The 144,179-nt window shown below is 43.3% G+C and overlaps 2 protein-coding genes across 12 annotated transcripts; one reads left to right on the forward strand and one right to left on the reverse strand.

Moving 5' to 3' along the window:
- The first annotated feature begins 25,253 nt into the window (after nt 1-25,253).
- On the forward strand, nt 25,254-89,800 carry LOC106582660 (mitogen-activated protein kinase kinase kinase 12). Of its 2 annotated transcripts, none has more exons than XM_014165922.3 (16): nt 25,254-25,740; nt 31,817-32,405; nt 40,895-41,078; nt 41,597-41,788; nt 42,083-42,241; nt 60,515-60,673; nt 62,885-62,993; nt 76,442-76,551; nt 78,987-79,103; nt 79,304-79,441; nt 79,730-79,981; nt 80,572-80,759; nt 81,103-81,377; nt 81,569-81,636; nt 81,791-82,085; nt 87,243-89,800. In XM_014165922.3, exons 2-16 carry the CDS (start codon nt 31,895-31,897, stop codon nt 87,336-87,338), a joined length of 2,853 nt encoding a protein of 950 aa, XP_014021397.1. In that variant the 5' UTR covers nt 25,254-25,740; nt 31,817-31,894; the 3' UTR covers nt 87,339-89,800. The 2 variants fall into 2 exon arrangements, with proteins under 2 accessions (XP_014021397.1, XP_014021394.1); XM_014165919.3 differs by having other exon boundaries at nt 25,255-25,740; nt 80,569-80,759.
- Nucleotides 89,801-89,980: 180 nt separating this feature from the next.
- On the reverse strand, nt 89,981-107,479 carry LOC106582661 (poly(rC)-binding protein 2). 10 transcript variants are annotated; one of them, XM_014165930.3, is made up of 12 exons: nt 107,295-107,479; nt 102,027-102,165; nt 101,812-101,868; nt 101,584-101,700; nt 101,115-101,246; nt 98,231-98,359; nt 97,920-97,994; nt 96,050-96,091; nt 94,983-95,055; nt 94,541-94,596; nt 94,198-94,367; nt 89,981-91,036 (listed from the first exon to the last, which is right to left on the reverse strand). In XM_014165930.3, exons 1-12 carry the CDS (start codon nt 107,462-107,464, stop codon nt 91,000-91,002), a joined length of 1,197 nt encoding a protein of 398 aa, XP_014021405.1. In that variant the 5' UTR covers nt 107,465-107,479; the 3' UTR covers nt 89,981-90,999. The 10 variants fall into 10 exon arrangements, with proteins under 10 accessions (XP_014021405.1, XP_014021404.1, XP_045561088.1 ...); XM_014165929.3 differs by having other exon boundaries at nt 94,541-94,602; XM_045705132.2 differs by having other exon boundaries at nt 94,983-95,076.
- Between the last annotated feature and the right edge of the window lie 36,700 nt (nt 107,480-144,179).

Below are 144,179 nucleotides of genomic sequence, written 5' to 3' on the forward strand. Positions count from 1 at the left end.
CAGTGTTCCATGTCTATGTACATAGGGCAGCAGCCACTAAAGTGCATTGTAGAGTAACTGCGTGGTAGTTAGCTGGTGACGAAGTTCAGGGCAGGGTACTGGGTGGAGGCCGGCTAGTGATAGCTATTTAACAGTCTGATGGCCTTGAGATACAAGCTGTTTTTTCAGTCTCTCGGTCCCAGCTTTGATGCACCTGTAGTGACCTCGCCTTCTGGATGACACTGAATGCATTATTAACTTCTATGGGCTACGTGGGACACTAGTGTGTGAAATATCACTGGCGGGACACAGCCAGTGAAATATCAGGGAGGAATATTCAAAACAACAAAATCTCATAATTCTAATTTCTCTATTTTACGCCATTTTAAAGATACACTTGTCCTTAATGTAACCACATTGTCCAATTTCAAAAAGGCTTTACAGCGAAAGCAAAACATTAGATTATGTTAGGAGAGTACATAGACAAAAATAACAACACAGCCATTTTCCAAGCAAGGATATATGTCACAAAAACCCAAAACATAGCTAAATGAAGCACTAACCTTTAACGATCTTCATCAGATGACACTCCTAGGACATCATGTTACACAATACATGTTCTGTTCGATAAAGTTCATATTTATATCCAAAAACAGCATTTTACATTGGCGCGTGATGTTCAGAAAATGTATTCCCACCAAAACGTCCGGTGAATGTGCACATCAATTTACAAAAATACTCATCATAAACGTTGACAAAATATATAACAATTATTTAAAGAATTATAGATAGATTACTCCTGGATGCAACCGCTGTGTCAGATTTTAAAATAGCTTTACGGAGAAAGCACCTTTTTCAATATTCTGAGTACATAGCTCGCCATCACAGCAAGCTATACAGACACCCGCCAAGTTCGGGGTCACCTAAACTCAGAATTAGTATTAGAAATAGTCTCTTACCTTTGCTGATCTTCGTCAGAATGCACTCCCAGGACTGCTACTTCCACAAGAAATGTTGTTTTTGTTCGAAATAATCCATATTTATGTCCAAATACCTCCGTTTTGTTCGTGCGTACAGCGCACTATCCAAAGGCATAACACGCGAGCGCGGTACAAGAGACGAAGTCAAAATGTTCCATTACCGTTCTTATAGGCAAGTCAAACATTGATTTTAATCAATCTTTATGGTATTTTTAACGTAAAATTGTGATAATATTCCAACCGGACAATAGCGTATTCATTCAAGGAGAAAAAGAAGGAACAGCGCGCTCGCGGGACTGTGCATATCCAATCCCTTTGTCCCCAGGCAGTCCACTCAGTGACTGAGCTCCTATTATCTGCCCAGTAACAGGAGACAGATAAAAACAACTTTCTAAAGGCTTTTGACAGCCAATGGAAGCCTTAGGAAGTGTAACGTGACCCCACAGACACTGTAGTTTCGATAGAGATTCAAAAGAAGAACTACAATTCTCAGACTTTCCACTTCCTGCTTGGATTTTTCTCAGGTTTTTGCCTGCCATATGAGTTCTGTTATACTCACAGACACCATTCAAACAGTTTTAGAAACTTCAGAGTGTTTTCTATCCAAATATACTTATAATATGCATATTCTAGTTTCTGAGCCAGATTAGTAACCAGTTTAATTTGGGCACATTTTTCATCCGGCCGTGAAAATACTGCCCCCTATACCTTAAGAAGTTTAAGAAAAGCTATCTTACCTTTGAAGATGCTACCGTTTTTATTGAGTGTATGAACAATACACCATCACCTATTTTGCCTTCCTCTTGTGATGATTTAGTTGATAACTTTAATGGAAAATGAAGGACAAACATTGATGCCACAGGTCGAAAAAGGCTGCATCCAAATAGAGAGCCTTTTGGATGAGTGAGGAAACAAATCAATTAAAGAGAAATTGCAGAAATGCAGACCGGAAGTAGAGAAAGTCAAAGTTGCAGGTCCATTATGATATTCTGAGAGTGCAACTTGACACATATAACAAGGCAATTAGAAATGCCAGACGGTCACTAATAATCAGAATAATTTGAGAGTGCTCTTATCGGCCATTGATGGCCTGATAAATCCTACCCCCGCAAACCTGTGAACTTTCCTTCACATCTAATTGTTATGAGTTTATAGCATATTTCAGAGATAAGATACCCAGCCTAATGTTAGCTATCAGTCAAACAAGACCTGATGAGAAGTTTGATATGTGCAAACGCACTATGGAGTTATTTTCCCTGTGTCGTGTCTTTGGCTATGCCGGATTAAGTGATATGACATGCTAACTTATAAAATGATTTCTCTGTAATTAATATTACCTGATTAAGCGAATCATGTAAATGTAATTAACTAGAAAGTCGGGGCACCACGGAAGAACGTTTATAGAGCTGTTATCTTCCGAATAAACTCTTAAAATACTTAGTAATATTTTACATCGATAGCAGTCAATATTAAGCCTTATCTTATTTTCAGTCTCATAATGAAAGTTGTCAATTCTTGGCTATCTTCACGAACCCTGGCTAACAAGTTGAATCAGCAATACAAAATTGGGTTTAATTATTTATTTACTAAATACCTAACTAATCACACAGAATTACAAATACACCGAATACAAATGATGTCATACAGAAAACGTCCTGGTGGACGGAACCTGTATGAAAGCTGGTTACACAAAGGAAAGGGGGTTGGGCTTGAATGAAAGAGCGGGAAGATTTAGGAACAGAGAAACAGCAGCTAGGCTATCGTAAATACATTATCTTATGCATTCTAAATTACCGCCCATTTGGAAAAGGAAAATGCAATAAATATTTACTCTGAGCTGCGCTTCGGTAGATTGGTCGTAGATGCTGGCCGGGTTGGCCAACAGATCTTCCTGTAAACTCTTAAGAATGTCTCTGGTAGTAAATTGGATACGTGGTGGTATCTTCGTCCGTCTGTTAGACTGGATCCGTCGTCCGTCCTTTCCTAGCCCACGTCTACAGCGGCTAGGAAGTATCAGTATGTAGTGAATAAGCTCAAAGTTCATACCATTCGCCACCAAAGCTCACGCCGAGGTTGGCTTAGTTCTGTACTTGACATGTGTGTCCTTCTAACGTAGAGGCTGCAGACCTCACGTGCTGGAACAACCTGGTTATCTTTTCGTCAAAGGCTTATATAGTGGAGAGGGGGGGAAGGATGTGTTTTATCGTTTATAACCCCTCCTCTTCACAGGGGTGGGCCACTGATCAAGCAGGGCACTTTCCTTATGAAAACCCAATTCTCTCATTTGGAAACTAAAATTACATTTAATCTCCTAACAAACAATTTCAATATCAAACATTTCAATTGCATAACAATTCCATGTTACTCTGATAACTAGAAAGTGTATACTTTCTCAGGTACCGTTTATGTCATCCTGTCATCAGTCATAATGTCTCAGATGACAAGCGAACTGACATACATACTCATTACGTTCTCAAGCATATTTCCAACTGGTTTTATTACCAAAATATGGTTCCTTTTCCCCATTTGTTTGATGTTCCCAGACTCTCTATATTTAACACAGGCTATTCAAGTCCTTCAGTAGGGTCAGAGTGGGGAAGGGAGAAAGGTATTTATGGGGGGGGGGGGGGTCATAAACCTTACCCACAGGCCAACGTCATGACAGTCCCCCCACGTTGGGTTCAATCTTGCGATTAAACTGCATGTTGTAAACCAACATAAAAATGAACGTGGGTTGTCCTGGTTGTGGATCATTGTTGTGGTCCCCATCTGGCGGTCGACCCGGGTAGGGTGTCTGCAAATGAAGAAGTCCGCTCCAAGGCTGGGCAGTAGATGTCCAGTTGGTGGTTGCTATTGCAGTCCCCCCTCTGGTGGTCGACCCGGGTAGGGTCTCCGCAAATGAAGATGTCCGTTCCATGGCTCGGCAGCGGATGTCCGGATTGGGATCGCCGTTCCGGACCCGTCGTCTGGTCGTCCAGACTGGAATATCTGGGCAGTAACTTAGGCAGATGTTAACAACGCACACACACTCATGAAATATATCATTACATTTCCTCCCAAACGAGCGGCGTTGTGGCACTAACTGATGGTTGTATGGGGGAGTTGTTTATGGCTCTATCACTTTCTATGTGCCGAAGAAAATGAAACAAAATGAATGAAAGCATAAACAATACAAAATATAGTTATGCCACCTTAATCATCTAATTGGACTGTATTCTATCTACGTCCATGGTCTTGGCAAAATGACCCTATCATGGCATTGTCTAATGTCAAATCTAGGGCTTTCCTAATTTGCGGGGTGGCGCTTAGGGTACTATCCTAAGTTGACAACTATATGATAAGTCTACAGCTGTAAGGCAGTAGTTTTGGGCAGTCTACAGGGATGACCTATGGACTTCTGGTTAGAAAACTGGTGAGTGCTGTAGAGTCAAAGGCCTAGAAGTAAATGTTCAATTTTACTAAGGCTGGTATTTTGCTTGGACCCTTAAGTGATCCTAGCATAAATCGTAATTGAATGTTCCGTTGTGCATGTGCGTTTATGCTTACACAATCGCGCATGTCAAGGGAAGAAAACCAAGTATCCTGGCAGATTACAACTTGTTCAGAATGAGTCTGACGTAGTCAGGTAATTTTCAGGTGAATGCCTGGAGGTCAGTCAGAATTGGTGTCAAGGGAGTCTGTAGTAGTTTTCTACAAGTCACGGTGTCTTCCACTATTGTAGTGGCGGTAGGTATGAAGTCTATTTCATAGCTATGTTATCCACGGAGGAGCTAACCTCACGACGGAAGTACTCTAAGTATTAGACCAGTCGTACGTGGTGTGATCATGGTTCATGACTTCTAATAACTTTTCTCCTGAACGGAGGGTTCTATTTATTAGTGGCATGTGTTAACCATTGGAAGAGTGCAATGGAGATTCCCTTCCCCGTGTTGCACTCTGAGTGACTCCTATGTCGCTATTATCAATAGCAATTTAACTTGTGAGGTTACTAATCCTCTTACTGAGTGTTGCTGGACTGACTGTGGTATTGGTACTGGTATTCAAGGGGTCCAGTTGTCCTACCGATTTATTCTGAAATATTATCTACCGGAACACATGATTGGAGCATTTTACTAGTTGTATTGTAGTTGAACCTACACATGGCAAGGAATGATTATTGTTGCCATTTGTTTTGGAGGTGGACAAGTCCATTGGACTTCCTTTACGACCAGTGTGGTACACCTCAGTACTATCTTAGACGTGTTCTAAGATAATCCCCGTCTCGGGGCCGGTCTGCTCCTCACTGTTCTCATAGGGGAGTTTACAACTAGATTTGATTTATGCTCTGGCGGCCTCGTACGGTGTTGTCCGTAGTCTCGACCCCCCCACCGGCCTCGATGAGGCTCATCATGGGTCTGGGCTACTATTCCCCCCCTTTGTGTCTCGGGACCCCCCCACCAGCGGGTGGTGTTGGTGTCCGAGGCGCAAACGAAAAGGTTGGACCCTATGTACGAGTTGTAAGTGGCCGCGTTATTATGAGAATGGCTGTAACCTTTCAACCAAATCTCCTGGTGTTTGTGCTTCAACACCCTCAGTGGCTGTCGAGGTCTGTCAGTCACCACCGCGTCCGCGTGTGGCAACCTCTTCAGTACCTGCAAACTGAGACGAGGATATCGGTCAGTGATATTGCAAAGTGTTTCACCAGTGGGAGTCATCGGGTCAGTTGCTGGACTGACGCCATTAGTGTCATTGTAAGGGGTGACAGTCCCCAACAAAGCAGAAGGTGTATCATCGGAAGCAGAGTGTACTCTGCGCATCAATGTTTTTCTTGCTGAGACGGCCGCAGTGCTTGCGGCAGTGTCCGAAGGGCAAGAGAAGTTCATCTCAACTACCGTATTGCACGACTGCAAGGAGGAGGGAAGTTGCTCATTCACAGAGACAGCTGGCTCGAAATCATGAAAAGAATGGTCAATCAGATTGGCTGATGGAATGTGTCGAGATATCGTAATATCTCCTTGGATCGGATTCTGCACCAAGAGGTTTCTAAACGTCTTTTTCCCAAGGGGTGCTTTCGACAGATACCCCTCGTGAAGGACTGCGTTGCACCTAGCGTTAGGGGAAGACAGTGTGGTCAGTGGAGAAGGCACTGTGGCCTGTGACCATACCTGGTTGGTTTTCCAATCCATCAACGGGAGTAACCGATCCATCAAGTCTGCTCCAAGTAGCAGGGTTACAGTTTCGAGGCTGGTAACATACACAGGGTGAACGAGCGATACGTCCTGGAAGTGTAGTTTCAGCATGACTCTCAATGTGAGAGGCGAGGTAGTCTGAGTGACCCCTCGAAGTTTAGTGTCGCATCGTTCCACTTTTAAACAACGTTTAGTTGGCTTCAAAGCCCTTTTTAGATCAAACAATGTTTGAGAGATGAGTGATATTGTCGCACCCGAATCAATTAGCGCATGACAAGCTAAGCAGTCCTCCAGGACTGTTTCCAGGTATGGCCGTTTAGATTCGTGGTTAGTGGACATATTCCCCACAAAGTGGAGTGGTCGTTCGCAACGACGTGATGTGCCATGTCTGTTCAAGATGGAAGCAGATTGACTTTTCCGATTTTGAGTGGGCTTGGCTTTAACGAAGCGTTTGACCTTTTTCTTCGCAACTTTTGTATCAGAGTCTATAGACAGAGCCCGGGGGCTTGTTTCTTGATCAAGCGGGCCCTGGATAGGGTCTTGAATGAGAGCGGGAGAAATTTGAACTTTAACGTCCTTGCTATGGGTGTTAATTCCTGCGGACCTGGTGTCCGGTAATTCCCCGTCTAGTCCTTGTGACTTATCTTTTACCCTTTTCTCAAATTGTTCTCGCTTAAGTTCTTCCCATAGTGGGACTTCTGGAGAACATTGTTCTACGTTTTGATCGTCCTTCAACCCTTTGTTACCCTTGTGCTCTGACACTTTTTGTGGGTTGGGTGCAGGAACGTAGCGAACGGGTCGTTTGTAGCGGTAGTCATGTTGATGGCTATGTACTTTACAGTTATTTCGACCGCGGAGGTTATTGGAATCATGGTTTCGTGGTAGAAACTGTTGTTGTGCGTCATCTCGACGCTCCAATACCTGATAATGCATCCTCTAACTGGAGTGAGTGCTCCTGGTCAAACTTCAAAACCGAGTGGTCAGGGCTCTTAGAGTTGCGAGCTTTTGATGCCTCAAAAGCTGTGCTTGCAAGCTCTCTGAGTTGTAAGATAGGCAAGCCAACGTGGGCTGCAGGGCCCAAGTAGGTAATGAAGGTGGGATACATGTTCGACAGAAACATTTGTTTGAATGGTAAAAGCTCCTCCATTCCTGTTTCCGTGAGTAGGCCAAAGTAAGCTGAACGAATCCTATGATAGAAAGCTTGTGGGTGTTCGTTCCGAGCTTGTTTGACCGTGTTAGCCAGTGAGCTATCGTGTTTGCGAGTCACAGAACCACTGAATTCTAATTTCAAAGCTGTGGCAAGTTTAGCGTAGTCATTTAGCACGTGTTGCTGTTGTAGGCGAATGAACCTCGTCACGTGTCTATTCGACGTTCGCTTCAATAGGTAAACCCTGTCAGAACCCGTAGCATTCGGGTAGCCACCCAACGCGTCCTCTATGTCAGCTAGGAACGTCTCAATTTCGTTTGGCTGACCTGGAACGGGGTCAAAGGTGGAGAAATTCTTGACGAGTTTGTCAAGGTATTCCGCGCCAAGCGGGCGGAGAGGGTTGGCTTCATCCTGTGGAGAAATTGGGACCGACAGGCCAAGAGGAGAAGCCAAGCTTTGGCTTTGTTGGCCAAGAGGCTCCATATTACTCAGTGCCGAATGGCCAAGAGGAGAAGACTGAGGGACACATGATGGAGGCAATGTCTGAAACCTATCGTCTTCACTCCTTTGAGTACCGGACTCCGGTTGCTTGGATGGGTAGTCATGCTGTAGAGCGTGACCATTCTGGACTTCCTCCAGATGGTACCTAAGGGTGGTCTTCTGCTGCATTGCAGAGTCCACTTGAGCGCTTAGAGTACCAATTTTGGACACGTGAGTGTCACACCTGCTCCTTTCGGTCTCAAACTTATCTGTCATGGTTTGCAGATAGAGGTCTCGAGTACGGAGCGAGAGATTCAGTGATGAGATTTCCTTTGCTTGCTTAGAAATCAATATTTCCATCCTCATCACCTGAGTTCTCTCATCATTCATTTGGTCAGCGACTTCAATAAGTTCTGCTGATTTGTCATCCAACTTTGTCATTGTGTTCAACTGATCGTCTTTGGTCTGCAGAATTTGGAGTAGAACATTGTTACCTTGAGTAACGTTCAACAAAACTGCCTGCATGTTATCAAATTGCGCGTTCCTGTTTGTAGATAACTCGACAGATTTATCTAGTTTGGCGTGGACTACATCGCATTTAGTTTTGGCTAAATCGAGTTGTTCCTGCAGATGACAATTTTGTTGGAGAGTTTGTGCTCGTTCATCGTCATAAGTATTTGCAATTACTTTTAATTGTTCCGATTTCAAACGCAGTTCCTCGACTAGCAGAATGTTTTCATTTCCTGCTTTTGTCAATAGTTGCTCAGTTCTCTCCACCTGTGCCCTCATGTTAGCCATGTCTTGCACGTGCTTCAGCTGTGCACTGTGGTATTGGACCGATGCCAACCTTTGATGGCGATACATAAGTGCTAAAGTGGAGAGAACAGTCACAAAGCCTGTGTTTGATGGTTGATTTTGGAGAGCGTTCGCAATTTCGGCTGTTGTTTTTCTAATGGCATAATTAGGGTTGGTATCACTGCTGAGGTCAGAGATCAATCCTTTTATGGGTGGAGGTTCACTAATTAGCGGAGGAGTGGTGACCACCTCCTTTGGTAGCTTGCACATTATTAGAAAAATTTAGAGGAAAAATGTTCCTATTTTTTTTCAATGTTTGGGTTTGGAATTCATTGGAAGCTGCAAAGACAAGTTGAATCTATTCATAGATGTTGACGAACCATTAGTACTGTACCAGTAATGTGAAAGTTGGACGTGAATGAATTTGCAAAAGCAAATTGAATGAATTAATCAATGCCAATGATTAATCCTACCTGGGTAGGCTATCTGGGTATTAAACTTGAATTAACCTGAGGTTGCTTCATCCAGGTTAATATGGGAAGTTTAAAAGTGTCTCATTTGATTGCAAGAACATTAAGGTATGTTCAACAATTTAACTTATTAAATTGAATGAGATGATAATCCATACAATCTCCATTGATTGGATATCATAAGTGTAAACAGTAGATCAAATGTTGGGAACACTCCCCACTATGGTACACTTCTTCCTTGGGCCGAAGCCACATGGGATTCCCGCTGGGGCGGGACTTCTGTCAGTACTGGATTACTGAATGGGTTTTGCAAAAACCACATTTTACTGATTGATCCATTTTAATGATAAATCAAACCTGTATAGGCTATTTGGGATTTAAACTTTAATTAACCTGAGAGGTTTATTCATCTAGGTTAACCTCTTACATCTAGACGTTCCGCTAGCGGAACACCTGCTCCAATATCCAATGATAGGCGTGGCGCGAATTACAAATTCCTCAAAAATACAAAAACTTCAATTTTTCAAACATATGACTATTTCACAGCATTTTAAAGACAAGACTCTCCTTTATCTAACCACACTGTCCGATTTCAAAAAAGGCTTTACAGCGAAAGCAAAACATTAGATTATGTCAGCAGAGTACCCAGCCAGAAATAATCAGACACCCATTTTTCAAGCTAGCATATAATGTCACAAAAACCCAGAAGACAGCTAAATGCAGCACTAACCTTTGATCTTCATCAGATGACACACCTAGGACATTATGTTATACAATACATGCATGTTTTGTTCAATCAAGTTCATATTTATTTTAAAAAAACTGCTTTTTACATTAGCATGTGACGTTCAGAACTAGCATACCCCCCGCAAACTTCCGGGGAATTTACTAACAATTTACTAAATTACTCACGATAAACGTTCACAAAAAGCATAACAATTATTTTAAGAATTATAGATACAGAACTCCTCTATGCACTCGATATGTCCGATTTTAAAATAGCTTTTTGGTGAAAGCACATTTTGCAATATTCTAAGTACATAGCCCAGCCATCACGGGCTAGCTATTTAGACACCCGGCAAGTTTAGCCTTCACCAAAATCAGATTTACTATTACAAAAGTTTGATTACCTTTTGTTGTCTTCGTCAGAATGCACTCCCAGGACTGCTACTTCAATAACAAATGTTGGTTTGGTCCAAAATAATCCATCGTTATATCCGAATAGCGGCGTTTTGTTCGTGCGTTCCAGAAACTATCCAAAATGGTAAATCAGGGTCGTGCGCATGGCGCATTTCGTGACAAAAAAATTCTAAATATTCCATTACCGTACTTCGAAGCATGTCAACCGCTGTTTAAAATCAATTTTTATGCAATTTATCTCGTAAAAAAGCGATAATATTCCGACCGGGAATCTCCTTTTCGGCAAACAGAGGAAAAAACACAAAGACGGGGGCGGCCAGGGCACGCGCCTAAGCCCACAGTCCCTTGATCGGCCACTTGAGAAAGGCGATAATGTGTTTCAGCCTGGGGCTGAAATGACGACATTCAGGTTTTTCCCGGGCTCTGATAGCCTATTGGAGCCGTGGGAAGTGTCACGTTACCGCAGAGATCCTTTGTAATTGAATGAGATGTCAAAGAAAGACAATAAATGGTCAGACAGGCCACTTCCTGTAAAGGAATCTCTCAGGTTTTGACCTGCCATTTGAGTTCTGTTATACTCACAGACACCATTCAAACAGTTTTAGAAACTTTGGAGTGTTTTCTATCCAAAGCCAATAATTATATGCATATTCTAGTTACTGGGCAGGAGTAGTAACCAGATTAAATCGGGTACGTTTTTTATCCAGCCGTGAAAATACTGCCCCCTAGCCATAACAGGTTAATGTGGAAAATTTAAAAAGTGTCTCATTTGATTGCAAGAACATTAAGGTTTGTTCAACAATTTAATTTATTAAATTGAATGAGATGATAATCCATACAATCTCCATTGATTGGCTATCATAAATGTAAACAGTAGATTAAATGTTGGGAACACTCCCCACTATGGTACACTTCTTCCTTGGGCCGAAGCCACATGGGATTCCCGCTGGGGCGGGACTTCTGTCAGTACTGGATTACTGAATGGGTTTTTCAAAAACCAAATTTTACTGGTTGATCAATTTTAATGATAAATCAAACCTCTATAGGCTATTTGGGATTTAAACTTTAATTAACCTGAGAGGTTTATTCATCTAGGTTAATGTGAAAAAAAGATTACAATGTCTCATTTAGAAAACTCATCAATTTGGATGTTATTTAAAAGTTCCACTTGAGAATGTAAATCTGGCAATTTCCCTTATTAGTTCAATTGAATAAGACATCGATATCCGTCTGGATATCACGAGTAACGACTTGAGTGTCACCTGACTAATTATTATTGAAGGAAAGTACTGGTGACTCTTCAGAGGTCCCTGCTGGCACACGCTGAAATCCAACTCAAGTCGGATGAATTACAATGTGGCACAAACAAAATGGCTGTTTTCCCTTTTGTTAGCTTAGCATCTCGAGCAAGCTAATGCTACTTGATGCCTGAAAAATGCTCAACATAGGATTCCCTTGGCAAGGGAAAGGTTTTACTTATAACGTATTATGTTCAAACCCTTTTCGGCGATATTTGACGATGTTTTAACCGGAACTCGCGGCAAACAACAAAATGCACCGTGGTCTACTCGCATCGAAACGTGAGAGAGGAGGAGAGATACTTATCGCTGGTCAAGCTAATCTCTCCTAAATTTCAATCGGCTGGCTCTTTGTCCTCGCTCGAGAAATTAATAATGACCTAGCCAACACGCGTCTGAAACGCGAGAGGCAGAAATAGCCCAGCGTTTGGCCAAACGCGCTATTTCTCAGATAGCTTTATCAGCCATCATACATACATGTATAGTTTATGCTACCCACTGACTACGTCAGAGCACAACACGGAGGCGATTCTCCAGAGCACACACGCACCAATAATTCCGGTCTACAATTCCCCACAATGTAATCAGAAACTTGGTATATTATGTAATCTGCTTTTCAATTTTATATATGCTGAATCAAAATGAAAGCGTCATCCTATTTTAGATTCCTCGCACGGGGGCTCCAATATGTGATATTATCAAATTGACCCAACGTGCGTCTTAGTTTAAGAGTCCTCACAGGGGGCGCCAATATGTCGTGTCTTTGGCTATGCCGGATTAAGTGATATGACATGCTAACTTATAAAATGATTTCTCTGTAATTAATATTACCTGATTAAGCGAATCATGTAATTAACTAGAAAGTCGGGGCACCACGGAAGAACGTTTATAGAGCTGTTATCTTCCGAATAAACTCTTAAAATACTTAGTAATATTTTACATCATAGCAGTCAATATTAACCCTTATCTTATTTTCAGTCTCATAATGAAAGGTGTAAATTCTTGGCTATCTTCACGAACCCTGGCTAACAAGTTGAATCAGCAATACAAAATTGGGTTTAATTATTTATTTACTAAATACCTAACTAATCACACAGAATTACAAATACACCGAATACAAATGATGTCATACAGAAAACGTCCTGGTGGACGGAACCTGTATGAAAGCTGGTTACACAAAGGAATTGGGGTTGGGCTTGAATGAAAGAGCGGGAAGATTTAGGAACAGAGAAACAGCAGCTAGGCTATCGTAAATATATTATCTTATGCATTCTAAATTACCGCCCATTTGGAAGAGGAAAATGCAATAAATATTCACTCTGAGCTGCGCTTCGGTAGATTGGTCGTAGATACTGGCCGGGTTGGCCAACAGATCTTCCTGTCCTCGGAAGAATGTCTCTGGTGGTAAATTGGATACGTGGTGGTATCTTCGTCCGTCTGTTAGACTGGATCCGTCGTCCGTCCTTTCCTAGCCCACGTCTACAGCGGCTAGGAAGTATCACTTCTGTAGTGAATAAGCTCAAAGTTCATACCATTCGCCACCAAAGCTCACGCCGAGGTTGGCTTAGTTCTGTACTTGACATGTGTGTCCTTCGAAAGTAGAGGCTGCAGACCTCACGTGCTGGAACAACGTGGTTATCTTTTCGTCAAAGGCTTATATAGTGGAGAGGGGGGAAGGATGTGTTTCATCGTTTATAACCCCTCCTATTCACAGGGGTGGCCACTGATCAAGCAGGGCACTTTCCTTATGAAAACCCAATTCTCTCATTTGGAAACTAAAATTACATTTAATCTCCTAACAAACAATTTCAATTGCATAACAATTCCATGTTACTCTGATAACTAGAGAGTGTATACTTTCTCAGGTACCGTTTATGTCATCCTGTCATCAGTCATAATGTCTCAGATGACAAGCGAACTGACATACATACTCATTACGTTCTCAAGCATATTTCCAACTGGTTTTATTACCAAAATATGGTTCCTTTTCCCCATTTGTTTGATGTTCCCAGACTCTCTATATTTAACACAGGCTATTCAAGTCCTTCAGTAGGGTCAGAGAGGGGAAGGGAGAAAGGTATTTATGGGGGGGGGGGGGGTCATAAACCTTACCCACAGGCCAACGTCATGACACCTGGTTGACACAGACATGCTCAGGAAAGGGATATCACAACTTAAGCCTTCTACCTGCCTTCTCAATCCTATCCCCACCATCACCTTCAGTACAGCTTCAAATGGCATACTGTGGCAAATGTGAACCCTTTGGAAATACCTGGATATCTGCATAAATTGGTCATAAAATTTGATCTGATCTTCAAAACTTTTTAAGTTATGGTTATTGTTTGATATGTTATATCATGACAAACAGTATGGCTAAGGTTAACGTTAACAAGGACCCTAGGAACTGTCATGTGTCAATAAGTCAATAATGCCTTCAGGGTTAACGTCAGGGACTTCAAGTTAGTTACGTTAGACTAGCTAACGTAACATTAGCTAAGTTGGCAGACAACTTTAGGTTTGGCCAACTAACGTTACATGGACAATAAAAGTGCCCTACAGTTGTCCGGTAACACGAACAATAAAGGGAGACAGACAGTTAACATTGTCAAGTTACAAACAGTAACCAGCTAAAAGTTCAAAAATAGTCAAGATAATTGTTTAGTTAGCTAGCTATGCTGGCTAGTCAACGGTCTTTCGGGGTTGCGAGACGTTCTTCAGAACACACTAGCAAGCTGCAGGGGTCACGTGAGTGGCCGTTGGAACTGCCTTGTTGTAACGTTAGCTCGGCTAAATTGTAAAGAGCAAACTTAAATCTAGGTTACTTAAAATGATTGCTACAATTAACTTACTAGCCCTGTTCGCTCACCAAATATATCTTAATGTATCTAACTTATCTCTAAGCTAGCTGTAGCTCTCATCCAGCTGCACAGAGGTGTCCTCAACACATTAATACAAGTCTAGCATAGCTCTTCGGTGTCTTTAACTTAGAGCTGAGACACGCATATTTAAATACTGAGTAAAAGGTCATGTGGTCAACTAAAATGAGCACCAATCATAATCACCATTTCACCGGTTTACGCACCAATAGAATTAACTGTAAATATTTTTAACGCTGTTCTGCGATTCCACGAAAATCAGCTGATGCATTTTAGTTTACAATTGACAAGTTTGTACAAGAATAAAGTGAATATACTGACTAAAACAATTATGTCATTTTTTGGGGAAATACTCAATCCTCGTTTCTTCAATTATATATTTAGTTATTAATTAGAACTACATCAGTCTAGTATTGGTGCTATACGTTCAGTGAAGTATTATCTGCATGCACAGAGTAGAAATTGTCCACCATCCTTAGAGACACACACAAAGAAAGATACCATAGAGATGGGTGTAAACTACATTCATTGACATTTAATTTTCCTGTTGTTGCCCTTCTTAGATAACCAGTGACCAATCTTGCATTGTTTTGTTGATTTAAAGTAATGTTGAACATTCCAGCGTTGATTGTATCATTTGATTTTCTTTGCAGATATCCAGTCTATATAGTGAAAGTGTCCAGGTAAAATGTCCAGTTACAGGAGTGAACATAGAAAAATTCAGAGGGGAGTCAGGATCTGTTGAAAGGGAAGCCATGATTGTTATGGCATAAGCAATTTTGTGCAAGTGGCTCTTCCAATGCAGGAGTCAAATAGTAGGGTTGACACAGCTGATGTTTGCACACTAAGTGGTAGTGCGGGTGGGGTTAACGAGAGCTTCACTGAGAGCACAGAGGAGAGCATTGATGAAAGTACAGACGAGGAGGATGATATCAGAAAGCTCATTTCAGATTAGGCTCTTAGGATACAAATTCCACATTCGTCATTAGCTGAACTACTCAAGATTCTATTCACGAAAATACCCAAATGAGGTCTACCAAAAGATTTACAGACTTTGTTGAAAACAAAACCAGTGGTGGAAACTAAATAAGTCTCTGGGGGAACTTATTTCCATGCTGGCATTAAACATGGTGTGCTGTCCCACCTTACAACATCTGTTCATACAAGGTTATCCTGTTAGGGCTAGGGGGCAGTATTGACACGGCTGGATAAAAAATGTACCCGATTTAATCTGGTTACTACTCCTGCCCAGTAACTAGAATATGCATATAATTATTGGCTTTGGATAGAAAACACCCTAAAGTTTCTAAAACTGTTTGAATGGTGTCTGTGAGTATAACAGAACTCATATGGCAGGCAAAAACCTGAGAAGATTTCATGCAGGAAGTGGCCTGACTGACAAGGTGTCGTTCTTCTTGTCTCTGTTTATTGAAGAGTGAGGATCTTAGCTGTCCCGTGACACTTCCTACGGCTGCCATAGGCTCTCAGAAGGCGGCAAAATGCTGAATCGTGGCTTTGCAGGCTCTGGCTGAAACAAAGTAGCGCGTTTGGGTAGTGGCTGGTTACAGTACTGTGAGACTCAGGCTCGTGCCCGCGTCGACCGAAAGCTTTGTTTTCTTTCCTCTGTTTAGCTAAATGGACATTCCCGGTCGGAATATTATCGCTTTTTTACGAGAAAAATGGCATAAAAATTGATTTTAAACAGCGGTTGACATGCTTCGAAGTACGGTAATGGAATATTTAGATTTCTTTTGTCACGAATTGCGCCATGTGCGTGACCCTGATTTACCATTTCGGATAGTTTCTGGAACGCACGAACAAAACGCCGCTATTCGGATATAACTATGGATTATTTTGGACCAAACCAACATTTGTTATTGAAGTAGCAGTCCTGGGAGTGCATTCTGACGAAGACAACAAAAGGTAATCAAACTTTTGTAATAGTAAATCTGATATTGGTGAGTGCTAAACTTGCCGGGTGTCTAAATAGCTAGCCCGTGATGGCTGGGCTATGTACTTAGAATATTGCAAAATGTGCTTTCACCAAAAAGCTATTTTAAAATCGAACATATCGAGTGCATAGAGGAGTTCTGTATCTATAATTCTTAAAATAATTGTTATGCTTTTTGTGAACGTTTATCGTGAGTAATTTAGTAAATTGTTAGTAAATTCCCCGGAAGTTTGCGGGGGGTATGCTAGTTCTGAACGTCACATGCTAATGTAAAAAGCAGTTTTTTGAAATAAATATGAACTTGATTGAACAAAACATGCATGTATTGTATAACATAATGTCCTAGGTGTGTCATCTGATGAAGATCAAAGGTTAGTGCTGCATTTAGCTGTGGTTTGGGTTTATGTGACATTATATGCTAGCTTGAAAAATGGGTGTGTGATTATTTCTGGCTGGGTACTCTGCTGACATAATCTAATGTTTTGCTTTCGCTGTAAAGCCTTTTTGAAATCGGACAGTGTGGTTAGATTAACGAGAGTCTTGTCTTTAAATAGCTGTAAAATAGTCATATGTTTGAGAAATTGAAGTAATAGGATTTTTAAGGTATTTGAAAATCGCGCCACTGGATTACACTGGCTGTTGCGTAGGTGGGACGAATTCGTCCCGCCTAGCCCAAAGAGGTTATCTGAGTCAGTGTCCCTCCAAATCAATATTGATGGCCTTCCTCTATACAAGAGCTCAAATGCTCAATTCTGATCTATCTTAGGGCTAGTAGAAAACTACAAAAGGTGTGGTCCAGACAAACAAGTCACCATTTGTCATTGGGATGTCCTTTTTTGGAGAAGAAACCAAGCAGTCTTGATTTTTTTGCATGACTTTGTTCAGGAAATGCAGCAGCTGGAAACTGAAGGTGTTTCTTTTGGAGACAGAAATCTTAAAGTCCAAATCTCTGGCTTTATTTTTAAAACACCAGCAAGGGTCTTTGTCAGAAATGCAAAAAGTCATAATGGCTACTATGGCTGTGACAATAATAATCAGATGTTTGTGACTGACGCTGTCTGCTCTGTGGTCCTGGAGTGGGCCCATTCTTCCAGACTTGCCTGCCACCCAGGCTCCCATCGGACCCTGGCCTTAGTGCGACACTGCTTTTGGTGGCCTACGATGGTTCCGGATGTCGCCGTGTCTGTCTCCGCCTGCACGGTCTGTGCTCAGAATAAGACCCTCGGCAAGCTCCGGCTGGTCTTCAGCAACCACTGCTTGTCCTTCACCGTTCCTGGTCCCACATATCCCTGGATTTTGTCACGGATCTCCCCCCGTCTGAGGGCAACACTGCCATCCTGACTGTGGTCGACCGGTTTTCCAAGGACGCTCACTTCATTGCTCTCCCCAAACTACCCTCGGCCAAGGAGACGGCTCAGCTCATGGTGCAGCATGTCTTCCAGATCCATGGACTACTCATGGACATGGTCTCCGACCGGGGATCTCAGTTCTCGTTCCGGTTCTGCAAGGTGTTATGCACACTCATTGGGTCGTCAGCCAGCCTGTCCTCTGGGTTCCACCCCCAGTCCAACGGCCAGTCGGAGCAAGCCAACCAGGATCTTGAGACTACTCTGCGCTGCCTGGTCTCTGCCAACCCCACCTCCTGGAGCCAGCAGCTGGTGTGGGTCGAGTACGCCCGCAACACCCTTCCCTGCTCTACCCAGGCCTATCGCCGTTTGAGTGTTCCCTGGGGTATCAACCCCCACTATTCCCCGAGCAGGAGGAAGAGGGTCGGCGTACCTTCTGCCCAGATGTTTATCCGTCGCTGTCGTCGTACCTAGGGGACAGCCCGGTTGGCCCTCCTCAAGACCACCTCCAAGTATCATCTACAAGCGGATCGCCATCGGACCCCATCTCCCCGGTATTGTCTCGGGCAGAAGGTATGGCTATGCACCCAGGATCTGCCCCTCTGGGTGGAATCCCGCAAACTCTCCCCCCGGTTTATTGGCCCATTTCCCATCTCCAAGATTATTAGCCCCTCTGTTGTTCGTCTTCTGTTGCCCCGTACCCTCCATATACATCCCAGAGTCAAACCTATGTCTCACAGCCCTTTGTCTCCTGTTTCCAGGCCCACCCCTCTCCTCTGTCTCATCGACGGTCAACTAGCTTACACTATGAGGCGTCTCCTGAAGGTTCGACCTTGGGGCAGGGGGTTCCAGTACCCGGTTGACTGGGAGGGTTATGGCCTGGAGGAGAGGTGCTGGGTCCCCGCCAGGGACATCCTGGACCCAGGCTTCATCGCAGATTTTCAACACCGGCACACCGGTCAACCAGATATGCACCCAGGTAGAACACCAGGTGGCGCCCCTAGAGGGGGGGGGGGGGGGGGGGGGGGGGTACTGTCACACCCTGATCTGTTTCACCTGTTCTTGTGATTTTTCTCCACCCCCCCTCCAGGTGTCACCCATCTTCCCCATTATCCCCTGTGTATTTATGCCTGTGTTCTGTTTGTCCGTTGCCAGTTCGTCTTGTTTGTCAAGTCAACCAGCGTTTTTGTTATCAGCTCCTGCTTTTCCCAGTCTTTTTTTCCCTCCTGGTTTTGACCCTTGCCTGTCCTGACTCTGAGCCCGCCTGCCTGACCACTCAGCCTGCCCCTGACCCTGCCTGCCGAACTGTACCTTTGCCCCACCTCTGGATTGTTGACCTCTGCCTACCCTGACCCTGTCTGCCGACCTGTACCGTTGCCCCAATTCTGGTTTACTGACCCCTGCCTGCCTTGACCTGTCTATTGCCTGCCCCTGTTGGAATATTAAACCATTGTCAATTTGACGTGTCTGCATCTGGGTCTTAACTTGATTCCTGATACTGGTTTTGTTTGTGGACCACTGTAGTTGCCTGTATGGGAAGGAAAACATAACATGCATTGCCTAACCCATCTCAGTCATGAAGCACAAGCATTTGGTGTTCTTGACAATATCTCTTGCTTCCCCTTATAGAATTTTATTGGCCAGTTAAAAAGGATAAGAAAACCAAAAGCCTTTAGAGCAGGATAGATACGGAGGCTATCAGAAAGAAAGGCCATGAGAGCAACACAGTCAGATGCAGAGAAAGCAGCATGACAATAGCCCAGTCCCAAATGGTCTAACAGTGAAAGAGCAGTACAAAAAAAATGCAGTTCACTCACTTCTCCATGCAGATGTCCACTGGGAATAACTGTGTCCAGTTGAGGAACAAGGAGGTTGTCCTATTACAAAACCTGCTGATGGAGGAACATGGAAACACTGTACAAAATATTTAGGAACAAGACAGACCTTTTCACATATCCCCTGCCATCATCTCTGCTTGATATTTTCCATCTCTCTGGATTTTTTATTTTACCAGGTAAGTTGACTGAGAACACATTTACAGCAACAACCTGGGGAATAGTTTCAGGGGATGAATGAGCCAATTGTAAGCTGGGGATGATTAGGTGGCAGTAATGGTATGAGGGCCAGATTGGGAATTTAGCCAGGAGACAAGGGTTAACACCCCTACTCTTACAATAAGTGCAATGGGATCTTTAATGACCTCAGAGTCAGGACACCTATTTAACATCCCATCTGAAAGACAGCACCCTACACAGGGCAGTGTCCTGGGGCATTGGGATATTTTTTAGACCAGAGGAAAGAGTGCCTCCTACTGTCCCTTCAACACCACTTCCAGCAGCATCTGGTCTCCCATCCAGGGACTGACCAGGATCAACCCTGCTTAGCTTCAGAAGCAAGCCAGCAGTGGGATGCAGGGTGGTATGCTGCTGAATTGAAGGATGAAGTTCTTTCACTCGAGCCACAAATGTTCTACAGAAGTTTGTTCTACCCCCGTACAAAGAGGGCTTTGCTAGGATGCCGTTAGTCTGAAGGATGCAAAGCAGCAATATTTTTTTCTGTTTCCATTACAGAAAATGTAATATTTACTTGAAGGGATTTTCTTCAACTCCTACAATTAGATGTTACTATTGTGAAATGTTTGTGTAAACTAATCTAATTGAGTGCCCTTATTTGCTTTTTTGTTCATAGTACCATGTTTGTGGTTCATTTCCCAAATGAAGATGACAGTTTAGCTGTCATCTCAGAAACCTGGTGCATCAAGGACAAATGTTATTGGCCTCTATACAAGAGCCAAGAGGGGTTAAGGAAAGCAGTGATGTTGCACGAACAGCCGAACATTGACACTTGGGAGGCGTATTCAATTAAATTACTGAAGACAAAGAGTACTTTAAATGAATATAATTATACTAAATGTCTTGTTTGCAGACATTTACAGATGAACTGATAAGCTCCTGTTTCGTGATGTTTTCAGATTCATATGAGAAAGCCCATGAGTGCCTTGTTCGGGCAGAAAAAGGCTCAAGCCTGGGAACGGTGCCAGAGTCTCACCAGATTTAGTGTTTGAAATAAAATAAATCTACACTACTACTCTGAAAACGTCATGCTTGCTGTCATTCCCAGGCAAAATCCTACATTTTATCAGACCGACTCTGAGGAGTCTGATGCTGATCATAACCAGCACCCATCAGCGCCAAAGACCCCCAAAAAAGGGTTGATTCCACACAAAAAAGTATGAAAGATTTCAGTTCCTGGCAATGAATTGTTCATACAAAATATAAGTCTAATTTTCACAATCTGCATTTCATTTGCAACAGTATCTTCTAGCCCCTCTTTGTCACTCTCTGCTGGGGGTAAGTACCTCTTATGTACTGAATGTAATGAAGTATCTGTAACGGCTGTCGTTGGGTAGAGGACCAAGGTGCAGTGGGTTGCGTGCTCATCATATTAATTTATTAAATAAATGTGAACACGGGAAAAACAAACAAAAAGAACGACAGAAGACAGTTTAACAGGCGATACTTACTACAGCAGTGCTAAAGACAACTACCCACAATTAACAACCCCAAACACATACCTATATAGGACTCTCAGAGGAAAATAGAAACACCTGCCTCCAATTGAGAGTCCACACCCAAACCTAAACTAGAGAGAACGTAGAAAATACAACCTAGAACATACCCAACACCAGAACACACCCTAAACACAACCAACCACCCCGAACCAACCAAAACAAATACCCTCTGCCACGTCCTGACCAAACTACAATACATATAATACCTAAACTGGTCAGGACGTGACAGTACCCCCCCTAAAGGTGCAGACCCTGGATGCACCTCAAAATAAAAATAATAAACTCCTAACTAAAGGGAGGGAAGGGAGGGTGGCTGCCGTCACCTGTGCTACACCCCCCCCCCCCTCCCCAACCCACCTATACTGGAGGTGGCTCAGGTTCTGGCCTACTGTCCTCCAGACTGTAGGCAGGCTTTCTTGACTCTGGACCGTAGGCAGATTCACTCGGTTCCGGGCCGTAGGCAGACTCACACAGTTCAAAGTTATAGTAAACTTCATTCTGATCCGGACAGCGGGCTGGCTCACCTGCTGCCGGACACTCGGGACGAGGCACTGTTGCCGGACACTCGGGCCTGGTCTGACGGCTAGTGCGGGGAGCGGGAACAGGCTGAGTTGGACTGGGCTGACGCACAGGAAGGTGCTGGTACTGGACGTGCCAGCCTGGAGACACGCACCTCAGGGCTAATGCGAGGAGCAGGAACCGGCCGTGTTGGAGTGGGCTGACGCACAGGAAGCCTGATGCGTGGTGCTGGTACTGGATGTGCCACTCGGTTCCGGGCCGTAGGCAGACTCACACAGTTCAAAGTTATAGTAAACTTCATTCTGATCCGGACAGCGGGCTGGCTCACCTGGTGCCGGACAGCAGGCCGGCTCACCTGGTGCCGGACACTCGGGACGAGGCACTGTTGCCGGACACTCGGGCCTGGTCTGACGGCTAGTGCGGGGAGCGGGAACAGGCTGAGTTGGACTGGGCTGACGCACAGGAAGCCTGATGCGTGGTGCTGGTACTGGACGTGCCAGCCTGGAGACACGCACCTCAGGGCTAATGCGGGGAGCAGGAACCGGCCGTGTTGGAGTGGGCTGACGCACAGGAAGCCTGATGCGTGGTGCTGGTACTGGATGTGCCAGCCTGGAGACACGCACCTCAGGGCTAATGAGGGGAGCAGGAACCGGCCGTGTTGGAGTGGGCTGACGCACAGGAAGCCTGATGCGTGGTGCTGGTACTGGATGTGCCAGCCTGGAGACACGCACCTCAGGGCTAATGCGGGGAGCAGGAAACACTGGACCGTAGAGGCGCACTGGCGGTCTCGAGCGCAGGACTGGCATTACCCCTACTGGCTGGATGCCCACTTTCCCCTGGCACATGCGGGGCGCTGGTACTGCGCATACCGGCCTGGAAATACCCGGCCTCGTCACAGCACCCATCACCCCAAAGCACGGGACCTGTCCAGTCAATGGTTGTTTGGAAAAAAACAGGGATTCGGCTTGGGACTTAATCCTCGCCCAGCCAACCTACCCGTGTGCCCCCCCCAAAATAAATTATCGGGGTTGCCTCTCCGGCTTCCTCGCCAGCCGTGTTCCCCAGTAGCGAATCCGGTCCTCCCCAGACTTCCTCCATGGGCCCTCTCCGGCCAGAATCTCCTCCCAAGTCCATGACTCACGATATTCCACCTGTTGTTCCCTCCTCCTCTGCCTGGTCCGTGTTTGGTGGGTAGTTCTGTCACGACTGTCGTTGGGTAGAGAGGACCAAGGCGCAGCGGGTTGCGTGCTCATTATATTAATTTATTAAATAAATGTGAACACGGGAAAAACAATAAACAAAAAGAACGACAGAAGACAGTTTAACAGGCTATACTTACTACAGCAGTGCTAAAGACAACTACCCACAATTAACAACCCCAAACACATACCTATATATAGGACTCTCAGAGGAAAATAGAAACACCTGCCTCCAATTGAGAGTCCACACCCAAACCTAAACATAGAAAAACTAAACAGAACATAGAAAATACAACCTAGAACATACCCAACACCCAGAACTAACAAATCACACACCCTAAACACAACCAACCACCCCGAACCAACCAAAACAAATACCCTCTACCACATCCTGACCAAACTACAATACAAATAATACCTAAACTGGTCAGGACGTGACAATATCACATAACATTAAGCTTAAGAACTAATAATGTAATGTGTTTTTTGAAGGAATGCTGAAATAGTTTGGCTGTGAACTCAGATGTATAGGACAAATAACTATGCTTAACTTTGATCTGAACAGGTCCTCTTCGTAGCAGGGGCCAGCTGCTCACCAGTCTGAAGGTACCTGATATTGCCCATCATTATCTGAGGTGTAAAGGGAGAAATTATCTACAATGTTAATCTTTTAAAAAAAAAATAAACACACATCTTCTGTCAGCAAGTTACTATGGGTGTGTTCCACTATAATTATTGCTTTCATGCAACGATTATCAACACAAACCTGTAACGGTCGTCGTATGAAAGGGACCAAGGCGCAGCTGGTTGAGTGCTCATCTTAACTTTAATAGAACACGTAACAAACAAAACAAGAAAACGAATCAAACGAACAGTGTTGTAGGCTCACACACAGCAGTACAACAACAACTTTCCACAAAACACACCCCTCTATATAGGACCTTCAATCAGAGGTAACGAGGAACAGCTGCCTCTAATTGAAGGCCAAATCAATAAACTAAACATAGAACTAAAAAGACTAGAACATAGAAATATACTAACATAGAACATTGCCCAAAAAACCCCAGAACACTTAAAACAAACACCCCTCTACATAAACACGTACCCCGAACCACATAAAACAAATACCCCCCTGCCACGTCCTGACCAAACTACAATAACAAATGACCCCTTACTGGTCAGAATGTGACAAAACCATTTGGTAGATTTAATTCAAAAAATGTAAACTCAGCAAAAAAAGAAACTTCCCTTTTTCAGGACCCTGTCTTTCAAAGATAATTCGCAAAAATCAAAATAACTTCATAGATCTTCATTGTAAAGGGTTTAAACACTGTTTCCCATGATTGTTCAATGAACCATAAACAATTAATGAGCATGTCCCTGTGGAAAGATCGATAAGACATTAACAGCTTTCAGACGGTAGGCAATTAAGGTCACAGTTATGAAAACTTAGGACACTAAAGAGGCCTTTCTACTGACTCTGAAAAACACCAAAATAAAGATGCCCAGAGTGCCTGCTCATCTGCGTGAACGTGCCTTAGGCATGCTGCAAGGAGGCATGAGGACTGCAGATGTGGCCAGGGCAATACATTGCAATGTCGGTACTGTGAGATGCCTAAGACAGCGCTACAGGGAGACAGGATGGACAGCTGATCATCCTCACAGTGGCAGACCACGTGTAACAACACCTGCACAGGATCGGTACATCCGCAGGGACAGCTAGAGCTGTCCGAGTTACACCAGGAACGCACAATCCCTCCATCAGTGCTCAGACTGTCCTCAATAGGCTGAGAGAGGCTGGACTGAGGGCTTGTAGGCCTGTTGTAGGCAGGTGCTCACCAGACATCACCGGCAACAACGTCACCTATAGGCACAAACTCACCGTCGCTGGACCAAACAGGACTGGCAAAAAATGCTCTTCACTGACGAGTCGCGGTTTTGTCTCACCAAGGGTGATGGTCGGATTTGCGTTTATCATCTAAGGAATGAGGCTGCAAAAGGGTTTTCTAGTCTTTTAAAATGATACGGTGAATGCACCAATTTGTAAGTCGCTCTGGATAAGAGCGTCTGCTAAATGACTTAAATGTAAATGTAAATAAACTTTGATAGGCTAACACAACGTGCCATTGGAAAATAGGAGTGATGGTTGCTGATAATGGGCCTCTGTACGCCTATGTAGATATTCAATAAAAATATCTGGTGATTTGCATAAAGTTGGGAAATGCAGAACTTTTTCACCGCCTCCCACGCCACGTTCGCGCTGCCCAATGGTCCCCTGCCCACTCCGCTTCTCACCGCTTTCCTTCCATTGAAAATTAATGGAAAGCGGTGTTTCACCGCGCGGTGCATCCAGTAATGTACACCGGCCGCTAGAGTACACGAGCAGTGACACATGCCCGTCTCCTCTCTCTCTTTTGCAGGTGAGAGAGACACCCGCAATATAAAATCTACAGGGGCTTGAAGAGGAGGACATGCAGCTCCTCCAAACATAACATCTCTTCACCTTACAGGCGAGAAGAAAGGGACATCCTGTCTATGATCGCATCACCGGCGGGACCGGGATAGAGATTTTAGCTTTAAGTCTATATGGATCGGGTTGATCGCTTCCATCGCTCGAGAGCCCATTCTAGAATAGTCTGTGCAGTAATAGTGGATGCGAGTCGCGCGCAGTGACACTGATTATATAAACAAAACGAGGAAAGCAGAAAGATTGCACTGTTTTAGACGACTGAGGCTGAAACAAATTAAATAAAAAGCAGCCTATATGAACGATAAAATTAACAATGGAGTTTGAGACTTGAGCTTGCTGCATTTGCTAAAGGTAGGCCTTCGTTATGATAAACAAATGCATAAGATGATATTTGTAAATCTGCCAGGCTATGCTCAATTGATGTAGTGTACAGATAACAAATTACGCACTATTTAAGCACAAGAAACGGTATGTCATTTGAACCAAGTTCGTGTAAATCACATTTCCATGTAAATAAATCAGTTGTAGCCTAATTTATATAGATAGACATATAGGCTATTCAATGGTGATGCACTTAGCGCATGGGTCCCGTAGATGTGAAGTGAATTGGTGCCATATCGGAGGCTGTAGGCTATGCACCGGTGCCATTAAGGAGGTCGATACAATGCACCGCCCAGCCTTTACTGCATGGGGACTTTCTCCGCTTGTCTACTAGCAGTTGCTGTTACGGAGGGGAACAGGGTCTTTGAGAGAAAAATCAGTGGCATGAAATGATTTAGTGATTACTCTGAGATTTGACAGTTTACATACAATGGACAGGTTTCTCCCTCCAATTCAGCCAATCTGATTTGAAGCATCCAAAATGGTTAATTTGAATGTCTGGCTGAGACTGTTGTGGTGGGTCTCTTCTGTTGTGTATCTTCTGTTGTAACAGAACACATAAAAAAGGAACATGGTTAGACCTATACATAATATGCTGGACATGTTTATGCCTGAAATATTTTATTTTTGTGTTCCTGCCTCTGATCTTTTTGGTTTTGCATGCCGGGTAGAGGTCCCATGAATTATCAGTTAGTTTTACAAACATGGGATATACCAAGAGAATGGGAAGCACTGCATGTAACTTCAGTCAACTGGTAAATAATGTTTGCAACAACGTGCGCTATCATTGGTCCTGAAGTTAACTTGGACAAAAGGTGTTTCCAGTTAGGTATGACGTCTGCTTCCCTTTGAGCGCAGACGTCAATTCAACGTCTAGTTTTGACTTACATTTGGTTGAGTTGTCAACATGAATTCAACGTGAAATCAACAAAACATTTCACAATTTCACAGTTGGGTGGGGGGAAAAAATACGAAATTCCCTTATCATGATTACTTTTTAAAATCCAATCAGTTTTCCACATAATTTCATTTTTGTTGTTGAAATGACTTGGAAACAACGTTGATTCAACCAGTTTTTGCCCAGTGAGTTGTGTCCAGGTAATGGAGCGATCCAGGTCTACAGAAATGAGTGAATGAGTAGGCCTATTATTTGAGACACTGACCTTCAGATTCCAAGGCTCTCTCAGAACAGAGGGTAGGTAAAATGCCAGTGAAAAGGAGCTTCATTTACAAGATTCATCCAAATCATAGTTCTGTCCTTTAGTCATGTGATTCTCAAATCATTTTACAATTTTATTTGTTACATGCTTCGTAAACAAAAGGTGTAGACTGAGTAAAATGGGAATTTACTGGCCCTTGCCAACAATGCAGAACCCCCCCCAAAAAACAAATAATAATAAGATTTAAAAGAAAAAAAAATACACAATGAGCAATGATAGCTTGGTTATGTAATGAGTACGATGGGAGACAGAGTGCTGGTTTCAAGCTCAGGGCGCAGCCGGTGTTCATTAGTAAAGGACCATAGGAGGAGGCAGGTAGCTGGGTCCATGGGAAGGCAGAAGGTCACACACGGGTGGCTCTTGACGGCCTATGAAGTTGAGCAGGGGGCCACCCACGGGGACGTAGAGCTGGGCGGTCAGGGTGGTTACGGTGGAAAGCCAGGATCATGGCTGGGCCGAAGATGTCCTGGGACCGTTTTTCGGGTCCGTACCTCTCCCAATCCACCAGGTAGTGGATGCAACCACCCAGGCACTTGGAGTCAAGGAGGGCTGGGATGGAATAAGCGGGTGCACCGCCGATGTCAAACGGGGGGGGGGGGGGGGGGGGGGGGGGGTGCACCAAGGTGTGCAACTGGAGGATGGAGAGGGCTGTACCTCACAGGCTTGAGAAGGGACACATGGAAGGATGAGGAGATCCGGTAATGGTGGGGCAACTGGAGACGTAAGGTTACGGGATTGATGCGGTGTGTTATTTTGAAGGGACCAATGAACCAGGAACTGAACGTTTTGCAGGGGTCACGAAGCCGGATGTCCCGGGTAGAGAGCCACACACGGGACAGGAAAGAAGGGACACATGGAAGGATGAGGAGATCCGGTAATGGTGGGGCAACTGGAGACGGTAGGTGACAGGATTGATGCGGTGTGTTATTTTGAAGGGACCAATGAACCAGGGACTGAACGTTTTGCAGGGGTCACGATGCCGGATGTCTCGGGTAGAGAGCCACACATGCTGCCCAGGGTGGAAGAGTGGAGTAGGTCGGCGACGCCGGTCAGCTAACCATTTCTGGGAGAGGGAAGCTTGATGTAGGTGCCGATGTGTGATCTCCCAAACCTGCTCACTCTGTCGAAACCACTAGTCGACGGCAGGCACAGTTCCGGGCTCTGTCTCCCATGGGAACACGGGGGGTTGGTATCCCCACACTGAAAAGGAGTGAGAAATGCACGAGGTTGTTCTGTGCGTATTCGGCCCAGGCTAGATAGCAACTCCACTCGTGTGGTTGGTGAGTGCAGTGTTGGCAAAGGGACTTCCCTATTTCCTGATTCAGGCATTCCGTCTGCCCGTTGGTTTGGGATGGTATCCGGAGGATAGGCCGACCCCCAGTCGGTCGCAGAAGGCTCGCCACACCCTGGAGACGAACTGGGGTCTCCGATTAGAAACGATGTCTTCTGGGATTCCATACAGACGGAACACCTGTTGGAACATGCACTCGGCCATTTCCATGGCATTAGGTAGATGCGGAAGGGGGATGAGTCAGCACATATTGGAGAACTGGTCCACTACAACTAAAAAAGTAGTGAAGCCCGACGAGTCTGGCAGATCCGTGAGGAAATCCATGGTAATTTGGGACCATGGTCTGTGTGGTGTAGGTAAATGCTTGAGTTTACCGGTAGGTAGTTGGCCAGGGCTCTTTGCCCATGCACAGACGGGACAGGAAAGAACGTAATCTCGTAGGTCTGCTGTTAGGGATGACCACCAGAGCTTGCGTCTCAGTAGCTCTGTGGTCCGGGTTATCCCGGGATGGCCAGAACTCAGTGAGGTATGGCACCACTGCATTAGTTGGGGTCTGACGGAGGCCAGAACGTAGGTCTTGCCTGCAGGGGTGTCGGGAGGTGCTGGGTCGGAGCATAGGGCCTCTTGGATGGCTGATTGGATTTTCCACTGTATGGGTCCCATGACACAAGATGGAGGCAGGATGGGCTCAGGAGCTGGGTTAGAGGAAGGGGAGTCAAATAGACGGGATAAGGAATCAGCCTTCACATTTTTCTTGAGTCTCTTAGCACAATTACGGTGGTCAGTAAGGACCAGGAATGGGTGATGAGCTCCCTCTATCCAGTGGCGCCACTCTTCGATAGCCAGCTTAATGGCGAGGAGCTCTCGGTTCCCGACATCATAGTTCCTCTCAGAGGGTGACAGTTTCTTGGAAAAGAAGAAGGTGCACGGTTGTAATTTGCGAGGTGTCCCTACCCGCTGAGAGAGAACCGCTCCTACGCCGACCTCGGATGCATCAACCTCCAGAACAAAAGGAAGGATAGGATCTGAAGAGGCATTTCAAGGTTTCAAAAGCTGTAAGGGCGGTGTCGGTCCATTGGAGGGCACGGATTTTTTGACTGGTGAGAGCTGAGAGAACCGGTTGTGCTGGTGCAGTTTTGGATGAACCGGTGGTAGTAAACTCAGCAAAAAAGAAACATCCTCTCACTGTCAACTGACAACTATTTTCAGCAAACTTAACTTGTGTAAATATTTCTATGAACATAACAAGTTTTAACAACTGAGAAATAAACTGAACAAGTTCCACAGACATGTGACTAACAGAAATGGAATAATGTGTCCCCGAACAAAGGGGGGGGGGGGGTCAAAATCAAAAGTAACAGTCAGGTGTGGCCACCAGCTGCATTAAGTAGTGCAGTGCATCTCCTCCTCGTGGACTGCACCAGATTTGTCAGTTCTTGCTGTGAGATGTTACCCCACTCTTCCACCAAGGCACTTGCAAGTTTCTCCCATTCTTCTCTGCAGATCCTCTCAAGATCTGTCAGGTTGGATGGGGAGCATCGCTGCACAGCTATTTTCAGGTCTCTCCAGAGATGTTCGATCGGTTCAAGTCCAGGCTCTGGCTGGGCCACTCAAGGACATTAAGAGACTTGTCCCGTAGCCACTCCTGCGTTGTCTTGGCTGTGTGCTTAGAGTTGTTATACTGTTGTAAGGTGAACCTTCGCCCCAGAGGTCCTGGGCGCTCTGGAGAAGGTTTTCATCAAGGATCTCTCTGTACTTTGCTCTGTTCATCTTTCCCTTGATCCTGACTAGTCTCCCAGTCCCTGCCACTGAAAAACATCCCTACAGCATGATGCTGCCACCACCATGCTTCACCATAGGGATGGTGCCAGGTTTCCTCCAGACGTGGCTCTTGGCATTCAGGCCAAAGAGTACAATCTTGGTTTCATTAGACCAGAGAATCTTGTTTCTCATGGTCTGGGAGTCTTTATGTGCTTTTTTGGCAAACTTCAAGCGGGCTGTCATGTACCTTTTACTGAGGAGTGTCTTCCGGCTGGCCACTCTACCATTAAGTCCTGATTGGTGGAGTGCTGGAGGGATGGTTGTCCTTCTGGAGGGTTCTCCCATCTCCAGAGAGGAACTCTGGAGCTCTGTCAGAGTGACCATCGGGTTCTTGGTGAGCTCTCTGACTAAGGCCCTTCTCCCTTGATTGCTCAGTTTGGCCAGGCGGCCAGCTCTAGGAAGAGTGTTAGTATTCCAAACTTCTTCCATTTAAGAATGATGGAGACCAGTGTGTTCCTGGGGACCTTCAATGCTGTTTTCACTTAGTCATTATGTGGTATTGTGTGTAGAGCAATGAGGAAAATGTTTTATTGAATACATTTTAGAACAAGGCTGTTACATAACAAAATGTGGAAAAAGTCAAGGGGTCTGAATACTTTCCGAAAGCACTATGTATATCTTTTTAAAATATATTTTCCTCTTGCCCTACCACCCCTCCCCTAATTCGAGTAAACTAATGGACAACACTTAAGCATTTCCTTGTTTGCTTAAGACTCTATATAGCTCGTTGAGTGTGGTCTTAGTGCCAGCATAGGTTTGTGGTGGTAAATAGACAGCTACGAATTTATTTAAGGAAAACTCTTGGTAAATAGTATGGTCTACAGCTTAGCGTGAGGTATTCTAACTCAGGTGAACAGAACCTCGAGACTTCCTTAATATTAATATCCTCCTGGAATTATCTGTGCAAATCATTTTGTGATGAGAGGTGTGTTGTATTTCTAGGCCTAGTTATCATAACATTGCCTTGATATCCAGATTGGCTATCATTATTTTGTTGAACAGCTAATTTACCAAGGGAATGTTGTTATACGAATATGTCATTGCAGTATTGTCCTTATACTCTATCATCATTAGTAATAAAAATAGCCTAGAAGTCAGAGAGGAAAATCTATTCATATTCTCCGGGATCTGTTGTGGGGGATGTCTGTCCTTGGGGACCTGACAAGCTTTGTAGAGCAGCCACTCACTTTTTTCTGTCATTACTAACAGCATCACAAGAACTGCTATCATATTAAGATAGCACTGATCTATTAACAACAGTTGCACTGATCTCCCAGAGATGGAGTAGGAGGATATGAGAGAAAACAGAAGGACTGTGCACAACTCTAAGACAAGGGAAATTCCCTCCAATTTGATTTGCAGTATGCCAGCCTACACACTCTAACTGTTTGTATTTAAACAATGACTGAATACTCTTCTAAGAATATAAAATATGAAAAGACAGGCGTCATGTTTATTCTTTGGTTAGTGGTGACTAGCCCGTATATGACTAGCCTCTGTTATTATTATCATCATAGGGTCTACTCCTCATTGGAGGCTAGTCATATCAGGATAAAAGGTTGACATGGTAACCTCAAAATCCTGATACAGATTCTGACTTCAGTGTCCCCATTACAAGTATACAGTGTAATACATATGTCGTTCCAAGGTTGCTATTGATAGAAGGCAAAACTGTAGTTATCTATAATGATGACTATCCTTTCTCCTCCTACAGGCCAACCTTTCTCTCTGGCCCTGACCACCAGTTAGCCAGACACAAGGGTTCTTAAAGTTCCCATGACCACAGCTCCCCATGGCCTGTATCACCGAGACCCACGCCCCGTCCCCCTCCCTCTCAGAGTTCAACACCCCCCTCTCAGAACACACCCCTCCCTTCCGGAACCGGCTGGATGAGTCCCCCGCCTGCACTCCTGAGATGGATCTGACCCCCACCCAGTGTGTCCTGCGGAACGTACTATCCATCGATACCGGGGGTGCTCCGGAGCCTGAGGGCGGGGGAGGTGGAGGAGGCGGCCATAATGAAGAACACACCTGCGGGGGACACAGCCCCACGCCGAGCGAAGAACAGCAGGAGCACTTTGCCAACAGCGTGCTGAAGCTCCACGAGAATGGGGAAGGAGGGGGGAGGGGGGAGGGAGAGGGCCAGGACGCGGAGGAAGGTGCGATCCGGAGCAAGGCTGATGATGTGAGGCTGCTGTCGGGAGGAAGTGGAGGGTTTCTGGAGGGACTGTTTGGGTGTCTGAAGCCAGTCTGGACCATGATCGGCAAGGCCTACTCCACCGAACACAAACACAACCTGGAAGGTAAGAAGAGAGATAGGGATTGTGTTTAGAGTCAGGAGCTTCTCCTGACAACATGACCTGACCAGGAAACAATGCAAATATTGACCCTTCCTGCACACTATTGTGTGTGATCACAATTTGGACAGATTTAATGATAGCTTTTTGGTATGCCTTTACAGAAAAATAAATATATTTAAGTATGGATGAAAGCGTTGATACACAACATAACCAAAAGTATGTGGACACCTGCTCGTCAAACATCTCATTCCAAAATCATGGGCATTAATATGGAGTTGGTCCCCCCATTGCTGCTATAACAGCCTCCACTCTTCTGGAAAGGCTTTCCACTAGATGTTGGAACATTGCTGCAGGGACTTGCTTCCATTCAGCCACAAGAGCATTAGTGAGGTCGGGCACCGATTTTGGACGATTAAGCCTGGCTCGCAGTCGGCGTTCCAATTCATCCCAAAGGTTTTCGATAGGGTTGAGGTCAGGGCTTTGTGCAGGGCAGTCAAGTTCTTCCACAACGATCTCGACAAACCATTTCTTTATGGACCTCGCTTTGTGCACAGGGGCATTGTCATGCTGATGTAGGAAAGGGCCTTCCCCAAACTGTTGCCACAAAGTTAGAAGCACAGAATCATCTAGAATGTCATTGTATGCTGTAGCTTTAAGATTTCCCTTCAATTGAGCTAAGGGGCCTAGCCCGAACAATGAAAAACATCCCCAGACCATTATTCCTACTCCACCAAACTTTACAGTTGGCACTTTGCATTGGGGAAGGTAGCATTCTCCTGGCATCCGCCAAACCCAGATTTGTCCGTCAGACTGCCAGATGGTAAAGCATGATTCATCACTCCAGAGAACACATTTCCACTGCTCCAGAGTCCAATGGCGGTGAGCTTTACACCACTCCTGGCGAAGCTTGGCATTGCGCATGGTGATCTTAGGCTTGTGTACAGCTCCTCGGCCATGGAAACCCATTTCATGAAGCTCCCAATGAACAGTTCTTGTGCTGGCGTTGCTTCAAGAGGCAGTAAGTGTTGTAGTAAGTGCTGCAACCAAGGACAGGAAATGTTTAGACGGTACCGTTCTGTGAGCTTGTGTGGTGTACCACTTCGCGGCTAAGCCATTGTTGCTCATAGACGCTTCCACTTCACAATAACAGCACTAACATATGACCGGGGCAGCTCTAGCAGGGCAGAAATTTGACTAACTGACTTGTTGGAAAGGAGGCATCCCATGACGGTGCCACGTTGAAAGTCCCTGAGCTCTTCAGTAAGGCCATTCTACTGTCAATGTTTGTCTATGGAGATTGCATGGTGGTATGCTGGATTTAATACACCTGTCAACAACTGGTGTGGCTGAAATAGCCGAATCCACTAATTTGAAGGGGTGTCCACATACTTTTGTAAATACAGTTGAAGTCGGAAGTTTACATACACTTAGGTTGGAGTCATTAAAACTCATTTTTCAATCACTCCACAAATTGATGAATGTACTTTGGTGCAAAAAGTGCAAATCAATCCCAGAACAGCAGCAAAGGACCTTGTGAAGATGCTGGAGAAAACAGGTACAAAAGTATCTATATCCACAGTAAAACGAGAACACCATCCCACCCGTGAAGCATGGGGGTGGCAGCATCATGTTGTGGAGGTGCTGGCATCATGAGGATGGAAAATTATGTGAATATGTTGAAGCAACATCTCAAGACATCAGTCAGGAAGTTAAAGCTTGGTTGCAAATGGGTCTTCTAAATAGACAATGACCCCAAGCATTCTTCGAAAGTTGTGGCAAAATGGCTTAAGGACAACAAAGTCAAGGTATTGGAGTGGCCATCAAAAAGCCCTGACCTCAATCCCATAGAAAATTTGTGGGCAGAACTGAAAAAGTGTGTGCGAGCAAGGAGGCCTACAAACCTGACTCAGTTGCACCAGCTCTGTCAGGAGGAATGGCCCAAAATTCTCCCATCTTATTGTGGGAAGCTTGTGGAAGGCTACCTGAAACGTTTGACCCAAGTTAAACAATTTAAAGGCAATGCTACCAAATACTAATTGAGTGTATGTAAACTTCTGACCCACTGGGAATGTGATGAAAGAAATAAAAGCTGAAATAAATAATTCTCTCTATTGTTCTGACATTTCACATTCTTAAAATAAGTAGTGATCCTAACTGACCTAAGGAATTTTTACTAGGATTAAATGTCAGGAATTCTGAAAAACTGAGTTTAAATGTATTTGGCTAAGGTGTACGTAAACTTCCGACTTCAACTATATAGTGTATGTTAATGGGATGATTAGGCCTACATGTGATTATGTATAATTATATCAACCAGTTGATGGTTAAATTACTCAAAAATTAAAACACACCAGCATATTGTAAGCAAACCCACTCTGACTGGAGAAAGAAGAAGAAAGAGAAAGAAAGAGAAAGAGAAAGAGAGAGAGAGGAGAGAGATGGAATAAAACATATGTGCACCTCTTTGCCAGATAGTGTGTGTGTGTGTGTGTGTGTGTGTGTGTGTGTGTGTGTGTGTGTGTGTGTGTGTGTGTGTGTGTGTGTGTGTGTGTGTGTGTGTGTGTGTGTACGCCTGTGTCTATGTAAGTGTGTTTGTGTGTGCGCATGCCTGTGTGTGTGAGAGATAGTGTTTGCTGCGGCTGTGTGTGTTAATAGAGATGAGAGGTGCAGGGTCAGTGTGTGGTGTTGAATAATGTATGAGTTAGATTTGGTGGAGGGGTCCCAGGGGAAAGGAGGGCTATTGTAGCAGCCAGGCTGCAGACATAAACAGGCCTGCCTCCCTGCCTGCGTCTCTCACACACACACCACCGGTGCAGGCATGCACACATGCGCACACACACACATACACACATGTATACATACACACACAGTCACTGCTAGGCAGATAGATAAAGCTCGGTGGGGGAGGAACAGCCAGGTAGAGCAGAGGGATGGGGAAATTAAAAGGAAAAATGTCCTCTGAAGCTTTTATGGAGTAGTCCTATGCTCTCTCAATCCCTCTCTCTCTTTTTCTCTCTCCCCCTCTCTCTCCCTTTCTGTCTCTCTCCTTCTACATATCTCTCTCTCCCTCAAATCAAATCAAATCAAATGTATTTATATAGCCCTTCTTACATAAGCGGATATCTCAAAGTGCTGTACAGAAACCCAGCCTAAAACCCAAAATAGCAAGCAATGCAGGTGTAGAAGCACGGTGGCTAGGAAAAACTCCCTAGAAAGGCCAAAACATAGGAAGAAACCTAGAGAGGAACCAGGCTATGTGGGGTGGCCAGTCCTCTTCTGGCTGTGCCAGGTGGAGATTATAACAGAACATGGCCAAGATGTTCAAATGTTCATAAATGACCAGCATGGTCAAATAATAATAATCATAGTAGTTGTCGAGGGTGCAACAAGTTGAGTCCCCCACTCTTTCTCTCTCTCCCCATCTCTTGCACTCATTTAATTCATTCTTATTATTCTCTAAACATCTTGAGCTTCCACCTCTCTGTACCTTGCCTGTACACTACATAATGTTCCCCTTTTGAATCCATAAAATAACAGGAAAGGAAAAGCAGATTGAACCATCATAAAGACCCTTTGTGGCAAGGCAGCTCAGGCAGGCCTGTTTTGATAAGATGGAACATTGTAGCGTTACCTACAGACTGTAGTAGTAATATTGGACTGCTTCCATTGGCTATCAATTCCAAAGAACTGTTAATGATCTGCAATAACAACACGAGGCTGTAGTCTAAATTGTTCCGTTTATCTAGTTCAAAGAAGACCGACGAGGGGTATTCTAACATAGCCTAATCTCCTTTATCTCAGTTTTTTCAATCAGTAGCACACATGGATTTTACTGGTTTCAGATTCAAGATTCAAATAACATACCACACACCCCCAGTTCACCCCTAGCTAGCTTTACACCTGGAGTGTGTGAATACACTTGAACCTCACCTCACCTCACCCCAACACACACACACACACACACACACACACACACACACACACACACACACACACACACACACACACACACACACACACACACACACACACACACACACACACACACACACACACACACACACACACACACACACACACACACACACACACACACACAGGGGAAGAGGAGAGGAGGGTAGGGCTTTGGGAAGCTGTTGTGGAAGGGTAGCAGAGGAGGGGGGAGAGCGAGGGAACATGAGGGGAGTGTTGAGAGGAGGGGAAGAGGGGGATTTGAGAGGCTAATATGGAAGGATAGCAGAGGAGGGGTGGGGGGGATTCCTCAGGGATGGGGGTGATGGGGGCTGGGGAAGGGGAGTGTGCCTGGTAAGGAGAGACAGACAGACGGTTAACACAGGATGCAGAATTTACTGCCGTTCTGCTGTTTCCTTCCATCACAGGGAGAATTTTCTGATCCATTTATAAAATTAGCCAGGATGCTACGAATGATTAATGATGTACCTTGGTGGATTCGTTTTTCAGAAGTCTATCAATTATTGCCATGAAGTATGATTGTTATATTCTGTTGTTGTTGTAGTAGTCTTTCGTTCACGCATGGTTTGCACTGCAACTCTATTATTTGTTTGTTTGGATCCCCATTAGCTTTTGCAGAAGCAGCAGTTACTCATCCTGGTGTCCACAAGAAACACAAAACATAACAAGCAACAAAACACTGATACACTGATAGACAAGGACAGTCACCAAAATGTTAAATACAATGATATAAAAACAATACAGCAAGAAAAATTATGTTTGCGCGTGTTTGTGTGTGTCCCTCACAGTCCCCACCGTTCCATGAGATGTTGTTTAATCAAGTTTTAAAGGCGATTTTGTTGTTTGCTTGAGTAATTGGATATGGAAGGGAGTTCCATGCGATCATGGCTCTGTATAATACTCTGTGTTGCCGTGAATTCGTTTTGGACTTGGGGACTGTGACGGCCCCTAGTGGCATGTCTTGTGGGGTATGTATGGGTGTCTGAGCTGAATGTTATTTGATATTCCAGAAAACCTGGAATTTTTAATCACAGTAATATTTCTCATAAAAATTAGATGAGAATCAAATCAAATGTTATTAGTCACATGCTTACTTACAAGCCCCTAACCAACAAAGCAGTTTAAAAAATATACGGATAAGAATAAGAAATAAAAGTAACAAGTAATTAAAGAGCAGCAGTAAAATAACAATAGCGAGACTATATATAAGGAGGTACTGGTACAGAGTCAATGTGCGGGGGCACCGGTTAGTTGAGGTAATAAGTACATGTAGGTAGTTATTAAAGTTTCTATGCATAGATGATAACAACAGAGAGTAGCAGCGGTGTAGGGTGGGGGGGCAATGCAAATAGTCTGGGTAGCCATTTGATTAGGTGTTCAGGAGTCTTATAGCTTGGGGGTAGAAGCTGTTTAGAAGCCTCTTGGACTTAGACTTAGCGCTACCACTTGCCGTGCGGTAGCAGAGAGAACAATCTATGGCTAGGGTGGCTGGAGTCTTTGACAATTTTTAGGGCCTTCTTCTGACACCGCCTGGTATATAGGTCCTGGATGGCAGGAAGCTTGGCCCCAGTTATGTACTGGGCCGTTCGCACTACCCTCTGTAGTGCCTTGCGGTCGGAGGCCGAGCAGTTGCCATACCAGACAGTGATGCAACCAGTCAGGATGCTCTCGATGGTGCAGCTGTAGAACCTTTTGAGGATCTGAGGACCCATGCTAAATCTTTTCAGTCTCCTGAGGGGGAATATTTTTTGTCGTGCCCTCTTCACGACTGTCTTGGTGTGCTTGGACCATGTTAGTTTGTTGGTGATGTGGACACCAAGGAACTTGAAGCTCTCAACCTGCTCCACTGCAGCCCCTTCGATGAGAATGGGGGCGTGCTCGGTCCTCCTTTTCCTCTTTTTCCTGTAGTCCACAATCATCTCCTTTGTCTTGATCACGTTGAGGGAGAGGTTGTTGTCCTGGCACCACACGGCCAGGTCTCTGACCTCCTCCCTATAGGCTGAATCGTTGTTGTCGGTGATCAAGCCTACCACCTTCGTGTCATCGGCATACTTAATGATGGTGTTGGAGTCGTGCCTGGCCATGCAGTCATGAGTGAACAGGGAGTACAGGAGTGTACTACTGCGCATGCTCGCAGTACACGTCCTTGTAATCTGTCTGGCCCTGCGGCCTTGTGAATGTTGACCTGTTTAAAGGTCTTACCCACATCGGCTGCGGAGAGCGCTATCACACAGTCTTCCAAAACAGCTGGTGCTCTCATGCATGTTTCAGAGTTACTTTCCTCGAAGCGAGCATAGAAGTAGTTTAGCTCATCTGGTAGGCTCATGTCACTAGGCAGCTCTCGGCTGTGCTTCCCTTTGTAGTCTGTAATGGTTTGCAAGCCCTGCCACATCCGACGAGTGTCAGAGCCGGTGTAGCCCGATTCGATCTTAGTCCTGTATTGACGCTTTGCCTGTTTGATGGTTCGTCGGAGGGCATAGCGGGATTTCTTATAAGCTTCTGGAAAGCGGCAGCTCTAGCCTTTAGCTCAGTGCGGATGTTGCCTGTAATCTATGGCTTCTGGTTGGGGTATGTACGTACGGTCACTGTGGGGACGACGTCATCGATGCACTTATTGATGAAGCCAATGGCTGATATGGTGTACCATTGGCTCTCCCTCGCCCTCCATTTGGCAAATCTGACTATAATTAATTACATGCAAAAATTAAAGCAGGAAGCACCTGTGACTAGATCAATAAAAAAATGGTCAGATGAAGCAGATGCTAACCTACAGGACTGTTTTGCTAGCACAGACTGGAATATGTTCCGGGATTCAGTGCCATTGGAGGAATCCCGGAACATATTCCAGTCTGTGCTAGCAAAACAGACCTGTAGGTTAGCATCTGCTTCATCTGACCATTTTTTTATTGATGTAGTCACTGGTGCTTCCTGCTTAAATTTTTTGCTTGTAAGCAGGAATCAGGGGGATAGAATTATAGTCAGATTTGCCAAATGGAGGGCGAGGGAGAGCTTTGTATGCGTCTCTGTGTATGGAGTAAAGGTGGTCCAGAGTTTTTTTTCTCTCCTCTAGTTGCACATTTAACATGCTGATGCAAATTTGGTGAAATGGATTTAAGTTCCCCTGCATTAAAGTCCCCGGCTACTAGGAGCGCCGCCTCTGGGTGAGCGTTTTCTTGTTTGCTTATGGCAGAATACAGCTCATTCAATGCTGTCTTAGTGCCAGCCTCTGACTGTGGTGTTATGTAAATTGCTACGAAAAATACAGATGAAAACTCTTTAAGTAGGTATTGTGGTCTACAGTTTATCATGAGATACTCTACCTCAGGTGAGCAATAGCTCGAGACTTCCTTAGATATCGTGCACCAGCTGTTATTTACAAAATTCCAGTCTGCCGCCCCTTGTCTTACCAGACGCTGCTGTTCTATCCTGCCGCTGCAGTGTATAACCAGCCAGCTGTTTGTTGATAGTGTCGTCGTTCAGCCACGTCTCCGTGAAGCATAAGATATTACAGTTTTGAATGTCCCGTTTAATCTTCCACGTAGGTCATCTATTTTATTGTCCAAAGATTGCACATTTGCTAGCAGAATGGAAGGATGTGGGGGTTTATTCGATTGCCGAAGAATTCTCAGAAGGTAGCCTGCCCTCTGGCCCCTTTTTCTCCACCTCCTCTTCACGCAAATTCCAGGGATCTGGGCCTGTTCCCGAGAAAGCAGTATATCGTTTGCATCGGCCTTTTCAGACTCGTTAAAGGAAAAAAAGGAAGCAGTTAATCTCTCGTCAACCCTCAACCAGGAAAGACTGGCATGCATGTTGATGATGTTAGTTCTGTAAGTGCAGTTAAGGGAAAGGTGTTCTGCTCTGTTTTGAGCCAGCTGCAGCTTTCCTAGGTCTTTCTTTGCTGCACTTGACCATATTAGCGGACAGTGTCAAAAATGCAGAAGATATTTATTATAACAAACATAGCCCTCCCCATGTTAACAACAATTTTATCAATATGACTTGACCATGATAATTGACCATCCAATGTTATAACTAGGAGTTTAGCTTCCTCAGCTTGCTCAATGGTCACACCCTTTATGGACAACTCCAGTTGAGGTTTAGGTCTTAGAGAATGTTTTGAACCAAATACAATGCTTTTTGTTTTAGATGTATTTAAGACCAGTTTATTATTAATCACCCATTCTGATACTGACCTTAACTCCTTATTTAGAATTTCAGTGAGCTCACTGGCTTTGGGTGCTGACATTTACTGTGGATCATATTGATAATTTTAAGGTACCGTATGTACATGTACATAGTATATCAAAGAATGGTGTCCATCCTAGATGCAGTAATATTGGAAATATTGGTTTTCAGTTACCGTCATTCTCAAAGCAGTGACTCACTCACTCATAAACAGGATGTGTCTCACCCCGACCCCTTTTTTCTGCCGATACTGTATCACTGACCTCTCTCTTTTCTCTCCGTCTCTCCGTGTTTTATCCCCCTCCCTCCTATCCCCTCTCCTCTCCCCCCTCCAGAGTTGTGGGAGGTACCGTTTGAGGACATCTCAGAGCTGCAGTGGGTGGGCAGCGGGGCCCAGGGGGCTGTCTTCCTGGGGAAACTCCACGGACAGGAAGTAGCTGTGAAGAAGGTTCGAGACATCAAGGAGACAGACATCAGACACCTGAGGAAGCTCAAACACCCCAACATCATCACCTTCAAGTGAGAATACTCGTCGAAATATCAGGGGTTTTCTTGTTCATCTGCTCATGTCGTCCCCAGTTTCCTTTTTTTACTCGCCATTAGTCCTCAGATATTTGTGTTCTGATCATGTATGCCTCTGTCTGGGTTGTCCATGTTTTTGTCTTATACTGGTGACAAACCAAATTTCACCTTAGAGAATCAATACGTTTTATTAATTAATTCCTTCCGGTAGGTACAGTAGGTTGTAAATAGTGATTATATGTTCAGGGTCTTTCTGGCTCATTTCCTCAAGCCTTCTATAATCCCACTGTTCCCTCTCTTCCCTACAAAGACATATATAAGTTATAAAAATAGATTATATGTTGAGTCATGTCTTTACTCACCCTCTCCCCTCTGTTTCTTCCCTCCTCTCCTCCCTCCAGGGGTATCTGCACCCAGGCTCTGTGCTGCTGCATCATCATGGAGTACTGTGTCATGTCTTTACTCACCCCCTCTTCTCTTCTTCTCCTTCCTATCCTCCCTCTCTTCCTCTCTAGGGGTATCTGCACCCAGGCTCCGTGCTACTGTATCCTAATGGAGTACTGTGCACAGGGCCAGCTGTATGAGGTGCTAAGGGCGGGCAGGAAAATCACCCCCTCCCTACTCATCGACTGGGCCATGGGCATCGCTGGGGGCATGAACTACCTTCACCTCCACAAGATCATCCACAGGGACCTCAAGTCACCCAAGTAAGTTCTACCTACATTGGTAACTATACTTTAGCTTCATTGCAGTCCTGTTTGTGCTTGAGCCAACACCTCTGTTGTGTTCATTGTCATGCAAACATATGGTCATACACAAAGTAAATATCAATTTATACGACTTACTTCCATTGAGGGTGTTTTAGTGTTAGTGTATCACGGTACCAGACCTCAAAACCATATTCTCGTTAAGGTAATTTGAATAGTTCTAGGCCAGGGAAACCTAGAATGGCTGTAGCTGTGGCTACTGTACACTTTCCTGACTGTGCTTGTTCCCTCCAGCATGTTGATTACGTACGACGACGCAGTGAAGATCTCAGACTTTGGCACATCTAAGGAGATGAGTGATAAGAGCACCAAGATGTCGTTCGCCGGTACGGTGGCCTGGATGGCCCCGGAGGTCATCAGGAACGAACCCGTCTCAGAGAAGGTCGACATCTGGTAAGAGTAATCTCTGTCTCTCTGTGTGTCTCTGTGTGTCTCTCTCTCCCAAGGCACCAGGCACACTGGGCACACACTGGTTTAATCAATGTTGTTTTCACGTAATTTCAATGAAATGACGTTAAACCAACATTGGAATAGACGTTGAATTGACATCTGTGCCCAGTGGGGTGTATCTTGTCCTAACACAAAGTGAAGAAGATGGTTCTGGAGGCAAAGAAAAGTATAAAGCCACAGTTGGAAAATTAGAGAGCTCACAGAGTCTCTTAATTTACAATTAGATGCCACCCCCATGCCAATAGGCTCTTTGGAAGCGTTGCTAGAAAAAGCCTTTATTGAGAGTAACCAAGAAATGTAAATGCCTGGAGCTTGTTATAAGGCATTGGCACTTGGATTGGAACCAGATGCTATGGTCTTTGGCCACGCACACCAGCGGTGGGTTTGTCGTCAAAAGCAAGATGCATATGCAGAAAATAACCTCATACTTAGTGTAAAATATGGTGGATGTTTTATGTTATGGGCTGTTTTGCTTCCACTGGTCCTGGAGTCAACATCATCATGAGCTCTACCAAGTACCAGGACATTTTTGCCAGGATTGTTGTCCTGTTGAAAGGTGAACCTTCACCCCAGGCTGAGATCCCGAGTGCTCTGGAGCAGGTTTTCATCAAGGATCTCTCTGTAATTTGCTCAGTTCATCTTTCCCTCGAGCCTGACTAGTCTCCCAGTCCCTGCCGCTGAAAAAACTCCCCACAGCATGATGCTGCCACCAACATGCTTCACCGTAGGGATGTTGCCAGGTTTCCTCCAGATGGGACACTTGGCATTCAGGCCAAAGAGTTCAATCTTGGTTTCATCAGACCAGAGAATCTTGTTTCTCATGGTCTGAGAGTCTTTAGGTGCCTTTTGGCAAACTCCAAGCGGGCTGTCATGTGCCTTTTACTGAGGAGTGTCTTCCATCTGGCCACGCTACCATAAAGGCCTGATTGGTGGAGTGCTGCAGAGATGGTTGTCCTTCTGGAAGGTTCTCCCATCCCCATGAGGAACTCTGGAGCTCTGTCACCTCCCTGACCAAGGCTCTTCTCCCCCGATTGCTCAGTTTGGCCAGGCGGACAGCTCTAGGAAGATTCTTGGTGGTTCCAAACTTCTTCCATTTAAGAATGATGGAGGCCACTGTGTTCTTGGGGACCTTCAATGCTGCAGACATTTTTTGGTACCTTTCCCCAGATCTGTGCCTCGACACAATCCTGTCTCGGAGCTCTACGGACAATTCCTTCGACTTCATGGCTTGGTTTTTGCTCTGACATGCACTGTCAACTGTGGGACTTTTAATAGACAGATGTGTGCCTTTCCAAATCATGTCCAATCAATTGAATTTACCACAGGTGGACATCTCAAGGATGCTCAATGGAAACAGGATGCACCTGAGCTTAATTTTGTGTCTCATAGCAAAGGGTCTGAATACTTATGTAAATAGTGTATTATTATTATTATAATTGTTAAATTATTTGGGCAAAACTGTCTAAAAACCTGTTTTCGCATTGTCATTATGGGGTATTGTGTGTAGATTGATGAGGAAAACATTTAATTAAATACATTTTAGAATAAGGCAGTTAAGTAACAACACTTGGGAAAGGTCAAGGGGTCTGAATACTTTCCGAATGCACTGTATATGATGGTGTTATAGACAGTATGGACAGCAGTGGAGGCTGGTGACTTGAAAAATTGAGGACGATGGTAGACCCATGGTATAGGCGTGGAACGTACAAAGTGTTTCAAAAATCGTCAAAGACTAATTATTTTATCCTGAAGCATTTAATAAAGACATTTACAGTACAATATTACGGGGAATGGGAATGAGAGGGCTACTTACACAGTGTATGAAAGGGATCACAGCAGTGATTGAACGAGGGAATGAGGCATGAGTTGAGGTGTTCAGAGGCTTGACCAGTGGAGGACAGGATTTGACTGGGAAGACAAAAAACAATAACACACTTTTATTTTTTTCTCCATTTTTTTTTATTTCACCTTTATTTAACCAGGTAGGCCAGTTGAGAACAAGTTCTCATTTACAACTGCGACCTGGCCAAGATAAAGCAAAGCAGTGTGACAAAAACAACAACACAGAGTTACACATGGGATAAACAAACGTACAGTCAATAACACAATAGAAAAATCTATATACAGTGTGTGCAAATGTAGTAAGATTCGGGAGGTTAGGCAATAAATAGGCCATAGTGGCGAAATAATTACAATTTAGCATTAACACTGGAGTGATAGATGTGCAGATGATGAACGTGCAAGTGGAGATACTGGGGTGCAAAAGAGCAAAAACAATAACAATATGGGGATGAGGTAATTGGGCGGGCTATTTACAGATGGGCTGTGTACAGGTGCAGTGATCGGTAAGCTGCTCTGACAGCTGATGCTTAAAGTTAGTGAGGGAGATATAAGTCTCCAGCTTCAGTGGTTTTTGCAATTCGTTCCAGTCATTGGCAACAGAGAACTGGAAGAAAAGGTGGCCAAAGTAGGTGTTGGCTTTGGGGATGACCAGTGAAATATACCTGCTGGAGCGCATGCTACGGGTGGGTGTTGCTATGGTGACCAGTGAGCTGAGATAAGGCGGGGCTTTACCAAGCAAAGACTTATTATAGATGACCTGGAGCCAGTGGGTCTGGCGACGAATATGTAGGGAAGGCCAGCCTATGAGAGCATACAGGTCTCAGTGGTGGGTAGTATATGGGCTTTGGCGACAAAACGGATGGCACTGTGATAGACTACATCCCATTTGCTGAGTAGAGTGTTGGAGGCTATTTTGTAAATGACATCGCCGAAGTCAAGGATTGGTAAGATAGTCAGTTTTACAAGGGAGCATGAGTGAAGGAGGCTTTGTTGCGAAATAGGAAGCCGATTCTAGATTTAATTTTGGATTGGAGATGCTTAATGTGAGTCTGGAAGGAGAGTTTACAGTCTAACCAGACACCTAGGTATTTGTAGTTGTACACATATTCTAAGTCAGAACCGTCCAGAGTAGTGATGCTAGTCGGGCGGGAGGGTGTGGGCAGCGATCGGTTGAAGAGCATGTATTTAGTTTTTCTAGCATTTAAGAGCAGTTGGAGGCCACAGAAGAAGTGTTGTATGGCAGTGAAGCTCGTTTGGAGGTTTATTAACACAGTGTCCAAAGAAGGGCCAGATGCATACAGAATGGTGTCGTCTGCGTAGAGGTAGATCAGAGAATCACCAGCAGCAACAGCGACATCATTGATATATACAGAGAAAAGAGTCGGCCCGAGAATTGAACCCTGTGGCACCCCCATAGAGACTGCCAGAGGTCCAGACAACAGGCCCTCCAATTTGACACACTGAACTCTATCTAAGAAGTAGTTGGTGAACCAGGCGAGGCAGTCATTTGAGAAACCAAGGCTGTTGAGTCTGCCAATAAGAATGCGCTGATTGACAGAGTCGAAAGCCTTGACCAGGTCAATGAAGACGGCTGCACAGTACTGTCTTTTATCGATGGCAGTTATGATATCGTTTAGGACTTTGAGTGTGGCTGAGGTGCACCCATGACCAGCTCGGAAACCAGATTGCATAGTGGAGAAGGTACAGTGAGATTCGAAATGGTCGGTGATCTGTTTGTTAACTTGGCTTTCAAAGACAGGGCAGGATGGATATAGGTCTGTAACAGTTTGGGTCTAGAGTGTCTCCCCCTTTGAAGAGGGGGATGACCGTGGCAGCTTTCCAATATTTAGGGATCTCAGACGATATGAAAGAGAGGTTGAACAGGCTACTAATAGCGGTTGCAACACTTCTGGCGGATAATTTTAGAAAGAGAGGGTCCAGATTGTCTAGCCCAGCTGATTTGTAGGGGTCCAGATTTTGCAGCTCTTTCAGAACATCAGCTATCTGGATTTGGGTGAAGGAGAAGCGGGGGGAGGGCTTGGGCAAGTTGCTGCGGGGGGTGCAGAGCTGTTGGCCGGGGTAGGGGTAGCCAGGTGGAAGGCATGGCCAGCCGTAGAAAAATACTGACATTCTCAATTATCGTAGATTTATCGGTGGTGACAGTGTTTCCTAGCCTCAGTGCAGTGGGCAGCTGGGAGGAGGTGCTCTTATTCTCCATGGACTTTACAGTGTCCCAAAACTTTTTGGAATTAGTGCTACAGGATGCAAATTTATGTTTGAAAAAGCTAGCCTTTGCTTTCCTAACTGACTGTATATATTGGTTCCTGACTTCCCTGAAAAGTTGCATATCGAGGGGGCTATTCGATGCTAATGCAGTTAGCTACACAGTTAGACAAAAGAGCTAAGAATGAGTTAGTCCAAGCAAGGAGTAACATCACTGATGTGTAATAATGTGATTGTTTTTGTGTTTGTGATTGACTCTACATACAGTAAGGAGAGAAAATTGATAGGGGTACTCACAGTGCATGGAGGGGAAACCAGTGGATGAGCGGGCACATGAGAAGTGGCTTCAGTTCATGTCAGGAGAGAGTTGACAATGGTAGTGGAGTGGTCATCACCTCTTAAATCAGGGAACAGGAGGGGACTTAGCTGTAAATACAAATAGCAGATACATTCCATTACAGCTGCACCATCGTCGGTTTGGACAATAAGCTTCTCTATGATGTTAAACTTAGACATTTCAAAATTCATAAAGTCAAACACAGACTGTGCATCTCGCCCACTTGACACAACAAAGTAGCCCAAGAAACATTCCTGAATAAAGCCCTGATCCTCCACATACCTGACGATAACTGACATATGCAAGCAGACTGGTGGCACCATAGGTCCCAGAGCAGTGGGGCAATTTTTACCCCCTGGACCCTAAAAACTTTTCCTTATATGTTAACCTAAGTAGGAAAACTCTGGACCCTATAAGGTATGACAGTGATTAATCAGTTGTAAAAAAAGGTTTTATATGGGCTATGATGGGACCAAGGGCCGGATTCACAAAACATTACTTACGAAAAATCTTAAGAAGCTGCTTAAGACAAAAAATAAGAAGTTCATAAGATAGTTCGTAAATGCAATTCCTCAAATTGTTCTTCGGGAATTCGTAGTTTTCTTAGGAACTTCGTAAATATCTTATGTGGCATTGGCATTAGTGACGTGCTTTAAACTAATAAATAAGCCTATGTGACAGGGATGATAGGATTTGGCCCACTATAATAAAGTGTTGATATTTACATTTTATTACATTTATTTTTTTGCTTTGTCTCGAGAATAAAAATGTTTTAGTTGGCTCGCGAACCCTTTATACACACACACACACACACACACACACAAAAAACGTTATTTTTCACACATTATAGCCAGACTAACGTTAGCTACTGTACATCAAAATCAAAAATGGATAACCAAGGAAAGCGCAATAAAAACTTCAGCAAACAAGAGCTTGAAGTGATGGTGGAGGAAATAGCAGCCAGGAAAAGATTCCCGTTGGAGAGACTTGGTAACTGCGGGCTCACTGCATAGACCGTCGAGGGTATAGCAAGGGACAGTGACGCCGTAAAAATGTAGTGGTGCTGAGAGACCATTCATGTGGACCAGCTGGAGGAGAAGGTGTCGTCCATGATAGGAGAGACGGTGGTAGAGGGCCTGCGCGACCGGTAAATTAGGTAGCTACGTTAGCTAGCTAAGGCGTAACGACTTTATAGCCAACATAGCTAGCGACGTTAACGTTAGCTATGTTCTTTGCAAATTGTCGAGATAGCGCTAGCTATTTAACACTTCTAGAATATTGTAATATATTGTTAATTACTAGCTAGCTAGATAATGCACGTTTAATTTGTTTTCTTGCTGTATTTCTTCTTACCCCAGTTCCTCCCCTGGGGGGGATGAAAACCCTGTCAAACTGCAGCTACCTTAAATTTGTTTGTATAAATTATATTTAGACAAGATTAGGAGGGGGATTTCCTCTACCCAGACACAGACAACAACTGGTAGACAATATAACTCACAGGGCTGAGCTTGCTTTATGCATGTTTGCATCATGCAGGCCAATGCAACTGTAGGGCTTATAAAACATTTACTCACATCTGTCATCACTATTATGTTGACTGATTAATTCCACTTAATAATTTTGGATAAAAAACGTATAGGCAGCCTAGCCAGCCCAATTTTTAATATAAACTAAATTTGATCACATTCACATTTTCTCCTGACACAAATGGACTATGAATACATAATGTTACCAATTAGCTTCCCTGTGGCTCAGTTGGTAGAGCATGGTGTTTGTAATGCCAGCATGGTGTGTGCAATGCCAGGGTTGTGGGTTCGATTCCCACGAGGGGGGGCAGTACAAAAAAAGAAATGCATGAAATGAAATGTATGCATTCACTACTGAAATTCGCTCTGGATAAGAGCGTCTGCTAAATGCCTAAAATGTAATATTGCCTGCTAACATAAATTTCTTTTAACTAGGGAAATTGTGTCACTTCTCTTGCGTTCTGTGCAACAGAGTCAGGGTATATAGAGCAGTTTGGGCCGCCTGGCTCGTTGCGAACTGTGTGAAGTAGAGGTCTACCAATTAATCGGAATGCCGATTAATTAGGGCCGATTTCAAGTTTTCATAACAATCAGAAATTGGTATTTTTGGCCGCCGATTTGGCCCAATTATTATTATTATTATTATTTTTTACACCTTTATTTAACTAGGCAAGTCAGTTAAGAACACATTCTTATTTTCAATGATGGCCTAGGAACGTTGGGTTAACTGCCTTGTTCAGGGGCAGAATGATGATTTTTACCTTGTCAGCTCAGGGATTCAATCTTGCAACCTTACGGTTAACCTCTCTAGGGTATGTGGGACGAAATCGTCCCACCTACTCAACAGCCAGTGGAATCCCGTGGCGCGATATTCAAATACCTTAGAAATGCTATTACTTCAATTTCTCAAACATATGACTATTTTTCACAATTTTAAAGACAAGACTCTCGTTAATCTAACCACACTGTCCGATTTCAAACGAAAGCAAAACATTAGATTATGTCAGCAGAGTACCCAGCCAGAAATAATCAGACACCCATTTTTCAAGCTAGCATATAATGTCACATAAACCCAAACCACAGCTAAATGCAGCACTAACCTTTGATGATCTTCATCAGATGACACTCCTAGGACTTTATGTTATACAATACATGCATGTTTTGTTCAATCAAGTTCATATTTATATCAAAAACCAGCTTTTTACATTAGCATGTGACGTTCAGAACTAGCATACCCACCGCAAACTTCCGGTGAATTTAGTAAATTACTCACGATAAACGTTCACAAAAAACATAACAATTATTTTAAGAATTATAGATACAGAACTCCTTTATGCAATCGCGGTGTCCGATTTTAAAATAGCTTTTCGGTGAAAGCACATTTTGCAATATTCTGAGTAGATAGCTCGCCATCACGGGCTAGCTATTTTGACACCCACCAAGTTTGGCCCTCACCAAACTCAGATTTACTATAAGAAAAATTGGATTACCTTTGCTGTTCTTCGTCAGAATGCACTCCCAGGACTTCTACTTCAATAACAAATGTTGGTTTGGTTCAAAATAATCCATAGTTATGTTCAAATATCCTCTGTTTTGTTTGTGCGTTCAAGACACTATCCGAAGGGTGACGAAGGGTGACGCGCCCGACGCGTTTCGTGACAAAGAAATTCTAAATATTCCATTACCGTACTTCGAAGCATGTCAACCGCTGTTTAAAATCGATTTTTATGCGATTTTTCTCGTAAAAAAGCGATAATATTCCGACCGGGAAACCCTGTTTTCATTCAAAGACGAACAAAATAAAAACATGGTGTCGGCTCGTGCACGCGCCCCCAGTCTCATTGTTCTCTGATCGACCACTATCCAAATGCGCTACTGTTTTTCAGCCATGGCCTGCAAAGTCCCCATTCAACATTCTGCCGCCTTCTGAGAGCTTATTGGAGCCGTAGGAAGTGTCACGTTACAGCAGAGATCCTCAGTTTTCAATAAAGAGAGTGTAGAAGGCCAAGGAATGGTCAGAGAGGGCACTTCCTGTAAGGAATCTTCTCAGGTTTTTGGACTAATATGTGGGTAATTGGATGCTTAGATGTAACCATAGACTGTCTTATTTTTGCATAGGGTCAATTAAACATGAAAAGAAAGGGAGGGATATCATACTTCTGTTCCAAAAGGACCCAATGGTAGGCCAGGCCTATACTTTAAACTACACATTTTAGTTAGCAGCTGTTAATCTTGTTGATCCCTTAATTATACATTTCCATAGAGATATGACACATTATTTAACGTGTATTTCAGAAATGTCAAGATCCAGAGAAGAGGGTCCTGTACAACCCTGTTTGAAAACATTTCCCAGAACTCAGCATGGTACTAAGAAAAGGGCTTTCAACAGCTCCTGGTATAAGGACAATTCATGGCTTGAAGATTCGACTTATTGCTTCACCTGTAGACATTTTTCTCTGCCCAATACACCTGAATCTGCCTTCACATCACAGTCAGGTTTTTGTAACTGGAAAAAGGCACTGTTTAAAGATTCTGGGTTTAAGCTCCATTCGAAGGCAGTGCATCATATCAATGCTAGGTATGCTTGGAATCAGCATAAAAGGGCTATTGACAGCAACTCAATGTTAGATGTCATAAATGAGGACCGTAAAAAGAAAGTGGAGGACAACTGTACTTACAAACAATTGCAGATGTGCTTCTATTAACTGCCACTCAAAATATAGTGCAGAGAGGTCATCGAGAGTCTGATGACTCTCACAACAAGGGTAATTTTTTGACAATCTTAGAAGAAATAGCAAAGCATGTCCCTCTCATAGAGAAAAGGATGAATGCATGTGGCAATGCTAAGTACACAAGCCACCAAATCCAGAACAAAGTTCTTGAGGGCTTAGCTGAGATGGTACAAAGTGAAATAATAAGAGAAGTAAAAGAAAGTTACGTTTTTGTGTAATTGCAGATGAAACCAAAGATTTAAAGAAAAAAAGAACAAATGTCTTTAGTTGTGAGGTACTATTACAACGGGGCCATCCACAAAAGCTTTTCGCACTTTCAGTCAGCTGAAAGCTTAGATGCAGCAAGTCTCACAAAAATGATAATTGATTGCCTTGAAAAACATGGTCTGGACTACAGAAATAATCTTGTGGGGCAAGGCTATGATGGTGCATCCGTCATGAGTGGAAAGCATTCTGGTGTGTCTGCACGGTTTAAAAACAGTGCAAGATTTGCATTTTATGTGCACTGTAATGCACATTCAATTTGGTTCTTGTCGATGCTGTAAAATTAGTGCCTGAGGCAGTTAACTTTTTTGCTCTCCTGCAGAAGCTTTATAACTTTGTATCTGGCTCGTAAGTTCACCTCAAGTGGCTTGCAGTTCATAAAGAGCTGTATCCACAGCAGCAGCCCAGGGAACTACAGAGACTTACGGATGTAAGGTGGGCATGCAGATACATCTGCATGCCGTAATCTAAGGGACATGCTTCCAGCAGTTCTGAGTAGAGGTCGACCGCTTATGATCTTTCAACGCCGATACCGATACCGATTATTGGAGGACCAAAATCAGCCGACACCGATTAATCACCGATTTTTATTATTAATTGTATTTATTTATTTGTAATAATGACAATTACAACAATACTGAATGAACACTTATTTTAACTTAATATAATACATCAATAAAATCAATTTAGCCTCAAATAAATAATGAAACATGTTCAATTTGGTTTAAATAATGCAAAAACAAAGTGTTGGAGAAGAAAGTAAAAGTGCAATATGTGCCATGTAAAAAAGCTAACGTTTAAGTTCCTTGCTCAGAACATGAGAACATATGAAAGCTGGTGGTTCCTTTTAACATGAGTCTTCAATATTCCCAGGTAAGAAGTTTTAGGTTGTAGTTATTATAGGAATTATAGGACTATTTCTCTCTATACCATTTGTATTTCATATACCTTTGACTATTGGATGTTCTTATAGGCACTTTAGTATTGCCAGTGTAACAGTATAGCTTCCGTCCCTCTCCTCGCTCCTACCTGGGCTTGAACCAGGAACACATCGATAACAGCCAGCCTCGAAGCAGCGTTACCCATGTAGAGGAAGGGGAAACAACTACTCCAAGTTTCAGAGCGAGTGACGTTTGAAACGCTATTAGCGCGCACCCGGCTAACTAGCTAGCCATTTCACATGGGTTACACAAGCCTCGTCTTGGGAGTTGACAGGCTTGAAGTCATAAACAGCGCAATGCATTGCGAAGAGCTGCTGGCAAAATGCACGAAAGTGCTATTTTGAATGAATGCTTACAAGCCTGCTGCTGCCTACCATCGCTCAGTCAGACTGCTCTATCAAATCATAGACTTAATTATAACATAATAACACACAGAAACACGAGCCTTAGGTCATTAATATGGTCGATTCCGGAAACTATCATCTCGAAAACAAAACGTTATTCCTGTTACATTGCACAACCCTCAATGTTATGTCATAATTACGTAAAATTCTGGCAAATTAGTTCGCAACGAGCCAGGCGGCCCAAACTTGCATATACCCTGACTCCGTGCAATGAACGCAAAATGACACAATTTCACCTGGTTAATATTGCCTGCTAACCTGGATTTCTTTTAGCTAAATATGCAGGTTTAAAAATATATACTTCTGTGTATTGATTTTAAGAAAGGCATTGATGTTTATGGTTAGGTACAGTCGTGCAACGATTGTGCTTTTTTTGCAAATGCGCTTTTGTTAAATCATCCCCCGTTTGGCGAAGTCGGCTGTCTTTGTTAGGAAGAAATAGTCTTCACAGTTCGCAACGAGCCAGGCGGACCAAACTGCTGCATATACCCTGACTCTGTTTGCAAGAGAAGTGACACATTTTCCCTAGTTAAAAGAAATTCATGTTAGCAGGCAATATTAACTAAATATGCAGGTTTAAAAATATACACTTGTGTATTGATTTTAAGAAAGACATTGATGTTTATGGTTGGAGCAACGTGTACCTAAGCGATTATATGCAATGCAGGACAGGCTCGATAAACTAGTAATATCATCAACCATGTGTAGTTAACTCATATGGCAGGCAAAAACCCGAGAAAAAGTCAACCAGGAAGTGGAGGATCTGAGAATTGTAGTTATTCTTTCTAGTCCCTTTCGAAACTACAGTATCTGTGGGGTTACATTGCACTTCCTAAGGCTTCCATTGGCTGTCAAAAGCCTTCAGAAAGTGGTTTGAGCATTGTCCTGTCACTGGGCAGATAATAGGAGCTCAGTTACTGAGTGGACTGCCTGGCAACAAAGGGATTGGATATGCTCGATCCTGTGAGCGCGCTGTTCCTTCTTTTTCTCCTTGAATGAATACGCTATTGTCCGGTTGGAATATTATCGCAATTTTACGCAAAAAATACCATAAAGATGGATTTTAACCTTTTACATCTAGGCGTTCCGCTAGCGAAACCCCTAGCTAACAGCCAATGGGATCGCATGGCGCGAAATACAAAAACCTCAAAAATCCAATAATTTCAATTTTTAAAACATTCAACTATTTTACACCATTTCAAAGATAAACCTCTCCTGAATCCAACCACGTTGTCCGATTTCAAAAAGGCTTTACACCGAAAGCAAAACATTAGATTATGTTAGGAGAGTACATAGACAAAAATAATCACACAGCCATTTTCCAAGCAAGCATATATGTCAATAAAACCCAAAACACAGCTAAATGAAGCACTAACCTTTGATGATCTTCATCAGATGACACTCCTAGGACATTATGTTATACAATACATGTATGTTTTGTTCAATCAAGTTCATATTTATATCCAAAAACAGCTTTTTACATTGGCGCAGAATACATAAGAATTTTTCAGAAAATGTATTCCCACCAAAACCCCCGGTGAATTTACAAAAATACTCATCATAAACGTTGACAAAATACATAACAATTATTTTAAGAATTATAGATACAGAACTCCTTTATGCAATTGCTGTGTCAGATTTTAAAATAGCTTTTCGGCGAAAGCACATTTTTCAATATTCTGAGTACAAAGGGACTAGAAAGAAGAACTACATTTCTCAGATCCTGCACTTCCTGGTTGAATTTTTCTCAGGTTTTTGCCTGCCATATGAGTTCTGTTATCCTCACAGACACCATTCAAACAGTTTTAGAAACTTCCAAATGTTTTCTATCCAAATCAACTAATAATATGCATATTCTCGTTTCTGGGCAAGAGTAGTAACCAGTTTAAATCGGGTATGTTTTTTCATCCGGCCTTGAAAATACTGCCCCCTATCCATATCAGGTTAAACAGCGTTTGACATGCTTCTAAGTATGGTAATAAACATTTTGACTTTTCGTCTCTGGTACTGCGCTCACGCGTTATGCCTTTGGATAGTGCTCTAAACGCACAAACAAAACGGAGGTATTTGGACATAAATATGGAGTATTTCGAACAAAAACAACATTTCTTGTGGAAGTAGCAGTCCTGGGAGTGCATTCTGACGAAGATCAGCAAAGGTAAGAGAATATTTCTAATACTAATTCTGAGTTTAGGTGACCCCGAACTTGGCGGGTGTCTGTATAGCTTGCTGTGATGGCGAGCTATGTACTCAGAATATTGAAAAATGTGCTTTCTCCGTAAAGCTATTTTAAAATCTGACACAGCGGTTGCATCCAGGAGCAGTCTGTATATAATTCTTTAAATAATTGTTATATATTTTATCAACGTTTATGATGAGTATTTTTGTAAATTGATGTGCACATTCACCGGATGTTTTGTTGGGAATACATTTTCTGAACATCACACGCCAATGTAAAATGCTGTTTTTGGATATAAATATTAACTTTATCGAACAAAACATACATGTATTGTGTAACATGATGTCCTAGGGGTGTCATATGATGAAGATCGTCAAAGGTTAGTGCTTCATTTAGCTGTGTTTTGGGTTTTATTGACACATGTCCTTGCTTGGAAAGTGGCTGTGTGATTATTTTTGTCTATGTACTCTCCTAACATAATCTAATGTTTTGCTTTCGCTGTAAAGCCTTTTTGAAATCGGACAATGTGGTTACATCAAGGAGAAGTGCATCTTTAAAATGGTGTAAAATAGTTGTATGTTTGAGAAAGTTGAATTATGATATTTTGTTGTTTTTGAATTTGCCGCCCTGATATTTCACTGGCTGTGTCCCGCAGGTGGGTGACGCTAGCGTCCCACGTAGCCCATAGAAGTTAAGCATCTCCAATCCAAAATTAAATCTAGAATTGGCTTCCTATTTCGCAACAAACCATCCTTCACTCATGCTGCCAAACATACCCTCGTAAAACTGACTACCCTACCGATCCTTGACTTCGGCGATGTCATTTACAAAATAGCCTCCAACACTCTACTGAGCAAATTGGATGTAGTCTATCACAGTGCCATCCGTTTTGTCACCAAAGCCCCATATACTACCCATCACTGCTACCTGTATTCTCTCATTGGCTGGCCCTCGCTTCATATTTGTCGCCAGACCCACTGGCTCCAGGTCATCTATAAGTCTTTGCTAGGTAAAGCCCCGCCTAATCTCAGCTCACTGGTCACCATAGCAGCACCCACCTGTAGCACACACTCTATCAGGTATATTTCACTTGTCACCCCCAAAGCCAACTCCTCGTTTGGCCGCCTTTCCTTCCAGTTCTCTGCTATCAATGACCGGAACAAATTGCAAAAATCACTGAAGCTGGAGACTTATATCTCCCTCACTAACTTTATGCATCAGCTGTCAGAGCAGCTTACAGATCATTGCACCTGTACATAGCCCATCTGTAAATAGCCCACCCAACTACCTCATCCCCATACTGTTATTTTTTTTTGTTCCTTTGCACCCCAGTATCTCTACTTGCACAATCATTTTCTGCACATCTATCACTCCAGTGTTTAATTGCTAAATTGTAATTATTTTGCCACTATGGCCTATTTATTGCCTTACCTCCCTAATCTTACTACATTTGCACACACTGTATATAGACTTTTCTATTGTGTTATTTACAGTACGTTTGTTCATCCCATGTGTAACTGTTGTTTGTGTCGCACTGCTTTGCTCTATCTTGGCCATGTCACAGTTGTAAATGAGAACTTGTTCTTAACTGACCTACCTGGTTAAATAAAGGTGAAATATATATATTTTTTAAATGGAGCCACAGGTCTAACGTTAACTTACACAGCGTTGTTCAGGAAACCTAAACCCGTTGGTAAACCTTAAAACTTACTTCAACTAGGATGCTTTCACTAATTGCAAAAAGAGCTTGTGGAGCTGTGGAAATATTCCCTCTTCTTCTTCTGTATGTTCTTCTTATTCTTCTGTATCTCCCAACCAAAGTTAATATTCTCTCTTCCGCGTCCTCGATTTGAAAAATCTGCCGCCAAACGTCAAAATAAATGCTTCTTTCAACAAGAGGTGAAATGAGATGTCTATCAGCATCAAACTGCCGGTAGCGAATTACATTTTGGGGTGGCACCCGGGGTGGCCAATCAGATGTCAGGGGTGTCCAGTGCCACCCCAGACACCCCTCTGGCTCAGCCCCTGGGTAGAAGCTGTTAAGGATCCTTTTAGTCCTAGACTTGGCACTCCGGTACCACTTGCCGTGCGGTAGCAGAGAAAACAGTCTATGACTTGGGTGACTGGAGTCTCTGACAATTGTTTGGGCTTTCCTCTGACACCGCCTATTATATACGTCCTGGATGGTAGGAAGCTTGGCCCCAGTGATGTACTTGGCCATACGCACTACCCTCTGTAGCACCTTACAGTCAGATGCCGAGCAGTTGCCATACCAGGCGGTGACGTAACCGGTCAGGATGCTCTCGATGGTGCAGCTGTAGAACTTTTTGAGGACCTGGAGACCCATGCCAAATCTTTTCAGTTTCCTGAGAGGGAAAAGGTGTGGTCGTGCCCTCTTCACGACTGTCTTGGTGTGCTTGGACCATGATAGTTCGTTGGTGATGTGGACACCAAGGAACTTGAAGCTCTCAACCTGCTCCACTACAGCCCCGTCGATGTTAATGGAGGCCTTTTCGGTCCACCTTTTCCTGTAGTCTATGATCAGCTCCTTTGTCTTGCTCACATTGAGGGAAAGGTTGTTGTCCTGGCACCACACGGCCAGGTCTTTGACCTCCTCCATTTGTCGGATCATCAAGAACTTCAAGGAGAGCGGTTCAATTGTTGTGAAGAAGGCTTCAGGGTGCCCAAGAAAGTCCAGCAAGCGCCAGGACCATCTCCTAAAGTTGATTCAGCTGCGGGATCGGGGCACCACCAGTACAGAGCTTGCTCAGGAATGGCAGCAGGCAGGTGTGAGTGCATCTGCACACACAGTGAGGTGAAGACGTTTGGAGGATGGCCTGGTGTCAAGAAGGGCCTCAAAGAAGCCACTTCTCTCCAGGAAAAACATCAGGGACAGACTGATATTCTGCAAAAGGTACATGGATTGGACTGCTGAGGACTGGGGTAAAGTCATTTTCTCTGATGAATCCCCTTTCCGATTGTTTGGGGCATCCGGAAAAAAGCTTGTCGGGAGAAGACAAGGTGAGCGCTACCATCAGTCCTGTGTCATGCCAACAGTAAAGCATCCTGAGACCATTCATGTGTGGGGTTGCTTCTCAGCCAAGTGCGTGGGCTCACTCATAATTTTGCCCAAGAACACAGCCATGAATAAAGAATGGTACCAACACATCCTCCGAGAGCAACTTCTCCCAACCATCCAGGAACAGTTTGGTGATTAACAATGCCTTTTCCAGCAAGATGGAGCACCTTGCCATTACGCAAAAGTGATAACTAAGTGGCTTGGGGAACAACACATCGATATTTTGGGTCCATGGCCAGGAAACTCCCCAGACCTTAATCCCATTGAGAACTTGTGGTCAATCCTCAAGAGGTGGGTGGACAAACAAAAACCCACAAATTCTGACAAACTCCAAGCATTGATTATGCAAGAATGGGCTGCCATCAGTCAGGATGTGGCCCAGAAGTTAATTGACAGCCTGCCAGGGCGGATTGCAGAGGTCTTGAAAAAGAAGGGTCAACACTGCAAATATTGACTCTTTGCATCAACTTCATGTAATTGTCAATAAAAGCCCTTGACACTTATGAAATGCTTGTAATTATACTTCAGTATTCCATAGTAACATCTGACCAAAATATCTAAAGACACTGAAGCAGCAAACTGTGAAAATTAATATTTGTGTCATTCTCAAAACTTTTGGCCACGACTGTACATAGGGCTGCAGTCTCTAAGGTACAGGGTAGAGTACCGGGTGGTAGCCGGCTAGTAACAGTGACTAAGTTCAGGGCAGGGTACTGGGTGGAGGCCAGCTAGTGGTGACTATTTAAAAGTCTGATGGCCTGGAGATAGAAGCTGTTTTTCAGTCTCTCTGTCCCAGCTTTGATGCACCTCTACTGTCTCCGCCTTCTAGATGGTAGTGGGGGGAACAGGCCATGGCTTGTGTCGCTGAGGTCCTTGATTATCTTTATAAAGGCAATTCGTAATCCAATTCCAAACTTGCCTTTGATGCCACAGGTACTGTATGTGATGCCGTAGTCAGACGCGTTTCCAAAGCAACCACAGAACAGGGAATCCAAAGCCCCAATAGTGTAAAAACAAACATTTATTTTCCAAACAAAAGGTAATTTCATAGGCTATATTCCATCGATGAACAAAGTCAAAGCGATCAGATTTAAACTGTAAACATTTTCCTGTCACCACTCTGCCAAGGCCCTCACCTCCTACATGTAGGCTGTCTCATCGTTGTTGGTAATCAGGTCTACCACTGTTGTGTCATCTGATGATTGAGTTGGCCACGCAGTCATGGGTGAACAGGGAGTGTAGGAGGAGGCCCAGCATGCATCCTTGTGAGGATCAGCGTAGCGGAGGTGTTGTTGCCTACTTTCTCCACCTGGGGTCGGCCAGTCAGGAAGTCCAGGACCCAGTTACACAGGGTGAGGTTCAGACCTAGGGCCTCGAGCTTAGTGATGATCTTGGAGGGCACTATGGTGTTGAGGGCTGAGCTGTAGTTGATAAACAGCATTCTTACATAGGTATTCCTCTTGTCCAGATGTGATTGAGCAGTGTGATGGCGAATGCGTCATCCATGGATCTGTTGGGACGGTATGCAAATTGTAGTGGGTCTAGGGTGCCGGGTAAGGTGGAGGGGATATGATCCTTAACTAGCCTCTCAAAGCACTTCATGATGACAGAAGTGAGTGCTACGGGGCGATAGTCATTTAGTTCAGTAACCTTCGCTTTCTTGGGTACAGGAACAATGGTGGACATCTTGAAGCAATTGGGACAGCAGACTGGGATAAGGAGAGATTGAACTGGTCTGCACATGCTCTGAGAACACGGCTTAGGATGCCGTCTGGGCCGGCAGCCTTGCGAGGGTTAACACGCTTACATTTCCTACTCACGTCGGCCATGGAGAACGAGAGCTCACAGTCCTCATGAGCGGTGCTGACATGCATCGGCGGCCAGCCGAGCACAGTACACACATAAACACAGGCTGTCTGACTGACTCCTTTACTACTTTAACAAACATGTATACAGTGTTGTGTTCATTGTGTGTTAGTTCAGAGATGAAAACAACATTGGAAAAAGCATGGTGGGTACATAAAAGAGGCTGAAACACAAAAACAAACACAAGCGGGGTAGTGATTTGTTGTCTTATAAAACTTGTGTACTAGAGTGGTTTCAGTATTTATTGTATAATCATCTATTGCATTTATATAGTGCCTTTCCTCCTTCAGTAGGTGCTAAAAGTGCGTTACATAGTAAGGGGGCAAACTTACCTCTTCCACAACCAATGTGTAACACCCACTTAGGGGGATGCATGGAAACCATTTTATTCAAGAACACTCACCACACATCAGCTGTCATGGTGGAGAAGTGAGGTATGATATATGCCAATTGGGAATCAGAGGGATGATTTGGTAGCCATGATTGAAAGGGGCCAGATTGGGAATTTGGCTAGGAAACCAAGGTTTAGAACCTTACTCTTACAATAAGTGTCATGGGATTTTTTTTAACCACAGGACACCCTTATAATATCTCATCTGAAAGATGGCACCCTAGGCAGGGCAATATCCCCTTCACTATCCTGGGATCTCCTTAGACTAGAGGGAAGAGTGCCAGCAGCATCTGGTCTCCCATCCAGGGATTGACCAGGACCAACCCTGCTTAGCTTTAGAGGCAGGCCAGCAGTAGGATGCAGGGTGGTATGGAAAGGTTAGTCTTAAAGATTAGTTGGAGCTCATGGATGTCTCTCTCTCTTTCCCTCTAGGTCGTTTGGTGTGGTACTGTGGGAGATGCTAACAGGAGAGGTGCCGTATAAAGACGTGGATTCATCGGCCATCATCTGGGGAGTGGGCAACAACAGCTTGAACCTGCCCGTCCCAGAGAGCTGCCCAGATGGATTCAAAATACTGCTGCGACAGTGCTGGTGAGATGGAGGTAGAGAGGTGGGAAGGGAGGGGGAAAGGGGTTGGAGGTAGAGAAATGGAGAGATGGATGAAGGGAAGGGAGGGAGGCATGGAGGCAAGGCCATAAACATGGCAGTAACTGAGGAGGAGATAAACAAGAGCTACAAGAGTAGCTTTCATGAAAAACCTTTTTTCTTCGAAAACCAAATGTTTTAGGCTTATATATAGTAAAACAAATCAATTCTGGTCTTCATTTTGACAGTTCGTTGCAAAAGTGATATACACTACATGGCCAAAAGTAGGTGGACACCATTTCAAATTAGTGTATTCGGCTATTTCAGCCACACCTGTTGCTGACAGGTGTATAAAATCGAGCACAGAGCCATGCAATTTCCATAGACAAACACTAGCAGCAGAATGGCCCTTACTGAAGAGCTCAGTGACTTTCAACGTGGCATCGTCATCAGATGACACCTTTCCAACAAGTCCATCAAATTTCTGCCCTGCTAGAGCTGCCCCAGTCAACGATAAGTGCTGTTATTGTGAAATGGAAACGTCTAGGAGCAGCAACGGCTCAGCCTCAAAGTGGTAGGCCACACAAGCTCACAGAACGGGACCGCCAAGTGCTGAAACACGTAGCACGTAAAAATCATCTGTCCTCGGTTGCAACACTCACTACCAAGTTCCAAACTGCCTGTGGAAGCAACGTCAGCACAATACCTGTTCGTCGGGAGCTTCATGAAATGGGTTTACATGGCAGAGCAGCCGCACACATGCCTAAGATCACCATGCACAAGGCCAAGAGTTGGCTGGAGTGGTGTAAAGCTCGTAGCCATTGGACTCTGGAGCAGTGGAAACGTGTTCTATGGAGTGATGAAACACGCCATCTGGCAATCCGACGAATCTGGGTTTGGTGGATTCCAGGAGAACGCTACCTTCCCCAATGCAAAGTGCCAACTGTAAAGTTTGGTGGAGGAGAAATAATGGTCTGGGGCTGTTTTTCGTGGTTCGGGCTAGGCCCCTTAGTTTCAGTAATGGAAAATCTTAACGCTACAGTATACAATAATATTCTAGACGATTCTGAGCTTCCAACTTTTTGTCAACAGTTTTGGTAAGGCCCTTTCCTGTTTCAGCATGACAATGCCACTGTGCACAAAGCGAGGTCCATACAGAAATGGTTTGTCGAGATCGGTGTGGAAGAACTTGACTGGCCTGCACGGAGCCCTGACCTTTGGGATGAATTGGAACGCCAACTGCGAGCCAGGCCTAATCACCCAACATCAGTGGCCGACCTTACTAATGCTCTTGTGGCTGAATGGAAACAAGTCCCTGCAGCAATGTTGCAACATCTATTGGAAAGCCTTCCCAGAAGAGTGGAGGCTATTATAGCAGCAAAGGGGGGACCAACTCCATATTAATGCCCATGATTTTGGAATGAGATGTTCGACGAGCAGGTGTCCGCATACTTTTTGTTGGTCTTTTAGTTGTCAATCTAGCTCTTTTTGCCCACAGCGGTTCAACTCTACCATTGAAATCCTGATGTAGAGGCACCTCTACGTCTGTGGTCTCCAACAGGTCGATCGCAAGCTACCTGCTTTTTAAATATTTAATTTAAAAATATTCCTCCGATGCCCACACACATCTAATTCTGAAAGTGAAAGCATACCTGTGAGATGGGTGGTAGTAGTTGTAGGTTGTTATACAGTACCCAAGACCAATCTGTGAGTAATTGGAAAATTGGAAAAAAAGCTACTGCGAAAATACTGCAATGCGGGTTGGATTGAATTAATAATCTTCATTTTCACAGTGATGATAGCACTTTTCTTCCCAAAACATTACCGCAATAAATGTGAGTCCACAATAAAAAAATTTTACCTGCATGGGGTATTCGAATTGGCAAGTGGCAATTAATGTCAGGAACTCGGCATATTACCACTGTGAGCTAACTATCCAGAGCTATATTTGCTTGCGATGCACATCATTTTATTATCAGAGCATGCCAGTGGACTTCTGGTAAGTATGCTAGTGAGAAATTGTTGGGATCAGGTGTAACTACATATACCCACCCCCAAAATTAGTATTTATGAGCAATTCTCCCCACCCACAACTTCTCACCTGAATGCATTTTGTTTTTTTGAAGGGGTTGGACAAAGGCTGAAATTGGGGTTGAGAGTTACCCTTTAAAGGTAGAAGTAGACATGTTCTAATGTTGTTGTTTTTTCTGCTCCCAGGAGCTGTAAGCCCAGGAACAGACCTTCTTTCCGTCAGATCCTCCTACATCTGGATATCGCTTCAGCTGACCTGCTGTCTACCCCACAGGAGACATACTTCAAATCTCAGGTAAAGTAGAGCCCAGTAGAGTACAGTAGATTACTGCTCTCTAACCCTAACCCCACAAGAGACGTACTTTAAATATCAGGTACATAAGTAAATTAAACACTAGAATGGACATTGGCATGCCGGCAACATTACAGGACGGCCATTTAGAAATTAAACTTTCATTGTACAGTTGAGTAATTTCGAATTTTGTCCACAAATGTACCCACATTTCTATTATATGTAAATAGTTTATGATTAGTTATTGGGAATTTGGCTAATTATTTTGTTAGATACTTCTCCCTATTAGCTGAAATTGTAGTTTGTCAAAGCCATTTGAGCTGTCGTGATAGCTGTTAGAAGCAAGTGCTGCTAGGCAACCCCCTGGACTTGCCCAGGGAGGCCCTGGCTAAAGCCAGTGTGAAAGACTTGCTAGCAAACTTTTGTGCCTTCGGAAAGTATTCAGACCCATTGACTTTTTCCACATTTTGTTACAGCCTTATTCTAAAATGGATAAACATTTTAAAAATCCCCAGCAATCTACACACAATACCCCATAATGACAAAGCAAAAACAGCAAACACATTTTAGCAAATATAAAAATCATAAAATACCTTATTTACGTAAGTATTCAGACCTTTTGCTATGAGACTCGAAATTGAGCTCAGGTGCATCCTGTTTCCATTGATCATCCTTGAGATGTTTCTACAACTTGATTGGAGTCCACCTGTGGTAAATTCAATTGACTGGACATGATTTGGAAAGGCACACGCCTGTCTATATATGGTCCCACAGTTGACAGTGCATCTCAGAGCAAAAACCAAGCCATGGAGTCGAAGGAATTGTCCATAGAGCTACAAGACAGGATTGTGTTGAAGCACAGATGTGTCTGCAGCATTGAAGGTCCCCAAGAACACAGTGGCCTCCATCATTCTTAAATAGAAGAAGTTTGGAACCACTAAGACTCTTCCTAGAGCTGGCCGCCTGGCCAAACTGAGCAATCGGGGGAGAAGGGCCTTGGTCAGGGAGGTGACCAAGAACCCGATGGTCACTCTGACAGAGCTCCAGAGTTTCAATGTCGAGATGGGAGAGCCTTCCAGAAGTACGGCCATCTCTGCAGCACTCCACCAATCAGGCCTTTATGGTGGAGTGGGCAGATTAAAGCCACTCCTCAGGAAAAGGCACATGACAGCCTGCTTGGTGTTTGCCAAAAGGCACCTAAAGGACTGGTTTGATAAACCAAGATTGAACTTTTTGGGCTGAATGCCAAATGTCTCGTCTGGAGGAAACCTGGCACCATCCCTATGGTGAATCATGGTGGTGGCAGCATCATGCTGTGGGGATGTTTTTCAGCGGCAGGGACTGGGAGACTAGTCAGGATCGAGGCAAAGATGAACGGAGCAAAGTGTAGAAATCCTTAATGAAAATCTGCTCCAGAGTGCTCAGAACCTCAGACTGGGGTGAAGTTTCACCTTCCAACAGGACAATGACCCTAAGCACACAGCCAAAACAACGCAGGAGTGGCTTCGGGACAAGTCTCTGAATGTCCTTGAGTGGCCCAGCCAGAGCCCAGACTTGAACTCGATCGAACATCTCTGCAGAGACCAGGAAATAGCTGTGCAGCAACACTCCCCGTCCAACCTGACAAAGCTTGAGAGGATCTGCAGAGAATAATGGGAATGTGCCAAGCTTGAGTGTCATACCCAAGAAGACTTGAGGCTGTAATCACTGCCAAAGGTACTTCAACGAAGTACTGAGTGTAAATGTAAATGTGATTTAAGTTTTTAATTTCATTTCTAAAAGACTGTTTTTGCTTTGTCGTTATGGGTTATTGTGTGTAGATTGATGAATACAAACTATTTAACTTGTTATGGATAGGGGGCAGTATTTTCACGGCCGGATAAAAAACGTACCCGATTTAATCTGATTATTACTCCTGCCCAGAAACTAGAATATGCATATAATTATTAGCTTTGGATAGAAAACACTCCAAAGTTTCTAAAACTGTTTGAATGGTGTCTGTGAGTATAACAGAACTCATTTGGCAGGCCAAAACCTGAGAAGATTCCAAACAGGAAGCGCCCTCTCTGACCATTTCTTGGCCTTCTTGATCATCTCTATCCAAAACAGGGGATCTCTGCTGTAACGTGACATTTTCTAACGCTCCCATAGGCTCTCAGAAGGCGTCAGAACGTTGAATGATGACTTTGCAGGCCATGGCTGAAAAACAGTAGCGCATTTGGTAAGTGGTTGATCAGAGAACAATGAGACTGGCGCGCGCGTGCACGAGACGACTCCGTGTTTTCATTTTCAGTCTTTGAACGAAAACAACGACTCCCGGTCGGAATATTATCGCTTTTTTTACGAGAAAATGATTTTAAACAGCGTTTGACATGCTTCGAAGTACGGTAATGGAATATTTTGAATTTCTTTGTCACGAAACGCGCCGGGCGCGTCACCCTTCGTTACCCTTTGGATAGTGTCTTGAACGCACAAACAAAACGCTGCTATTTGGATATAACTATGGATTATTTGGAACCAAACCAACATTTGTTATTGAAGTAGAAGTCCTGGGAGTGCATTCTGACGAAGAACAGCAAGGGTAATCCAATTTTTCTTATAGTAAATCTGAGTTTGGTGAGTACCAAACTTGGTGGGTGTCAAAATAGCTAGCCCGTGATGGCGAGCTATCTACTCAGAATATTGCAAAATGTGCTTTCACCGAAAAGCTATTTTAAAATCGGGCACCGCGATTGCATAAAGGAGTTCTGTATCTATAATTCTTAAAATAATTGTTATGTTTTTTGTGAACGTTTATCGTGAGTAATTTAGTAAATTCACCGGAAGTGTTCGGTGGGAATGCTAGTTCTGAACGTCACATGCTAATGTAAAAAGCTGTTTTTTGATATAAATATGAACTTGATTGAACAAAACATGTATGTATTGTATAACATAATGTCCTAGGAGTGTCATCTGATGAAGATCATCAAAGGTTAGTGCTGCATTTAGCTGTGGTTTTGTTTTTTGTGACATTATATGCTAGCTTGAAAAATGGGTGTCTGATTATTTCTGGCTGGGTACTCTGCTGACATAATCTAATGTTTTGCTTTCGCTGTAAAGCCTTTTTGAAATCGGACAGTGTGGTTAGATAAAGGAGAGTCTTTAAAATGGTGTAAAATAGTCATATGTTTGAAAAATGGACGTTTTCGGATTTTCGAGGAGTTTGTATTTCGCGCCACGCCTATCATTGGATATTGGAGCAGGTGTTCCGCTAGCGGAACGTCTAGATGTATTAATCAATTTTAGAATAAGGCTGCAACCTAACAAAATGTGGAAAAAGTCAATACTTTCCGAAGGCACTGTACTAAATAAATACTGCACTCTTACCCACAAAACGTATTTTCTAGATTCATGTAGTTGTATTGGTAAGTAATTCAAGTTATGAAATAACTTATTCATTCTTTAAAACGTCAATGCGAGTAGAAATCAAATTTTTAGAGCTGAAAGACAATGGGCAGAGCTTACCCATGATGTTGCACGATTTAAATCAATAAGTCACCCTTTTAGTCAACGTATGATATATTTGGGCTTGAAGTGACAAATCCGAACTGCCCACTTATTGCAAAGTCAATGTTGTGTTTTCCTATGAGATGAAGTACAAATCATTTTTTGCCTACATTTTGTTTCAGGGCTGGGTTTTATTTAAATGTTACCACCCACAATCATGGCCTGAATTTAAAAAATATTAATTAGAAACACATGCAAAGTTATTCCTCTTCACGACTGAGCCAAACATCCTTTTGACGTCCACTTGCTATTGCTGCTTTTTTGAACAGCTATTTTGCACTGTATATCTATAAATCAATCGGTCTATTTGTCTAAATCCATTTGTCTGTTTGTAGCTTTGTCCAAGTTTATGTCTCACTTCTGTATCTCTTTGTCTTTTTGTAGCTTTATACGTTTGTCTGTCTGTCCATTTGTGCAATGCCCCGCGGCTACAGTGCGTCCAGGGTTTCTGGTTGAAACATCAAAGACTGGAGTTTGTATGAGTTGCCCTCCCGATGTCTCCATCCTCATGTTTACTGCCAGTAGATGACTTTCCTCAGCTTTGAAGAGTCGTAAGAAACTGTATGTGTGTCAGTCTGCAATGTGCATATCACCCGGGACTCCTTTTTTAATTACTTGCCGGTGGAGCTGGGCTTTCAAATGAGGCTTTGACTCAAAGAAGATGCTTTTCCAACCATCTACCTGGACGGCGAGACTGTAAGTAAAAGAGAGCTTCTCAGCTAGCTAGTTATCTGATCAAATTATAAACGTGCCCCTTCTACAATAGTTAGCTACATCATTACATGAAATGCTTATGCAATAAACTAGCTAGCTAACGACGTTTGAGAAACAGACGCCTCACAAGTCCTCAACTGGCAGCTTCATTAAATAGTACCTGCAAAACACCAGCGACTCCAGGATGCTGGCCTTCTAGGCAGAGTTCCTCTGTCCAGTGTCTGTGTTCTTTTGCCCATCTTAATTTTTCTTTTTATTGGCCAGTCTGAGATATGGCTTTTTCTTAGCAACTCTGCTTAGAAGGCCAGCATCCCGGAGTCGCCTCTTCACTGCTGACGTTGAGACTGGTGTTTTGTGGGTACTATTTAATGAAGCTGCCAGTTGAGGACTTGTGAGGCGTCTGTTTCTCAAACTAGACACTCTAATGTACTTGTACTCTTGCTCAGTTTTGCACCAGGGCCTCCCACTCCTCTTTCTATTCTTGTTATAGCCAGGTTGCGCTGTTCTGTGAAGGGAGTAATACACAGTGTTGTACGAGATCTTCAGTTTCTTGGCAATTTATCACATGGAATAGCCTTCATTTCTCAGAACAAGAATAGACTGATGAGTTTCAGAAGAAAGGCTTTGTTTCTGGCCATTTTGAGCCTGTAATCGAACCCACAAATGCTGATGCTCCAGATACTCAACTAGTCTAAAGAAGGCCAGTTTTATTGCTTCTTTAACAATGTCTACACTGTATTTCTGATCAATTTGATGTTATTTTAATGGACAAAAAATGTGCTTTTCTTTCAAAAACAAGGAGATTTTTAGGTGACCCCAAACTTTTGAATGGTAGTGTGTCTTCAAATTCTATCACTAGGTAATGTTGATGTTTGATTTGGAGCTACTATTCAACTGTAATATACCTCTGTATTTCATGTCTGCGCCCAGAGTGCTGTCTACACACTCATTCAAGTATAGTGAAGGTAAGTCACGGAATCCTATCACTAAGATTTGTTGATGTTGGATTTGGAGCCATAACATAATGGGCTGAGTCATATCAACACATCATTTCTGCCATAAATCTTCTACTGACATCACGATTTGAACAAAAGTTAAATTACATAGATCTCAAGTTAGGATTCCACCTACAATAACTTCAATGAACTAACTCTACATTTGTGTCATATGTTTTACAGGACTGCTGTGCTGCATGAGACCAGATGGACAGAGGCTGAGGCAGCGGTTGTAATTGCAATAAATACAGTTTTTTTTAAATAGTTATATCCTTCAAATAAAGTAAAGATGTTTACACAATTTGACTCACTAAATCATTCTAATGGGGTTAGTTTTAAGCCATTGTACATGGGATCAGGGAACCTGGTCTGCACACGCTGGGATTACCAAGTGGACATTTGTTCTTAGGTACCCACGACACTAATGCACAACAACTTTCTGCCAACGATTTGCCTACCTTTCAGAACCTGTTATCACAATTGCAAACTAAGGGCTCGATTCAATCAGATCCACTTTAGCCAACATCTGCAGAGAGTTGTTTTGACGGTGTCAGGGTGGAACTGCGTTAGAGCTGTCAAATCCTCAAGTGGCTCCCGGCATTATACCTAAAGTGGACATTGCCATTGGCTGCACCGAGTCGCATTAACAGAATCCCATGCAGCCTTGTGTACAAGTTCGAACACTGGAATATAAAATGTGCTCAACACCTCGATTAGGATAAGAGATCCTAATTTCCTTTAATGATTTTTCTATTTGAGCGAAATTATTTCTATATAGCCTACACTTTCTCATTCTGAACTTCTGACTGGAGTAGGGCGTGTGTGGCTTCCTGACAATGATCGCAAGAGCAGCTGCTCACCGATTTGACCAATGCAGTTCCACCTCTGACACCAACAAAGCATCCGCCAAAACATATGCTATCGCCAGTTAATGCTTGATCTGATTGAAGACTTTGAATTTGAATAAAAGTTATTCCAATCTACAGAAAGCCTACAGGTGTGTTCTAGTCCACTATTATTTTGCTCAGGGTTAGATTTCCCGATTGACTGGGGGTTAATTGATATTTCAGTTATTATAGGGATGTTCAATCTCCCTATAATTAGAAGCCTTCCTGTGCTCTAACATAGCATACTTTGCATTTACCTACCCACTTATTTCAGCATCCATGTTCTCATGTTCTTGCCTGTAAGCATTGCATATAGCCTACAGGGCATATGGGTTGAGACATATAGGGCAAAACCTGGGTGGTCAGTAGCATGCCACCAACACGTTTTTGCACTTTGCCATCACCTGTACAGTGCATACATACACCACAGAGATCCTATTAAATTACTCATTCCTAATCCTATGGCATACACTTTCTGCTACAGGACAACCATTGCTATTCTTTTGTAGAATAACTAATAATGCTGTGTAGGTGCATGAACAGTTCGCTAAAAGATTATTATAAACCATTTACCCTTTCATTTGTGTTATGTGATGGTAGCTATATCATTGAAAATAGGTTTCTTGTGTGAACAACAAAGGGCTCATAACCACTATATGTCATTTTGTGTCTTTCAGTCATTTTTCCTTGCATGATTGATGACTATGTACTGAGAATGAAATGCAATCAGCAACATAAGCTTCCTCCTCTACCTCTCTGCAGCACAGATTTTCACTGGCAGTGGACACAAGAACACCCATTTAGAGATAACATTAGATGGCAAAGTTTTCCCTAAATGCTTATGACAAACCATCTCCAGAACCAGCCATAGCCAGTGTTATGGCTAATCTTTTGAACACTAGCCTTAGCCTAAATATGGAATGTGTTTTTGTTTATTGTTGCCTAGGTCATCACTAGAGCATCATGGGTAGGTCACAGTCACTCGAAGGTATCTGGATGTACCAGTACCGCCACATAGATTCTAAAGTTAGAGGTGCTTACACTTGCGAAACAGACCAAGCAGACAAGGCCGGGGTTTTGAGAAGTCAATGAGAGAAGTGAAAAATTCTTCCTTGGTTGTTAATTTTCTTGAAATCTAAAGGTACAACCTAGAGTTGAGCCAATGTCTAAAATAGTTGAACATGTTATTACTCCAACCTTGTGACAGTGAAAAAAGCTACTTTATATCGAAGGAGTGCCTTTGATTTGATGGTCTGCACATTCGCAGTTCGGTGCGAGATGAATGTTAGACCCGGAGGCATGTTTCTGTGTTGTAGCTTATCTAGCCAACATTGCCTGACAATGCCTACAAGCGTGATCAGGGATTTCTATTGGAGAAGCAGTTTCTGCCTATCTTCATACTGTGCTGTTTTGGTACCACTGTATCACAGATAGAACAAGGAGCATATTTGGCTGTATGCTAGCTAGCTGTATGTGAATAAACCACCAGACTTCGGCAAGTAAAGTTACGTGTTTTTGTCTTTATGCACATCTACATGGTGTCAAAAGCTAAAATCTACCAGCTAATACTTCTTGCTTCTGTCAGAAGAAAAATATACTGAACAAAAATATAAACGCAACATGTAAAGGGTTGGTCCCATGTTTCATGAGCTGAAATAAAATATCCCAAAATTGTTCCATAAGCACAAAAAGCTTATTCCTCTCAAATTTTGTGCTGGGGACAATTAAAGGCCACTCTAAAATATGACGTTTTGTCACACAACACAATGCCACAGAAGTGTCACAAGTCTGAGTGAGTGGGCAATTGGCATGCTGACGGCAGGAATGTCCACCAGATATAAGCTGCATCCAACGTCATTTTAGACATTTTGGCAGGAAGTGCAACCGGACTCACAACCGCAGACCACGTGTAACCACGCCAGCTCAGGACCTCCACATCCGGGTCCTTCACCTGTGGGATCTTCTGAGACCAGCTACCGGACAGCTGATGAAACTATGGGTTTGCACAACTGAAGAATTTCTGCACAAACTGTTAGAAACCGTCTCATGGAAGCTCATCTGCGTGCTTGTCGTCCTCACCAGGGTCTTGACCTGACTGCAGTTCGGCGTCGTAACCGACTTCAGTGGGCAAAAATGTTCTATTTGGTGTTAGTCGTTTAAGTTTACATTGAAAGCGTTTTCCCATTCCGCAAATGTGTGTGTATACAGTGCATTCGGAAAGTATTCAGACCCCTCAACTTTGTCCACATTTTGTTACGTTACAGCTTTATTCTAAAATGTATATTAAACCCCATAAAGACAAAACAAAAACCGTTTTTTAGAAATTTTGGCACATTTAGAAAAAATGTAAAACTAAAATATCTCTGTACTTTGTTGAAGTACCTTTGGGAGCGATTACGGCCTCGAGTCTTCTTGGGTATGCCGCTACAAGCTTGGCAGACCTGTATTTGGGAAGTTTCTCCCATTCTTCTCTGCAGATCCTCTTAAGCTCTGTCAGGTTGGATGGGGAGCTTCGCTGCACACCTATTTTCAGGTCTCTCCAAAGATGTTCGATCGGGTTCAAGTCCAGGCTCTGGCAAGGCCACTGAAAGACATTCAGAGACTTGTCCCGAAGCCACTACTGCGTTGTCTTGGTTGTGTGCTTAGGGTCGTTGTCCTGTTGGAAGGTGAACCTTCACCTCAGTCTCAGGTCCTAAGCACTCTGTAACAGGTTTTCATCAAGAATCTCTCTGTACTTTGCTCCTTTCATCTTTCCCTTGATCCTGACTAGTCTCCCAATCCCTGCCACTGAAAGAAATCCCCACAGCATCATGCTGCCACCACCATGCCTCACCGTAGGGATGGTGCCATGTTTTCTCCAGATGCGACGCTTGGCATTCAGGCCAAAGAGTTCAATCTTGGTTTCATCAGATCAGAGAATCTTGTTTCTCATGGTCTGAGAGTCTTTAAGTACCTTTTGGCAAACTCCAAGCGGGCTGTCATGTGCCTTTACTGAGGAGTTGCTTCTGTCTAGCCACTCTACCCTAAAGGCCTGATTGGTGGAGCGCTGCAGAGATGGTTGTCCTTCTGGAAGATTATCCCATCTCCACAGAGGAACTCTAGAGCTCAGTCAGAGTGACCATCGGGTTCTTGGTTACCTCCCTGACAAATGCCCTTCTCCCCCGATTGCTCAGTTTGGCCTGGCGGCCAGCTCTAGGAAGAATCTTGGTCATTCCAAACTTCTTCCATTTAAGAATGATGGAGGTCACTGTGTTCATGGGGTCCTTCAATGCTGCAGTCATTTTTCACTACCCTTCCCCAGATCTCTGCCTCGGCGCAATCCTGTCTCGGAGCTCTACAGACAATTCCTTCGACCTCATGTCTTGGTTTTTGCTCTGACATTCACTATTAACTGTTAGAACTTATATAGACAGGTGTGTGCCTTTCCAAATCTTGTCCAATCAATTGAATTTACCACAGGTTGACTCCAATCGAGCTGCAGAAACATCAAGGATGGTCAATGGAAACAGGATGCACCTGATCTCAATTATTCTCATAGCAAAGGGTCTGAATACTTATGTAAATAAGGTATTTATGCTTTTTATTTTTAATAAATTTGCTAACATTTCTAAAAACCCGAGGAGTAGGGTGGATCCGAGCGTTCTGACCTAACAACAGCAGTCAAGCTGTTGGCTAACGTTGGCTAGCTTGCTAGGCTGTAATCGCTGCCAAAGATGCTTCAACAAAGTACTGAGCAAAGGGTCTCAATACTTATGTAAATGTGATATTTCAGTTTTGTATTTGTAATCCATTTGCAAAAATGTATAAAAACCGGTTTTTGCTTTGTCATTATGAAGTATTGTGTGTAGATTCATGAGGGGGGAAACATCTATTTAATACATGTTAGAATAAGGCTGTAACATAACAAAATATGGAAAAAGTCACCAACCCACAGTTTGGGAACCACTGCTCTACTGTACCCATAGAGATGCACTATTAAACTAGAGTGGCTTATGTCATAAACCTTAAACCAGAGGGTAATGTCACCCCTTTATCGATATAAATCCTGTCTAACAGCAGAAATGCTTAGTTTAGTTCTACCACCTAATAATGACAGGGGCTACTAATAGATATACCTGAATTGGGGGTGGGCACATATTGTTGTTGTGAATTTCACTTGGAGTGGAGAGAAACAACAACAAATAGGGAGGGGAGGGCACTGACACTGACAGCTAGCTGATAGGCAGTGCACCATAGAATTAGGACATTGAATACTATGTAGAATGGGAATGAAACCTTCTTATGATGCAGCCATTTTGGTCAGGGAGTTGGTCAACCACGGTTAGCCAGTGCTGTGATAAGATATTGGGTAAAATAATGAATTTGAAGAATATATCCGCACTGTATGTTTGTTAGCTAGCTAGCCAGACAGGAATTATTCCATTGATTGTTCTAATTAACTGCCACTATGCCAACATTCCATTCAAACAATGCAGTCAATTCACAGCCATACAATGGCTGACACAAGTTGTTAATGCAACAAGTATTGATATTGTATCATATACTGCTCAAAAAAATAAAGGGAACACTTAAACAACACATCCTAGATCTGAATGAAAGAAATAATCTTATTAAATACTTTTTTCTTTACATAGTTGAATGTGCTGACAACAAAATCACACAAAAATAATCAATGGAAATCCAATTTATCAACCCATGGAGGTCTGGATTTGGAGTCACACTCAAAATTAAAGTGGAAAACCACACTACAGGCTGATCCAACTTTGATGTCATGTCCTTAAAACAAGTCAAAATGAGGCTCAGTAGTGTGTGTGGCCTCCACGTGCCCGTATGACCTCCCTACAACGCCTGGGCATGCTCCTGATGAGGTGGCGGATGGTCTCCTGAGGGATCTCCTCCCAGACCTGGACTAAAGCATCCGCCAACTCCTGGACAGTCTGTGGTGCAATGTGGCGTTGGTGGATGGAGCAAGACATGATGTCCCAGATGTGCTCAATTGGATTCAGGTCTGGGGAACGGGCGGGCCAGTCCATAGCATCAATGCCTTCCTCTTGCAGGAACTGCTGACACACTCCAGCCACATGAGGTCTAGCATTGTCTTGCATTAGGAGGAACCCAGGGCCAACCGCACCAGCATATGGTCTCACAAGGGGTCTGAGGATCTCATCTCGGTACCTAATGGCAGTCAGGCTACCTCTGGCGAGCACATGGAGGGCTGTGCGGCCCCCCCAAAGAAATAGCACCCCACACCATGACTGACCCACCGCCAAACCGGTCATGCTGGAGGATGTTGCAGGCAGCAGAACGTTCTCCACGGCATCTCCAGACTCTGTCACGTCTGTCACGTGCTCAGTGTGAACCTGCTTTCATCTGTGAAGAGCACAGGGCGCCAGTGGCGAATTTGCCAATCTTGGTGTTCTCTGGCAAATGCCAAACGTCCTGCACGGTGTTGGGCTGTAAGCACAACCCCCACCTGTGGACGTCGGGCCCTCATACCACCCTCATGGAGTCTGTTTCTGACCGTTTGAGCAGACACATGCACATTTGTGGCCTGCTGGAGGTCATTTTGCAGGGCTCTGGCAGTGCTCCTCTTGCTCCTCCTTGCACAAAGGCGGAGGTAGCGGTCCTGCTGCTGGGTTGTTGCCCTCCTACGGCCTCCTCCACGTCTCCTGATGTACTCGCCTGTCTCCTGGTAGCGCCTCATGCTCTGGACACTACGCTGACAAACACAGCAAACCTTCTTGCCACAGCTCGCATTGATGTGCCATCCTGGATGAGCTGCACTACCTGAGCCACTTGTGTGGGTTGTAGACTCCGTCTCATGCTACCACTAGAGTGAAAGCACCGCCAGCATTCAAAAGTGACCAAAACATCAGCCAGGAAGCATAGGAACTGAGAAGTGGTCTGTGGTCCCCACCTGCAGAACCACTCCTTTATTGGGGGTGTCTTGCTAATTGCCTATAATTTCCACCTGTTGTCTATTCCATTTGCACAACAGCATGTGACATTTATTGTCAATCAGTGTTGCTTCCTAAGTGGACAGTTTGATTTCACAGAAGTGTGATTGACTTGGAGTTACATTGTGTTGTTTAAGTGTTCCCTTTATTTTTTTGAGCAGTGTATAATAGCACTCACAGCTTTCCAATAAAACACATTTTTGACATTTATCATCCTACATTTTAAAGGCTATTTATACAGAAAATGTGTATAAAACCCGTAGAAACTGTGTTTATAATTATATGACAATATCTTAGCTTGACAATAATTATATTACACAATTTCTGATATCACATGCCTTACTTACATTTTCCTGCATAAGTAAAATCAGGATTATGCCTCTACTGCCATTAATTCCAATTAGACTGGTTTGAATTTTCCCTTACCAATATGGCTACCATTTTCACCCCACTCTGTTACTTTGAGGGTTTATGACATAGCCCTTCTTGTAATTTAATAGGATCTATATGGAGGGCACTGACAGTTAGCTAGCTTTCTAGCTAGTCATGTTATCTCTTATTTTTGTCAAAGACGAGGAGATCAATGCGTCTGAATCCTTATACCATAGCTAATTCCCGATTGTTTTAATGGGGACGAGAGGCAGGGAGGCGGGTAGCAGAGGTGGAGAGGAGGGGCAGGGGAGAAGAGGCAGGGAGGAGGAGAGAGGAGGAAAGGCAGTTAGAAGAGGGGAGGGGGAGAGGTAGGGAGGAGAGGATGGGAGGAAAAGCAAGGAGTAGGGGAGGAGAGGTGGGGAGTAGGGGAGATGAGAGGCAGGAAGGAGGGAGGGGAGAGGAGGAGAGTCTGGGAGGGAGGGGACAGAAGCAGGGAGGATGGGAGGAGAAGCAGGCAAGAGGGGAGGAAATGCAGGGAGGAGAGGCAGAGAGAAGGGAGGGACATAGAGGAATGAGGGATGGCTGATTAGCTTAATAATAAGAGCCACACACACACACAGATGGACCATGATAGACTGACATGCACGCGAGCACACACACACACACTTACTCTCTCTATTTCTCTCTCTTTAAAACCTTTCTGCCCTTGTAAAAGACAAGACAAACAGACAGCAGCTAGAGGGACAGGTCAGAATGATACCCAGTCAGGAAAATGTCCACGGTGTCCTTTCAGAATGTTTTCACTGTGTTTACTGAGCACGATTGAGATGCTCTGTGACATGGATTTGTTTTGACCATTGTTTTGATTGACACATGGTATGTCTATGCTGCTGTCTGTCTGACTGTTATGACTGAGACACTATGGTCTGTGTTGCTGAGTTTTAACTAACACATGATCTGTTGCTGTGTCTGTGGTGCAGGCGGAGTGGCGAGTGGAGGTGAAGCAGCACTTTAAAAAGATCAAGTCTGAGGGGACATGTATACACAGATTGGATGAGGAGATGATCATACGACGCAAAGAGGAGCTCAGGTACAGGGAGAGTATTATGGCCGGATAAATGAATATGTGAGTGAGTGAGTGAGTGAGTGAGTGAGTGAGTGAGTGAGTGAGTGAGTGAGTGAGTGAGTGAGTGAGTGAGTGAGTGAGTGAGTGAGTGAGTGAGTGAGTGAGTGAGTGAGTGAGTGAGTGAGTGAGTGAGTGAGTGAGTGAGTGAGTGAGTGAGGGAATGAACATACAGAAATAATGCTACAAAAGATACATACATACATAGCTACATGCATACATAGCTACATACATACATACAGTGGCAAGCAAAAGTATGTGGACCTCCCGGGTGGCGCAGTGGTCTAAGGCACTGCATCGCAGTGCTAGCTGTGCCACCAGAGATTCTAGGTTCGAGCCCAGGCTCTGTCGCAGCCGGCCGTGACCGGGAGGTCCATGGGGCATTGCACAATTGGCCCAGCGTCGTCTGGGTTGGGGAGGGTTTGGCCGGCAGGGATATATCCTTGTCTCATCGTGCACTAGCGACTCCTGTGGCGGGCCGGGCGCAGTGCACACTGACCAGGTCGCCAGGTGTACGGTGTTTCCTCCGACACATTGGTGCGGTTGGCTTCCGGGTTGGATTTGCGTTGTGTCAAGAAGCAGTGCAGGGTTGTGTTTCGGAGGACGCATGGCTCTCGACCTTCACCTCTCCCGAGTCCGTACAGGAGTTGCAGCGATGAGACAAGACTGTATAAACTACCAATTTTGGAGAAAAAAGGGGTAAAAAAATATTTTTTAAAGTATGTGAACCCTTTGGAATTACCTGGATTTCTGCATAAATTGGTCATGAAATTTGATTTGATCTTCATCTAAGTCACAACAATAGGAAAACACAGTGTGCTTAAACTAATAACACACAAATTATTGTATTTTTCTTGTCTATATTGAATAGATAATTTAAACATTCACAGTGTAGGTTGGAAAAAGTATGTGAACCCTAGCCTAGGGCTAATGACTTCTCCAAAAGCTAATTGGAGTCAGGAGTCAGCTAACCTGGAGTCCAATCAATGAGACGAGATTGGAGATGTTGGTTAGAGCTGCCCTGCCCTATCAAAAACACTCACAAAATTTGAGTTTGCTATTCACAGGAAGCATTGCTCGATATGAACCATGCCTCGAACAAAAGAGATCTCAGAAGACCTAAGATTAAGAATTGTTGACTTCCACAAAGCTGGAAAGGGTTACAAAAGTATCTCTAAAAGCCTTGATGTTCATCAGTCCACGGTAAAACAAATTGTCTATAAATGGAGAAAGTTCAGCACTGTTGCTACTCTCTCTAGGAGTGGCCATCCTGCAAAGATGACTGCAAGAGCACAATGCTGAATGCTCAATGAGGTTAAGAAGAATCCTAGATTGTCAGCTTAAGACTTACAGAAATATCTGGAACATGCTAACATCTCTGTTGACAAGTCTACTATATGTAAAACACTAAACAAGAATAATAGGTCACCATAGAAGAAGCCGCTGCTGTCCAAAAAAACATTGCTGCATGTCTGAAGTTCGCAAAAGAGCACCTGGATGTCCCACAGCGCTACTGGCAAAATATTCTGTGGACAGATGAAACTAAAGTTGAGTTGTTTGGAAGGAACACACAAAACTATGTGTGGAGAAAAAAAGACACAACACACCAACATCAAAACCTTATCTCAACTGTAAAGTATGGAAGTACATACAATACATCAGTCAGGAAGTTAAAGCTTGATTGCAAATGGATCTTCCAAATGGACAATGACCCCAAGCATACTTCCAAAGTTGTGTCAAAATGGCTTAAGAACAACAAAGTCAAGGTATTGGAGTGGCCATCACAAAGCCCTGACCTCAATCCTATAGAAAATTTGTGGGCAGAACTGAAAAAGTGTGTGCGATCAAGGGGGCCTATGAACATGACTCAGATACACCAGCTCTGTCAGGAGGAATGGCCCAAAATTCACCCAACTTATTGTGGGAAGCTTGTGGAAGGCTACCCGAAACGTTTGACCGAAGTTAAACAATTTAAGGGCAATGCTACCAAATACTAATTGAGTGTATGTAAACTTCTGACCCAGTGGGATTGTGATGAAATAAATAAAAGCTGAAAGAAATAATTCTCTCTAGTATTATTCTGACATTTCACATTCTTAAAATAAAGTGGTGATCCTAACTGACCTATGTCAGGGAATTTTTACTAGGATTAAATGTCAGGAATTGTGAAACGGAGTTTAAATGTATTTGGCTAAGGTGTATGTAAACTTCCGACTTCACCTGTACATATCAACATACAGCAAAAGCTTTACTGTGTGTGTTGTTTATTGCTGTCCAATGATGTTGATGATGTTGCTCCCAATTGTGTTCATTGCGCCTTTGCATACATCAAATTAATGGCTAGCTGTACTGCGTGTTTTAACCCTGTCCGTCCCGTTCCATTCTCTCTCTCTCCATCTCAGGCATGCCCTGGACATCCGTGAGCACTACGAGAGGAAACTGGACAGAGCCAACAACCTCTACATGGAGCTCAATGCTGTCATGCTACAGCTGGAACTCAAGGAGAAAGAGCTACTCAAGTAATAATCATATTTATTGTTGCACACCTTACAATCAATATCGACCTGTGTATACAATATTCATGCTCATCTGCCAAAGACACATGCAGGGAGAGGGAATAGCAGACATAATGTAATACATAATACAGACGTTTGTGATATGTTTATTGTGGCCAAGTAATGAATTAATGAATGATGTTGTTTGTGTGTGTGCTTCCCAGGAGGGAGCAGTCCCTGGATAAGAAGTACCCAGTATGCGTCAAACACCACAGCTCCAGACAAGAACGCTCATCCAACTCCATGGAGAAACTCATCAAGAAACGCAACATACCTCAGAAACTGGCCTCTCACACCAAGAGGTGAGACTGAGGGGGAAACCATTGAACCATTCACACTCACTAATCCCATACATTCAATCCCTGTCTGTATACATGTGTTTTGGATTAAATAGCATGTAACACTTACCGGGCATACAGTTATTATGTATTATTACTGGTTGTAAGCATGTACAGTTTGAGCCCTCACTGTATATTGTTTATTTGGATACAAGGAGAAAGGCTGTAGCTGCATCTATTTCTCTTGACTTGACTATTACTTTATTTATTCAGTGTACTGAAACTGTAGACTTTACTCACTGTGTGTTCCAGTAGGCCAGACCTGTTGAAGTCAGAGGTGATCCTCCCCAAACTGGACTCCTCCATGACCCAGGTGACCATTCCCTCTTGCCCCCAGAAGGGCTCCACGTCCCCGGGGAGGTCGCGTCGGGCCAAGCCCCGCTACAGGAAGGCAGGGAAGGGCAGCAGTGGAGACCTGGCTGGGCTGAAGGCAGCCCTGTCCTCTAACCTGGGCTTGGCTAATACTATGTCACTGACCACCACCAACACCACCTCCACACCCAGGTATTTACACTGAGTGTACAAAACATTAAGAACACCATCCTAATATTGAGTTGCACCCCACCCCCCAACCCCCTTTTTCCCTCAGAACAGCCACAATTTGTTGTGGCATGGAATTTACAAGGTGTCGATAGAGTTCCACAGGAATGTTGGCCCATGTTGATTCCAAAGCTTCCCACAGTTGTGTCTAGTTGGCTGGATGTCATTTGAGTGGTGGACCATTCTTGAAACACACAGGAAACTGTTGAGCGTGAAAAACCCAGTAGGGTTGCAGTTCTTAACACAAACTGGTGGTGCTGGCACCTACTACCATACCCGTTCAAAGGCATCTTTTGTCTTGTCCATTCACCCTCTGAATGGCACACATACACAATCCATGTCTCAATTGTCTCAAGACTTAAAAATCCTTATTTAACCGGTCTCATTCCCTTCATCTACACTGATTGAAGTGGATTTAACAAGTGACATCAATAAGGGATCTTAGCTTTCACCTGGATTCACCTGGTCAGTGAAGTTCATATTTTGTACACTATATAAAACTATCCTCAAATCGGCCTTCAGGGCCCACAATAAAGATGTATCCCCCCCAGCAGCAAGCAGCACCTGGACCCCAGCGCAGCCCTGAGAGGTCTCCAACATGACCTGCTGCTGAAGAAGATGTCCTCGTCCAGCCCAGACCTTATCTCCACCGATCTGGAGGCAGAGGGCCGCCACAAGGGACAGGAGAAGCCCGGCCTGGAGAGAGGGGGCAGCCAGAGCGCCTCTGCTGGCCTGGGAGGAGGTGATGAATAGTTATAATAATGTCCCATAGGGAAATTTGCTGGTAATATACAGGGATACATGGCGTACATATAGGTTACGTCCCAAATTGCAACCTATTCCCTACGTGGTGCTCTACTTTTGACTAGAGACCTATGGTGGTGCACGATAAAGGGAATAGGGTGCTAATTTGGGATGCATACATAATATATCGTCTACATCACTTCAGTCACAGGACATAAATCACAAGACATGATCAGACAGACATTCGTTAATAAATACACCATAACAACATCTACAGTGTATAGTCCTTCTGTGTTTAGGAAATAAGGAAACTGATGCTGGTTGGTATGAATGACTTGCAGGTGGAGGAGGAGGTCGAGGTGGAGGAGGGACAGACGATCAGACAGAGACCCCAATGCGTAGTGACACCCCCAGCGAGGACGCGGCCTCCATCCCGTTCTCCAGTAGCCCAGATTCGCCCTGTGGGAGGGGGGCGACAGCAGGGAGGGGGTCGGTACTGGGAGGCCCAGGGAGAATACCCCAGGATGAGAAGGAGGAGACAGGAATCATAAGGTCACCCAGGTGCTACCTCACACCTGCAGCACTGCTCTACCGGAAACAAGTCACACGCAAACAGGTAGATCTGCCACAGTTGTAAAAAATAAAGATGCTGGGCCAGAAAAAAATATGTTTGTCTGTAGTGCATTGTCTGCTGGTTCTTTTCCTAAAAACATTCCGACAATGTGCCAAATCAATTGAGAAAAATAGTTGTAAGATGAAGCTGATCCCTTTCTAAGTCTCATCATATCTCTTCCATGTCTCCTCCAGAGATGTGGTGTGTCCTCAGAGGAAGAGGAAGGGGAGGTGGACAGTGAGGTGGAGTTACCGCGGAGACGGTGAGAATATACATCTTATACAGTATAGTGTATATAGTCAAGATTCTATAGTATATAGTCCAGCAGGAAGAACGTCTTGGTGTGATAAAAAGAGCTTGTGTCTGAGTTATTGAGAGCCCCATCATTTCATCTATTTCCTCTCTTCCCCATGCAGTCGGCCAGTGAGCATCAACAAGTGCCAGTCCCTGTCCACCTTCAGCTCTGAGAACCTGTCAGCAGTGTCCATGTCGGACGGAGAGGAGGGCAACACCAGCGACCACTCCCACAGTGGGACGCCCGACGTGGTCAGCACCAACACGGATGAGCGGCTGGACGACAAGAGCGACGACCTTCTGTCCCAGGGGTCGGAGATCTCTGCCGACCCTACCCTTGACCCAGCCGAAGGCCTATCAGAGGAGGCCACCATCCGCCAGGTCAAGACCCAGCTCAACACAGAGCAAAACTATGAGGTAGGCAGGGACAGGGTTACTCTCGGAACCGTAGAACTATGAGGTGGGGTACCGTAACAACTAGAACTATGACAAAGGGTTACCGTGACAACTAGAACTATGGTAAGGTTACCATGAGAACTGTTATGTTTAGCAATAATCGACGAGAAATGATGAGAGCCGAAATCCTGATTATAATGCATGCTCTGATCATTAAGGCTGCCATCCCTATAACAGAATATAGGTCTACATTTGGATTTTGCTCTTATGTAGGGACCAGTGGCGGCCGCTGATTGGCTGGGTGTATGGGCGTGGGGGGTGGTCGTGGTTGAAGTTGTCAACAAAGCAGCATGACAGAAATATGCCAAGTTTTCAAACTACCGGTAGTTTCTTTGAAAAGATATTCAAAGTGATCTGTGCATTTGAACAACAGCATAAATACACTTATTTCACTTTTGCATGTCACATGCTGCCACTGTTTTGAACAGATTAGATTATACTATTTAGAATGAGCAGCCAGCTCACGAACAAACAAGTGCACCAGGGAGAACGCAACAAGCATGCAGATGCAATAAGTGAAAACACATGATCTAACTGGGGATAGCTAATGTCACAAACCTTGATTTGCTAGCCAGTTAACTTCCATTATGAAATAACTTCATATTTACGAGTATGTCAGATATTAGAAATTGGCATGGGAGATAACTAGCTAGCAAGCAACCAGCTAGCTATACCGATACCGATTATTGGAGGACCAAAAAAAGCCGATACCGATTAATCGGACGATTTTTTAATTTTTTATTTGTAATCATGACAATTACAACAACACTGAATGAACACTTTTATTTTAACTTAATATAATACATCAATAAAATCTATTTAGCCTTAAATAAATAATGAAACATGTTCAATTTGGTTTAAATAATGCAAAAACAAAGTGTTGGAGAAGAAAGTAAAAGTGCAATATGTGCCATGTAAAAAAGCTAACGTTTAACTTCCTTGCTCAGAACATGAGAACATATGAAAGCTGGTGGTTCCTTTTAACATGAGTCTTCAATATTCCCAGGTAAGAAGTTTTAGGTTGTAGTTATTATAGGAATTATAGGACTATTTCTCTCTATACCATTTGTATTTCATATACCTTTCTTTGACTATTGGATGTTCATATAGGCACTTTGGTATTGCCAGTGTAACAGTATAGCTTCCGTCCCTCTCCTCGCCCCTACCTGGGCTCGAACCAGGAACACATCGACAACAGCCACCCTCGAAGCATTGTTGCCCATCGCTTCACAAAAGCCGCGGGGGAACAACTACTTCAAGGTCTCAGAGCGAGTGACGTCACCGATTGAAACGCTATTAGTGTGCACCCCGCTAACTAGGTAGCCATTTCACATCGGTTACACCAGCCTAATCTCGGGAGTTGATAGGCTTGAAGTCAAACAGCTCAATGCTTGAAGCACAGTGAAGAGCTGCTGGCAAACGCACGAAAGTGCTGTTTGAATGAATGCTTACGAGCCTGCTGGTGCCTACCACCACTCAGTCAGACTGCTCTATTAAATATCAAATCATAGACTTAATTATAACATAATAACACACAGAAATACGAGCCTTAGGTCATTAATATGGTCAAATCCGGAAACTATCATTTCGAAAACAAAACGTTTATTCTTTCAGTGAAATACTGAACCGTTCCGTATTTTATGTAACGGGTGGCATCCATAAGTCTAAATATTCCTGTTACATTGCACAATCTTCAATGTTATGTCATAATTATGTAAAATTCTGGCAAATTAGTTCGCAACGAGCCAGGCGGCCCAAACTGTTGCATATACCCTGACTCTGCGTGCAAGAGAAGTAACACAATTGCCCTAGTTTAATATTGCCTGCTAACCTGGATTTATTTTTACTAAATATGCAGGTTTAAAAAAATATACTTCTGTGTATTGATTTTAAGAAAGGCATTGATGTTTATGGTTAGGTACATTCGTGCAACGATTGTGATTTTTTTGCAAATGCGCTTTTGTTAAATCATCCCCCGTTTGGTGAAGTTGGCTGTCTTTGTTAGGAACAAATAGTCTTCACATAGTTCGCAACGAGCCAGGCGGCCCAAACTGCTGCATATACCCTGACTCTGTTGCACAGAATGCAAGAGAATTGACACAATTTCCCTAGTTAAAAGAAATTCATGTTAGCAGGCAATATTAACTAAATATGCAGGTTTAAACAACTTCTCTGGGCTAGGTGGGATGTGAGCGTCCCACTCTATTCAACAGCCAGTGGTAGAGCGTGGCGCGAAATTCAAAACCTCAGAAATGCTATAATTTCAATATTTCAAACATACGACTATTTTACACCATTTGAAAGATAAGACTCTCGTTAATCTAACCACATTGTCCGATTTCAAAAAGGCTTTACAGCGAAAGCAAAACATTAGATTATGTTAGGAGAGTATATAGCCAGAAATAACCACACAGCCATTTTTCAAGCAAGCATATATGTCACAAAAACCCAAAACACAGCTAAATGCAGCACTAACCTTTGATGATCTTCATCAGATGACACTTCTAGGACATTATGTTATACAATACATGCATGTTTTGTTCAATCAAGTTCATATTTATATCAAAAAACAGCTTTTTACATTAGCATGTGATGTTCAGAACTAGCATACCCACCGGAAACTTCCGGTGAATTTACTAAATGACTCATGCTAAACGTTGACAAAATACATAACAAATATTTTAAGAATTATAGATACAGAACTCCTTTATGCAATCGCGGTGTCAGATTTTAAAATAGCTTTTCAGCGAAAGCACATTTTGTAATATTCTGAGTACATAGCTCGGCCATCAAGGCTAGCTATTCAGACACCCGCCAACGTCGAGGCTCACTAAACTCAGAATTACTATTAGAAAAATTTGATTACCTTTGCTGTTCTTTGTCAGAATGCACTCCCAGGACTGCTACTTCCACAACAAATGTTGTTTTTGTTCCAAATAATCCATAGTTATGTGCAAATATCTCCGTTTTGTTCGTGCGTTCAGGTCACTATCCAAAGGGTAACGCGCGAGCGCATATCGACACAAAAGATTTCAAAATGTTCCATTACCGTACTTAGAAGCATGTCAAACGATGTTTAAAATCAATTTTTATGCTATTTTTCTTGTAAAATAGCGATAATATTCCAACCGGACAATGTTGTATTCATTCAAAGAAGGAAAGAAAAAATGGCGAGGTCTCGGGACCACGCATCTCCAGTCTCTGAGTCACCAGGCAGTCCACTAACAAACTGTGCTCCTATTCTTTGCCCAGAGACTGGTGACGCCCCAATCCACTTTCTGGCGGCTTTAGAGAGCCAATGGAAGCCTTAGAAAGTGCAACAAACCCCACGGATACTGTTGTTTCGATAGACAAGCAAAAGCAGAACTACAAAATCGCAGACAGGGCACTTCCTGCTTGAAATCTTCTCAGGTTTTTGCCTGCCATATGAGTTCTGTTATACTCACAGACACCATTCAAACAGTTTTTGAAACGTTAGAGTGTTTTCTATCCAAATATACTAATAATATGCATATTCTCGTTTCTGGGCAAGAGTAGTAACCAGTTTAAATCGGGTACGTTTTTTATCCTGCCGTGAAAATACTGCCCCCTAGCCCAGAAAAGTAAAAAATGTTAAGAAAGGCGTTGATGTTTATGGTTAGGTACACATTGGTTCAACGACAGTGCTTTTTTCACGAATGCGCTTGTTAAATCACCCGTTTGGCGAAGTAGGCTGTGATTCAATGATAAATTAACAGGCACCGCATCGATTATATGCAACGCAGGACAAGCTAGATAAACTAGTAATATCGTCAACCATGTGTAGTTAACTAGTGATTATGTTAAGATTGTTTTTTATAAGATACGTTTAATGCTAGCTAGCACCTTACCTTGGCTCCTTGCTGCACTCGCATAACAGGTAGTCAGCCTGCCACGCAGTCTCCTCATGGAGTGCAATGAAATTGGCCATGATCGTGTCCAAAAATGCTGATTAACGATTGTTATGAAAACTTGAAATCGTCCCTAATTAATTGCCCATTCCGATTAATCGGTCAACCTCTACTCTCCGGAGATGTTCAATCGGGTTCAAGTCTGGGCTCTGGCTGTGCTACTCAAGGACATTCAGAGACTTGTCCCAAAGCTACTCTTGCGTTGTCTTGGCTGTGTGCTTAGGGTCGTTTTGCATTTGGAAGGTGAACCTTCGTCCCAGTCTGAGGTCTCTAGGAAGAGTCTTGGTGGTTCCAAACTTCTTCCATTTGGAGGCAACTGTGTTCTTGGGGACCTTCAATGCTGCAGAAATTTCTTGGTACCCTTCCCCAAATCTGTGACTCGACACAATCCTGTCTCTGAGCTCTACGGACAATTCCTTCGACCTCATGGCTTGGTTTTTGCTCTGACTTGCAATTTACCACAGGTTGACGCCAATCAAGTTGTAGAAACATCTCAAGGATGATCAATGGAAACAGGATGCACCTGAGCTCAATTTTGAGTCTCGTAGCAAAGGGTCTGAATACTTATGTTGTCACAGTATCCACAGAAGGTGGCGCCCCTCCTCGGTCGGGCGGTGCTCGGCGGTCGTCGTCGCCGGCCTACTAGCTGCCACCGATCTATGTTTCTGTGTCTTTTGGTTTTGTCTGTCTGACCCGCACCTGTTTCTTGTCTGTCATTAGTTAGGTTATTTAGTGTGTCTTTTCAGTTCAGGATTTCGTGCGGGATTGTTTTATGTCAACTCTGGACAGTTGTTAGTGAGTGCTGCTCTCTTTGTTATATATATTTACCGGGCTGCGCCCCGTGCGTCTTTTGTTTGGGAACGTGTTTTCCCTAGTTGATTTTATGTGCGGTCTGTGCCTTTCGGTTTCTTGTGTTCCCGGATTTCATATTAAAAACCACTATCACTCCGGACCTCTGTCTCCTGCACCTGACTCTGCCTCTCTACTGATACTGGTAATCGTGACATATGTAAAAAAAAGTATAATTTGCTAAAATTTCCAAAAAAGCCTGTAATCGCTTTGTCATTATGGGGTATTGTGTGTAGATTGATGAGGGAAAAATGTATTTAATCAATGGTTAGGAAAAACTGTATTAATAACCAGTCACAATGCAGTAATGCCCATTGCCATCCTCTCCACCTCACCCCAGGGCCTGTATGATGACTCTGAGTGTGACAGTGCTGAGCTGGACTACTCAGGCTGCACAGAGCCCCAGCCCCATAGGCCCCCCAGCACCAACTGGTGAGGAGGCCAGGCCACAGCCTCAGACTGAGATCCAGGCCCACTCTCCCCCAGAACTCAGCCCCAGCCTCCTGGACAGGCCTATGTACAGCCAACCAACCCCCCCACCCTCACCTCAACCTCCCTTCTCTCATTTCCCAGTCCCAGCCTTGCAAAAACACTTAAACAAGCCAACTCACCTCACCTACAGGGACCTCTGCAACACCATACTACAGATGTAACTTCTACATGTTATAGTGATTCTTTCACTATCCGTTCTTTCACTATCCGTTGTTTCTTACTTGTATATTTTGTCCAAAAATTGTCATACTTTTATTATCTATTCTATGTAAAGTCTCCCATTCAGATTATATGTCAACATTGTCAGAGAGGATTCTGCACTTTGTTTACTTGATTGGTACTGATTATTTCATGTCCAAAATCTTTTGTTTCCTCGCAAGGATTGTGCACTGAGTGTCGTTTAATTTATTTATTGGGTATTAGAGAAAAAAAATCTATGTTTACATTGTTCTTTACATTTCCACATGTATTTACTACTGTAAGTCGCTCTGGATAAGAGCGTCTGCTAAATGACTAAAATGTAAATGTAAATGTATAAATGTTTTTCATCAGGGATTTTGTTGTCTAAATGTTTTTATACAATCTGTATTTTATTTAATGTAACATCAACTGTATGTAAATATTTGGACCTCTTGAGACACTATTCAATTAACAAACATTTGTAAGAGTTGAAATGTGAGACTGTATCATCTAATGGTGCTGACTAAAGTTTTCCACTAGAGGGCGCTATTGAATTGTACCAGACAACAGAACTCAGGTGCATTCAGCAGGGCACAACATTGTGGATATTTCAGATACAAATAGATTATGTAGAACATACATACCTCTCTGACATGTAGAACAAATAAATCATGTCAGCTCTATTCATGACATTTCTATCTGAACCATTCAACGTTTGCCTACTGAACCTGGCCCTGAACAGATATTCTATTGGTCTGATACCGGATGCTGTTCATGACAATGATGACAGGGCATTAATAAGCATAGAAATCTAATAATAATAATTCTATGGCATTAAAGACAGGTTGAAGAGAACAGAACAATAATAGATAAAGAACAACACCAAGCAATATGTCCACTAACTCTGAATCATTCCCCTGGCTGCACCATGGAGTAAACTAAAACTACAGCCCCTTTCTTTCAGGGTCTGACTGCACTTGTTTTTGTAGATTAACTATTTTATTTATTTGGTATTGCAGTCTTTATACTGCATTAAAATGCAATACTACGTACTAGGATAACATTGAGAACAAAACCTCAGGTCAAATCTCAAATGGCACCCTAATCCCCACAGCTCTGGGTCAAAAGTAGTGCACTTCATAGGAAATAGAGTGCCATTCGAGACGAAGCCTCAGTCACCGACCATGTGCATTTCCATCTACAAGTGTAAAGATACTAGATCAGATCACTAAAGCATGGTTGTAATATAGTATGTATGGGTTGTACTTGTATTTTTGTCCAAATGCAGATGTTAGTCAGAGCATGAGGCTCAGATCAAAGGGACTTAATCACCCATAGAAACAGAATCTATAGAAAAAAGGGAATCTACCACTCAATAATTAACAATCCAACTCATGAGCAGCAGACTAGTTTGATCCAGTTGTCTGGCAAATAGTTACTTTCCTGTCAGCTAAGGTTGCATCCCGATTCTAAATCCTTATCACTTAAATGCGCACTTGTTCACTTCCCTTCTTGGATTAAAAGGAAATGACTGCTGTAAGAAATATGGTGGAACCACCCTCTACCAATCCAAATATATGTTTTATTTTCCATGGGGAGGAGTGAGCAAGTGTGAACTTGGGCAGCATCGGGACGCAATAGAGGCCTATGTTTAAACAGCCTCCGTTCCAACCTCTATCAAATGACTCAGCAGGTTCCATTTTGATAAACTATAAAATGGCAGCTCCTGTGTTCTTTAATCTGTAAGGTTTTATAGATCCGCTAGTATTTTCTGTAAAAGCATAGATTTGTAAACAATGTTAAAAAAAAAATCTCTGAATTTATTCTGTCCTCTTAAATTTGTTTTATAAGCTTTTTTGCTCATCTTTCTCAAGGGTGCCAATAATTTTGGACCTGACTGTAGATGAGACAAATAATGAATTGTTTTGTTGCCAATTCAGCAAAAGACCACTGCCCTATGGTGACTGGAGAAAGATGCTCTTATATGCTTCTGATTAGCCTGATATGTTGATTTGTCTTACCAAGTCCCTATGGTAAATGTCACGTTAATGTTTGTGCAGAAGAACACTAACAGATTTGGCTCCAAGCTAGTTTCCAATATGCTGAATCAAAAACAGACTCCTCGTTCCTTTGAAAGTACATATGTTTTTATATCGCATCTGTGTACAATAAATATATTTAAGAAACAAATAAGACAAATAAAAATCACTGTTCAAAAACTGGAAATGTGGGTGTCAGATTTGAATGCTGGGTAAGTGTTATAGGTTTTCATAAAATCATAGCAGTGACCATTCCAATGAACTTCAGTGCCCAGTAGAATGAATAACTTATTGACCATTATGAAAAGGAATAGATTTTATGAAAGTTACACACACACACGCGACAGGCAGCAACAGAGAACGAGAATTTGTAGTTTGAGCATTTCACATCTTTATTTCTGTCGTTTTTTAACAATGTTGTGGCACCCAATGTCTACATTTCTTTCCAAAACGTGCACAAAAGTTACTTTATTTCCTGCAAATAATAAAAAATTAAATATGACTTGAGCAAAGAAAGCAAAGAGCAGGAAATTCATTTATTTTTATCGCCCTGTCTTAGTTTCAGCGATTCATAATATCTTAGTTTCTCTCCTCACACTCACAGACAGACACACCAGTCATAGTTCAGGAGTTTCTCTCCTTTGGTAGTTAAAACAAATATTTCCTCCATTGAAGAAACATATGATCACACGGGGGGGGGGGGGGGGGGCAAAGTGAAGTTGGAAAAATAGGAATGACACAGAAACAAAAAGGTTAAGGTGACATGAATACATAGTTTGAAATTGTTTTCAACAAATGCAATATCCACGTCTTCTAGTAGTGTTAGAGCTGTTTGTCATACCGAAAATACCAGCAGTGACAGATTCCCCCTTTTATTTTGCGAGCATAGTGACATAACAGGAAGTGACATCACCAAATCAAGGTGAGTTTTTTAATTTCTGCAATGGATAGAATTACTAGGGGATGCAGGATGGTGGTGGGTTGGGGGGGCTAAAAATGCAGAAGAAAAAAAAGTATATTTTGTTTGGACATTTATTTGTTATTTGTATAAAACAAAAACTTTTAGAGAACTAAACCTATTCAGATTTCTCTACCTATACTCTTGTAATGGTGTCAAGAAAGATAAAAACTTTCTCCCTTCAACAAAAAAGAACAAATCATTAAAAACATCCAACTGGGACTCAAAGGGCCTTAAAAAAAAAAATGTAAACACAGAAAAATGAACGCAGATCAAAAAAAATGATTTTCAAAAAATAATTAAAATAAACTAAGTTGGATAGTTGCATTGACCACTTTAAAGGAGAGAACTGACTGATGGATCAATTGGTGGCAGAAGGTAAAATGTGGGGGGGATTAGTGCAGATCACATCTATGCAGAGTGTTCTATCAGTTGGCCGCCAGTCCTGTCGCTTCAGAGGAGAGCCTGGAGAGAGACACATTGAGAGATCGAAGGGGGAGAGAATAAGCATGCTGTGTGTTTCAAATTAGAACGATAAAACAGGACAAACTCACCTTTTCACAATTTAACCTTCTACAAACCTCCACAACACTTTTTTTCAGTTCATAAAATGTCTACCCAATAGATAAGCCTCTAGAGGAGTATTAACTATCAATGGATAAGAGGATGTTGTTTCCTTGACATCAACCTCTTCAAAGAGTGTATTCCATATGTCCTTCCATTTCACCTTAAAGTCACTGACCTCTGATCAGTGCTAATAAATTGTAGTGCATCAGTGATTGCCAGCAAAAGGATAAAGGAAGCAGTTATGGCTCGATTCAAGAGTCCTAATCTAGGCATTACGAGGACATCAATTTCCTGAAATTGTAAAGGTCCAACAACCCATGATTAGCAGGGCTATATGATACCTGAGGGCAAACTATTATAGTGATTAAGCCCAACTTCACCCCATGTGGCAGATAGACACAAGATTTTAGCACTATAATGAACACTTTACATATAACTAGCTACCCCACATACAGTTGAAGTCGGATGTTTACATACACTCAGGTTGGAGTCATTAAAACTTGTTTTTAAACCACTCCATACATTTCTTGTTAACAAACTATAGCTTTGGCAAGTCGGTTAGGACATCTACTTTCTGCATGACAAGTAATTTTTCCAACAATTGTTTACAGACAGATTATTTCACTGCATCACAATTCCAGTGGGTAAGAAGTTTACATACACTAAGTTGACTGTGCCTTTAAACAGCCTGGAAAATTCCAGAAAATTATGTCATGGCTTTAGAAGCTTCTGATAGGCTAATTGACATCATTTGAGTCAATTGCAGGTGTACCTGTGGATGTATTTCAAGGCCTACCTTCAAACTCAGTGCCTCTTTGCTTGACATCATGGGAAAATCAAAAGAAATCAGCCAAGACCTCAAACAAATTGTAGACCTCCACAGGTCTGGTTCATCCTTGGGAGCAAGTTCCAAATGCCTGAAGGTACCATGTTCAACTGTACAAACAATAGTCCGCAAGTATAAACACCATGGGACCACGCAGCCATCATACCGCTCAGGAAGGCGTTAATTAAATAATTCTCTCTACTATTATTCTGACATTTCACATTCTTAAAATAAAGTGGTGATGTTAACTGACCTAAGACAGGACATTTTTACTAGGATTAAATGTCAGAAATTGTGAAAAACTGAGTTTAAATGTATTTGGCTAAGGTGTTTGTAAACTTCCGACTTCAACTGTATTATCCAGGACAAAGTTAATATTCAAATAAATGAAATACAGCATGAGATCTTAACATAAAGATGGCATGAGAGGTGCTACCTGAGCTTACAGTAAGAGAGAAAATCCAACCAAAAGCTTTAATTAGTAACGTTGAAGTCAGTCTGAGACAAGCGTGCCCATGCTGATGCAGTCTTTAGGTAGAATGATCAGGGACCTTCAAGAGGGTGAGTGAGACATAAACCAAGCAGTGGACCCAAAGAACATGGAGGAGAGAAGCCATATCTGGGAGTGCAACTTTTTTTGTGGCATTTTTTTGATTAATTGTATAGTTAAGAAGCATGTGGCATAGGGCACAGCCAGGTTTAAAGCAGTGAGGACCAAGTACAGACAACGCTAAGCTTGGCAACATCCCAAATGGCCCCTTATTCCCTATAAAGTGTAGCACTTTTGACCAGAGCCCACTTTTGACGAGGGCCCTGGTGAAAAGTAGTGCACTATATAAGGAAGTGCCATTTGGGACACACTTCACGTCTGTACTGTAGTTTCTATTATGGCCGTAGCTTTAGTACGGAGAAAGCCTTCGCCTCTTAGACTTGGAGCCCAGCTCTGAGGAAAGCTTTGGCTCGGGATTGGCTGAGTGGGTAGGGTTACTGGAGGAGGTGGGGCCAGTGGAAACAACATGGAGGGCCAGGAGGGGGAGGGGCTTAAGACTGAGGAGACTGGAGACACAGGGGACAGCAGGGGAGTTGGGTGGGAGTGGTGAGTCAGCGGAAGAAGGTCCTTGAGGAGCCAACAAGGACAGAGAGATGGAGGCGGAGGGGGGCGCCAAACAGGAGGAAGAAGAGAAGGAGGAAGCAGTAGAGGAGGTAGCGGCAGGAGAGGTGGTAGTAGTGGAGAGAGGAGGGCAGAGGAGGCTGGTGCTGTGGGTCTGTTCAGGGTTCGAGGAGGAGAATTTAGAGGACTCTACGCTGTAGAAACAAGAGAGACAAGAAGGAAAAAGAGGGACACACAGTCGGGATGGGTTCCAGGATAGGCTGGTGAGTATGGAAGGAGTGAGGGGTAGACTTCAGGGTTGGGAGGGTACATGAGGGGGAATCCTAAGCACAGACTGACAGTCAGGGAGGGGTGTGAGAGAGTGACAGGCATAGAAAAACTGACAATAGTGGCCATCAATGAGTAAACATCATTAGAAGACTGACTCATGTTTCAATAGACAATGTGCGTGTTTGAGATCTACTACGTTCCAGCCGGACTGCACAGGATCACTGATCTACAAATCATCTTCCATCCCTGAATAACTACTCATTATGTGATAAAGATCAGCGATTCTGTGCCGCGTCTTGTTCAAACTGATCCCCTCAAACATGCCATGGATAGAGGTGGGGGTTAAGCAGTCATCTAACACAAACACATTGTACTGTAGGCAGACCAACTGGGAGGCACCCAAATGTCAAAAGGAAGTACCATGGTGTGGGGTAGATAAGATTGGGTGGATTCTCAGTTCTACAAAAAAGAAAAAAAAGGGGGGCTTGGTTGAATACTGGGCTACCTTAGTTCTGGAGAGCCACCGGCTTTTGTTCCAACCCAGCTCTGTTTTAGTTTGCGTTGGGCTGGATCAAATGCCTACTGCACCAAGCAACTGTGGTGCTCCAGGACCAGGAGCAAAATTCCAGAAAGTTCCCAGAACCCAAACTTCTCAGGTTTTTCAGAAAACATGGTTAGAGGATTTCCAGAATCAGGAGGGAACATGCAGGGAGGTAATCCTCCAACTGGGAATCTATCCCAGGAATCTAGGGGAAGTTTCTTGAATTTTGCAACCCAAAGTCAATTTATCCCTGACTCTAAAAGGACAAAAGATGGTAGTTGGTTAAAAAGCGTGTAACTAATGTGTCTGACCTGGCGTTGATGAGGTACTCTGCCAGGCTGATGGAAGCGGTGGAACCGGTGATGGTGACCTGTCTGTCTGCGGAGCCCTCCACAGGGTTAGCTATCTTTATCTGGGCACCCGACATCTGGCGGATCTCATTGATCTTAGCACCCTGGCGACCAATGATGCAGCCAATCAACTAGGAGGAAGAAAAACAGGAAGTCAGTTAAGCCAATCAACAAGAGGAGAGACAGAACCAGGAATTCAGTTACGCCAATCAATTAGAGTGGAGTCGATTGATAGTGTGAAATGTCTAATCACTGGAGGGAAATGGAAGGGGAGCGTCAGAGTCATCACTGTGGAAATACTTACATCATTTGGAATGGTCATCTCATGGGAACTAGTTTGGGCAGACGCATCCATCCCTCCTAAATCAACAAGCCAAAAATATATAAACAAAACAAGGATCAAGAGGAACTTGGCACTCTTCATGATATGTAAATGCCATTGTGGTGGCATGTTCAATGTAACAAAATCTTAACTGACATTTCAGTAGGTAAAGACTTCGTCGAGGAGTTCTTTTTTCTATCCATGTGACACACTAACGATGGCCTGACAGCCAGAACATTTGCATTTTGCCATTTGCCTCAACGAATAAAAAAAAAAAGAAGCATAAAATAACTGAGTGCGGTCCGCACTCCTGCTGATGTTTTAAATTTGGTCAACACACCAATTCTGAGCGCAGTAGTTTCAAGAACCTTATCTTTTTATTCAATTTTTTATACAAACTATTGTATTGTTAAGTCCTTAGTACCTTGGAACCCTTGGTTGCTTGGGGCCATTGGGAAGGGGCTCTGCTGCATGGCCAGCTGGTGTAACTTGGTGAGCTGTGGAGAGATAGAGGAAGACTGTGAGGGCAAGAGATGGGGCAGGGAGGGAGGAGAGGAATGGAAAGAGACGGGACAAGAAGCATGGTCAGTAAAGTACCGAAACCATTTCATTCACCACAACATTCATAATAGTAGTTGGAGTTGTGTTCATTACATACCAAACTGACTGGAACAGTTAGGGACTACCTGGACTTTCTGTTAAACTCTGTTGCATGCACTAATGAACACACAACCCAGCTATGTTATTTTCTTTATCTAAAATGGACAAGTGTTGGGTGGGTTGTGGAATCATACTTAATACATTTGTACCCCATGGTCTTTCCACTGTAGCTCTGGAGAACTCAGTTTGGAATGTTTGCTTATAGTCTTCTGGCAGATGGATGTGACACTACATGTTCTCAGTATGAAGGAATAGATATTTCCTGGCCCGTACCAAACAAAACCAACCAGGCCCACATAACTACAGGCCATGGTATAATCAACACAGTAATAGTTAAGACAATAACACTAGATCAATAGTGAACCTAAACATAATTTCTTAAACCATAACCCAGTGCTATGTTAAATAAAAATGTTGAGAATGACGTTATTGGTTAATACACTACCAAATACACTAACTCCTCTAAATTATTTGTCTATTAATGTCATCTCTTCACCACGAGGCTCGTTTCTGATCAAATCCTTCCTCTTATATCATTACAACCAGGCTGGGTTTGGAGCCTCAGCCCCACATTCTACCTAACACCTTTCCCTAGTGCACTGGTTGGAGGGAGGGTATGTTAGGAATGGTAGATAAAAGAAATGGCAGGGCAGGGAGGTAGAGGATAGGGAACTGGGGGGCATAAATTGAGAGGTGAAGGGTAGAGATGATAGCATAAGGTAGGGAAGGTACGGAAAAGTATGGCAGGGACAGGTAAGGATTTTGGGGGAAGGACAGAGGGTAGAGAGGATACGGACACCAGGAGGGAGAAATTGTGACAACAGCACTTACATCTGGCTGGGGTATCGCATGTTGTCCTTGAACGGCGTACGCCTGAAAAAAAATAACGTGTTCATAGGTATCCTGTCAACAAAACACGATTTGCAGCCACAAGAGTACACAGGACAAACATGTGTTAGAATGTTAAAAGTATAAATGTTATTCCTAAAAACACAAGTTGATACTGTTGCTGCTTCCTGTTGTCATGGATTTATAGTCCAGTGTCAAAACAATACATTTACTGAAATAGGTTGTGTATTTTGAAGACCAATGCCTTCTACACATGTCACACTTGCGTTCAGATTACTTTTATTTTGCTAAATTAGTACCTTAAAGTGCACACGCGTCAACATTTGCCAAGCATCCACTCTAAACTGGAATTGATTAGCTTGTTCTACTGTAATAGCACATGCAAATTAATCACTCTAATCGATATTGCAATCAATGAAACTGGGACAATAACCGCAGCAACATGTACCATTTGCGCTCTTACAGACAAACCACAACGAACCTGGGAATACAACATATAACTGTTGATGTGCCAAAGTTTACGGTAGATGGCAAATACAAAAGAAAAATACAAAAAAACTGGACTGGATCATTTCAATAAATCACCACCTCACAGGTAGTTCTACATAGTGATAGGGGTTGGCTTTCATTTGAGTGATAGCTTAACGGTCAAATCCGTGTATTTGTTTATACAGAAAGCGACCCCGAATTATCTGTGCTCCTGAACATATTTAGATGTGCCACAGAAAGGGGTGTGAAGACCTTTGCAATCAAGACGTCTGTTTTTTCCCCCGAACATTTCTATAATTTCTCTTTCACTTTGAAAATGTGGAGTATATTGTGTAGATCAGTAGGGGAAAATCTCAATTTAATCTTTTTTTTGTTGTTGAAATTTAAGGCAACAAAATGTAAAAACATTGCAAGGGTGTGTAGACTTTCACTAGATATCGTACATCCATCTCAAACAACAATTTAGAGTTTTAAAATGGTTTGAAACAATTTAACTCTGCGCTCAGGACTACAGCTTCCATAGTGTCCGTGCAGTGCCTGAACATTGTATGTCCCCAAACAAGAGTATCTTTTTCTTCAACACCCACAGATCCTATAGGTCTATGTCTCTAAATGCTCTCAATACATTTTAAAGTAGCCAAATCTTGAACAAGGAACCAAATTATTCATTCTCCCAGTAACAGTAACAATGGTGGGTGGAGGGAGGTCTACTTCAGTTTAGGGATGGGGCTTTGAAATAAGTTCACTATTCGAATAATAGCATGCATTTGTGTGGGATTTATGGATATTTTTTACTTAAGTTTTTAACCTTAGCACTGCGGCGCAAGGGAGAGAGGCTGGCGCGATATTGCTGAAGCTGCAGAGGGGCAAGTGAAATGGGAGCAAGCAGACTGTGCTATGACGTATGGGAGTGCGTCATAGCTACACTGAAAAGGTTTTTATTAAATTAATAATTTGAAATGTCATGGTAAATCCTTGTATGTAACATGGATATTTTAACTTGGGGAAAAAAGCCTTTTTCTCTGTTAAAATAGGCCCCTACACTCTTGCCCACAAAAATGAATATTCCCACAAGTATTTGAATACTAACATCTGTTCAGATATTCAAATAACCGTGCACATCTCTATTTCTGTTAGTAACCACCAGATGTCATAACAGTAACATAAAACCAAAGGCTGGGCAAAAGTATCATAGAGTTTATTATTGCTAAATTCCCTATAAAAATACAGCAGGACAGATAACAGATCAACTACAGGTTAGTTCTCAGAGGAACCCCCCATCCCCCTTCCCAGCCAGCAGTAAGTTGATTAAATGATCTAAATAAAAACATGTATATAAATTAAAAACATATATCAAACATACCTGTCCTCCAGCAAAGATGACAGGGGATCCTGAAGGTTTTGGTCGGTATGGGATGGTGACCCCCTTAGGGGGAGACTGGAGGAAAGAGGGAAGGGAAAGAGAAAAGGTGAGACAGGAGGGATGGGCGAGAAGGAGGGACAGGAAAATGGGTTTAATTCAGACATGTTTTCAAAACACTTTTGTATAAGTAAGCAAGAGATGCCAAAATGGGTACCAGAGGTTGCAAGGGAAATTTGACAAATGAAGAAAATGATTAACATTTAAACTGAATAAAAATAGATCAACGATTTGAGGATATTACTTACACTTACCTCCAGCATAACCACGCAGATTTGCTTGACACACTCAATTATGGACTGGGGGATCCCTGCGATGGTGATGGCCCGTTCTGTTGAGTTAGGAAGCATGTCCCCTGCCACCTGTACCTGAGCACCTGTCGACTAGAGAGAGGAGAGATTGACTGGTCTGGACTTACATAATTTAGCAGACGCTCATATCCAGACAAAACTTACAATCAGTGCTCTGAACTAAGGTAGGTAAAACGGCCACCGATCACAGTCACTGCAAGTAAAACCTTTCAAAATAGACACTTTCTGCTAAATCTGTGCAAGTCGGGGATGCAAACTGGTGAGGGCCCAAGAAGGTGACACTTTTTTTACACTGAAATATCCTGAAAATCCCTGCTAGGGGGAATGCAAGTTAACTAATTAAACAAAGAATCTAGATGATCAGTCTCTGTGTGTAAGATAGTGGTTAATGTGAACCTAACTCACAGCTAACAAAATTTAAGAAAGCAATCCAATGTTATTTGTTGCCTAGACTTTACTGCAAATGACACTCAAGTCTTGACAAAAAACAATACACTAAAATGGCAGTTAGCCATGACAGCCTTTATAATAGAAAGCTTGTGACCATACACAATCTAAATATTGCACTTCGGAAAAAAACATTTAAAGTAGAACGAAACAGGGATTCTATTTTTTCTCTATTATAGTGGCCACTATAGTAGACATCAATCAAGTGCACAAGGCTACATGTGTGCAAAAATAACGTTCAGAGTAAAACATTTAATAATCCCCCCTCACTCACACAAGTGTTATAGGAAAGTTCAACAAAACCAATATCTTTGGGCTACACTGCACATTATTACATTGTAGAACAGATGTCCACAGGCAGAAAGTGTACAATGTGCCAGCTGAGCATGATACCCTTTGTTGGCATAATTGAGAAAGTGTATTGAAAAAGTGAGAAGGGGGAAAGTGTGTGGTGTGGCATCCAGCTTAAGCCAGGCCCAGCTACACTTGATCCCTGAATCCACTTGTTTAACAAGCAACGCCTCATTTTCACCTAATTGTCTCATTCTGAAAATTAACCACATACTGTAAAACATTAACCACATAGGGAAAACATTAGCTCACAGAGAGCAGTTAGTTCATTAGCTAGTTAACATTTCACACAGATTGCCAGGGTCCAGTAAGCAAGTAACACGTTATAACTTGAGGAACGGCAAGGAGTCGCATACCAGTTAATACTATAGCGAATTGGTTAGGTTACTAAAGTTAGCTCATCTGATGTTGTAACGTTAGCTAGCTAGCTGTCTGACTTTATTAGTCAGCAAATTTTCACACCATAAACTCTATTTGATCAGTTAAGTTGGCTAATGTTGCCCAACATTTCTCTGGCTAGCTAGCATATATTCTAAATTATTTCAATGGGTCTTTCTCCATTCAGATTGTTTTATGCTGTTCAATTCAACCTAAAATCATTTTCTGCATTTCCATCAATTTCCACACTGCCACGATATGGGCAAAATACAAAATGTATTTAACCAAATGTTGCAATTGCGATTTAGATCAAAACACTTGGGGGATCTTTTGGAATCATGGAAATAGAATGTTTATTATAATTCTATAGTTGGAATATAACTAATAGTGGGCACTTTGAATAGTGTTGTTTGACATGACAACGAATGAAAATGCCATGGACGAGTTATTGTGACAGGGTAGGAACCAAAGTGAAGTTCAGTGTTTCCTAGGGGACCTTATAGTCTTGGGCTACATTAGATCTTTATTCATGTAGCCAACATTCATGCTTCGCCTATTCCTCTTTGATTTAGAAGATACTGTTGCACAAACATGCTGATTTAGGCCTCCACCAGTACTGGTATCAGGCTGTATTAGCTAGCTACATTTGTTCTGACTCAGTACTTTTATTAGCTAGCCAGCTAACTAGCGATTAGCATTAGTGGCCAACACGATTTAGCTTACCTTACTAAGAAAATACAAACTAGCTGTTTGCAGATGTAAGAAACAAACTAATATTGTAATTATATAACGCTTGTGGATTTATATTCAGATCAAAGTGGAAACATCGTTGTCATCAACATTGTAGCATGTGCTGCATTGACCATGCTGACTGAATGAAACAGTCTCGTGGTCAAGCAACAACAAATGCGCTCCTTGAGTGACGGGGGTGGGACTAGGTCTGTGTGGAAAGCGGCATGGAAAGAGAGAGCGTAGAGGGATGACTCAAGTACCCGAGTAAACTATAAAAATGGACGTCACACATGGCGTATCACATTTAACAAACCAAATATTAAAATACCATTATAGAAGGTAAAGTAAAAACCCAAACAGGTCCATGCATCAATACCGGTATTTTAAAATACGGTATACCGCCCAGCCCTACCTCACCTCAAACTTTCCAAATGCCAGTTGTTTTTCGGTTACAGCTCATGAAATACGTGTCATCACCTTCTCACCCCCATCTCCGTGGTCAGGTTTCTCACCTACCTCTTCGTTATCGTTCAGGGGACGCGCTGCTGTAACTGGCAAACTGCCTTTCCACTCTCCACTGTCTTTCCAGAGCGCGCCCTGATGCTGTAACAAGCAAATTGGTTGTCTCTTCTAACTTCAGTCGCGTGTTGCATTCTGTTAATGTGAACGATTGGCTGAGCCTTGGATACAGCCAGTATTGCTCCAAATGCACATCACTTGTTCGCTTACAGCCAGTAGTGATCCAAAGCCAACTCCCCCTTCCTTCCCCCCCCAAACTTTTCTCATCGGATCTACACGGATCATGTAGGTCACCTATTGGTTTCAAAAATTCTAATTTCGCCGAAAGGTGACTAGTTTGCATTGCTGGCTAGTAAGAAAAATCAAGTGCAAATTTGAGTACATATGTTACCCCACCCACCTCTCTGATTTCTTTGATCTTGCAGCCTCCCTTGCCAATGAGGGACCCACACTGGCTGGCTGGCACCACGATGCGGAGGGTGACAGGGGGCTTGCTGGTGGCCGTACTGTTCGTCATGGAGCTGCTGATGTCCTGGGAGAGAAGAGAGGAGATTGATTGATCAATTAACTTACTCCAGAACTTCCACTTGACAACATCATTGATGGATATGTGAGAGGTGTTCAGCCACTGTTGGAGGACAACTGTAAACAGATGTATTGTTAATAAATAACTTTTTTTCAAACCAACTTCTAATAGTCCTCTAGGATTAGTTGAACACCTCACACATCCAGTCAGTTCCTCTATTCATGCACCTGAACTGAGAGGTAGTGTTAATCGGTTCCGTAAAAGTAGCCACATCACATTCCCTATAGATGCCAAAGTGACAAATAAACAGTTGGGCCTGGACAAGACAGGGTAATTAAGTTACCTCTTCCAGCTTTTCGATGATCATGGAGAATGCTTTGAAGATGGCGGTGGTAGGGCCTGCCAAAGTGATGATCCTCTCAGGACAGTTGCCCTCTGAGATGTTGATGCGAGCTCCACTCTGGACGCAAGGGGATGGGAAATTCACCATTAGTTTTAAGAGTTCCATAAAAGAGGTGCAATTAACAGAACAAACAGCTTTAGTGTCATTTAGAAACAGAAGGTATGTCACCTCTTCTCTCATCTTCTTCACAGATTCACCTTTCTTGCCAATGATGCTTCCAACTTCCTAAAAGAAAAACAAATGCATTTAGAAATGTAATATCTAAACTTTAGTCACCTGCTGTGGGAGGTCACTCCTTGCATCAGCAATCTAATGGTCAGCATGACATTACCTAGCCTTTAGCTCCATGGGTTAACAGTCATCTGCTGTGGGATCTTGCTCACCTTGCCGTGCATGAGCAATCTAATGGTCAGGGTGACATTGAGTCCTCCTTCAATCACACCGGAGTCCATAACTACCACTGGATGGGAGAGTAGCTGCTGCAGATGGGTCAAAACTGGAGTATGGTCACAAAGATTGGATCTGGAGGTCAGACAAGAAAACAGCGAGAAAAGTAGGAAAAGTTAGAATAGTGCATAGGAAGAAGTATTAAGAGGCTGAGGGAAGAGCAGGAGAACAATAGCCCTTATGCACATTCCATGATCGAACGTTCTAAAACACACTTCCTATCGGTGTGGCAATTTCCGGTCAGTCTAGTTGTTATCAACGATATAACGTTACTACCACTATGTCGCAGTTTTTTACTAGGTGTCTTCAGGACTTGCCTCAAATTAATATTAATGATGTACATCGAATTGTTAAATCAGCCTCAGAGACTCCAGCTTGCAAGAATGAAAAGGGGTTCAAGGTGTATATAGGAAGCTACATAGACAACTATCAAGGTGAGTACCAAGTCAGTGACAGATTTAACATTAACTAGTTACAATCATTAGCTACCAAATTTAACTATTAACTGTAGCTAGCTAGTTACTTTGTAAAATGATGTAACGTTGACAGAATCTACCTGAGAATGTGTGTATTTTCGTTAGCTTGGTTAAGTTATGCTTGCTAGCTATATTTGCTAGCAAAAAATAATTGTTATTCATGTCTTCTACACAGTATCTAACAAAGATACATTGACAGGGGAGATCACCGTGAGGGCTGCCTGTCACAGGTCCATGAGGAAGAGTGAAAAGCCGCACAGCATGAGAGTAGGGAAAGGTTATAGATCGCTACTAGGGACCTTGTTAAACATCTTCTGTGAGACACTGTCATTATGGTCAAAATGTGTTGGAGACAGTGTCGACGTTTAATCTTATCAGTAGATAGATATTAATGATGGGTCCCAATCCCAATTTAGAATTGCCCACTTTACCAAATAACCTGTTAATCTGTTGATGCAGTGTTTGGTAATTGTGTTACTGAGACACAATCTATTCCTGTATAGTTAAATGAGCCCCTAGTTAATAAGACCAGACACTACTGTTTATTGTTATTTATGGGCCGCATCATTCTTGTTTCTCACTTCAGTCACTTCACAGATGGTGTTAAAGCACTCCGAACCAGTGATAGTGGTCCAAAGCCACTGCTCCTGTGTTGCAGGAAGTGCTCTGTGCAATCATCTGGTGGCCCTTCTTTACCAGACAGCCCACTACTCTCAACTAAACATTCCTGCTGCACCACCAGTTCACAGCTGCACAGACACAGAACAGTGTTGGCACAAGCCAAGAACTATTGTGAGTCTATCAATATCCATAAAAAATGCACCTGAAAAGTATTCAGCCTATGTAACAGTAAATCCTTGTTAATTAGGGTGTGAAACCAGGTCCGGTTGATGGGATAGAGTTCCATAAACCTACTAACTCGTGTGCTGATGGAATAAGGTAAGTTGGAGGTTCCTAGAATGGAAACATTTTAGAAAACATTTTCTTGTGATTGTATCCAGATGATAATGACAAATGTTTTGGAAAAAGCCTAGTGTAAATATATAATCTATAAATCTGTATATTTTAATTCATTTTATTTGAACTTTCGGGCTTGTGCTGTTTCTGGAAAAGTTACATGAGTCTTTGTCATAGTAATCTCTCCAACCTGATGTTAAGGTTTTAAAATGTTTTGCAGAAGTTCTCTCTACAAAGTACTCAATGGATACATGCCTGACATGGACCTTCTCTGCGTCTCAGAAACGTATGCTAACTTTTCTCCACTTACTGCCCCTCGTGACAACAATGGAAATGTCAGCTGACGTGCACCTGGTTGAGTCCGCCTTTGGTCCAGTGCAAGCTGGCAGTGTTCTGTCCTATCAGGTTCCACAGCCAAAGACCCGTGAAATTGTGAAGATTACCGATGCCACTTCTCCACCAATACTTCCATTAGATGGCTACAGGCTTCACAGTGTGCTTACGTCCTTAGCCATCAGGAGCAGTTCCACCTCAAGGCATTAGAGACAACCTACGAGATGTAACACAAAGTCGAGGTTGCTACAAGGGAGCAGAGCAGCAGCCCGGAATGGCATCGTTTCCGAGAGGTTTGCCATGTCCGGGGAGAGACTTCAGCTGACCGCCTAGCTGAGCGGATGTTCAAGGGATCTGGTATGCAGACCATGGAGATGAAGAGGGGGCTAGCCATGGAGCCAGTGGCTGTACAGGAGTACTGCGGGGGCTAGCCATGGAGCCAGTGGCTGTACAGGGGTACTGCACACTGAAGAATGTTAACTTCTTTCCGTGTGGCTTCGTAGTGCACCCAGATGCTCCGTGGATAGGATCCTCTCCAGATGGAATCATATTTGATCCCAGTGTGAGACCACACTTTGGACTCTTAGGAGGTCAAGTGCCCAAATGTACCAAGTTATGTTGACTGCCCTTACCGGAAGATACAGAATGGAGAGCTGAAGTTGAAGAGATCTCATGCTTACTACTGGCAGGTGCAAGGTCAAATCCTTCTCACAGGTTGTAGGTGGTGTGACTTTGTCATCTGTGCACAGGAGAACATCCTAGTTGAAAGGATATATACAGATCTACAGGTTTCAAAAACGATAAGAGAGAAGGTTGACCACTTTTATTTTTACCACTACTTGCAGAAGTGTCTATCTCGCACCTGAATGGGTTCCCTGCATGGGTGCCAAGTTCAGTGGTTTTATGAAAAATAAGTATTGATGTTCTTGTGAAGAAATCTATAGTAGAATAGATTTGTTTAAAAAAAAAATGTATTTCAGCAAATGTTCAACCGTTCAGTTAATCAATTACACCTCTCTAACATTGTATTCAATCTTGCATTCTGGCTATTCTGTGTTTACTTGATTTCTTTCCCCCACCCCTGTTACTCATTGCCTAATTAAAGCCAATACAAGCTCCACACAAACTGATATTCACTACAACACAAATGATTGATACATGTCGTAGATAAACAAATTATTATTTTGCTGCTAGCAAATAAACACATTTACACTGGCTTGGCCCATGCTCTGCACCGGATCAGAGACGGCACAGTCCACGGGCAGCGCACCTTGTTCTTCATCCCCCTCAGTCGGAGCAGGAGGTTTCAGTCATCTTCCCCAAACACCTGGTCTCTTTTGAATGTGCCAGTTCCACGCGAAGACAGTAGGAACAACACCTCTTTGTGGGTATTGTCGCCGCCCAATTCTTCCCTCAACAAAGTCACTTTCGACGAAATGTGTACTACACACCTTTTCTGTAATGAAACAGAAAAGGTGTTTGGTGACAGCAAAGTTGTCTCGAGGTACTGCCACCAACCACCTTTTTCTGAGCTCTACATCGACCGGGAAACGATAGAAGCTCACAATACCATTACATTTGAAAGAAACTGAACACAGAGGCACTGAGCAATGTTCATTAGCACCTCCTTCGCGGGGCTGTAATTTAAACGTAGTCATTGCGAACTATTTCAGTCAGAAATGCATCGACGATAGCTAGTAAGCTAATGATAAAAACAATAGCAGAACACGCTCCGGAAGTCATCAACCCGATCGGAAGCAAATTAGAACGTTGGAGGCGGTATAATGCATAGAGCCTATTGAATGTGAGCTCAGTGAACAGAACACGACCGGTGGTTTTGGTTTTTAATTCGGCCCATGACTTTGTACAATAATACTAAATAGCTAGCGAACTATTGAACTCATAAAACTTGATAGGAAGGTATCAAGTAAACGATACAAGCTGCTGAAACTATACGTATAATGCCATGTTTCTTACAACAGTAACTGCTTTTAGTTCAATGGATGAGATTATCTGTAGGCACTGATGTTCTTACAAACTAATCAAATATATGCATAACACCTGATCTAAACTGATTTCCATTATTATAAGAGTGAAACATCAATTTGCAGCTCGTCACCTTGCTGCATAAACTCAACTCTGTACCTCTACAGAGTAGAGTTGCGATAAGTGTTGGCTGAGAATACCACCAACTACATCGAGTCGCTATCAGGGATGTAAAAATGTACATTCTTTTATTTCACCTTGTACCCATGTAACTGTGGGCTTTTCTTTGGGTGCTGAAATCCGTAGTTTTTGATTAAGAAGTCATTTTGAGTGAGGTCTGTCATATTGCACCCTTTAATCCACAGCTTTTCAATGGAGTGCGAAGTTACGACTTCAAACGTGCTCTACTACTCGATACTTGAATACATTTTTTTTTAACGCTTACTGTGTACCCGTGCTTGGAATCCATAGTTTGATAAATCTATAATGCATTCTGTGTCCCTTGCCAAAACTACTGTACAAATCTGCCGTGAAATGACGATCTGCTCCTTCTCAACAACGGCTAAAGTTACCTAATGCAGAGGACGCGTAAAATGCTACTTTTTATTTATTTTTTAAACTACGGATTTCAGCACCCAAAGAAAAGCTAGTACAAGGTAAGCATTGAACAATATATTTTTACGAGTATGGACTGATAGTGGTACACTCCGCCAACACTCAAGTCCGTAGAGATGTAGTTAACGTTATATAGACAGAGTTGAGTTCTCAGCTAGCTAACGTTAACTTCTGACCCCCAAAAAGAATGGGGCCTTCTAGTATGAGGTTGCGTGCATGATTATCATTAGAACCGTATCATAATTCACGCAAAGTAACCTGCCATTGGACTAAAAGGAACACATTTAGTTGGCGTGGTCATCATAGCAATGGTTGACGTGCATATTTTAGCTTGCCAGTAGCACACTGCTGGCATGTTAAGACTAACAGGTTAATGGTCCCAAGACTTAATCCCGAACGAAAGCAATTTACGGCTCAGTTCGTAAATGAATGGACAATGTGTCATATTACTTGACTGCAATGAATTTAACTTCACTCATAACTAAAGCATGCAGTTTAGCCTCACCAGCCGGCTCTAGTTTAGCATGTAACTAGATTTACGACCTAGCATAGCGCGCAAACTAGCAAGTTAACTGAGTGGCTAGCATTCAAATGTGGAGCATGTGTACATTGTATGAATGGCTGTGCAGTTGTCATTCACGCTAGCACCGCTTCAAGAATATCGGCTACAAACACCCCAACACTGGTCATTTACAAACGGACAAGCGTAAATAGCAGCCATTTGACTGACACATTGTGCTGGCTTTGTGAGCTGCGTGCAAGTCGTGCGGCCTGGCAAATTCACGCGGTGTGGGTTTATTTGTGATTGTATTGCGCACACATATAAAATGTTCTTACCTGATCCGTGTTTTGGGATGCGTTGTCGGGGAGGGGGGTGGGGTTGTGAGGGTAGAAAGGGAGAGGTTCGGGAGGGTAGAAACCCGGGGAAGAGTTTTAAAAGGATTCGGGGAAGAGGGAAGTGTGAGATGATGATCGGGCTCCACTCGCTGAGCTGCTTCTTCTTCCATGATGGCGGTCCGCAAACAAACGTTAAAGGTGCATGCCGCCACCTACTGTTTAGGAGTGTGGTCAATCACGGCTTACAACATAAGCTCCACATTTCTAAATCCTCGTACCTAATTCAGTACTTCTGAGAAAATAAAAAAAGAACCCTTAAAAAAGAGCCCTACTAATAGACCTTCCCGCATGCCCCAAATTCCTTCCAACCCCAACTTCAATCTTTCTGTCTCTTCAACATACATACTACCATTTCACCGACCATACACTCCAGATACAAACCATTCACATGCTTGCCAACCAGATGTAATGACGAGTTCAATGTACAATGTCCTAGGCGTAATCGAGCAAACACCTCTTCCTTCCTAATCTGACCTTTGAATCTTGGTCCACCGACCTTTCTTTGGAGGGCATATGAATGCCGACCCTTGGGCTCAGAGTCCCATCTCTTCTGCCACACATCTATCAAAATGACTCTGATCTTACATTTGGCCTCACCTCTACCCAGTGGAACATTAATATAATTATCTCAATTTAAAGCTATTTTGGCTATCTGGTCTACAATTGTATTCCCTTCCACACCCGACTGGGCTGGGACCCAGCAGAATCTCACTACTACAATTCAATTGTCCATAATAACATTAAAGCCTCCAATAGTAGGTCACTCCTACTAGATTTGCCAGATGATAAACTATTCAATACAGACAGGGAATCTGAGCATACTATAATTCTGACAGGTTGAACATCCTCCACCCACTGGAGGAGGATACTATCACCAACAGTTCAATTGAATATACCGACAGTTCATCTGTTAATCTTCTACATATCAAATTTATAAATATAAAAGCCTGCTCCTGTGCGCTCACTATCTTGGTCCTTGTATCATCTGCGAAAAACGGTAAAAATGAATAAAAACTTATACTAATGTAATTGTCAACCAGTTTCCCTATATCACTGACATCTGGCCAATCTTTTCTTTTCTCTACCAAGGTTGGATCAACAACAGAATCTGGGAGTAACCAAGGAGAAACATTCCCTATCACTACAGAAGTGACAACCCCCAACTAGGGCTGTTAAGGTGACCATATTACCACCACATCGGCGGTCACAAGTCATAACGGCAGTCAAATTCCACGTGACCATTTAGTCACGGTAATTAGGCTTCTCCAAGCTCTGATGCTGCTGATGGTAATTAGTTGCCTACGAAACGTGCTAACTGCCTGAAACTCAGCACTCTATTGTTCCTCTAATCACACTGACATCAATCCAAATGATTCAAAAATCGAATCAAACACTACACGAGTGCCCATGAGCTCATGTTGTTCATAGGCTATGCAATTGCATGAGAAAACAGAGTTTTGATGGCCTCTATTAAAAAGAGGAGGGTACCATCAGCATTCTATAGGACAGGCTAACTATATTTATTTATCAACTTTCCTAATATTAAGCACATTGCTTTGCAACAGGAGTATAGCCTATCTGACTGGCATGAACCATGGGACAAGGGTCCTCCGTTCGTTATTTAAGTGCATAGATGACATGTATTTTTTTCCCATGCCCCTGTTCTGAGACAGGTGCATGATAATGGTCAATTCTAAATCATAACTAATATCACACATAAAGAGAACTATTGTAAAATACATTGTGTCGGTAAAATGTGTAGAGTATGTACAGTGCATTCGGAAAGTATTGACCCCTTCCGTTTTTCCACATTTTGTTACGTTACAGCCTTATTCTAAAATGGATAAAACTAAATAAAATCCTCATCAATCTACACACAATACCCCACATTGACAAAGAGAAAACAAGTTTTTAGAAATGTTTGCAAAGATAAACTGAAATACTTTATTTACATAAGTATTCAGACCATTTCTATGAGACTCAAAATTGAGCTCAGGTGCATCCTGTTTCCATTGATCATCCTTGATGTTTCTACAACTTGATTGTAGTTCATCTGTGGTAAATTCAATCAAATAGACATGATTTGGAAAGGCACACACCTGTCTATATAAAGGTCCCACAGTTGACAGTGCATGTAAGAGCAAAAACCAAGCCATGAGACTGAAGGAATTGTCCGTAAAGCTCGGAGACAGGATTGTGTCGATGCACAGATCTGTGGAAGGGTATCAAAACATTTCTGCAGCATTGAAGGTCCCAAGAACACAGTGGCAATCATTCTTAAATGGAAGAAGTTTGGTACCACCAAGACTCATCCTAGAGCTGGCCGACCGGCCAAACTGAGCAATCGGGGGAGAAGTGCCGTGGTCAGGGAGGTGACCAAGAATCCAATGGTCTGAGCTCTGACTGAGCTCCAGAGTTCCTCTGTGGAGATGGGAGAACCTTCCAGAAGGACCACCATCTGTGCAGCACTCCATCAATCAGGCCTTTATGGTAGTGGCCAGATGGAAGCCACTTCTCAGTAAAAGGCACCTGACAGCCCACTTGGAGTTTCCCCAAAAGGCACCTAAAGGACTCTCGGACCATGAGAAACAAGATCAAGCGAAAGATGAACGGAGCAAAGTACAGAGAGATCCTTGATTAAAACCTGTTCCAGAGCACTCAAGACCTCAGACTGGGGGCGAAGATTCACCTTTCAACAGGACAACGACCCTAAGCACACAACCAAGACAACGCAGGAGTCTCTTCGGGACTGAATGTCCTTGAGTGGCTCAGCCAGAGCCTGGACTTGAACCCGATCGAACATCTCTGGAGAGACCTGAAAATAGCTGTGCAATGACTCTCCCCATCCAACCTGACAAAGCTTGAGAGGATCTGCAGAGAAAATGGGAGAAACTCCCCAAATACAGGTGTGCCAAGCATGTAGCGTCATACCCAAGAAGACTCAAGGCTATAGTCGCTGCCAAAGTACTGCGTCTGAATTTAATTTAATTTTATAAATTTGCACACATTTCTAAAAACCAGTTTTTGATTTGTCATTATGGGGTATTGTGTGTAGATTGAAGGCAAAAAAACGATTTAAACCATTTCAGAATAAGGCTAACGTACCAAAATGTGGAAAAAGTCAAGGGGTCTGAATACTTTCTGAATGCACTGTGTACAGTACCAGTCAAAAGTTTGGACACACTTAATCATTTCTTTATTTTTACTATTTTCTACATTATAGAATTATAGTGAAGACATCAAAACTATGAAATAACACACATGGAATCATGTAGTAACCCCCAAAAAGTGTTAAACAAATCCAAATATATTTGAGATTCTTCAAAGTAGCCACCCTTTGCCTTGATGACAGCTTTGCACTCTCTTGGCATTCTTCAAAGTACATACAGTACCAGTCAAAAGTTTGGACACACCTTACATGATTCCATATGTGTTATTTCATAGTTTGATGTCGTCACCATTATTGTACAATATAGTAAAAATAAAGAGAAACCCTGGAATGCCAAGCCGCACTGCTTCTTGACACACTTCTCGCTTAACCCGGAAGCCAGACGCACCAATGTGTCGGGGGAAACACCGTCCAACTGGCGACCGTGTCAGCGTGCATGCGCCCGGTTCGCCACAGGAGTCGCTAGATCACGATGGGACAAGGACATGCTGGCCAAACCCACCCCTAACCCGGGCAATGCTGGGCCAATTGTGTGCCGCATTCATGGTGCTCCTGGACACGGTCGGCTGCGACACAGCCCGTTCTCGAATCCGAATCTGTAGTGACCCCACTAGCACTGCGATGCAGTGTGTTAGACCACTTTGCCACTCGGGAGGCCCCATCGTCTGCAAACTTGATGATTCATTGGAGGCGTGCATTGCCATGCAGTCACGGGTGAACAGGGAGTACAGGACGGGGCTGAGCACACACCCTTGTGGGGCCCTTGTGTTTAGGATCAGCATAGTGGAGGTGTTGTTTCCTACATTCACTACCGGACCATCAGGAAGTCCAGAGAACGCGTTTCCACTGCTCCAGTGTCCAATGGTGACGAGCTTTAAACCACTCCAGCCGACGCTTGGCATTGTGCATGTTGATATTAGGCTTGTGTGCCGCTGCCCTGCCAAGGAAACCCATTTCATGAAGCTCCAGACGAACAGTTATTGTGCTGAAGTTGCTTCCAGAGGCAGTTTCAAATTCTGTAGATGCGCTTCAGCACTCGGCGGTCCCGTTCTATGAGCTTGTGTGGCCTAACACTTCGTGGCTGAGCTGTTGTTGCTCCTAGACGTTTCACAATAACAGCACTTACAGTTGACAGGGGCAGCTCTAGCAGGGGTTGTGTGGCTGAAATCTACCAATATAAAGGTGTGTCCACATACGTGTGTGTGTGTGTGTGAGTGTGTGTGCATATATAGTGTACCTATGCATGTGCTGTAAGATCTGGCATGTGTCAGCAACACCTGGCAGAGGAACGCACAATATATTTTGACTGTCTGCAACGTTTCTAGAACTCAGGACAAAACATTGCATTCGAAAGTTACACTCCATAGTCTATTTTTTGCATTATTTGCAAATAAACTGTTAGTCAAGGAGGAATTAGATTTCCAAATGCATCAGAGAAAGAGCTTCAGTATGAAGCAAGTTGACAAATACCACAGAAATAAGTTTGTGTACTGGGAAGAACTGGACTGTACTGAATACATGCATAGTTCATTCTATAGACAGAACTCTCAAAATAGAGTTAAGAAACAAAATCTACATTCATATAATAGTTTATAACGATATCATTTTAAGATTGATTCTTGCGAAAAGTTCAGTTGATCCTTCCTATGGTAATTTATGTAGCTTTACAATTAAAACAAATAATTATATATATGTACATAGAAAGTTATCAAAAAAGTGTTTTGCTATGATAGTAAACTTATCAAAGCATGATGGCTTGAATGTATACCTATAATTAATCATAAATGGCAACAACAACAAAAATATATCAAATTAGGATTTCAGATTGGTGTCCAAAATGGCACCCTATTCCCTACGTAGTGCACTACTTCTGGTCAAAGTAGTGCACTACTTCTGGTCAAAGTAGTGCATTATGTAGGGAATAGGCTACCAGAGAGTTCTTCCATCCCCTGATGATTAGTGCTCCAGGGGCTGCAACGTATTCAGCAAGTTGAAACGCTCCAAACTTTGCAAATAGAAATAGAAAGAATATAGAGCTGATTCCCTAGAATATAGAGCTGATTCCCGATTATATGACAAACAATCATATCTGTTCTACACAATACATTTCTGTCTGCTGTACTGAACGAACAGTTGAAAAACGTGAAGGGGTTGGATTGTGGAATGTTGGCCACTGCCCTTTAATAAGTGACTCATTGCTTCAAGCCACACCTTGCCACACCCACAAAACGTAACTGTCACGTCCTGACCAGTATAGAGGATTATTTGTATTATTTGGTCAGGGCGTGGCAGAGGTATGTTTGTTTTGTATGGTGTTTTTTTTTGGTGTATAGCTTAGAGGGGTGTGTTATTTATGTGTTCCAGGGTTTTGTGGTGTATGTTTTAGTATGAGTAGGTTCTAGGTTAAGTTTTCTATGTGCAGATTTGGTTGCTGGACTCTCAATTGGAGGCAGGTGTTTCTAGTTGCCTCTGATTGGGAGTCCTATAAGTCGGTGTGTGTTTTGTTTGTCACTTGTGGGTAGTTGTATGTTAGCACTGCTTTTGTTTAGCCTGCTACACTGGTCCTGTCGTGAGTTTTGTTTATTGTTTTTTCCTCGTGGTCACATTTAAAATAAATGATGATGAGCACGCAATCCGCTGCATATTGGTCCACTTTGTCCGACAGCGATTTCAACATATCTTCTGACGAAGAGGAATGTGACAGTAACTAGAACGTTTTGGGGAAACGTATTATTCAGTACCAACCGTTCCGCAACGTAGCAAACGTTCAAGTCAACTGAACGCACCCCAAAAGTCACCTTGTGACCTAATAATAAGCCCCTCCCCCCTTTAAACTGGACTCCAATGAGAAGGAACTAATGGTCAAACTGGGCAGGGTCAGAGCAGACGTGGCAAGGCCCAACCCACTCACAACCCGGTAGTGGAGTATAGAAGGAAGCCCTGGTATACACGGGCATCCTCATAGATATCATCCTAACCAACTCGCCCTCTAAATACACCTCTGCTGTTTTCAACCAAGATCTCAGCGATCACTGCCTCATTGCATGCATCTGTAATGGGTCAGCGGTCAAACGACCTCCACTCATCACTGTCAAACGCTCCCTGAAACATTTCAGCGAGCTAGCCTTTCTAATCGACCAGCCCGGGTATCCTGGAAGGATATTGACCTCATCCCGTCAGGAGAGGATGCCTGGTTATTTTTTTTAAATGCCTTCCTCTCCATCTTAAATAAACATGCCCCATTCAAGAAATTTAGAACCAGGAACAGATATAGCCCTTGGTTCTCTCCAGACCTGACTGCCCTTAACCAACACAAAAACATCCTGTGGCTTTCTGCATTAGCATCGAACAGCCCCCGTGATATGCAACTTTTCAGGGAAGTTAGAAAACAATATACACAGGCAGTTAGAAAAGCCAAGGCTAACTTTTTCAAGCAGAAATTTGCTTCCTGCAACACAAACTCAAAAAAGTTCTGGGACACTGTAAAGTCCATGGAGAATAAGAACACCTCCTCCCAGCTTCCCACTGCACTGAGGATAGGAAACTCTATCACCACCGATAAACCCACTATAATTGAGAATTTCAATAAGCATTTTTCTATGGCTGGCCATGCTTTCCACCTGGCTACCTCTACCGCAGTCAACAGCACTGCACCCCCCACAGCTACTCGCCCAAGCCTTCCCCATTTCTCCTTCTCCCAAATCCATTCAGCTGATGTTCTGAAAGAGCTGCAAAATCTGGACCCCTACAAATCAGCCGGGCTAGACAATCTGGACCCTTTCTTTCTAAAATTATCTGCCGAAATTGTTGCAAGCCCTATTACTAGCCTGTTCAACCTCTGTTTCGTGTCGTCTGAGATTCCCAAAGATTGAAAAGCAGCTGCTGTCATCCCCCTCTTCAAAGGAGGGGACACTCTTGACCCAAACTGCTACAGACCTATATCTATCCTACCCTGCCTTTCTAAGGTCTTCGAAAGCCAAGTCAACAAACAGATTACAGACCATTTCAAATCCCACCGCACCTTCTCCGCTATGCAATCTGGTTTCAGAGCTGGTCATGGGTGCACCTCAGCCACTGTGCTGCCGTATTCATTGACCTGGCCAAAGCTTTCGACTCTGTCAATCACCACATCCTCATCAGCAGACTCAATAGCCTTGGTTTCTCAAATGATTACCTCGCCTGGTTCACCAACTACTTCTCTGATAGAGTTCAGTGTGTCAAATCGGTGGGCCTGTTGTCCGGGCCTCTGGTAGTCTCTATGGGGGTGCCACAGGGTTCAATTCTTGGGCCAACTCTTTTCTCTGTATACATCAATGATGTCGCTCTTGCTGTTGGTGAGTCTCTGATCCACCTCTATGCAGACGACACCATTCTGTACACATTCTGTATACTTCTTTGGACACTGTGTTAACAACCCTCCAGACGAGCTTCAATGACATACAACTCTCCTTCCGTGGCCTCCAACTGCTCTTAAATACAAGTAAAACTAAATGCATGCTCTTCAACTGATCGCTGCCTGCACCTGCCCGCCTGTCCAGCATCACTACTCTGGATGGCTCTGACTTAGAATATGTGGACAACTACAAATACCTAGGTGTCTGATTAGACTGTAAACTCTCCTTCCAGACTCACATCAAACATCTCCAATCCAAAGTTAAATCTAGAATTGGCTTCCTATTTCGCAACAAAGCATCCTTCACTCATGCTGCCAAACATACCCTCGTAAAACTGACCATCCTACCGATCCTCGACTTCGGCGATGTCATTTACAAAATAGCCTCCAACACTCTACTCAGCAAATTGGATGCAGTCTATCACAGTGCCATCCGTTTTGTCACCAAAGCCCCATATACTACCCACCACTGCGACCTGTACGCTCTCGTTGGCTGGCACTCGCTTCATACTTGTCGCCAAACCCACTGGCTCCAGGTCATCTACAAGACCCTGCTAGGTAAAGTCCCCCCTTATCTCCGCTCACTGGTCAAAATAGCAGCACCCACCTGTAGCACGTGCTCCAGCAGGTGTATATCTCTCTGGTCCCCCCCAAAGCCAATTCCTCCTTTGGCCGTCTCTCCTTCCAGTTCTCTGCTGCAAATGACTGGAACGAACTACAAAAATCTCTGAAACTGGAAACACTTATCTCCCTCACTAGCTTTAAGCACCAGCTGTCAGAGCAGCTCACAGATCACTGCACCTGTACATAGGCCATCTATAATTTAGCCCAAACAACTACCTCTTCCCCTACTGTATTTATTTATTTATTTAGCTCCTTTGCAGCCCATTATTTCTACTTTGCACTTTCTTCTACTACAAATCTACCATTCCAGTGTTTTACTTGCTATATTGTATTTACTTTGCCACCATGGCCTTTTTGCCTTTACCTCCCTTATCTCACCTCATTTGCTCACATTGTATATAGACTTATTTTTCTACTGTATTATTGACTGTATGTTTGTTTTACTCCATGTGTAACTCTGTGTTGTTGTAAGTTGTCGAACTGCTTTGCTTTATCTTGGCCAGGTCGCAATTGTAAATGAGAACTTGTTCTCAACTTGCCTACCTGGTTAAATAAAGGTGAAATAAAAATAAATACATTGTACTATACCCAGGCAGGGAGAGAGGGTTGGAAAAGAAGAGACCAAAGAGAGAACTGTGTCCTTTAGGTGTCTTTTGGCAAACTGCAAGCAGGCAGTCATGTGCTTTTTACTGAGGAGTTGCTTCCATCTGGCCACTACCATAAAGGCCTGATTGGTGGAGTGCTGCAGAGATAGTTGTCCTTCTGGAAGGTTCTCGCATCTCCACAGAGGAACTCTAGAGCTCTGTCAGATTGATCATCAGGTTTTTGGTCACCTCCCTGACCAAGGCCCTTCTCCCCCGATTGCTCAGTTTTTTAAGAATGATGGAGGCCACTGTGTTTTTGGGGACCTTCAACACTGCACACATTTTTTGGTACCCTTCTCCAGATTTGTGCCTTGACACAATCCTGTCTCGGAGCTCTACGGACAATTCCTTTGACCTTATGATCGCTTATGACTTGGTTTTTGCTCTGACATGCACAGTCAACTATGGGACCTTATATAGACAGGTGTGTGCCTTTCCAAATCATGTCTAATCAATTGAATTTACCATAGGTGGACTCCAATCAGGTTGTTGAAACATCAAGGATGATCAATGGAAACAGGATGCACCTGAGTTCAATTTGGAGTCTCATAGCGAAGGGTCTGAATACTTATGTATATAAAGTATGTTTTTTTTGTATAGATTTTTTCATAACATTATAGGGTATAGTGTGTAGATGGATGAGGAAAAAAATAAATGTAATCCATTTTAGTATAAGGCTGTAACGTAACAAAATGTGGGAAAAAGTCAAGGGGTCTGAATACTTTCCGTATGGTTAATATGAGGCGTTTTGAAATGCAAATAGCCAAGGGTCGTGCAAGAGCACTGAGGCTGAGAGCAATTGGTATTTATCGAGGGTTATTTCCTATCAGTGTGTGTAAAATCACTTTCTATGCATCTAAACATTTGAAATGCCATTTTTAAGCTGGATTTTAAAATAATTTCTATACAATATTGATAAATGAATCCCCAGGAGAGTACGTCTGTTGTTTCTGGTTAAAATCATCATAAATCTACAAAACGGCTTCCAATAAGTAATAAATACAACAGTTGGTCCAGCTCCTGAGGTTTACCCAGACAGACCAGATCAAAGAGACACATTATAATAAAAATTGTTGTATTTAACTCTGTGGATTAGACTTACTGTGCTTCTCTGAAAATGACTGGTTGCGGATTATTTTATCCTTCTCCCCCCCCCCGCATCAGTGTTTTCTTTCATTATAAATATTCAGAATATCATAAACTCAGAAAAAAACGTCCTCTCAATGTCAGCTGCGTTTATTTTCTGCAAACTTAACATGTGTAAATATTTGTATGAACATAAGATTCAACAACTGAGACATAATCTGAACAAGTTCCACAGATGTGACTAACAGAAATTGAATAATGTGTCCATGAACAAAGGGCGGAGTCAAAATCAAAAGTAACAGTCAGTATCTGGTGTGGCCACCAGCTGTATTAAGTACTGCAGTGCATCTCTTCCTCATGGACTGCACCAGATTTTCCAGTTCTTGCTGTGAGATGTTACCCCATTCTTCCACCCAGGAACATGCAAGATCCTGGACATTTCTGGGGGGAATGGCCCAAGCCCTCACCCTCCGATCCAACAGGTCCCAGACGTGCTCAATGAGATTGAGATCCGGGCTCTTCGCTGGCCATCGCAGAACACGGACATTCCTGTCTTCAGGAAATCACACACAGAACAAGCAGTATGGCTGGTGGCATTGTCATGCTGGAGGGTCATGTCAGGATGAGCCTGCAGGAAGGGTACCACATGAGGGAGGAGGATGTCTTCCCTGTAACACACAGCGTTGAGATTGCCTGCAATGACAACAAGCTCTGTCCGATGATGCTGTGACACACCGCCCCAGACCATGACGGACCCTCCACCTCCAAATCGATCCCGCTCCAGAGTACAGGCCTCGGTGTAACGCTCATTCCTTCGACGATAAACGCGAATCCGACCATCACCCCTGGTGAGACAAAACCGCAACTCGTCAGTGAAGAGCACTTTTTGCCAGTCCTGTCTGGTCCAGCGGCGGTGGGTTTGTGCCCATAGGTGACATTGTTGCCGGTGATGTCTGGTGAGGACCTGCCTTACGACAGGCCTACAATCCCTCAGTCCAGCCTCTCTCAGCCTATTGCGAACAGTCTGAGCACTGATGGAGGGATTGTGCGTTCCTGGTGTAACTCGTGCAGTTGTTGTTGCCATCCTGTACCTGTCCCGCAGGTGTGATGTTCGAATGTACCACTCTTGTGCAGGTGTTGTTACACGTGGTCTGCCACTGCGAGGACGATCAGCTGTCCGTCCCGTCTCCCTGTAGCGCTGTCTTCGTCGCACACGCAATGCGAGCGGTGTGGTCAGCCTGTTAGGCGTCTCACAGTACGGACATTGCAATTTATTGCCCTGGCCACATCTGCAGTCCTCATGCCTCCTTGCAGCATGTCTAAGGCACGTTCACGCAGATGAGCAGGTACCCTGGGCATCTTTGATTTGTTGTTTTTCAGAGTCAGTAGAAAGGCCTCTTTAGTGTCCCTAGTTTTCATAACTGTGACCTTAATTGCCTACCGTCTGTAAACTGTTAGTGTCTAACGACCATTCCACAGGTGCATGTTCATTAATTGTTTATGGTTCATTAAACAAGCATGGGAAACAGTGTTTAAACCCTATACAATGATGATCTGTGATGTTATTTGTATTTTCATGGATTATCTTTGAAAGACAGGGTCCTGAAAAAGGGACGTTTCTTTTTTGCTGAGTTTACATCATTTACACAAAGGTCATTGTTACGTTTGGTCATAGGAGAAAAAAAGGAGTGTTTGCTAAATTACTGGAATTTGAATAGTAAGCAATAGGGCCAGGGGTTATTCCTGAGACCTAGTGGTGATAACTAGGGTTGCACGATATATCGGTAAGCATATCGGAATCGGACAATATTAGCTAAAAATGACAACATCGGCATCGGCCCGATGTCTGGTTTAACGGTGATGTGTAAAACTGATGTCAAAGCTGACGTGTATACCTATATAACGTAGATAGTTGACGTAATGACTTCACAAAAAATACAGTGCTACACGTGCAACACAGCATTCCTAACCTAGCCCACAATGTCTGCGGTGTGGATCTGTTTTGAAGTTTCAAAAGGAAGATAACAAAAAAGCCGTATGCAACGTTCTCTGTCGTGGATGATGTTGGCTTTCTCTGACTGGTCGAGCACCAGTACACACTACCAAGTAGGCGCTATTTTTCAGATGTTGCCCTACCGAGTTACACAACATTGTTGAAACGCACTTGCAAGGGGCGTCACTGCTATTGGCTTCACGACTGACATTTGGACCAGCAATGTCAACCCCATGAGCATGCTGAGTCTGACAGCACAGTAGGTCGACGAGGAAAACTTGGAAAAGTACTGTACTAGAGGCTGTGAACAAGCGTTTCGGTGGCATTCTCTCTAAGCCTCTTTACTGTGTCGCCACCATGCTCTATGTGAAATGTTACATACACAGCTGGACAAGATGGAAACGGACACAGTGACAGTGCGCACCGAGGAAGAGATGCCACGGACAGACCGAGCTGAAACTTCACTGCTTGACATGTATGATGAAATCCTGGTTGAGAATGAAACGACTGAACAACGAAACAGCACAGCAAGTAGGTGAAATAAAGTTTTGATTATGTTTTACTGGTAATGAGGACATACGTAAATACCAACAAAATACGTTTTTGGTCAGGGTGTGTGTGTGTGTGTGTGTGTGTGTGTAACCTTTATTTAACTAGGCAAGTCAGTTAAGAACAAATTCTTATTTACAATGACGGCCTACCCCGGCCAAACCCGGACGACGCTGGCCAATTGTGCACCACCCTATGGGACTCCCAATCATGGCCGGATGTGATACAGCCTGGATTCGAAACGAGGACTGTAGTGACGCCTCTTACACTGAGATGGAGATGGTGGAGACCCCTGCATGATGGGTGGGGTCAAGTTACACCCCTTTGCCCTCCTTTATCCCTACTGACACCCAGACCTAACCCTTTACTTAGCTGACTGTCACTGACCCACAGGCCACAACAGAGACAATGCTTTGTAAACGCAAACCAGCTGTCTTTCTCTGAACACAAACGGGTCATGCAGATACTTGCGCACACACACTTTTATAGTCACCGCCATGTAGTGTAAAACTAGATAAACCAGCATAGTATGTACATTGCACACAAAGTGTCAGCTTACTTTAAAACACTACCATACTTTGCATTTCAGACATGCTTGTTGGTTGACAAATCATTTAAACAAACCAATTGAATGAAAACCACAAATTCCTAAGCTGTGTTCGAATAACATACTGTATACTACATACTATTGTAGGAGAGTTAAAAAGGTTATTCCATCAAACTTCAAATTATTAGAATAGTACACAACGCAGAACAGAACAACCAAGTTGAGGGTCAGTGGCCAAAGCACGCGAACAGGAATATTCCAAGTTCAGACAGAAGGGGGGAGTCAGATCGCTATGATCGCCAGGAACTTTACTTTTGGTATCAATTTTTAATTGGTGCACTACTGGTGCTGCCTGTTGATGCTAGGTAGGCAGCTACAGTAGCTGAATGATGTTAACATCTTCGGGTTTTGTTTCAATAAATGTATTTTATTTCATCTGGGTGTTGCGTCACCTACTAACCCCCTGATACTACCCGTAGCTCCTGTTCTTCTCAGTCCGAGAAAACACTGAGAGAGAAAGGTATGTTGCCGATTTACTCTTTTGTAGAAGTCCATAACATAAAAATAAAACATCCCAAGGTTAATGCTGTAGATATTGTTATAAGGGAGTGTGAGACTATTGAAACATGTAACTTTCAGAGTTTTATTGTTGTTATTAATATAGTTTACAGAGTGCTGAAAGTGCTGCTGTTGCTAGCTAGCATGCCTTTCTGTGATGCAGACGGTTAGCTGAGCTGCCGACTGGTGCTGGCGTTGCATTATGGGAAGGTCTGAATGGGATAGAGGCGATTTCACATTGTAACTTGTTTGTGTTGCAGTGTTTTTGTACATGTTGTTGTATTTTGGTACTGTCAACACTGAAAGCACATAGCAATGTATTGGGGATGTGAGACAGGATATGTGTTTTACCTTTCTTCATGCTTCTGTATAGAACAACTTGTCAGATGGTGCATTGGAGACTGATGTGTTCCTGTCCTGTCTTTTCACAATACTATTGCAGGTATGGTTCTATTGTCTAAGAATTAAGAGTATACATTTGTTGTATTAAGGACTGGTTTTTATTTTATACTATTCATTATGGCTTTATGTATGAAGGTGATTTGTGTGAGTCTGAGAAAACAGAGAAAGAACAACTTGTCAAATGGTGCATTGGAGACGTGATGTGTTCCTGTCCTGTTTTTTCACAACACTATTGCAGATCAACATAAAAGCCAAAAATACATCCGTGGTGTCGCTCTTCATTTCTTGGTTCTCCTGTGGTGCATATAAAGACCGTTACACTATTAGTTCATTTTAGTATACTGTAAATGAACAGCATCCTTTCAGTTGAGCGTACTAGCTCTTCGCCTGTCTACGGGAAGTTGATGCTGTTGCTATGCAACCTCTTGCTAGCTAGTTAGCATAACAAATGACTAGTTAGACATTTTACGACTTCGGGTGTGTTCTTAAATTCAGAGCATTTCACTCTCGTAGTGCACACTGGACGTTCGGGCCGAGGAGTAGGGTTGATTTTGGAGTGTTCTGACCTTACAACAGCAGTCAAGCACCAAAGCTAACATTGGCTAGCTTGCTAGCTACTTCCAGACACAAATGAGACCACTCTGACCATTTTACTCACCGTAGCAGAGCTGGTTAGGCAGTTTTCATGTTATCCAGAATGTTGGTGACTGTGCTGGTGGCAACAATTTAATTATGCTTTTTTGCAGACATTTACTGACACCGGCCATATTCAACGGGTGTTGAACGTTCGTAAATTCATTATTCTGCGCTCTAGTGCTCTGAAATCGGAGCAGGTAGCTAGAGCGAATTTACGAAAGCACCCGAATGTCCATTGAAAACGCACAACGACTATACCATTTAGCTAAGCTAAGAATGATGGGAATAATCAAGTCAATAAACGTTGGGTAGTTAGCCTATAGTACTGGCAAGTTTGATGTATAAGTAGCCAACTAATGTTAGGTAGCTAGCTAACATAGCATATCATTACAGCAGTATATGGCTCGTAAGGACAGCGTAGCTAAAAATTTGTCAGCCAACATTACGTGTAAGGTAACTTATTTGAAAAGTAATTACTTCATTACTTCAATTTCTATTTTGCCCTGTTTCTGGTTTCCGCTCAGTATATGGATGTGTCGCTGCAACCTTAAAATGGTTGTAAATGTCACCATTGCCCTTGATTCTAAGCAATGTTGTAGACCATTCCGTTCTTGTGGGCCGGCTAAGGAGTATTGGTGTCTCTGAGGGGTCTTTGGCCGGGTTTGCTAACTACCTCTCTCAAAGACGGCAGTGTATAAAGTCAGAACATTGGCTATCTCAGCCACTGCCTGTCACCAAGGGAGTACCCCAAGGCTCGATCCTAGGCCCGACGCTCTTCTCAATTTACATCAACAACATAGCTCAGGCAGTAGGAAGCTCTCTCATCCATTTATATGCAGATGATACTGTCTTATACTCAGCTGTCCCCTCCCTGGATTTTGTGTTAAATGCTCTACAACAATGCTTTCTTAGTGTCCAACAAGCTTTCTCTGCCCTTAACATTGTTCCTAACACCTCCAAAACAAAAGTCGTGGTTCGGTAAGAAGAATGCCACCCCCCACCGGTGTGATTACTACCTCTGAGGGTTTAGAGCTTTAAGTACTCAACTCATACAAGTACTTGAGAGAAGGACAGTATACCATCTAGCCATACTCCGAGCACATATCCAAGCTGCAGGCTAAGGTTGGTCATCTCACCTGTCGCAAGGCCCACTGGTTGAAGCTTATTTATAAAACCCTAACTCCCCCCTATCTGAGATATCTACTGCAGCCCTCATCCTCCACATACAACACCCGTTCTGCCAGTCACATTCTGTTAAATGTCCCCAAAGCACACACCTGGGTCGCTCCCCTTTTCAGTTCGATGCAGCTAGAAATTGGAACGATCTGCAAAAAAAATAAAAATTGGACAGTTCTCTCTTCATTCAAAGAGTCAATCATGGACACTTACTGTGCTGTTGTCTGTACCCAATAATCTTTGTACCATGTTTTGTGCTGCTGCCAAGTTGTGCTGCTACCATGCTGTGTTGTCTTAGGTCTCTCTTTATGCAGGGTGTTGTCATGTGTGTTTTGTCCTACATTTTTTATCACAGCCCCTGTAGGAGGCTTTTTGCCTTTTGGTAGGCTGTCATTGTAAATAAGAATTTATTCTTAAAAAGGGATCTGCCCCTTTTGTTAAATTTTTGCCTAAAATGACAAAATCTAACTACCTTTTGCTCAGGCCCTGAAGCAAGGAAATGCATATTCTTGGTACCATTTGAAAGGAAAAACTTTGAAGTTTGTGTAAATGTGAAAGGAATGTAGGAGAATAACACACATTAGATCTGGTAAAAGATAATACAAAGAAAAAAATCATATATTATTCCAGCCCAGGTGCAATATACATTTTGGCCACTAGATGACAGCAGTGTATGTGTAAAGTTTAGACTGATCCAATGAACCATTGCATTTATGTTCAACATTTTGTATCAAGACTGCCCAAATATGCCTAATTTGTTTATTAATAACTTTTTATGTTCAAAATGTTGCACTCTCCTCAAACAATAGCATGGTATTCTTTCACTGTAACAGCCACTGTAAATTGGACAGTGCAGTTAGATTAACAAGAATTGAAGCTTTCTGCCAATATCAGATGTGTCTATGTCCTAGGAAATGTTCTTGGTACTTACAACCTCATGCTAATCACATTAGCCTACGTTAGCTCAACCATCCCATGGAAGGGACACCGATCCCGAAGAAGTTTAACTGACTTGGTTAGTTAAATAACATTTAAATACAATTTAAAAAAGACTGAGAACAAGCTACAGGATGAACAACACCAGAGTTTGGCGCTGTAACGGCCCCAAAAAGATGGTATTTTTTCAGTTATTTTTGGCACTAAACAGTCTCCATATATACTTCCATTCATTTTTTTCAACTGGTACCAGGGGACCTTTAGACGCGTCTTGTGAGGCCTGTGAGTGTCCTAGAGCAAAACAACGTGTACGTGTTGGTGAGAGTCATACACAGAGAGGGTCATATTAGTGTGTAGCCCAAAATGTTTGGATGCTCCAGACCGAAGTTGGCAGATCGGCTGTACTGAATTCAGACGAGTCCCAAGACCCTTGTGGGGGTCATAGAGCAAAACAGAGAAAACCTTTGTTCGTGAGAGTAATCTTTCCATAGAAGGGTCATAATAGTTTATAGGCAAAACCGGTCAGACGTTCCAGCGCTGTCACCTTTCACCGAAGAAGTGCGATATCGGCGGATGTGATGGATTGAGATGCATCCAATGCAAAAAAAACCCATCTTAAACTGACATTTTTTGTATTGTTTTTTTGTTGTTGTATTATGCTAATAATATTTCCACGGAGGCTCAGCATACCACCCTGCATCCCACTGCTGGCTTGCTTCTGAAGCTAAGCAGGGTTGGTCCCTGGATGGGAGACCAGATGCTGCTGGAAGTGGTGTTGAAGGGCTAGTAGAGGCACCCTTTCCTCTGGTCTAAAAAAATTATCCCAATGCCGCAGGGCAGTGATTGGGGACGTTGCTCTGTGTAGGGTGCCGTCTTTAGATTGGGACGTTAAACGGGTGTCCTAACTCTCTGTGGTCACTAAAGATCCCATGGCACTTATCGTAAAAGTAGGGGTGTGAACCCCGGTGTCCTGGCTAAATTCCCAATCTGGCTCTGGAATGAGTAGGTGTCCAAACTTTTGACTGGTACTGTATATTTAAACACACGCACACACACAGTGCATTTGGAAAGTATTCAGACCCCTTCCCTTTTCCACATTTTGTTAAATTACAGCCTTATTCAAAAATGTCATTTTTTATTAACTGCATTTGTGACAACGCCACCAGTCCTAATTTCTATATTTGAGTTTAACCATATTTGTTATAATATTTGTTATGTTTCTGGTGGATTAAACAGAAATTGTAACAATGGCTTGTTTTAAAAATGTGTGATATTTTGTAGATTATTTCATTTTCAAATAACCAAAAAGTGGGAGGTTGTAATCTGAATGAATGGGGAAAAGGCCATTCTTGAACACTGGGTGAACCATTCTTATTAATCTGTTGGAAAACCAATTCAGATTTAAGTATTGTTTTTGTATGACTGTAGTGAGAGTCCCAATGCTTAAATATTTTATCATTTTCTGCCCTCTGAACTCATATTCATTATACAAGTAGGCCCGTTTAATTGTCTGGCTTGCCGTTACAAATATATATATATATATATAGGATGGAGTCATTAAAACTCATTTTTCAACCACTCCACAAATTTCTTGTTAACAAACTATAGTTTTGGCAAGTCGGTTAGGATATCTACTTTGTGCATGACACAAGTCCTTTTTCCAACAAGTTCATATAAGAAAATCTGAAATAAATTCATTTATGGCCCTACTATGTCATTCTCAAAACTTTTGGCCACGACTGTATTTTAAGGCCTACCTTCAAACTCATTGCCTCTTTGCTTGACATCGTGGGAAAATCAAAAGAAATCAGCCAAGACCTCAGAAAAAAACATTGTAGACCTCCACAAGTCTGGTTCATCCTTGGGAGCAATTTCCAAACGCCTGAAGGTACCATGTTCATCTGAACAAACAATAGTACGCAAATATAAACACCATTAGACGAAGCCGTCATACCTGTCAGGAAGGAGACGCGTTCTGTCTCCTAGAGATGAACGTACTTTGGTGCAAAAAGTGAAAATCAATCCCAGATCAACAGCAAAGGACCTTGTGAAGATGCTGAAGGAAACAGGTACAAAAGTATCTATATCCACAGTAAAACGAGTCCTATATTGACATAACCTGAAAGGCCTCTCAGCAAGGAAGAAGCCACTGCTCCAAAACCGCCAAAAAAAAACAAACTACGGTTTGCAACTGCACATGGGGACAAAAATCGTACTTAATGGAGAAATGGCCTCTGGTCTGACAAAACAAAAATAGAACTGTTTGTCCATAATGACCATCGTTGTGTTTGGAGGAAAAAGGGGGAGGCTTGCAAGCCGAAGAGCATCATCCCAAACGTGAAGCACGGGGGTGGCGGCAGCATGTTGTGGAGGTGCTTTGCAGCAGGAGGGACTGGTGCACTTCACAAAATAGATGTCTTCATTAGGAAGGAAAATTATGTGGATATATTGAAGCGGCATCTCAAGACTAGAGGTCGACCGATTATGATTTTTCAACGCCGATACCGATTAATCAGCCAATTTTTGTTTTTTTTATTTGTAATAATGACAATTTCAACAATACTGAATGAACACTTATTTTAACTTAATATAATACATCAATAAAATCAATTTAGCCTCAAATAAATAATGAAACATGTTCAATTTGGTTTAAATAATGCAAAAACAAAGTATTGGAGAAGAAAGTAAAAGTGCAATATGTGCCATGTAAAAAAAGCTAACGTTTAAGTTCCTTGCTCAGAACATGAGAACATATGAAAGCTGGTGGTTCCTTTTAACATGAGTCTTCAATATTCCCAGGTAAGAAGTTTTAGGTTGTAGTTATTATAGGACTATTTCTCTCTATACCATTTTGTATTTCATATACCTTTGACTATTGGATGTCCTTATAGGCACTTTAGTATTGCCAGTGTAACAGTATAGCTTCCGTCCCTCTCCTCGCTCCTACCTGGGCTCGAACCAGGAACACATCGACAACAGCCACCCTCGAAGCAGCGTTACCCATGTAGAGGAAGGGGAAAAACTACTCCAAGTCTCAGAGCGATTGACGTTTGAAACACTATTAGTGCGCACCTGGCTAACTAGCTAGCCATTTCACATCGGTAACACCAGCCTAATCTTGGGAGTTGACAGGCTTGAAGTCATCAACAGCGCAATGCATTGCGAAGGGCTGCTAGCAAACGCACGAAAGTGCTGTTTGAATGAACGCTTACGAGCCTGCTGCTGCCTACCATCGCTCAGTCAGACGGCTCTATCAAATCATAGACTTAATTATAACATAATAACACACAGAAATACGAGCCTTAGGTCATTAATATGGTCGAATCCGGAAACTATCATCTCGAAAACAAAACGTTTTTCCTGTCAGTGAAATACGGAACTGTTCCGTATTTTATCTAACGGGTGGCATCCCTAAGTCTAAATATTCCTGTTACATTGCACAACCCTTAATGATATGTCATAATTATATAGAATTCTGGCAAATTAGTTCGCAACGAGCCAGGCGGCACAAACTGTTGCATATACCCTGACTCTGCGTGCAATAAACCAAAATGACACAATTTCACCTGGTTAATATTGCCTGCTAACCTGGATTTCTTTTAGCTAAGTATGCAGGTTTAAAAATATATACTTCAGTGTATTGATTTTAAGAAAGGCATTGATGTTTATGGTTAGGTACAGTCGTGCAACGATTGTGCTTTTTTCGCAAATGCGCTTTTGTTAAATCATCCCCCGTTTAGCGAAGTCGGCTATCTTTGTTAGGAAGAAATAGTCTTCACAGTTCGCAACGAGCCAGGCGGCCCAAACTGCTGCATATACCCTGACTCTGTTTGCAAGAGAAGTGACACATTTTCCCTAGTTAAAAGAAATTCATGTTAGCAGGCAATATTAACTAAATATGCAGGTTTAAAAATATACACTTGTCTATTGATTTTAAGAAAGGCATTGATGTTTATGGTTGGAGCAACGTGTACCTAAGCGATTATATGCAACGCAGGACAGGCTAGATGAACTAGTAATATCATCAACCATGTGCAGTTAACTAGTGATTATGATTGATTGATTGTTTTTTATAGGATAAGTTTAATGCTAGCTAGCAACTTACCTTGGCTTCTTACTGCATTCGCGTAACAGGCAGGCTTCTCGTGGAGTGCAATGTAAAGCAGGTGGTTAGAGCGTTGGACTAGTTAACCGTAAGGTTGCAAAATTGAATCCCCGAGCTGACAAGGTAAAAATCTGTCGTTCTGCTCCTGAACAAAGCAGTTAACCCACCGTTCCTAGGCCGTCATTGAAAATAAGAATGTGTTCTTAACTGACTTGCCTAGTTAAATAAAGGTCGAGAAAAAAAAAAGAAAAAAAAACGGCCAAATCGGCGTCCAAAAATACCGATTTCCGATTGTTATGAAAACTTGAAATCGGCCCTAATTAATCGGCCATTCCGATTAATCGGTCGAACTCTACTCAAGACATCAGTCAGGAAGTTAAAGCTTGGTCGCAAATGAGTCTTCCAAATGGACAATGACCCCAAGCATACTTCCAAAGTTGTAGCAAAATGTCTTAAGGACAACAAAGTCAAGGTATTGGAGTGGCCACCATAAAGCCCTGACCTCAGTACTATGGAAAAATTTTGGGCAGAACTGAAAAAGCATGTGTTAGCAAGGAGGCCTACACACCTGACTCAGTTACACCAGCTCTGTCAGGAGGAATGGGCCAAAATTCACCCAACTTTAGTGGGAAGTTTGTGGAAGGCTACCCGAAATGTTTGACCCAAGTTTTAAACAATTTTAAAGGCAATGCTACCAAATACTAATTGAGTGTATATAAACGTCTGACCCACTGGGAATGTGACGAAAGAAATAAAAGCTGAAATTAATCATTCTCTCTACTATTATTCTGACATTTCACATTCTTAAATAAAGTGGTGATCCTAACTGGCCTAAGACAGGGAATTTGTACTAGGATTAAATGTCAGGAATTGTGAAAAACTGAGTTTAAATGTATTTGGCTAAGGTGTATGTAAACTTCTGACTTCAACTGTATGTTTTTTTACATTTTTACTTTTACTTCACTACATTCCTAAAGAAAATAATATTATTTTTACTCCATACATTTTCCCTGACACCCAAAAGTACTCATTACATTTTGAATGCTTTGCGGAACAGAAAAATTGTCAAGTTCACACACTTTTAAGAGAACATCCCTGGAAATCCCTACTGCCTCTGATCTGGGGGATTCACTAAACACAAACGTTCATTTGTAAAGAAGTGTTGGAGTGTGCCCCTGGCAATCCATTTTTTTTTAATGGCGTCGCATGAGTTTAATTTTTGGATTTTGAAATCATTTATACTTTCACTTTTGATACTTATGTATATTTTTGCAATTACATTTACTTTTGATACTTAAGTATATTTAAAAGCAAATAGCAAATGGCTGACTTTCACTTTTACTTGAGTCATTTTCTATTAAGGTATCTTTACTTTTACTCAAGTATAACAATTGGGTACTTTTTACACCACTGCGGGCAGGCTCTCCCCTCTTGGCTCAATGGGATATAGTGATTTTTTTCCCAACACAGCCAGATGTGTACACCAGTGGAGGCTGCTGAAGGGAGGATGGCTCATAATAATAGCTGTAATGGAGTGAACAGAATGGTATAAAATACATGAATGTGTTTGATACCCCTCCATTCACACCATTCCAGCCATAAAACTCAGTTCCAGACATTATTATGTGCCATCCTCCTCTAAGCAGCCTCCACTGGTGTTCACAGTCTTGAACCCTTAAACTTTTTTCAACTGACTATCGTATTTGACCCCCTCAAGCCGATTCCACGACGGCCCTCAAGGAACTCCACTGGACTCTATGCAAACTGGAAACCATATATCCGCATTTATTGTAGCTGGGGATATTAACCAAGCAAATTTGAGAATAAGGCCACCTAAATTCTATCAGCATATTGATTGTAGTACTGATAAAACACTGGATCACTGCTACTCTAACTTCAGCAATGCATACAAGGCCCTACCTCGCCTTCCGTTCGGCAAATCTGACCATGACTCCATTTTGTTTCCCCCCTCCTATAGGCAGAAACTCAAACAGGATGTACCCGTGACAAGAACCATTCATGGTCTGACCAATCGGGAATCCACGCCTCAAGATTGTTTTGATCATGTGGACTGGGACAGAGAATAATATAGATTTATATGCTGATTCGGTGAGTGAGTTTATGAGAAAGTGCATAGATGTTGTACCCACTGTGACCATTAAAACCTAACCTAACCATAAACTGTGGATTGATGGCATTTGCGCAAAACTGAAAGAGTGAACCACCGCATTTAACCATGGAAAGATGACTGGGAATATTGTCACGCCCTGACCTTAGAGATCCTTTTATGTCTCTATTTTGGTTGGTCAGGGCGTGAGTTGGGGTGGGCATTCTATGTCCTTTTTTCTATGTTTGGTATTTCTTTGTTTCGGCCAGGTATGGCTCTCAATCAGGGACAGCTGTATATCGTTGTTGCTGAGTGGGAGCCATACTTAGGCAGCCTGTTTTCCTTTGGGTTTTGTGGGTGGTTGTATTCTGTTTTGTGCTTATCACCTGACAGAACTGTTAGTGTCGTTTCCGTTAATTGTATACGTGTTTCATTTGTTTCTCCTTCTCCAATATTAAAAAGAAAAGAAGATGAGTATACACTTCCCTGTTGCGTCTTGGTCCTCCACACACGACACGCCTTACAGAACCACCCACCACCAACGGACCAAGCAGCGTGGAAGGGAGCAGCACCAGGAGTGGAGCAAGCAGCGTGCTCGGGAGGAGATGGCATCCTGGTCGCTGGAGGTATTAGAGGCAAGAATAGACTGGACTTGGGAACAGCTTTTGGACCATTGCAATAGCCTGCCGGGGAAGCAGGTGGAGGTGAAGAGGCAGCCCCAAACAATTTTTTGGGGGGGGGCACACGGGGAGATTGGCGGAGTCAGGCGTTAGACCTGAGCCAACTCCCCGTGCTTACCGGAAGCAGCGTGGCACTGGTCAGGCACCGTGTTATGCGGTAGAGCGCACGGTGTCTCCAGTGCGCGCTAATAGCCCAGTGCGCTACATCCCAGCCCCCCGCAACTGCCATGCTAGAGTGGGCATCCAGCCAGGTAGGAGTATGCCTGCTCAGCACATCTGGCCACCTGTGCATAAGCCCAGTCCACTACGTCCTGTTCCTGCTCCTCGCACTAGCCTTGAGGTGCGTGTCTCCAGTCTGATACCTCCAGTACCAGCCCCACGCACTAGTCTTCCAGTGCATCAGCCCAGTCCAGTATGTCCTGTTCCTGCTCCTCGCACTAGCCTTGGGGTGCGTGTCTCCAGTCTGATACCCCCAGTACCAGCCCCACGCACCAGGCTTCCAGTGCGTCAGCGCCCGAACTTCCGGCAACAGTGCCTCGTCCAGAGTGTCCGGCAACAGTGCCACGTCCAGAGCTTCCGGCGACAGTGCCCCGTATAGAGACGGCCCACTGTCCGGAACCGAGTGAGAGGGTCTACAGTCCGGAACCGAGTGAGAGGGCCCGCCAGTCCGGAACCGAGTGAGAGGGCCCGCCAGTCCGGCGCAGCCAGAGTCGCCCGCCAGTCCGGCGCAGCCAGAGTCGCCCGCCAGTCCGGGGCCCGCTGCGAGGATCCCCAGTCCGTCGGCGGCGGAAAGAGACCACGCTCTAGGGGAGCCATTAAAGTGGGGTGAGCCAGCGGTGGAGCGGGGTCTGCGTCCTGCTCCTGAGCCGCCACCACGGGTAGATGCCCACCCGGACCCTCCCCTATAGGTTTAGGTTTTGCGGCCGGAGTCTGCACCTTTGGGGGGGGGGGTACAGTCACGCCCTGACCTTGGTCAGGGCGTGAGTTGGGGTGGGCATTCTATGTCCTTTTTTCTATGTTTGGTATTTCTTTGTTTCGGCCGGGTATGGCTCTCAATCAGTGACAGCTGTATATCGTTGTTGCTGATTGGGAGCCATACTTAGGCAGCCTGTTATCCTTTGGGTTTTGTGGGTGGTTATTTTCTGTTTAGTCATTTGTTACCTGACAGAGCTGTTTGGCTGTTGTCTTTTGTTTAGTTGTAAGTGTTCTCTTTTTCAATTAAATTACAAAGATGAGCACTAACCACACTGCGCCTTGGTCTACTCCATTCAACAGCCATTACAAATATGGCCGATTACAAACAGTGTACTTATTCCATCCGCTAGGCAATCAAACAAGCAAAATGACAGTATAGGGATAAAGTGGAGTCGCAATTCAACGGCTCGAGACACGAGACATATGTGGCAGGGTCTACAGACAATCACGGGCTATAAAAGAAAATACCCTATAATGACAAAGCAAAAACAAGTTTTTTGAAATTATTGCAAATGTAATAAAAAATGTAATATTACATTTACATAAGTATTCATACCCTTTACTCAGTACTTTGTTGAAGCACTTTTGGCAGCGATTACAGCCTTGAGTCTTCTTGGTTATGACAATACAAGCTTGCCACACCTGTATTTGAGGAGTTTCTTCCATTCTTCTCTGCAGATCCTCTCAAATCAAATCAAATCGCATTTTATTTCTCACATGCACCGAATACAACAGGTGTAGACCACACAGTGAAATGCTTCCTTACAAGCCCAACAATGCTTTCACTAGTTTTTAAGAAAAAAAATGTTACGTAAAAAATTTAAAATATAAGTAACAAATAATTAAACCGCAGCAGTAAAATAACAGTAGCGAGGCTGTGTACAGTGGGTACCGGTACAGAGTCAATGTGCAGGGGAACCGGTTAGTCGAGGTAATTGTAGTTAGAGTTAAAGGGACTATGCATAGATAATAAACAGAGAGTAGAAGCAGTGTTAAAAGAGGCATCTGGGTAGCCCTTTGATTAGCTGTTCAGGAGTCTTATGGCTTGGGGGTAGAAACTGTTAAGAAGCTACTCCGGTACCACTTGTCGTAGCAGAGAGAACAGTCTATGACTAGGGTGGCTGGAGTCTTTGACAATTCTTAGGGCCTTCCTCTGACACCGCTTGGTATAGAGGTCCTGGATGGCAGGAAGCTTGGCCCCAGTGATGTACTGGGCCGTACGCACTACCCTCTGTAGTGCCTTGCGGTCGGAGGCCGAGCAGTTGCCATACCAGGCAGTGATGCAAACAGTCAGGATGCTCTTGATGGTGCAGTTGTAGAACCTTTTGAGGATCTGAGGACCCATGCCAAATCTTTTCAGTCTCCTGAGGGGGAATAGGCTTTGTTGTGCCCTCTTAACGACTGTCTTATTGTGTTTGGACCATGATAGTTTGTTGGTGATGTGGACACCAAGGAAATTGAAGCTCTCAACCTGCTCCACTGCAGCCCTGTTGATGAGAATTGGAGCGTGCTCGATAATCTTTTTCCTGTAGTCCACAATAATTTCCTTTGTCTTGATCACGTTGAGGGAGAGGTTGTTGTCCTGGCACCACATGGCCAGGTCTCTGACCTCCTCCCTATCGGCTGTCGGTGATTTGGCATACCACTGTTGTGTCATCGGCAAGCTCTGTCAGGTTAGATGAGGAGCATTGCTGCACAGCTATTTTCAGGTATCTCCAGAGATGTTCGATCGGGTTCAAGTCCGGGCTCTGACTGGGCCACTCAAGGACATTCAGAGACTTACCGGTAAGTTACTCCTGCATTGTCTTGCCTGTGTTGTCAGGGTTGTTGTCCAGTTGGAAGATGAACCTTCGCCCCAGTCTGAGATCCTGAGCTCTCTGGAGCAGGTTTTCATCAAGGATCTCTTTGTACTTTGCTCCGTTCATCTTTCCCTCGATCCTGACTTCTCTCACCTGCCACTGAAAAACATCCTCACAGCATAATGCCGTCACCACCATTCTTCACTGTAGGGATGGTGCCAGATTTCCTCCAGACGTGACACTTGGTATTCAGGCCAAAGAGTTCAATCTTGGTTTCATCAGACCAGAGAATCTTGTTCCTCATGGTCTGAGAGTCTTTAGGTGATTTTTGTTAAACTCCAAGCGGGCTGTCATATGCCTTTTACTGAGGAGGGGCTTCCGCCTGGCCACTCTAAAAGCCTGAGTGGAGTAGTGCTGCAGAGATAGTTGTTCTTCTGGAAGGTTCTCCCATCTCCACAGAGGAACTCTAGAGCTCTGTCTGAGTGAGCATCAGGTTTTTGGTCACCTCCCTGACCAAGGCCCTTCCCTCCCGATAGCTCAGTTAGGCCTGGCGGCCAGCTCTAGGAAGAGTCTTGGTGGTTCCAAACTTCTTCCATTTAATAATGATGGAGGCCACTGTGTTCTTGGGGACCTTCAATGCTGCAGACATTTTTTGGTACCCTTCTCCAGATCTGTGCCTCAACACAATCCTGTCTCAGCGCTCTTCAGATAATTCCTTTGACCTCATGTTTTGGTTTTTGCTCTGACATGCACTGTCAACTGTGGGAACTTATATAGACAGGTGTGTGCCTTTCCAAACCTTGTCCAATCAATTGAATTTACCACAAGTGGACTCCAATCAAGTTGAAACTTTGAGTCTGATATCAAAGGGTCTGTATACTTATGTAAATAAGACAAACCTGTTTTCGCTTTGTCGTTATGGGGTATTGTGTAGATTGAGGAAGAAAATGTTGTATTTAATACATTTTAGGAAAAGGCTGTAACGTAACAAAATGTGGAAAAAGTCAAGGGATCTGAATACTTTCCTAAGGCACTGTAAATAAATGAAATACAGTTAGGTCTATAAGTATTGGGATAGTGACACAATTTGCATAATTGTGACTCTATACGCCACCACAATGGATTTGAAAGGAATCGATCAAGACATTCATCTTTAATTTAAGGGTTTTGTCAAAAATGTTGTATGAACCGTGTAGGAATTACAACCACTTTTATACATAGGCCTCAATAGTAAAAAAAATTAACAAATTAATTAGTAAGAAATTAACAATCATAAATTCAATTGTGAGTTTTAATAATTGGTTGCAAATCCTTTGCAGTCAATTACTGCCTGAAGTCTGGAACCCATAGACATCACCAGATGCTGGGTTTATTCCCTGGTGATGCTCTGCCAGGCCTTTACTGCAGCTGTCTTCAGTTCCTGTTTGTTCTTGGGGCATTTTGCCTTCATGCTCAATTGGATTCAGGTCAGGTGATTGACTTAGCCATTGCCGAACATTCCACTTCTTTGCCTTCAAAAGTTATTGGGTTGCTTTCGCAGAATGCTTCGGGTCATTGTCCATCTGCACTGTGAAGCGCCGTCCAATGAGTTTTGAAGCATTTGGCTGAATCTGAGCAGATATGGTCATGAACACTTCAGAATTCATCCTGCTGCTTTTGTCAGCAGTCACATCATCAATACATACAAGGGAACCAGTTCCATTGGCAGCCATATATGCCCACGTCATAACACTACCTCCATCATGCTTCACAGATGAGGTGGTATGCTTCGGATCATGAGCAGTTCCTTCCCTTTTCCATACTCTTCTCTTCCCATCATTCTGGTACAAGTTGATCTTTGTCTCATCTGTCCATAGGCTTTTTTAGATGTTTTTTGGCAAACTCTAATCTGGTCTTGTTGTTTTTGAGGCTTACCAAAGGTTTACATCTTGTGGTAAACCCTCTGTATTTACTCTGGTGAAGTCTTCTCTTGATTGTTGACTTTGACACAGATATGCCAACCTCCTTGAGAGTGTTTTTGATCTGGCCAACTGTTGTGAAGGGGCTTTTCTTCACCAGGGAAATAATTATTTTGTCATCCACCACAGTTGTTTTCCGTGGTCTTCCGGGCCGTTTGGTGTTCCTGAGCTCACCAGTGCGTTCAATCTTTTTAGGAATGTACCAAATAGTTGATTTGGCCACACATAATGTTTTTGCTATCTCTCTGATGGGTTTGTTTTGAATTTTCAACCTAATGATGGCTTGCATCACTGGCAGTGACAGCTCTTTGGACTTCATATTAAGGGCTAACAGTGTCGTGACATGACTATCATTTTTTATTTGTATTTATTTCACCTTTATTTAACCAGGTAGGCCAGTTGAGAACAAGTTCTCATTTACAACAGCGACCTAGCCAAGATAAAACAAAGCAGTGCGATACAAACAACAACACAGAGTTACACATGGAATAAACAAACGCACATTCAATAACACAACAGAAAAAAAGTCTATATACAGTACCTCCTGAGGAGGTAAGGTAATAAATAGGCCATAGTAGCAAAGTAATTACAATTTAGCAGATTAACACTGAAGTGATAGATGTGCAGATGATGATGTGCAAGTAGAAATACTGTTGCGCAAAAGAGCAAAAAAGTTAATAAAAACAATATAGGGATGAGGTAGGTAGATTGAATGGGCTATTTACAGATGGGCTGTGTACAGCTGCAGCGATCGGTTAGCTGCTAAGATAGCTGATGTACCTGTTGAGGATAGGGGGCAGTATTTTCACGGCCAGATGAAAAAACGTACCCAAATTAAACTGGTTACTACTCTTGCCCAGAAACTAGAATATGCATATTATTAGTAGATTTGGAAACCTGAGAAAAATTCAACCAGGAAGTGGAGGATCTGAGAATTGTAGTTCTTCTTTGTAGTCCCTTTCGAAACTACAGTGTCTGTGGGGTCACGTTGCACTTCCTAAGGCTTCCATTGGCTGTCAAAAGCCTTCAGAAAGTTGTTTAATCTGTCTCCTGTCACTGGGCAGATAATAGGAGCTCAGTCACTGAGTGGACTGCCTGGGGACAAAGGGATTGGATAGGCGCAGTCCTGCAAGCGCGCTGTTCCTTCTTTTTCTCCTTGAATGAATACGCTATTGTCCGGTTGGAATGTTATCACAATTTTACGTTAAAAATACCATAAAGATTGATTTTAAACAACGTTTGACATGCTTCTAAGTATGGTAATGGAACATTTTGACTTTTTGTGTCTCGAATTACGCTCGCGCATCATGCTTTTAGATAGTGACCTGAACGCACGAACAAAACGGAGGTATTTGGAAATAAATATGGATTATTTCGAACAAAAACAACATTTCTTGTGGAAGTAGCATTCCTGGGAGTGCATTCTGACGAAGATCAGCAAAGGTAAGAGAATATTTATAATACTAATTCTGAGTTTAGGTGACCCCGAACTTGGTGGGTGTCTGTATAGCTTGCTGTGATGGTGAGCTATGTACTCAGAATATTGAAAAATGTGCTTTCTCCGTAAAGCTATTTTAAAATCTGACAGCGGTTGCATAAAGGAGTACTGTAGCTATAATTCTTAAAATAATTGTTATGTATTTTGTCAACGTTTATAAAGAGTATCTTTGTAAATTCACCGGAAGTTTTTGGTGGGAATACATTTTCTGAACATCACGCGCCAATGTAAAATGCTGTTTTTGGATATAAATATGAACTTTATCGAACAAAACATACATGTATTGTGTAACATGATGTCCTAGGAGTGTCATCTGATGAAGATCGTCAAAGGTTAGTGCTTCATTTAGCTGTGTTTTGGGTTTTTGTGACATATATCCTTGCTTGGAAAATGGCTGTGTGGTTATTTTTGTCTATGTACTCTCCTAACATAATCTAATGTTTTGCTTTCGCTGTGAAGCCTTTTTGAAATCAGATAATGTGGTTGGATTAAGGAGAGGTTTATCTTTAAAATGGTGTAAAATAGTTGTATGTTTTAGAAATTTGAATTTTGACATTTTGTTGTTTTGAATTTTCCGCCCTGATATTTCACTGGCTGTGTCCCGCAGGTGGGACGCTAGCGTCCCACGTAGCCCATACAAGTTAAAGTTAGTGAGGGAGAAATAAGTCTCCAACATTAGTGATTTTTGCAATTCATTCCAGTCATTGGCAACAGAGAACTAGAAGGAAAGGCGGCCAAAGGAGGTTTTGGCTTTGGGGATGACCAGTGAGATATACCTGCTGGAGCGTGTGCTACAGGTGGTTGTTGTTATCGTGACCAGTGAGCTGAGATAAGGCGGAGCTTTACCTAGCAAAGACTTATAGATGACCTGGAGTTAGTGGGTCTGCCAACGAGAGCATACAGGACGCAGTGGTGGGTGGTATATGGGGCTTTGGTGACAAAACGGATGGCACTGTGATAGACTGCATCCAGTTTGCTGAGTAGAGTGTTGGAGGCTATTTTGTAAATGACATCGCCGAAGTCGAGGATCGGTAGGATAGTCAGTTTTAGGAGGGTATGTTTGGCGACATAAGTGAAGGAGGCTTTGTTTTGCGAAATAGAAAGCTGATTCTAGATTTAATTTTGGATTGGAGATGTTGAATATGAGTCTGGAAGGAGAGTTTACAGTCTAGCCACACACCTAGGTATTTGTAGTTGTCCACATATTCTAAGTCAGAATTGTCCAGAGTAGTGATGCTATTTGGGCGGGCAGGAGGGTTGCGGGCAACGATCGGTTGAAAAGCATGCATTTAGTTTTACTAGCGTTTAAGAGCAGTTGGGGGCCACGGAAGGAGTGTTGTATGGCATTGAAGCTCGTTTGGAGGTTTGTTAACACAGTGTGCAAAGAAGGGCCAGATGTATACAGAATTGTGTCGTCTGCGTAGAGGTGGATCAGGGAATCACCCGCAGCAAGAGCGACATCATTGATATACACAGAGAAAAGAGTCGGCCAGAGAATTGAACCCTGTGGTACCCCCACAGAGACTTCCAGAGTTCCGGACAACAGGCCCCCCGATTTGACACACTGAACTCTATCTGAGAAGAAGTTGGTGAACCAGGCGAAGCAGTCATTTGAGAAACCGAGGCTTTTGAGACTGCCGAAAAGAATACGGTGATTGACAGAGTCGAAAGCCTTGGCCAGGTCGATGAAGATGGCTGCACAGTACTGTCTTTTATCGCTGGCGGTTATGATATCGTTTAGTACCTTGAGCGTGGCTGAGGTGCATCCGTGACCAGCTCGGATACCGGATTGCATAGCGAAGAAGGTACAGTGGGATTCGAAATGGTCAGCGATCTGTTTATTAAATTGACTTTCGAAGATTTTAGAAAGGCAGGGCAGGATGGATATAGGTCTGTAACAGTTTGGGTCTAGAGTGTCACCCTGTTTGAAGAGGGGGATGACTGCGGCAGCTTTCCCATCTTTAGGGTTCTCGCACGATACGAAAGAGAGGTTGAACAGACTGGTAATTGGAGTTGCAACAATGGCGGCGGATCATTTTAGAAAGAGAGGGTCCAGATTGTCTAGCCCAGCTGATTTGTACAGGTCCAGGTTTTGCAGCTCTTTCAGAACATCTGCTATCTGGATTTGGGTGAAGGAGAAGCTGGGGAGGCTTGGGCAAGTAGCTGCAGGGGGTGCAGAGCTGTTGGTTTGGTTAACCAGGAGGAAAGCATGGCCAGCCGTAGAGAAACGCTTATTGAAATTCTTGATTATCGTGGACCATATGCAGCGTTCCTCGCTGAGTTCCCTGAATTCCTATCGGACCTTGTAGTCATAGCAGATAATATTCAAATTTTTGGTGACTTTAATATTCACATGGAAAAGTCCACAGACCCACTCCAAAAGGCTTTCGGAGCCATCATCGACTCAGTGGGTTTTGTCCAACATGTCTCTGGACCTACTCACTGCCACAGTCATACTCTGGACCTAGTTTTGTCCCATGGAAAAAATGTTGTGGATCTTAATGTTTTTCCTCATAATCCTGGACTATCGGACCACCATTTTATTACGTTTGCAATCGCAACAAATAATCTGCTCAGACCCCAACCAAGGAGCATTAAAAGTCGTGCTATAAATTCTCAGACAACCCAAAGATTCCTTGATGCCCTTCCAGACTCCATCTGCCTGCCCAAAGACGTCAGAGGACAAAAATCAGTTAACCACCTAACTGAGGAACTCAATTTAACCTTGCGCAATACCCTAGATGCAGTTGCACCCCTAAAAACTAAAAACATCTGTCATAAGAAACTAGCTCACTGGTATACAGAAAATACACGAGCTCTGAAGCAAGCTTCCAGAAAATTGGAACGGAAATGGCGCCACACCAAACTGGAAGTCTTCCGACTAGCTTGGAAAGACAGTACCGTTCAGTATCGAAGAGCCCTCACTGCTGCTCGATCATCCTATTTTTCCAACTTAATTGAGGAAAATAAGAACGATCCGAAATTTCTTTTTGATACTGTCGCAAAGCTAACTAAAAAGCAGCATTCCCCAAGAGAGGATGGCTTTCACTTCAGCAGTAATAAATTCATGAACTTCTTTGAGGAAAAGATCACGATCATTAGAAAGCAAATTACGGACTCCTCTTTAAATCTGCGTATTCCTCCAAAGCTCCGTTGTCCTGAGTCTGCACAACTCTGCCAGGACCTAGGATCAAGGGAGACACTAAAGTGTTTTAGTACTATATCTCTTGACACAATGATGAAAATAATCATGGCCTCTAAACCTTCAAGCTGCATACTGGATCCTATTCCAACTAACTACTGAAAGAGCTGCTTCCTGTGCTTGGCCCTCCTATGTTGAACATAATAAACAGCTCTCTATCCACCGGATGTGTACCAAACTCATTAAAATTGGCAGTAATAAAGCCTCTCTTGAAAAAGCCAAATCTTGACCCAGAAATTATAAAAAACTATCGGCCTATATCGAATCTTCCATTCCTCTCAATTTTTTGGGAAAAAGCTGTTGCGCAGGCACTCACTGCCTTCCTGAAGACAAACAATGTATACGAAACGCTTCAGTCTGGTTTTAGACCCCATCATAGCACTGAGACTGCACTTGTGAAGGTGGTAAATGACCTCTTAATGACGTCAGACCGAGGCTCTGCATCTGTCCTCGTGCTCCTAGATCTTAGTGCTGCTTTTGATACCATCGATCACCACATTCTTTTGGAGAGATTGGAAACCCAAATTGGTCTACATGGACAAGTTCTGGCCTGGTTTAGATCTTATCTGTCGGAAGAATATCAGTTTGCCTCTGTGAATGGTTTGTCCTCTGACAAATCAACTGTAAATTTCGTTGTTCCTCAAGGTTCCGTTTTAGGACCACTATTGTTTTCATTATATATTTTACCTCTTGGGATGTCATTCGAAAACAATGTTAAATTTCACTGCTATGCGGATGACACACAGCTGTACATTTCAATGAAATATGGTGAAGCCCCAAAATTGCCCTCGCTAGAAGCCTGTGTTTCAAACATAAGGAAGTGGATGGCTGCAAACTTTCTACTTTTAAACTCGGACAAAACAGAGATGCTTGTTCTAGGTCCCAAGAAACAAAGAGATCTTCTGTTGAATCGGACAATTAATCTGGATGGTTGTACATTCGTCTCAAATAAAACTGTGAAGGACCTCGGCGTTACTCTGGACCCTGATGTCTCTTTTGAAGAACATATCAAGACTGTTTCAAGGACAGCTTTTTTCCATCTACGTAACATTGCAAAAATCAGAAACTTTCTGTCCAAAAATGATGCAGAAAAATGTATCCATGCTTTTGTTACTTCTAGGTTGGACTACTGCAATGCTCTACTTTCCGGCTACCCGGATAAAGCACTAAATAAACTTCAGTTAGTGCTAAATACGGCTGCTAGAATCCTGACTAGAACCCAAAAATTTGATCATATTACTCCAGTGCTAGCCTCCCTACACTGGCTTCCTGTTAAGGCAAGGGCTGATTTTTCAAGGTTGTACTGCTAACCTACAAAGCATTACATGGGCTTGCTCCTACCTATTTTTCCGATTTGGTCCTGCCGTACATACCTACACGTACGCTACAGTCACAAGACGCAGGCCTCCTAATTGTCCCTAGAATTTCTAAGCAAACAGCTGGAGGCAGGGCTTTCTCCTATAGAGCTCCATTTTTATGGAATGGTCTGCCTACCCATGTGAGAGACGCAGACTCAGTCTCAACCTTTAAGTCTTTACTGAAGTCTCATCTCTTCAGTAGGTCCTATGATTAAGTGTAGTCTGGCCCAGGAGTGTGAAGGTGAACGGAAAGGCTCTGGAGCAACGAACCGCCCTTGCTGTCTCTGCCTGGCCGGTTCCCCTCTCTCCACTGGGATTCTCTTCGTCTAACCCTATTACAGGGGCTGAGTCACTGGCTTACTGGTGTTCTTCCATGCCGTCCCTAGGAGGGGTGCGTCACTTGAGTGGGTTGAGTCACTGACGTGGTCTTCCTGTCTGGGTTGACGACCCCCTTGGGTTGTGCCATGGCGGAGATCTTTGTGGGCTATACTCGGCCTTCTCTCAGGATGGTAAGTTGGTGGTTGGAGATATCCCTCTAGTGGTGTGGGGGCTGTGCTTTGGCAAAGTGGGTGGGGTTATATCCTGCCTGTTTGGCCTTGTCCGGGGGTATCATTGGATGGGGCCACACTGTCTCCTGAGCCCTCCTGTCTCAGCCTCCAGTATTTATGCTGCAGTAGTTTATGTGTCGGGCGGCTAGGGTCAGTCTGTTACATCTGGAGTATTTCTCTTGTCTTATCTGGTGTCCTGTGTGAATTTAAATATGCTCTCTCTAATTCTCTCTTTCTCTCTTTCTTTCTTTCTCTCTCTCTCTCGGAGGACCTGAGCCCTAGGACCATGCCTCAGGACTACCTGGCATGATGACTCCTTGCTGTCCCCAGTCCACCTGGCCGTGCTGCTGCTCCAGTTTCAACTATTCTGCCTGCGGCTATGGAACCCTGACCTGTTCACCGGACATGCTACCTGTCCCAGACCTGCTGTTTTCAACTCTCTAGAGACAGCATGAGCGGTAGAGATACTCTCAAAGATCGGCTATGAAAAAGCCAACTGACACTTACTCTTGAGTTGCTGACTTGTTGCACCCTCGACAACTACTATGATTATTATTATTTGACCATGCTGATCATTTATGAACATTTGAACATCTTGGCCATGTTCTGTTATAATCTCCACCCGGCACAGCCAGAAGAGGACTGGCCACCCCTCATAGCCTGGTTCCTCTCTAGGTTTCTTCCTAGGTTTTGGCCTTTCTAGTTTTTTCTAGTCACCGTGCTTCTACACCTGCATTGCTTGCTGTTTGGGGTTTTAGGCTGGGTTACTGTACAGCACTTTGAGATATCAGCTGATGTAAGAAGGGCTATATAAATAAATTTGATTTGATTTATCGGTGGTGACCGTGTTTCCTAGCCTCAGTGCAGTGGGCAGCTCAGAGGAGGTGCTCTTATTCTCCATGGACTTTACAGTGTCCCAAAACTTTTTGGAGTTAGAGCTACAGGATGCAAATTTCTGTTTGAAAAGCTAGCCTTTGCTTTCCTGACTGACTGCGTGTATTGGTTCCTGACTTCCCTGAAAAGTTACATATCGCGGGGACTATTCGATGCTTGTGCAGTCCGCCACAGGATGTTTTTGTGCTGGTCGAGGGCAGTCAGGTCTAGAGTGAACCAAGGGCTATATCTGTTTTTAGTTCTACATTTTTTGAAAGGGGCATGCTTATTTAAGATGGTGAGGAAATTACTTTTAAAGAACGACCAGGCATCCACTACTGATGGGATGCGGTCAATATCCTTCCAGGATACCCGGGCTAGGTCGATTAGAAAGGTCTGCTCGCAGAAGTGTTTTAGGGAGCGTTTGACAGTGATGAGGGGTGGTCGTTTGACCGCAGACCCATAGCAGATGCAGGCAATGAGGCAGTGATCGCTGAGATCCTGATTGAAAACAGCGTAGGTGTATTTGGAGGGCATGTTGGTCAGGATAATGTCTATGAGGGTGCCCATGGTTACAGATTTAGGGTTGTACCTGGTGGGTTCCTTGATAATTTGTGTGAGATTGAGGGCATCTAGCTTAGATTGTAGGACTGCAGGGGTGTTAAGCATATCCCAGTTTAGCTCACCTAACAGAACTGACTCTGAAGATAGATGGGGGGCAATCAATTCACATACGGTGTCCAGGGCACAGCTGGGAACTGTTCTATAACAGGCGACAACAGTGAGAGACTTATTTCTGGAGAGATTCATTTTTTAAATTTGAAGCTCTAACTGTTTGTGTATAGCCTGCAAAGTTCTGTCATACTTTCCAGGTCTATCTCTGCAGTAGATTGCAACTCCTCCCCCTTTGGCAGTTCTATCTTGACGGAAAATGTTGTAGTTGGGGAAAGAAATCTTAGAATTTTTGGTGGCCTTCCTAAGCCAGGATTCAGACACGGCAAGGACATCA

This window comes from Salmo salar, chromosome 22 (genome assembly GCF_965601325.2).
Source record: "Salmo salar chromosome 22, fSalSal1, whole genome shotgun sequence".
Classification (NCBI taxonomy): Eukaryota; Metazoa; Chordata; class Actinopteri; order Salmoniformes; family Salmonidae; genus Salmo; species Salmo salar.

Bases quoted from the DNA above. Each gene is read 5' to 3' on its own strand.
- LOC106582660 (XM_014165919.3), top strand. From the start codon at position 31,895: ATGGCCTGTATCACCGAGACCCACGCCCCGTCCCCCTCCCTCTCAGAG. The intron at 80,760-81,102 runs GTGATGAATAGT...AATGACTTGCAG, and splicing joins CTCTGCTGGCCTGGGAGGAG to GTGGAGGAGGAGGTCGAGGT. The intron at 82,086-87,242 runs GTAGGCAGGGAC...ACCTCACCCCAG, and splicing joins ACACAGAGCAAAACTATGAG to GGCCTGTATGATGACTCTGA.
- LOC106582661 (XM_014165924.3), bottom strand. From the start codon at position 107,464: ATGGAAGAAGAAGCAGCTCAGCGAGTGGAGCCCGATCATCATCTCACA. The intron at 94,603-94,982 runs GTACTAAGGACT...TTTGGCTTGTTG, and splicing joins AAGCAACCAAGGGTTCCAAG to ATTTAGGAGGGATGGATGCG. The intron at 91,037-94,197 runs GTCAGACACATT...GTCTCTCTCCAG, and splicing joins GAGTACCTCATCAACGCCAG to GCTCTCCTCTGAAGCGACAG.